A 144,179-nucleotide genomic window follows, 5' to 3' on the forward strand; every position below is an offset into this window, starting at 1 on the left:
AGGAGTGGAGAGAGTGGGCAGCCTTGTCTTGTTCCTGATTTCAGGGGGACTGCTTTCAGTTTTTGGCCATTGAGTATGATGTTGGTTTCAGGCTTCTCATATATAGCCTTGATTATGTTGAGGTATGCTCCTTCTATTTTCATTTTTCTGAGTGTTTTCATCATAAATGGGTGTTGTACTTTATCAAATGCTTTTTCTGCATCTATTGATAAGACCATGTGATTTTTGTCTTTCTGTTTAGGCGATGTATTATATTTATTGATTTGCAAATATTAAACCATCCTTGCATCCCTGGGATGAATCCCACTTGATCATGGTGTATGATCTTTTTGATGTATTTCTGAATCCTGTTTGCCAATATTTTGTTGAGGATTTTAGCATCTATGTTCATCAGTGATATTGGCCTGTAGTTTTCTTTCTTTATTGTGTCTTCACCTGATTTTGGGATTAGGGTAATACTGGCTTCATAGAAAGAGTTTGGGATTTTTCCCTCTTCTTGGATTTTTTGGAATAGTTTTAGGAGGGTAGGAGTTAGTTTTTCCCTAAATGTTTTGTAAAATTCCCCTGTGAAGCCATCGGTCCAGGACTTTTGTGTGGAGGGAGATTTTTGATTACTGTTTCAATTTCCTTCTCTGTTATTGGTCTGTTGAGACTTTCTACTTCTTCTTGATTCAGTTTTGGAAGGTTATATGTTTCTAGAAATTTGTCCATTTCTTCTAGGTTGTCAAATTTCTTGCCATACAGTTGTTTGTAGTAATTTCTTACTATCATTTGTATTTCTGTGGTACCAGTCGTGATTTTTCCTCTTTCATTTCTGATTTTGTTTATTTGTGTCTTCTCTCTTTTTTTCTTGATGAGCCTGGCTAAAGGCTTGTCAATTTTATTTTTTCGAAGAACCAGCTCCTAGTTTCGTTATTCTTTTGAATTGTATGTTTGGTCTCTATGTCATTTAATTCTGCTCTGATCTTGATAATTTCCTTCCTTCTTCTTGCCCTAGGCTTTGTTTGCTGTTGTTGTTCTAGTTATTGTAGCTTTAGAGTTAGATTTTTTATTTGAGATTCTTCTATTTTTTTCAGATATGCCTGTATTGCTATGCACTTCCCTCTTAGGACTGCTTTTGCTGTGTTTCATAGGTTTTGGGCTGTTGTGTGTTCATTATCATTAGTTTCTAAAAATTTCTTGATTTCTTCTTTGATGTCATTGTTAACCCATTCATTATTTAATAGCATGTTATTCATTCTCCATGAGTTTGGGTGTCTTTGATTTGTTTTTGTTTTTTTGTTTTTTTTTTTTATTCTTTTTTTTCCCCCCAGCTTTTCTTTATTGATTATATTGTTACAATAGTTCCAATTTTCTCCCCTTTACTCCCCTCCACCCAGCATCTCCCTCCCCCAGCAATCCCCCCCAAGTCCATATGCATGGTTCGTAAAAAATAACTATCCCTCCCTCTCAGATATTAAGACCCTTTGTAATCTTGTAAAGGACAATGGGCGAAGGTCTCAAGCTCCTCTAGCTGCTTCAAGCTGGACATGGTCATCGTCCTACCTACCCTTGGGTCCAGAAATCGCTAATAATAGTGGGGGTGTGGAGGGGAGGGTGGCCTTCCCATATGGGGAAGGATCGTGCAGACTCCATGTCAGTTGGCTGTCTCCGGACAACGGCGTGCTTGGTTTAACAGGCTGGCATCCTTGTTGTGTTCTGGGGGCAACGGATTTGGCGAAAAGGGTTAAAAGACATCATTCAATCCATAACTACTAGATGACAAAAGGCAGGGATTAATTTTTCAATGTTCCACATTAGGGAAAAAAAAAAAGAAAGAAAAAAAAAGAAGAAAAAAAAGGGGGGGGCTTCTACGGAGGAAGGTGTGCTAGGCACATCTCGCCTGTCCAAAACCCTTTTGCCCATTATATTTAGTTTGGGCTGAGGGAAATAGTTTATGTTTCCCCCCTCTCAGACCTCTGGGCTCTTTCTGTCCAAGCCATTAGGATAGAAAAGAGAAACCAGTTTTAAAGTGAAGCCCACAGACCACCCCATTCTTCACCAACCCAGCCATTGAGTTCAGCCAAACCGTTGAGTCTCAGGAGGCAGCACTGCAGAGAGGATTAAGTGAGGCTTATGCATACAGACAATCACTCAGGTAATGCAGTCATAGGCTTATGCCCCTTGAAAACAGAAAACACATGTTAATTTATGTAACATAACCAACAAACAAGTCTCTAAATCTGTAAGACTGTCTTATTGGGAAGACATCCAGTTGCAAGGCACTTGACATTCTACTTGTCTGCAACTTGAATCTCTTTGGTGATATCACAGACATGGTTTAATTTTCAAGTGAAACCATATTTTAAATGAGAAGAAACTTTTAAGACAGTTAGCTGACCTACTTTACAGTCTACTACTGATCATTGTGATTTTCCTTGAATAATGATTTTTCTCCCTAAGATTACCCTCCTTGTCTTTAAAGGGACTACATTAAGTCCATTTTTAATTTATCCTGTTCATTTGCATAAACATAACAAGAGCAGCAAATGATCACTTATGAACTTTAGTTCTCCTTTTCTGGAACTTACCCAAGGAACATTTAGGGTGACCCTCAGTCTGCTCTTCAGGGCACAGAAGCTGGGCTACATACCTGACATTCATCCTTGCCTGTACACACCTGTCCTTTCCAAGTCTTTCTGGTTTTCCATTGTGCCTTAAGGTCCCTTCTAGCCATCTTTCAGGAAAACAACTTTCGTTCCTTCCCTGGAGAGATTGCTGTGGACCGCACAACCAACCATGGTAGCAGGCCTTTTATCTCGCGGGCTTTTATTAACTTTGAAAGTCATTCCCAGTTCCTCAGGGCTTTTTGGTAACAACTTGAGCCCAAGTATGTCTCCTTTAGGCTTGACATTCCAGTCAAAGACTTGGTCAAAAAAAAAAAAAAAACCTCTATTAACAACTGGTCTTATTAGGTCTATGCAAAGAAACTTAAGTCATTACTTACTTGTTTAGAATGCCAAACTCTGGAGAGATAAAATAGGGAGAAAAATATACAACGTGAAGGAAAATCTTTGTACTAATATTCACTGAACTGGCATTTCCATTCTTCATATTTTCATTTTCCGCCACTAAAAAAATTTTTTTGTTTGTTTTTCCACTACAGTTGTCTCACTTTTTTCCCCCTCTTGCTTCCCTGTACCCTGCCCCTCCCTTCCCCCACATTCAGTCCCTACTCAGTTGCCCATGTCTGTGGGTCATTTATACATGTTCTTTGATTTTACACTTCCCCTTATTACCCCCTTTTCTCCCTCCCCCCTCCCCCCTTGTTACTGTTAGTCTACTCCTTGTTTACATACCTCTGGTTCAATTTTGCTCATTTGTTTGTGTTGTTCATTAGTTTCCTGTAATAGGTGACAGCATAACGTATTTTTCTTTCGTTGCCTGGCTTATTTCGCTAAGCATAATTCTCTCTAGTTCCATCCATGTTGTTGCAAATGGTAGAAGTTCCTTCTTTCTTTCTGCTACATAGAACTCCATTGTGTAAATGTACCACAGTTTTTTGATCCACTCATCTACAGATGGGCATTTAGGTTGTTTCCAGCACTTGGCTATTGTAAATAGTGCTGCTATGAACATTGGAGTGCATAGGTTCTTTTGAATTGGTGTTTCAGGATTTTTCGGGTATAATCCCAGTAATGGAATTGCTGGTTCAAAAGGCAGTTCCATTTTTAGTTTTTTGAGGATATTCCAAACTGTTTTCCATAGTGGCTGCACCAGTCTGTATTCCCACCAGCAATGCACCAGGGTTCCCGTTTCTCCGCATCCTCTCCAGCACAAGTTGTTTGTTGATTTGTTGATGATGGCCATTCTGACTGGTGTGAGGTGGTATCTCATTGTGGTTTTTATTTGCATCTCTCTGATGGCTAGTGATGTTGAGCATATTTTCATATGTCTATGGGCCCTCTGTATGTCTTCTTTGGAGAAGTGTTTGTTCAGGTCCTTTGCCCATTTTTTAATAGGGTTCTCTGTCTTCTTGGTGTTGAGTCGTATGAGTTCTTTATATATTTTGGAGATCAATCCCTTGTCTGAGATGTCATTGGCGAATATATTTTCCCATATGGTTGTTTTCCTTTTCATCTTGCTGATGTTTTCTTTAGCTGAGCAGAAACTTTTTAGTTTGATGTAGTCCCATTTGTTCATTCTTTCCTTTATTTCCCTTGCCTTAGGAGATATATCAGTGAAAATGTTGCTATGTGGGATATCTGAAATTTTCCTGCCTATTTTTTCCTCTAGGACTTTTATGGTATCACGGCTTACATTTAAGTCTTTGATCCATTTTGAGTTTATTCTGGTGTATGGTGGTCTAGTTTCATTTTTTTGCATGTCCCTGTCCAGTTCTCCCAACACCATTTGTTGAAGAGGCTCTTTTCACTCCATTTGATGTTCTTTCCCCCTTTGTCAAATATTAGTTGACCATATGAACCTGGGTTTATTTCTGGGCTCTCTATTCTGTTCCATTGATCTATATGTCTGTTTTTATGCCAGTACCAGACTGTTTTGATTACCGTGGCCTTGTAGTATAGTTTGATATCAGGTATTGTGATTCCTCCTACTGTGTTCTTCTTCCTCAATATTGCTGTGGTTATTCGGGCTCTTTTTTGGTTCCATATAAATTTTTGAAGTATTTGTTCTAGGTCTGTGAAATATGTTGCTGGTATTTTAATAGGGATTGCATTGAATCTATAAATTGCTTTGGGTAGTATGGACATTTTAATGATGTTGATTCTTCCCATCCATGAGCATGGTATATGCTTCCATTTATTTGTATCTTCTTTAATTTCTTTCTTCAATGTTATGTAGTTTTCTGAGTACAGGTCTTTTACCTCCTTGGTTAAGTTTATTCCTAGGTATTTTATTTTTCTTGTTGCTATGGTAAATTGAATCTTTCTTTCAGTTTCTATCTCTGAGTTTTTATTGTTGGTGTATAAAAATGCCTTCGATTTCTTAATATTGACTTTGTATCCTGCTATTTTGCCGAATTCACTTATTAGGTCGAGTAGTTTTTTTGTGGAGTCTATAGGGTTTTCTATGTACACTATCATGTCATCTGCAAATAATGACAGTTTTACTTCCTCTTTTCCAATTTGGATGCCTTTTATTTCTCTTTCTTGCCTGATTGCGGTGGCTAGAACTTCCAAGACTATGTTGAATAGGAGTGGAGAGAGCGGACATCCTTGTCTTGTTCCTGATCTCAGGGGGACTGCTCTCAGTTTTTGCCCATTGAGTATGATGTTGACTTCAGGTTTCTCATATATGGCCTTTATTATGTTGAGGTATGCTCCCTCTATTCCCATTTTGCTGAGAGTTTTTTATCATAAATGGGTGTTGTACTTTATCAAATGCTTTTTCTGCATCTATTGATATTATCATGTGGTTTTTGTCTTTCATTTTGTTTATGTGGTGTATTACGTTTATTGATTTGCGAATATTAAACCATCCTTGCATCCCTGGGATGAATCCTACTTGATCGTGGTGTATGATCTTTCTAATGTGTTGCTGGATACGGTTTGCCAATATTTTGTTGAGGATTTTAGCATCTATGTTCATCAGTGATATTGGCCTGTAGTTTTCTTTCTTTGTTGTGTCTTGACCTGGTTTTAAAATTAGGGTTATACTGGCTTCATAGAATGAGTTTGGCAGTCTTCCCTCTTCTTGTATCTTTTGGAATAGTCTGAGGAGGATAGGAGTTAGTTCTTTCCTAAATGTTTTGTAGAATTCACTTGTGAAGCCATCCAGTCCAGGGCTTTGGTGTGCTGGGAGTTTTTTGATTACTGCTTCAATTTCACTAGCTCTTATTGGTCTATTCAGACTTTCTGCTTCTTCTTGATTCAGTTTGGGAAGACTGTAGGTTTCCAGGAATTTGTCCATTTCCTCTAGGTTGTCAAATTTCTTGCCATACAGTTGTTCGTAATAATTTCTTATAATCCTTTGTATTTCTGTGGTATCAGTTGTGATTTCTCCTCTTTCGTTTCTGATTTTATTTATTTGGGTCCTCTCTCTTTTTTTCTTGATGAGCCTGGTTAAAGGCTTGTCAATTTTGTTTATCTTTTCAAAGAACCAGCTCCTACTTTTGTTGATCTTTTGAATTGTTAGTTTAGACTCTATGTCATTTAATTCTGCCCTGATCTTGATGATTTCCTTCCTTCTACTTGATCTGGGATTTGCTTGTTGTTCTTCCTCTAGTTCTTGTAGCTGTAGGGTTAAATTTTTTATTAGATATTCTTCTAGCTTTTTTAGGTAGGCCTGTATTGCTATGAACTTTCCTCTTAGGACTGCTTTCGCTGTATCCCATAGGTTTTGGGTTGTTGTGTGTTCATTGTCATTAGTTTCTAGAAATTTCTTGATTTCTTCCTTGATGTCATTGTTAACCTATTCATTATTTAATAGCATGTTATTTATTCTCCATGAGTTTGAATGTTTTTGAGTTTTTTCCTTGAGGTTGATTTCAAATTTTAAGCCATCGTGATCTGAGAAGATGCTTGATATAATTTCAATTTTCTTGAATTTGTTAAGGCTTGTTTTGTGTCCTACCATGTGGTCTATCTTTGAAAATGTTCCATGTGCACTTGAGAATTATGTATATTTTGCTTCTTTGGGATGAAAACTTCTATATGTATCGACTAAGTCCATTTGATCTAGAGTGTTGTTCAGTGCCTCAATATCTTTGGTGTTTCTTTGCTTCGAAGATCTGTCCATTGTTGACAATGGGGTGTTAAAGTCCCCTACTATGAGTGTGTTGCTGTCTATATCTTTCTTGGAGTCTTTCAAAATTTTCCTTATATATTTGGGTGGTCCTATGTTGGGTGCATATATATTTATAAGGGTTATATCTTCTTGATGGATTTTTCCCTTAAGTATTATGAAATGCCCTTCTTCGTCTCTTTTTATGGACTTTGCTGTGAAATCTGTTTTGTCTGATATAAGTATTGCTACCCCGGCTTTTTTTTTCATGCCCATTTGCTTGAAATACTTTTTTCCATCCCTTTACTTTCAGTCTGTGTAGATCTTTTGTTCTAAGGTGGGTCTCTTGTAGACAGCATATATGTGGGTCATTCTTTCTAATCCATTCAGCTACCCTATGTCTTTTAATTGGAGCGTTTAATCCATTTACATTTAAGGTTATTACCGATAAGTACTTATTCATTGTCATTTTTCCCCTTTGTACTCGTGTTCTTCTCTGTCTCTCTCTGTTTCTTTATCTTCTTAGAGCAGACCCTTTAGCATCTCTTGCATTGCTGGTTTGGTGGAGATATATTCTTTTAGCCTTCTTTTGTCTTGGAAGCTCCTTATTTCACCCTCCATTTTGAATGAGAGCTTTGCTGGGTATAGTATTCTAGGTTGTAGGCCTTTGTTTTTCATTGCTTGGAATATTTTTTGCCATTCCCTTCTGGCTTGTAGTGTTTCTGCTGAGAAATCTGATGATAGCCTTATTGGAGCTCCCTTGTATGTTATTACTTGTTTCTCTCTTGCTGCTTTTAGGATCCTCTCTTTGTCTTTGAATGTTGCCATTTTAATTATGATATGTCTTGAGGTGGGCCTATTGGGGTTCATCTTCATTGGGACCCTCTGTGCTTCCTGGACTTGCATGATTCTTTCTCTCTTCATGTTAGGGAAGTTTTCTGTCATTAGTTTTTCAAAGAGGTTTTCTATTCCTTGCTCTTCTTCTTCTCCTTCTGGAATTCCTATGATATGGATATTATTATGTTTCATGTTGTCCTGCAGTTGTCTTAGAGCCTCTTCAGTCTTGTTCAGTCTTTTTTCATTTTGTTGCATTGTCTGGGAGTTTTTGTGTACGTTGTCCTCCAGCTCACTGATCCGATCTTCTGCTTCCTCTAGCCTGCTTTTAATTCCTTCTACTGTGTTCTTCAATTCAGAGATCATATTCTTCATTTCCTCCTGGCTCTTATTGGTAGCTTCTATGTCCTTTTTCATGCTCGTGTAATTCTCTGTGAGTTCCTTGTAGTTTTTCTGGAGTTCCTTGTAGTTTCCCTGGAGTTCTTTGTAGTTTCCGCTGAGCTCATTCAGCTTCTCCATAATCCATGTTTTGAATTCCATATCTGATAGTTCGCTCCCCTCTATTTCATTTAGCACTCGTTCTGGGGATTCTACCTTTCCTTTTGATGGGAGATTGTTTCTCTGTCTCCCCATTTTCGTGACTCCTATTGTTTATTGGTGCTTCTTAGAATGATCTGCACTTCCTGGATCTGCCTCTGGTGGCGTCAGGTCATGTACCAGTCTGGCCCTAGGCAGCCTGTTGGAGACTTCCAGGGATCTACTGCTGTTGTCTGTCTCCTTTAATTGTTAATCTATTCAATCTGTGATTAGCTGTCAGGCTTAAGGACCGTGGGTGTGGCAGCTTAATTCCTGTAGGCCGGGCTTTTGCTTCCCCTCAGGCTGACGCCACTTGGAGGGGAATGGTCTACCCGCAGTACTGGGGATGAGTCAGCACTGGGACCCAGTCGGCTGTTCCTCCAGTTCTCCCCTCAAAGCCACCGTGCCAAACTCTCCCCAAGTGTCTTCAGTCCTCTCTGCCTTTCCTCCGCTTGAGCCCACGGTAAATGGTGGCCAAAATATTTTCATATGTGATCCACTTAACAGTTCTTTTTCTCCAGCTGTTTCTCTCCGGCTAGCAAGAAATCCTGTGGTTTTTCGCTTTTTAAAGCTGATACTATTTTATTTTCCACTCTCTTGCTGTAGGCTGGGAAGCCCAGCTTGGGGTTTAGACCCTGCCCTTCTCAAGGGGAATCCCCGGCTGCTGAGCTGTTTCTCAGTCCCTTCAGCAGCCACCTGTGTGAGCCCAGCCAGCCCTTCCGTGTCTCCGCACTCCCTACCGGTCAAGTTGTGATGTAGCGGCCTTTTCTGTCTCTCCGTGGTTATAAGACTTCTTTCCAGCTAGTGTTCCATTGGTTATTCCAGATGATTTCTCCAAAATTAAGTTGTAAATCCAGACTTGTCCTGGGAGGAGGTTAGTGTAGCTTCCACTTACTCCTCCACCATCTTGGATCGATTTGTTTTCTCTGAGGTTGATTTTTAGTTTCAAGGCATTGTGGTCTGAAAAGATGCTTGATATGACTTCAATTTTCTTGAATTTGTTGAGGCTTGTTTTGTGTCCTATCATGTGGCCTATCTTTGAAAATGTTCCATGTGCATTTGAAAAGAATGTATATTTTGCTTCTTTGTGGTGAAAAGCTCTATATATATCAGTTAAGTCCTTGTGGTTTAGTGTGTTGTTCAATGCCTGTATATCCTTGGTGTTTCTTTGCTTCGAAGATCTGCCTATTGTTGATAATGGAGTGTTAAAGTCCCCTACTATGAGTGTTTTGCTGTTAATATTATTCTTGTGGCCTCGTATTTTCTTTATGCATTTGGGTGCTTCTGTGTTGGGTGCATATATGTTTATCAGTGTTATATCTTCTTCATGGATTGTTCCTTTAAATGTTATGAAATGTTCTTCTTTGTCTCTTTTTATTGCCCTTGCTTTGAAATCTGTTTTGTCTCGTATGAGAACTGCTACCCCAGCTTTATTTTCAGGTTTGTTTGCTTGGAATATTTTTTTATATCCCTTTACTTTCAGTCTATGTAAATCTTTTGTTTTGAGGTGTGTTTCTTGTAGACTGAAAATATGTGGTCCTGTTTTCTTATCCATTCTGTTACCCTATGTCTTTTAGTTGGAGCATTTAATCCATTTATGTTTAAGGTTATTATTGACATGTATTTATTTATTTCCCTTATTTCCTGTGTTCCTCTCCTCTTTTTTTCTTCTTTTTCTTAAAGCACTCTCTTTAGCATCTCTTGCAATGCTGGTTTGGTGGAGATGTATTCTTTTAGTCTTCCTCTGTCTGGGAAACTCCTTATTTCACCTTCTATTTTGAATGAGAGCCTTGCTGGGTATAGTATTCTTGGCTGTAGGCCTTTGTTTTTCATTGCTTGAAATATTTTTGACCATTCCCTTCTGGCTTGTAGTATTTCTGTTGAGAAATCGGTCTATAGCCTTATCAGAGCTCCCTTGTATGTTATTTGCTGTCTTTCTCTTGCTGCTTTCAGGATTCTCTCTTTGTCTTTGAATGTTGCCATTTTAATTATGATGTGCCTTGGAGTGTGTTTTTTTGGGTTCCTCTTCATTGGAACTCTCTGTGCTTCCTGAACTTGTATAGCCTTCTCTCTCATCAGGTTGCGAAAATTTTCTGTCATTATTTCTCCTATTAGTTTTTCTATTCCTCGTTCCTCTTCTCCCTCTTTAATTCCAATGACTCTGATGTTGTTTTTCCTCATGCTATCCTGTAATTCCTTTACATATTCTTCGTACTTTTTCAGTCTTTTTTTATTTTCTTGTATTGTCTGGGAATTTTTTTCTACATTATTTTCTAGCTCACTAATCCGATATTCTGCTTCGTTTAGTCTGCTTATGATTGATTCTACTCTGTTTTTCAGTTTAGAGATTGAATTATTCATTTCTTCCTGATTCTTGTTAATAGTTTCTATGTCCTTTTTTATGCTGTAATTTTCTTGGAGCTGTTGGTAACTTCCTTGGAGGTTGTCACAGTTGTTTTTGAGGTTGTTGAATATATTGAGCTTCTTCACCACCATTGTTTTGAATTCCGTGTCTGACATTTGGGCCATGTCTATTTCCTCTAACTCTCTTTCTGGGGATTCCTCTTTTCTTTTCATTGAGAGGTTATTTCTGCGTCTTCCCATGTTGGATTCTTCTTGTTCGTTTTTGTTTTTTTGGATTTTTCTGCTTTGACTCCCCAACTTTGTGGTATGAGATTCTTTATAGGAGATCTGGGGGTTTTAGTGGTGCAGTCTCTTTGATCTCCTGAGCCTGGTGTTCTTGGGGTACCCTTTATGTCATTTTTTTTATGCTGTCTGGTTATATTTCAGATGCTCTTTGGTAGGATCTTCTCTCTGGCTAGTTAATTGGGAATCACTCTATCCACTTTGTCTTGAGTTCTTTTGTGGAGATGCTTTGCTTTGTCTTCATTGATCCTTTGCCCAGGATAGACATTTTAGCACCCATTTCTTCCTGTAGCCTCTTCAAGGAATTTCCTCTTGGTCCAAGCAATTTTCCCACAAAATTGAACTGGAGTTTTACTGAAAACAAAGTGGAGGAAAAGGAGAAATGGAGGGAGTTTGGTGCATCAAGGGAACACTCATTAACGGAAAGCAAGGCTCCCCCTTTTGTTATTTTGATGTTCATTGTTTTGATCTTCTGTTTCTTAAATAAGTTCCTTTAACATTTCCTATAATAATGGCTTGGTAATAATGATCTCCTGTAGCTTTACTTTGTCTGGGAAAAAATTTATCTGCCTTTCCATTCTAAATGCTAGAGAAATCTTGGTTGTAGGTCCTTGCTTTTTATTACTTTGAATACTTCTTGTCAGTTCCTTCTTGCTTCCAAAATTTCTTTTGAGAAATCAGTTGATAGTCTTATAGGAACCTCATTGTAGGTAACTTTCTTCTTCCTCTTGCTGCTTTTAAGATTCTCTGTTTATCTTGAATCTTTCACATTTTAATTAGGGTGTGTCTTTGGGTCTAGCTTGTTTGGAAGTCTCTGTGCTTCCTGGACTTTATGTTTATTTTCTTTGCCAAATTTGGGGATTTTATCTTCATTATTTTTTCACATAATCTTTCAATTTTTTGCTCTTCCTCTTCTCCTTCTGGTACCCCTATGATTTGGATGTTGGCATGTTTAAAGTTGTCCCAGAGGTTCCTAAGCCTCTCCTTATTTTTTTCAATTCTTGTTTCCTCATTCTGTACTGGTTAATTATTTCTTCCTTATGTTTCAAATCATTGATTTGAACCCCATTTTTCTTCCCTTCACTATTGTGGATTTTTCGTTGTTTCACTTAGCATAGCCTTCACATCTTCCCCTCTACATTTGTTATACTCAAGCATATTTGTCAAGTCTGTGAGCATCTTTATCACCAGTGTTTTGAACTCTACGTCTGTTAAGTTGGCTATCTCCTTGTCGCTTAGTTCTCCCACTGGAACCTTCATCTGTTCCCTCTTTTGGGCCATAGTTATTTCTCTGTCTCCTTATTCTGATAGCTTTCTGTGTTTGTATGTGTGGTTTAGGAACACCTCTTGCACCTGTTATGTTGTAAGAGGCAGAACCTCAGGTACTCGTCAGTACAGGGCAACACATTTCACCATGTTGTGGCACCGTATGTGGGGGAGTGGTCTGAGAGGAAACAATGCCACTTTATCAGCACTTGCCCCCTTTCCAGGCATTTTTCCCACTTCCCATATGGGGCTGGTGCCCCTCTAGCTGTTGCCCTCGTTGTGGTTCCCCGAATGGGTGGGTTTGTGGATATTCTAGGATCGTGGATATAGGGAACCGGTCTGTGTGGCAACGGTGAACGTAGCTCAGCCCTGGTTTGGAAAAGTGCCAGGCACCAGGTGACACACAGGAGCCAGGCCTTCAGATCAGCTTTCCCATGGGAATCAAGCCTGCATTGTATGTAGGCTGCTTTGAAGTTTGCTTTTGCTAAAACTCCCTCACCCTGAGTTGGAAACAACAAATGTTTAATATACAATTTTTAAATAATTCTGAGCTGTTTCAAGGACAGGATATCGAAAGCCCATCCATCCTTATTGCTCCCTTGTATGCATAACATTCTTTTCTGTTAAGGAATAATCATCTAACGTGACCTTGCATTTAAAATAATAAGTTATGACTTTGTTTAAGGCAATCCACTCTGAAATCAATAAAAGCCTGTCCAGGCAAGGGTCGGGGTGCTCTCTCACCTGGAGAGTGGCCACTCTATCCCTTTTCTCCATAATATTCGTAGCATCCATGTGAATTTGTTGCTGAGAGACTGGCAGTTTCTTCCACTGTTCCAGTCCCCAGTGGTTTTCACAGTCAGAAGCAATGAGGCTTTATTTATCCCAGCACTAGAGCTGTGAGCTGTGCAGTCTGTTCTGGTGCTGGGAGTGCTCCCCAGGTGTCTCTCCTTACCTTTTAAAATATGTGACTGCATGCTTTCCACCAGCCAGCCACAGCCGCTCTCACCCTCACCTCCTCCACATCATGTCCTCTCTGACCCAGCTCGGCCCCTCCTACATGTCTGGATGAGTATTTCTTCTTTATATCTTTGTTTGTTGGACTTCCATTTAGCTCAATTTTCTGGAACTTCTGATTGTATCCAATTTTGAAGTAGTTGTTCTTCTTAGTTGTGGAGGGAGACACAGCATCTTGCCTCCATCTTGTCCAGAAGTCCCCCATAGTCAGTCTATAAGTAAGGGAAATTATCCTAGGTTATCTGGGTGGGCCTGAGTGAATCAGTCCAAAAGCCCCTTGAGAGTAGACTGAGGCTTCTCTGAAGAATAAGAAATTTCAACCTGTGGACTGAAATTTCTTGTGCTTGAGTTTCAGCCTGCCCTTCCTGATAGCCTATCCTATGGATTTCAGACATGTCTAGCTAGTTCCCACAATCACATAAGTGATTCTTTGCAGTAAATCTCCAAATATAGTGTGTATCGTCCACTCTTCGGCTTCTCTGGTGTAACCTTCACAGAGATTTTGCTGCTGGAGCTGGCTATAAAAGAAGAGAATCTTAAGGATGAGTTTTTGGAGCTGATGTTGCAGTCTGATTAGACTTAAAGGCACTAGTGATTCTATTTTCGTTGGTAAAGAGGACACTCATAGTCCATGTCATGGTATGGTAAGAGATATGTAAAATACATATCAATAGAATAGTCAGCAGTTTTATGCTGATACACCAAAATGAGATTTATTTCCAAGACTTCATCTATCCTTGAGGGTGTTTGGCACAAATGGCACTAATTGGATTTTTGTTATCTGTCTCGCTGAGGATTGTGATTTAAGATATTTATCTTTCTTAAGTGTCCTTGGTTAGGAAAGATAGAATTTTGCAACTAGATGGCTGTAAACTGCTTGGCCCTTTAACTATCTAAGGTCCTCTATTCCACTTGTGCTGGCTTACTAGCTTGTCTCAAAAGAACTGCACAACTTTTTCAATTTCTACAGGCAGAAGTCTGAGGAATGTGTGTGGGAATGGATATAAAGGGTATGACAGCATGGTGGAAGGAATATAAAGTTGGGTTAACTAAAATTTATTGAGTGGATCCACTAAGCAGAAATTCTGGATTTGGGATATCTGAAACATGGATCCAAAGTGGTCTACACTAAATAAGTTGAAGTGCCAGAAATTCCTTGTTGCACTACAGAGGAAAGCAGACAAAGGCTTAGGGAAATTGGATGTTACAGTGGAATATGTATCATGTAAGACACATATCATGTAAGACCTGCCAATTCACCCCAGGAAGGTCCAAAGACATATACCTTTTACCTCAACTGTGAGAAATAAATCTTTGAGGTAAGCCCTAGTATCCTTGAAGAACTCTGTGGTTGCTTTTCTTTGTAGGTGAGGATTTACAGTGCCAACTGCTACCATTGAACTGAGATCCCTACATACGATGAGGATAATGGACCTTCTGGAAGGCAGGGGCCAAGTGGCTGCATTTAATTGCCAAAGACAAGGTGAGTATGATGACTCTAATGAACAGCAGAGTCAAAGTAGTAACCCAAATAGTCTGACTCAAAGAAACCTATGGCATTATCTAGGTAGGTGATCAAAAGAAATAGATGCGTGGTTTACCAGATTATCACTTGTATGCTATAGAAGTGAAAGAGTTCTACATTTAGTCAACAGAAGTCAAACTTGAATCACTAAACCAGCAGTCCCCAATCTTTTGGCACCACGGACCAGTTTTGTGAAAAACAAATTTTCTCTGTACAGGGGCGGGGAAATGATTTTGGGATAATTCAAGCACATTAAATTTAAGCTCACCTCCTGCTGTGCAGCCAGGTTCTTAACAGGCCCAGACCTGTACCTGCACTAAACAGACAGTCATGGTCTTTGAGAAATGCTCACAATAAATCACCGGGACACAGGACTTCAGCAGAAAAGTGAGGCATTATTTTATTCACGGGTCTGCAGAACTGGGCACAGCCAGCCAAAGGCATGCATGCCTGAAGTAGACAGAGGAGAGGGAGAGGAGAGGGAGAGGAGAGGAGAAGGGAGAAGGGATGGGAGGGAGAAGAGAGGAGAGGGGAGAAGGGAGGTAAGGGGAGAAGGGAGGGGAGGGGAGGAGAGGAGGGGAGGGGAGAGGAGAGGGAAGGGAGAGGGAGATGGAGAGAAAGGGGGGGAGAGGGGAGGGGAGAGTAAAGGGAAGGAAAGGGGAGGGGAGGGAAGGAGAGGAGAGGGAAGGGAGAGGGAGAGGGTGGGGAGGGGGAAGGGGAAGGGAGGGGAGGGGTAAGGGGTGGGGAGGGGAAAGGGGAGGGTAGGGGAGGGGGAAGGGGAGGGGAGGGAAGGGTAGGGTAGGGGAGGGTAGAGGATTCTGGGATAATTCAAGCACATTACATTTAAGCTCACCTGCTGTGCAGCCAGGTTCTTAATAGGCCCAAAGCTGTACCTGCACTGAACAGACAGTCATGGTCCTATGAGAAGTAGTTAATTGTGTTAGATTGTGAACCCGGATTAACCAGTAATGTAGAAACAGGGGAGGAGGAGAGCGGAGCTATTCGTGTTAGTATAAAACCAGTTTACTTTGTCTACTTCAGGCATGCATGCCTTTGGCTGGCTGTGCCCAGTTCTGCAGACCCGTGAATAAACAAATGCCTCACTTTACTGCTGAAGTCCTGTGTCCCGGTGATTTATTGTGAGCATTTCTCACAGGACCATGACTGTCTGTTTAGTGCAGGTACAGGTCTGGGACAGTATTTATAGTAATGCAGCTGGAGGCACAAGTGCCTGGGGACTAAGTGGGATTCAGGAATAGAAGCTTGATCTGACAACTTGGCATGGAACTGCACTTATTTTAGTTAATCCAGGCTGTCACAGACCTAATTACTAGAATGGAAATGGCAGGATCAACTGATGTGAAGACTTGGGGTGTGCTTTAAGCTTTAAGTGCATGAGTCTATTTTATGCTTTATTTTTACTGTTGATGTTACAGAGTGGGGTCCCCCCCTCCCCCGCAAATTACCCAAAGCCTACAGGTTGGGGGATGGAGGAAAGGAAACGGCTTTTAAGATGCCTTTGCATAACTATAGCTGGCAACTAGTATCTTAGTTATGCAAATGGATTTGGTTCTTCCAAGGCTCCAAGGAGATGGGAGGGGTTTTGACCGTAGAGTAGTAGTGAGGAAAGAGCATACAGGGCCTATGCAAGGTTCTGTGAATGGTCAGAACAGGTTACCACACCCACTGTGTCACAGGCCAGAGTCAGGGACTTAAAAATAAGGTGGCAGCCATTTTAGAGAAAGGAGAGGAGAATCACACAGTTTGCAGGGAGAGAAAGAGAAGCTTCATGCAGCTTTGAAAGGGCAAAGAAAGAACCATGCATGATCTAGTGCAACATGGACTGTTATACGGAGGCTGATGACATGTACCCCAGATCCTGAAGGAGACAGCTGACAGATAAGGGATGGGGAACTTCTGGGCATGTTTTTGCCTTCTAGCCTTCTGGGGAGCAAGGGAAGTGCTAGGTCTTGTGGGAGAACAGGGCTCTGAGCTGAAGTGCTCCATGTCCTCCCCAGGTTGGAATACTGTAAATAAAGACCTGTTTTCCTCAACACTAGTTGCTGGGTTTTACACCAAGGCACCATGTGAAAGAACCCCCTTTCACTCTGTATCAAAAAGAGAGGTCTCAAAGTGAGAATGAAAGCAAGAAATGTTTCAGCAACCTGCTTCACCCCTGATTTCACTACCTCTTAAATCCATATTTGTAATTTGGCTCCAATTATGATATTTTATTTGCCATTTCCATCTATTCATGAGAGTATTGATATTTGCTCAAAGCTTTTTAGGCTAAACATTTCTGTTTGCATTGCCCACAATTGCTGTCAAAGCAGAAGGAAGAAAATGCAAATAATAGGAGTCCTTGGTGTTAGGGTAGTTGGTGATGCAGGCTGTGAAAGAATTCACAAAGAGAAGAAAGTGTAGAGAGTAAAGTTTTTATTCACTCACCAAGAAAGGAGAGGGGCATGGTGTGAAGAGAGAAACCAGTATTGAGGGGTAGGGGCTTTGAGCTTTTATTGAATTATAATTGGATTAAAAAGGGTAGGGTTGCTGTTGTGTGCCCCTGGGCTGTTGGGGGCGTTGTAACATGAGGCTGCAGTTTGTTCCAATATTATCTTCTGCTTGAGGCTGTAGGGAGCAGTTAGTTCTGTTCTTGCTTTCCCGTAATTTTCAGTCCTGGGGACATAAGCTCCGAAGAATAAAATAGCAGTTATGTTTAAGAAGGTCATAGGCCTGCTCAGCAAACGTTATCATGATTGCAAATGGTGATGATTTTTCCCTTCCACCTGGGTAAGAACCAACTCTTTGGAATCAATTCTTTTTTATGTTGGCCTCTCAGAAACTTACCAGGACCCCATGAACTTTTGTTTTCAGTTAAATGTAATAATTCGATTTTTGTCCATACTCTACAGGCTTGCTACTCAAGATGTGGTCTGTAGCCCAATATCAGCATCACCTGGGAGTTCATTGAAATATAGAATCTCAGCTCTACTCCCAGCCCTACTGATTAAGAATCTGCATTTTAACAAAAGCCCCAGGGATACCTACTCACAGTAAAGTTTGAGAAGTTCTGTACTAGGTTCCTTTTCATAATTCTTCAATACAACTGCATTTGACCTCATATTGGCAAGGGATCATGCATGGATTTGATAATGAATTTTGTCAAAGAATCTAATATTTTAGGAGCGGAAGGGATCTTAAAAATTATGTAAGCATAAAGGAATCATGTGATTCATCACTCAAACCAGGACACTTTTGAGAGTTAAAGGAAGTGTTATTAAGATATATACCAGGACAACAGGTGAAAAACAGGATTGTACTTGTAACCCTAGAACTAGCAGTCCTGTACTGTTTAACAAAATACTGAGTTGCTTTTCAGAGATAGCAAACCAAAACCACAAGTTATGCAGCCAAAGCATGTATAGAGAACTTTGACCTCCAGATGTGCAGGGAAACCAAAGTCTCTACCCACCCCAACCCCTGCCCATACATACACCACATGGAACCAACAGACCAGCATGTAAATTGAACACTAGAACCCTTTCAGAAGCCAAGGGCCTGTTGTATAGGAAGACCCAGACTCGATGCCCGTTTACCATAAATGGCCATGTTCCAAGGTTTTCCAGTTAAAACTTGACCCACTAGCACTTCTACATACCTGTTCCCTCTGACCCCTTAAAATCCCTTAAACTGATCTATTGAGCAAGATGGATTTGAGGTACCATTAGGTCTCCTGCCTTCTCAGTTGACAACTTCTCTCTCAGTAAATCTCTCCTTACTCCAAACTCTTTGAATGTTTTGAGTTTTGGCCCTTTGAAGCATTTTGCTCATGAACTTTGGTTCAGTAAGATATTGAAAATGAAAAACCTCATTATTTAATATTTACTCTTAGTTAAATTTTAAATATATAACCTCCGACCTCAATAACAACCTCTTCAGGTAGGTGTATTAATCTTAGTTTATAGAGATGGTAAGTGTAATGGGTTGAATTGTAGCCTCCCAAAAGATATGCCCAAATCCTCATGCCTGTACCTGTGAATATAACTTATTTAAAAAAAAGGTTTTTATAGAGTACACAAGAATCTCAAGATGAGATTATCCTGGATAAGAGAGGGCCTTAAATCTAAGATGATAGGTGTCTTTTAAAAGAAAGGAAGAAAAGACACAGGAAGAAAGCCATGTGAAGACTGAGGCAGTGAGTGGAGTTATGCAGAACCAAGCCAAGAAACTGGGAGCCATCAGAAGCTGGAGGAAGCAAGGACTCAGGCACCTGTGTCTGGATGGGCAGAATGAGGCTGCCCTTACAGGAAGTTGTCTGTATGGGTGAAACTGGAAAAGCCAGCATTCATATTGCCTGTCATCTACCAGACCCAAAAAGCAGAGACAGAGATTGAATCTTTATGAGTTCTTTATTCAGATTGTCTTAAATATCAGTTTAAACCATACCTTTTTATAAGAAGAAAAGTGTAGGTAAGGGGTTTGGAATTCAGGGAAAAAGTTAATCAGATAAAAGCTGCAGCATTCTTTCATCTGTGCTCTGGGCAGTGGTCACTTCACCCTGGAGTACAGTGCCTCAGGTACTGTCTTGACTGCTTGCAGGCCTCCTGAGGCACAAAGGTGGAACTGCTTGTGTTTTCTTGGAATCAAGGTGGGTCATACCTCCAATTCCTGAAACAATAGCTTTTCGCACACATTGATTACTAAGCCTATTAGCTGTTACCTGAAACTAAAATTTTCCAGCTTTTGAGTCCGCCATCATGGGGACTTTATTGGGTAAACTTTGGTACAATCATTCAATATTCCTTAGGAAATAAAAAGAGGGCCTGGATGTGTAGTGTTAAATGAGTCAGTATAATCTTTGAGGTTTTGTGCTAAATCTGTGTTTATTTTCAGCAAGGACTTTTCAAAGAGTTTGGAAATTGTGCTGTTTTTGTAAACTGGCAGAAGTTTAATTTTGAGAAACAAAGTGGCTGAACTTCTTCATTCATAACTTGGTTTTTATGATCAAGTTATCATTCTTCCTCTTCTCAGTGGGAGAGGGGGTTTGTGATACCTACCTGGCAGGAAGTGCAGAGGACAATCATTTACATTCTTTGCAGCTGGGCTTCTCAAATCCCTTCTGCTTCCCACTTTTTCCACACCCTGGGCAGGGGCCGCTTTCTTTGCAGTATTTGCTATCAACAGTTTCCATTCAGTTTGCTGGCCCTCCCAGTTTTTCCAGCTTGAAATAACACCTGAAAGAGATCTGTATGAGATTTTGGTCCCAGTCAGTGGTAATCTGAAAAACCTTGGCATCCAGTTTTTCTAAGGCACTCCCAACATCTCAATTCTTATGCATATTCTAAAATCAGATCATGTCTCTAAGAGACCTGGACTGCAGTGAAATAAATACCCGCACAGGATTTTGCCCTTCATTGTTCTAATCCGTGCAAGCACGACAGCAGTCAGTGCTGGGATAATATCCAGGAGGCTCTGTCAGCTTGCTGAAGGGTCACCTGGCGTTTTTCTGCAGCTTTCAGGGCGCTTGAGTGTTAGGTGAACGGTAGGGGGATCTGTGGTTGGATTTTACTCCAGGAGGAGGGCGATACTCAGCTGAAAGATTTCTGTTCCAGGAAGACAGCAGCGGAGTGGAGTAGGCGACTCCTGGGGAGAACTTTGCTCCCTGTCCTGATAAGCTCAGCTCTGTAGAGAAGGGAGGCGAAGGTGTAGTAGACCTGGGAGCGGCGTAAACCGTAGCTGGGCAGCCCTCTGTGTATTTCCCTTTCCCTGCAAGCCCTAAGAAGCCGTTTTACACCCACACAAAGAGGACTTTCTCAAGCGTCCCGGGCACGTCAGTAGTTCGTTTTAGGGGTTGAAGAAAATACTAACATTTTGTAGAATAAAATTCTGCTCCCTAAGGGACTCTTGCTGAGAGTGCTAGGGGAGAAAGGGCAAGGGGAGGGCGGAGGTCGCCCAGGAGGATGCAGCTCTCTGGGAGCCTGTCCGCATTGGATGTTAAGGGTTGGGCGGTGGAGGAGGTGGGGCGAGGGCGGCGCACAGAAATACCTCGGCCGAGGCTGAGGGCCGCCAGCCGCCAGCACAGTCCTGGGCCTGGCACTGGTTCCGCCCGCGGTTGGTGTGCTGTGGTGCGGTGAGTCCGCAGAGATCCTTACTTCCCAAGGGCCTCCGTGAGTCACCCGCTGAGCTGTCTCGATCACTACCCAGAGGAAATCAGGCACAGGGTGGGGCGCGTTCCCGGGCGCTTTGGTGTCACCTACCTTGCTTCTTCTGGCCGGTGCTCCCAGCTTTGCGTGCGCTGCAGTGGCTTCAGCGCTGATCTGGGCCTCCAGCCCTCCAGCCCTCCAGCCGATTGCTAATCGGCCAGCGCGAGGAGGAGCCCAAAAAGGAAGGAAGGAAATTGCTGTTGTTCTGAAAGGTTTTCCTTCCTCTCTCTTTTTTGTTTGTTTGTTTGCCTGCAGAGGTGAGTGCCGGGAGGCGGTGGCCCTGATTCTCCAGGCCGGACTTCGTGCCTTTACTCCTGGAGCGGCCATTCAACTGCCTGGGGACAGGAACAGCAGTCGCGCTCAGAACTCCTCTGGGACCCCTTTCGAAAGGGTACGCAGAGCCATGGAGGGCGCAGAGTTGGCCGGGAAGATCCTTTCTACCTGGCTGACGTTGGTGCTCGGCTTCATCCTCCTGCCTTCTGCCTTCGGGGTGTCTTTGGGCATCTCCCAGATCTACATGAAGATTCTGGTGAAAACTTTAGAGGTGAGTGCCTGCAGGCATGCAGCGTCCCCGCACCTCAGAGAGCGGCTTGAGAGAGAAACCCGGGTGGTGGGGGCCGAGGATAGAGCCCAGCTGAGATGGGACCAGTTCTGAAGGTCAGTGGTCCTCAGGGGTGTGCGTTTCGGTTTACCCTCCGCACTAACGTGAAGAAAGCTTCTGGAGAGCTGGAGAGAGCCGGGCTGAGACCACTGGACCACCGTATTGTAGCTCTTCTTGAAGGCACAACTAACTACCCAATCCGTAACGGTGCGGCTGCCTTTTATACCATTGAATTTCTTTATATCCATTATGCAGTGCCGCTGCCACCTCACTCTCCGAAGTTTTTACAGCCCCTGGTTTCAGAGGTACTTTTGTGTAGCAAGACATCATGTTTATGCTCAAGATAAGAAACCAATTGCTGAATGGTAGAAAGAACATCTGATTATATTTTAATGAAGTCATGGGAATTTTATCGATGGCACGTGAACTATCATTGAACATGTGTCTTTTTTGACCTCAGCTCTCCCTACACTCCTCTTTCCAAATTCTGCAAAGAAAGGTGTTAGAGGCAGGTGGGCCTGGTGGGGAACGATTGCAGCTTCAGCTTATGCTGGGATTTTTTTAATTACAAAGGCTTTCCTGTTTACTATCTCATCATCTGTTACCCAAAGTCTTGGACAGTAGGGAGGGCACTCATTATCCCCTTTTTATACAGATAAGGAAATTGAGATTTGGAGTTCAGTGGTTTGCTTGAATGAAGTGGTCCTAACTGAGGAGAGGGTGTGTTTGCCTAGTGGTTAGGCACAGACTCTGGGTACAGATTGGCTTAAATTTGATACCCAGATCCCAGCTCTGCTCAGTATATGACCTTAGGGAAACCACCTACTTCTTGTGCCTCATTTTTCTCATCTATCAAATAGGAGTGACAATAACACCTGTTTCCATAGGGTTGTTTAAGTATGCTAAAATATGTCAGGCATCTTTGAAGGGTGCTGGGACATGTTAGATGCTATATAAGTGTTTGCTGCTATTAAAAGAATAGTAATATTATTTAGTGTCTAGCATCCTCGTTTCTCTAACTTCTAATGTGGGTGCTCACTTTTCTGCCCTTATTTTTTGTCTGTCCCAGAACTTGGTTCTTGTCTCAGCCTGCAGGGTGGCTCCCCTATATATATATATCTTCAATGGGCTAATCTCATACCTGGAGATGACTTGCTAGTTTTCCACCAACTAATGTTCTGCATATATCTCTTCTACCTGCTGATAATCTCCTGTTTTACCACAGTTTTTTTTGTGTGTGTGTGTGTGGTTATTTTTCTGTCTAGTCTTTGAAGTTATATCTGATTCTTCATCCTCAGCTCTCATGTTTTGAAAGTTCTGTAGTTTCTACTTGGGACATGTTTCCCAGTCTCAAACCTTTCTTCTTGACCTCATACTCTGAAATTGCTGTGAACTATGCTGTGAATGTCTTAGCTGTCTCTTACTGTTAGACCTCAGAATATTCTCATAGCACATGATTGAACTGTTTTTCCATACAACAGTATCTTTTGTATTTTATGTACCAAATAAGGATGGAGTGAGGGTAAATCACACAGGCTGGCTTCCAGGTGCTGACTCCTGTGTTTCTTGCTTCATTAATTCAAGGTACAGCTAAAGATATGTCTAGGAGAAGAGGCCAGCAGTTGCTGTCAGCCTGGCAAATAACAATTATACTCAGAAGAGATATTTCTGGCCCAGGACTGGCCTTCAATTTGGCAGGGCCTCAGGTTTTCTTTCTTGTCCATGTAGAGTTGAAGAGACTTTCAGAGATGTACTCTTTGCTAATCAAACTCTCAAGAACACTCATTTTTGAATTGTAGTAGGAGATATACCACTTAGCTTGGAAACCAGATAGAGGCAGCATAAGGAACCACCCTCCTTGCCAAGACTAAGTTATTAGGTCAGAGAGATGCTTGGCATATATGGAGTTAGGATGGGAATTCATTTTGTGAGCCATTTCTGACTATTGGTTGGAGCTACCTGGAGCACCTGTGTTTGGAAGAAGCAGGGGCTCATCAGGAAAGAGTTGTGATCCTGCAGTGATATCTGCTTTAGGCACAGAAGAGGATAATGGCAACCTAGGGCTTATCATCCTTCCACCAGATCAGCATTAGGTATTTCAAAGACATCTCTGTTAGGTGGGAGTTAGTATAGTAAATTGCTTTTCCTGATTATAGGGATAGTTTCCTTAAAAATTGTGCTAGTTGTTGCTCTGACTGGGCAATTCAGTTGGTTGGACCATCATCCCATACACCAAAAGGCAGCAGACTCAATTCCTGGTCAGGGTGCATACAGGATTCAGGCAGTCGATATTTCTCTCTCACATCAATGTTTCTCTTTCTCTCTCCCTCCCTCCCCCTTTCTAAAATCAATAAACATATTTAAAAATTTTTTAAAATTGTGCTAGTTGTTTAGTATTAGAACATTTTTGTTAGTGATGGTTTTGTGGACATACACATATGTCAAAACAATTGCAAGCCTTAAATGTGTAATTTACTGCCTATGAGTTATACTTCAATAATATTCCTGTTTCAAAAACAATTTTTAACACACCCCCCCAAAAAAAAAGAGAGAAAGAGAGAGAGAGAGAGAGAGAGAGAGAGAGAGAGAGAGAGAGAGGGAGAACATCTTTGCTGGTATTAGAACATCTTTAGTTCTGGACACTCTGCCTTGTTGTAGATTCCATTCAAGGCCCAGCCTTCCTGCTACTCATCATTTCTTAGTATGTTCCCAACTGATTTGGTTTCTTTTGCATTCCAGTTCTAAGAACATTCTGTGGGCTCTTTGATTGGAATTTGAGGTTTCTCAAGTTTCCCTGGTTACAATCTACATACCATTTTAAAGGTCATTTAGTTTTGTATATTATGTGTTCACTTTTCTAAGTTTTATTGACAATGAATGGCTTTTTCATGACCATAAATTCAAATTCTGGAAATTGAAATGTGTTGGGGTGTGTTCTGAATAGCTGATTGTGGTAATTACTATTTGTCAAGCCACTGACCCAGCTGTATGCTCTTCTCTGACTCCTTCTTAGCTGCTCAGAATTTCAGGTAATATTTACTGAGCACCTACCGTATGCTGCTATCTGTATTGCTGAATATCTCTAAATGAGTGCATAAGCCCCTGATGCAAGCTATTCAAGGACAAGACTGGAATTCTTTAAAGAAGTTTAGTGATTCTCTAAACTAGTCATTTTCAAGGGCTATGTAATAATTTCTAAGGAATATTATAATTATATAGGGAAAGTTATTTTAGGAATACAAACTATAAAAAGTAAAACTTGGCTGAGGGGGATGTGTAGAGAGTGACCCATTTGAGCCACACCAGTCAGGGCTCAACCTCAGTTTCAACATGTGTATATAGGAATATGCCTCTTCGAATTACTGTGCAGATTCAATGAGGAAAGGTGAATGAAAGCACTTGATGCACAGTAGGTGCTCACTCTTGGTGGAGTTTGAATTAAAAAATTCTTTGGTGCTTTTTTTCTTCTATGTGGCTAAAACTTAATGTACCTTCAGATCTTTGATGGGTTAGCATACACACTTAGAACAGAAAATTCCTGCCATTTATTTTAAGTAGTATTCTTTCCCTTTACCCTCTTTTCTGTCCACCATTAGTTTCCATCTTTATTTTTTTTTAAGATTTTATTTATTTTTTAGAGTGAGGGGAAGGGAAGGAAAAGAAGAGGGAGAGGAACATTGATGTGTAAGAGATACATCAACTGGTTGTCTCTCACACATGCCTAGCTGGGGACCTGGCCTGCAACCGAGGCCTGTGCCCTGACTGGGAACTGAACTGGGAACTCTTTGGTTTGCAGGCTGGTGCTCAATCAACTGAGACACACCAGCTAGGGCAGTTTTCATCTTTTTAAAAAGGCATGCTGATAATTCTCAGATGTTTATGGCATCTCTTATTATAATACTCAGTTATTATATCTGATGTTGGAAATGCAACAAATGTGCTAGGAGGCCATGGTTATTTATGACAGAAATTAACAATAAGGAAAAGCTACCAAGGCACCATGATTTTCATTTAACTAAATTCTACAACAACTCTCTGAGATAGGGTTTATTATCACTACCATTGATAGATTGGGGAACAGAGGCTCAGAGAAATAATTTGTCAACAGTGAGCAATGACCCTGTATTAGTTTGCTTGGGCTGCCATAGCAAAGTACCACAGACCGGTTGGCATAAACAACAGATATTTATTTCCTCACAGTTCTGGAGGCTAGAAGTCCAAGATCAAGGTGTTGGCATGTTGGTTTCTTCTGAGGCCTCTCAGATGGCCGTCTTTTTGCTATATCTTCACATGTCCTTTCCTCTGAGTGTATGCATCCCTGATATCTCTTTGTTTGTCCAAATTTTCTCCTCTTATAAGGGCACTAAGCAAATTGTATTAGGGTCCACCCTAAAGACCTCACTTTAATATGGTCACCTTTTTAAAGGCCATATCTCTAAATACAGTTACATTCTGAGGTACTGGGGGTTAAGCCTTCAACATATGATTTTGTTGGTGGCGGGGCACAAAATTAAACCCATAACAACCACAAAATATAATATTTTCCATCATATGAGCATGAAGTAATTGTCTTAGTTAAAGGTAATTATTATTTATATAAAATATAAAATCAGGTGCCTGTAATAAAAATACTGAGCTCCAAGATTAATAATGATCGATTGTTTATAAGATTTTACTTTCATCATATTTTTTGTCTACTTATAAATGATAGTAAGTACCAAAGCTTTAAATTGAAAAACTATAGAGCCCTGGCGGTGTAACTCAGTTGGTTAGAGCATTGTCTCTATACACCAAGGTTGTGGGTTTGATCCTTGGTCAGGGCACAAACAGGAATCAGCCAATGAATGTGTAAGTAAATGGGAAAACAATTCAATGTTTTTCTCTCTCTTCCTTTTCTAAAACTCAGTAAATAAAAAATTAAAAGATAAAAGAATAATTGTAGAAATAAACCTTTACCTCTATTGGGAAAATGTAGGAGGTCTAGAGTTTAAGTCATCAAGAAAAGAAAAAGACACAACCAAATTAAGACTGAGTCTTATTATCATTTGTGATTTGACACTTGAGGTCTGCAAGATTAGGCCTCTATTTATAGGCTCTTCTCTAAGCACAAATGGCATGTTCCTACTTGTCTCTTTGGAATATTGTGCAGGGGTCCTGACGTAGTCAGATCATGCCTTACTCTTTGACCTGCATGTATGTGTTTTAGGTTATTTATTCTCTGTCTCTTTATTTTCTTATTTATTTGAAATGTTTTTTTTCATCTCTCTTTAATTCCTCCAAGCCTAGTGATAACTGAGATTTTTGTCTTGAAATATTTAATGTTATTTTTGTTCTTTTGAGGGTGCTTAAGTTCTAATTATTACAATGTATTTTACCTTTTTCTTATTTTTCTCTTCCCCTCATTCCCACCCCAAATCAGTCCATTTAGCCAGTGTTAGCTTCTAAAATTGTAATCATCTACATACTATTTTAATGGCTTCTTTTCTAAACTAGAAAAATGGCCATTGGGATTCTCTGAAATGCTGTCAACAAAGTTAATTTGTAGTTTCTGAACTATGATGTTAATGGTAGATAATTTTGAAAAGGCATAAAAAACTGTAAAGAGCCCTGGCTGGTATGGCTCAGAGGATTAATCACTGGACTGCGAACCAAGGGGTTGCCAGTTTGATTCCCAGGCACATGAGAGGCAACCACACACTGATATTTCTCTCCCTCCCTTCCCCTCTCTCTTAAAAAAATAAAATAAGATCTTTTAAAAAAAGTGTAAAGAAAAAAATGATATCACATCTTGAAATATTTCTTTATACTGCTATGTACATTCAAGACAAAATGGAGGTTGATTTTTCCTCCTCTTAGCTTCTTTCAAATCTGTGGTTCCTCATAATCATAACATTTCCCTATCATCTTAAGACCTAAGTGACCATTTGCAGATTATTTCTTTAGTTATCGACTTCACTGATTTTTTTTCCAGCTTTTCAATACTCACCTGTCTCCTTTTTTCAAGCCTATCTTCGATGCAGGCATTAAGCCTCTTTGAGTGTATCTTACTCTTGAATGCCTAATTTGCTATGAAAATAATAGTTATTCTTTGGGCCCTGGGTTTTTCACATGTGTCAATCTCATTTGATCCTCATAGCAAACCCTTTGGGATAGGAAATATCCTCACTTTACAGATGAGGAAACTGAGACCTTGAGGGATTAAGTAACCTGAAACTCAGACAGCCTTGATGCCATAACCTGCGCTCTTGCCCAACATGCTTCATGACCTTTTCAAGGAGAAATTTACTTGGAGTACCAGGTGTGTGTGAGGGGTTTAAATGGGGTAAACGTGATCTTTTCCCCCATTATGAGGGCATTATCAGTAACTAAAACAAGAGTATACCCAGGACTTGGAATAGTGCTACATCAGAGATTCATTGAGGGATCTCTTTAACTCAAAGTAGCACCAGGGCTTAGTGTTTAATTTCACTTACGAATAAGCATGGTTTAAGTATGCTACACTGTGTCTGTGGAAGAGTTTAAATTAATACTTCTTGTTTTTAAACAGTGGGCCACATTGCGAATTGAAAAAGGAGCCCCGAAGGAGTCGGTTCTTAAAAACTCAGCTTCTGTTGGTGAGTCTTTTTCATTATAATGGTTAAAATGTCCAAAAATATGATGATATAAAATATCCCATTTACATGTACTCAATTTGAACTTGAAATATGCATAGAGTAGTGCATTCTGTAGGTCTTGGATTATTCATAATTCTGTTCAAAATAGCAGCTGAGTGTTGAATGAGTTGTTATTGTAAAGAAGGTAATATCTTCTGTTTACCTATGTGTTCTTACAAGGTATTTGTAAAGGCATGCATTTAAAGGTGGTTGTTCATGGTTTTAAAGATGTAGTCAATGGCTTAAAAAAAGGTGACTGAACCACCTGGGAGCTAAACCTATTTTTGAGGTTTTATTAACACATTATTCTAATTTGTGGTTCTCAAAGTATGTTCCACAGAGTACACCTTCTTGCTAAAGCTAAGTGATAATACATGAAATAAAATAACTTTCCTGTGAAATAAGCTTGGGAATTATACACAGTACCTTACTTTTGGAGAGCAGTATTGCACAGTAACAAACAGTCAGAAAAACCAGGCAGTAAAGGAACCTGTTTAAGTTTTGTTAGAAGAGAGTTAACAAACCAACTGATTTAACCAGTCCCTGTTTCTATTTGTGTGCTTTGCTTTTATCCTCCCAAAACCCTTTTTATAAAGGATTTTAAGAATTGTTTAAAACAGCAGGTTCATAGGGGACTAGAAGTCTATGGGAGCAGTGTCTATAACATTAGGAAAAAATGAATCACTAGATTTAATTAAAAGATTAAGTCTTTATGAACTTTTCAAAAATAATTGCTGGAACTATTTTGTGCCCATCTAATTTGGGATTAAAGAAGTCAAAATGTTAAACACTTCACTAGAAGGAATTTACCTTCTGGAGGCTTGTCTAAAGGGAATTGTAGAAATTTTATATTGTAGTGTGTTTTAAAAATAACATTTGAGTGAAAACATCTGTGCTTTTTTTTTTTTGTATAATTCATTGTTATGTTCAAATGATGGAAGCAGCTAGAAGAGTTTTTGTGGTATCTATGTAAACACCAAAGTATTGTCACTGAAAACATTTCTATCAAGATTAGATGTCCTCTTTTTACTGCCAGATACCTTTCTCTCAGATAGAGCAGACCTACTAATTTTTCGTTTTCCTGGGTTGGGTACATTTTTTCATGTGTACCCTATGTTTTAAGGACAGAACAAATTTTATTGCTGGTTTTCTGTTGCACTTGGTGAGAATTTGAGCTTTCATTGATCTTGAAGTGACTGTTTATGGGGCCCTATAGATTAGAGTGCTGGTGGTGGAGGTGCATGTCTTGGGTTATGAATTTAAAAGGGCAAAAGGTGTTTTCAATTAGGTAGGTTAAGAAGATTAAAAAGTCAGTCGATGAGGGTGGTCAGTAGCATTGGTTTAGTTTTTTTTAGCCTATATAGGTAAGCAAATATTTTCACTTTATTTATTTATTTATTTTTGTCATGCATTTGTCTCTTCAGTTTTGGTCTTTGTCTTTTCCGTGGTACCTCCAGAAAGAGTGGATGTGGAAGTGAAAGAGTGGCAATTATTGAACATTTTCTACCTATAAGGGAGATCCTTATAGGATTATTTGGGGATCCAAAGGTGATAAAGACATGGTTCCTGTGGGGAGACAAGCACTCAACAGACCTCTGTGATAAATGCTAAAATCAGTGCACAAGCAGAGGACAATGTGAGATCTAATTTAGGCTCCGACATGTACTGCTTTCATCTCTGTTAATCCCACAGCTGTGCATGGTATGCACCTCTACTCCTATCCTGTTTAGGTAGCCCTGCTCCAGGGTGTGTGCCCTCTTGATACATGCTGGTGTTTGGAGACAGCAGAGGGGCATTATTTCAATCCTAGATGTCTGGCAGAGGGTGATGAAACACATTGAGCACTGTGTGCTGGGCTGGTGCAATCTTCTGACTTTGGAGCAGCATGTCTCTGTACTGCAGCCAGCAACAGCACAGGGCCTTGTAGAGCCAGTGAAAGTTTAGGCCAGGATCACAGGCAGGTCAAGGCTCCCAGGAGTGAGGGAGCAGTCTATCGTTTGAGATATCTATCTAAATGATACAGCTCTGATAAGAGTTTTGTGGAGCTGAGATGGACAGATTAGCTCAACAGGGAAAATAGTTATATTTATTTTCTGCACCAACAAATTCCTTCTGCTGCTCTTTTTTTTACTTGGTGACATGCATTTTTGGAAACACTTTTCAAGTCTCCTCCTCTTGCATGATATTTCGTCTGTGCTTTTATTGAATATGCCACTGAAAGGTAAACCTAAGGAAATGTTATCTTTGTGTTATATTCTGTCTTTAACCATATTCTACTGTGTCTTCTGTTAAAAAAAACTCTAGCCCTGTCTGGGTAGCTCTGTTAGTTAGAGCATTTTCTCTATATGCTAAGGTTGTGGGTTTGATTCCCAGTCAGGGCATGTGTGAAAATCAACCAATGAATGCACAAATAATTGGAGCAACAAATCTATGTTTCTCTCTGTCTCTCTCTAAAAAACAAAACAAAACAAACCTCTTTAAGTTGTTGAGCTTCAGATATGAACATAAGTAAGATCTCTTTAACAAGCTGTTATTACACCTTTTCTAGGTGTAGGACTTTTCCTCATTGTTAATACAATGATGAAGATTAATCTTTTTACCCACTTCAAATAACATTCAGCTTTGGTAGGGAAGACAGAGTTAACCTCTTCCCTAGTTTTTGTCCCGGGAAGTTGATGTGCTGGAAGGCCCACACAAGCAAGAGAAGGTTCTTTTGCTTTCTTGCTTCAGCTGCGCTCTCACCATTCCAGCTGTAGGACAAATGCATCTCCTCAGATCCGGAGAGGTAGTCTGACAGATTTTAGCAACTTCTATCTTACTCTGTTGTAAATAGTGCCTGGCACCAGCAGCCCTACTCTTTGGGTATCCGACTGATTTCCAGGACTTATTATGCTATCAGACTTGAATCAGTTAGTAATTTTGATTATACTTGTAATGAATGTAATTAATTATGTCATTTTCATGCTCAAGATTACATCCACTATAATTGCATTATGATACTAGGACATTTTGAGTGCTTACCAATCTAAAGCCAGCAGTCAGGAATGAAGGTCTCCCTTTGTCCTTGCTGGGGGAGTGAGTCACAACCAATACAAATAAATAGTCTGTGACTTAGTCATTTTGGCAGTGTTCACTGGAGTGCGTGGCTGGTCTGACTCAGCACTGTGGGCAGCGGGAAATGCATGTTGCCTCCTCAGGCCCTCCTTGTTGCCCAGCTTTAGCAGGCACCACACATTAAAGATTTTGGGTCATGTGCCTACTGTTAATTAAGCCCCTTCTTAATTTCTCTTCTGCCCTGTATCTCTTGCCCTCCATTCTCTGCTTTTTCCCAACCCAAACACACACAAAGGACGCAATGATCTGGGGAAGCTTCTGGTGTTATACATATTCAGAGAGAAAAAACATGGTGCCTAACATTTCCTGCTAATTTTATTTTTGGAATTTTTTCTGTGAGACTTGACTCACAATGTTGATATCTGTACAACATTGGTTACATCATCATTAATCAAAGCCATTGAATTCACTGAAAATGTTGGATAATAGTTTGTGACAGACATTTGAGGAATATCATTTTTCTATACTCATTTTGTCTTGGGCAGGCCATTTTTGGTATTCTGTTTAGGTCAGCGAAGTTAATTTAGTGTTGTCTTGGTGTAAACTCTCTGAATACCAATCAGTATCTGCTGTCCTCAAGGATATGGAATGTAATGCATTTAACAGGGTTATCTCACTTTTAAAATACTGGAATTTGTCTAGCTACTTGTAGGGAGAAAAATAATCCAATTATGGGATATGAAAGGGTAATAGGTTGAGATTTTATTTTATTTGGCCAATTGTCTACCCCTGCTCTCTATTGGTAAGTCTCTTATGACTGATGATGATGATGATGATGATGATGACAATTTTCACACATACACAAGCCCTGGCAGGTGTGGCTTAGTGGATTGAGCACAGGCCTAGGAACCAAAAGATCTCTGGTTCTAGTGCCTGTTAAGGCACATGCTTGAGCTGCAGGCCAGGTTTCCGGCTTGGGGCATAGGAGAGGCAACCAATCTATGTTTCTCTCCATCCCTTCCCCTCTCTCTAAAAATAAATAATTAAAATATTTTTAAAAAATAAACCAAATATGACAGTGGGTATCTTTTCTTTGTTGAACTCATTTTTTGGTTAACCCTATTTTAAATATAAAAATTAAAAAAAAGAAACCAAATGAAAAAAAAGGCCTACAACCAAGACTACTCTACCCAGCAAGGCTCTCTTTCAAAATGGAAGGGGAAATAAGGAGTTTCCCAGACAAAGGAAGACTAAAAGAATACATCTCCACCAAACCAGCATTGTAAGACATGCAAAAGGGAATGCTTTAAGAAAAAGAAGACCTGGCTGCTGTGGCTCAGTGGATGGAGCGTCGGCCTGCGAGCCAAGTGTCACTGGTTCGATTCCCAGTCAGGGCACATTACTAGGTTGCATGTCAGGTCCCCAGTTGGGGGCACAAGTGAGAGGCAACCACACAGTGATGTTTCTCTCCCTCTCTTTCTCCTTTTCCCTCTCTCTAAAAATAAAACAAACAAATAAATAAATTTAAAAAAATTCAACATTAATATCTAAAAAAAAAAAAAGAAAAAGAAGAAAAAGAGAGAGGGAGAGGAACACAGGTACAAAGGGAAGTGCATAAATACCTGTCAATAATAACCTTAAATGTAAATGGGTTAAATGCTCCAATCAAAAGACATAGGGTAGTGGAATGGATACAAAAACATGACCCATATATATGCTGTCTAGAAGAGACCCACCTCAAAACAAAGATATACAGAGACTGAAAGTGAAGGGATGGAAAAAACTATTCCAAGCAAATGTACATGAATAAAAGGCTGGGATAGCAATACTTATATCACACAAAACAGATTTCACAGCAAACGCCATAAAAAGAGACAAAGAAGGACATTTCATAATACTTAAGGGAACAATCCATCAAGAAGGTATAAGCCTGGTAAACATATATGCACTCAACATAGGAGCACCCACATATATAAGGAAAATATTAGATGACTACAAGAAGGATATCAACAGCAACACACTCATAATAGAGGATTTTAACACCCTAATATCAACAATAGACAGATCTTTGAAGCAAAGAAACACCAAGGATATTGAGACATTGAACAACACACTAGAGCAAATGGACTTAACTGATATATATAGAATTTTCACCCCAACGAAGCAAAATATACATTCTTTTTAAGTGCACATGGGACATTTTCAAAGATAGACCACATGGTAGGACACAAAACAAGCCTCAACAAATTCAAGAAAATTGAAATTATATCAAGCATCATCTCAGACCACAATGCCTTGAAACTAGAATTTGACCTCAAGGAAAAAACTCAAAGACATTCAAACTCATGGAGAATGAATAACATGATATTAAATAATGAATGGGTTAGCAATGACATCAAGGAAGAAATCAAGAAGTTTCTGGAAACAAATGATAATGAACACAGAACAGCCCAAAACCTATGGGACACAGCAAAAGCAGTCCTGAGAGGAAAGGTCATAGCAATACAGGCATACCTGAAAAGGATAAAAGAATCTCAAATTAAAAATCTAACCCTACAGACTTCCAGCCAAGATGGAGGCATAGACAGACATGCTGCATCTCCCTCCACAACTAAGAAGGAATACAACTACCTCAAAACTAGAAACAACCAGAAGTTCCAGAAAATCATAGTTCATGGAAGTCCAGCAAACAAGGATATAAAGAAGAAATACTCATCCAGACAAGTAGGAGGGGCGGAACCCAGGAGGAGATGAGATGACACAGTGTGGTGGTGGCAGCAGTGGCAACAGCAGCAGGCTGGCGGAAAGTGCAGTTACACGTTTTAAAAAGTCAGGAGGGACACCTGGGGAGCATTCCCGGCTCCTCACCAGACCTCGAAGCTCACAGTCCCAGCACCAGGGAAAATCAAGCCTCATTGCTTCTGACTGTGCGAACCAGTGGGGATTGGGTGGAGGCAGAAACTGCGGGTCTCAGCAGAATCTGCTTGTTTAAAGGGCCCCCATGGACCTAGAACATCCACGGACTCACCCACTCTGGGAATGACAGCTGGGGCAGCAGCTAGAGGGGCGCCAGTCTGGTGCGGAAGTGGGAGGGGTGCCTGAAAAAGGGATGAGTGCTTGGCAAGCGGCATTGTTCCTTCTCGGACCCCTCCCCCCCATACAGCACCACAACATGGTGAAACAGGTCGCCCATTGTAAGGCTCCCCCCCTTACAATGTAGTAGGAGCAACAGCTCTCCCTGGGACATGGAAGCAAACAAACACGGGAGACTTCCGGCCAAGATGGAGGCCCAGACTGACATGCCCCGTCTCCCTCCACAACTAAGAAGGAATACAACTACCGCAAAACCAGAAATAACCAGAAATTCCAGAAAATAAATGGAAGTCCAACGTATGAAGTTATAAAGAAGTGGTGCTCATCTGGACAGGTAGGAGGGGTGAAGCTGGGGAGGAGAGGTCAAGCTGTACAGTCCGTGGCAGCAGCAGTGACAGTGGCAGGACAGTGGTAAGCACAGACACCCGTATTTAAGGGGAGGCGAGACGCACCTGGGGAGCACCCCCGGCTGCAGACCAGATCTATCAGCTTGCGATCTCAAAGCCAGGGAAGGCAGACCTCCATTGCCTTGAACTGTGAGGCCCGGTGGTGGTGGGGATGGAGGAGGAGGCTCCCAGTCTCTCAGCGGAGATTGAATGACAGGAATTCATCTTGGACCCCCACCCCCGCAGAAAACACCCGGTTGTGATGAGTGCACAGGCCCCCCCGCCCCCATAGCGTAAGAGTTGTGACAGCCCTGCCTAGGAAGCAAAGGTAAACACAAAACGGTCAGGATGGCACAGATCATGTTAGAGATCCCAGTGACGCAGCTGTCCAGACAGCAAATTTCTAATCTAACGAAGCAGCAGATAAAAAATCTGCGGCACAGATCAGAGCTTTGCTTATAAAAGCACTTACAGACCTAACAGCAGATCTTAAACAAGACAGGGAAGGAATGGAGGCTAGTCCTGCTGAAATGAACAAAAACACATACAAAACTAGTGGTGAGGGCAAGAAAACCAGGGATCAAATCAACACATCGGAACGTAGAAAAGGAACAAACAGTTAACCAGTGCAGAAAGAGGAAACGAGAAGTGAAGAAAATGTGGAGAGGCTCAGAAACTTATCGGACAGCTATAAGTGGGCCAACATCCAAATCATAGGGCTGTCACAAGGTGACGAAAAAGAACTAGAAATGGAACAATTATGTGAAAAAATAATGAAGCAGAACTTCCCTAACCTGGGGAAGTAAATACACTTACAGGTCCAGGAAGCACAGAGAGTTCCAAAACAACTGGACCCAGGGAGAACCACACCAAGACACATTATAATCAAAATGTCAAAAATTAAGGATAAAGAGAGAATCTTAAAAGCAGCAAGAGAGAAGAAGAGAATTATGTATAAAGGGGTCCCAATAAGACTCTCAGCTGATTTCTCAAAAGAAACTCTGCAGGCAAGAAGGGACTGGCAAGAAATATTCAAAGTAATGAAAATCAAAAACCTACAACCACAAATACTCTATCCAGCAAAGCTGTCATTCAGAATAGAAGGGCAGAGAAAGTGCTTCCAGGACAAAGTAAAACTGAAGGTATTCATTAGATCCAAACCACTGTTATATGAGATGTTAAAGGGACTTATATAGGAGAAAGGATCAAAATTATGAACATTAAAATGAAAGCTGTACCACAACAACCAACAACAGAAGCTAGGGAACTGAAACAAAGGCAAACTAAGTAGGCAATAAGAGTGTGGAAAGAATTATAGGTATGGGGAACATTATGGGGGGAGGTCAGCAGGGAGGGAGAAGGGGGAAAGAGAGGGAGATGGTGCAGGAATTAGGAAGCATAGTAGGAGGGAGTGGAGTTGATAGGAAGATGTTGAGAGGAACTATGTGCACAACCAATAGGCATGGACTAAGGGGGTGGGGTGGACAACTGGAGGGAGGGATGTCACTGGGTGGAGGGGAACAAAGGGAAAAGAAATTGGGACAACTGTAACAGCATAATCAATAAAGCATATTTAAATAAATAAATAAAAGCTTACCATTGTAAAAAAAAAAAGAAATCTAACCCTACAGCTACAAGAACTAGATCAACAACAACAAAGAAAGCTCGGGGCAAGTAGAAGGAAGGAAATCATCAAGGTAAGAGCAGAATTAAATGATACTGGGACTAAACAAACAATTCAAAAGATCAACAAAAGTAGGAGCTGGTTCTTTGAAAAGATAAACAAAATCGACAAGCCTTTATTCAGGCTCATCAAGAAAAAAAGAGAGAGGACCCAAGTAAACAAAATCAGAAATGAAAGAGCATAAATCATGACCTATATCATAGAAATACAAAGGGTTGTAAGAAATGACGACAAACAACTGTACGGCAAGAAACTTGACAACCTAGATGAAATGGACAAATTTCTAGAAATATGTAATCTCCCAAAACTAAATCAAGAAGTAGAAAGCCTGAGCAGACTGATAACAAAGAGTGAAATTGAAACAGTTATCAAAAACTCCTGGCACACAGAGCCCTGTACCAGATGGCTTCACAGGCGAATTTTACAAAACATTTAGGGAAGAACTAAGGCCTACCCTCTCAAACTATTCCAAAAAATACAAGAAGAGGGAAAACTCTCAAACTTTTTGTGAAGCCAGTATTACCCTAATTCCAAAACCAGGACAAGACACAACAAAGAAAGAAAACTGCAGGCCAATATCGCTGATGAACATAGATGCTAAAATCCTCAATAAAATTTTGGCAAACAGGATACAGCAACACAATAAAAAGATCATACACCACGATCAAATGGGATTCACCCCAGGGATGCAAGGATGGTTTAATATTTGCAAATCAATAAATGTAGTACACCACATAAACAAAATGAAAGACAAAAATCACATGATCATCTCAATAGATGCTGAGAAAGCACTTGATAAAGTAAAACACCCATTTATGATGAAAACACTCAGCAAAATGGGAATAGAGGGAGCATACCTCAACATAATAAAGGCCATATACGAGAAACTCAAAGCCAATATCATACTCAATGGACAAAAACTGAAAGCATTCTTCCTGAGATCAGGAACAAGACAAGGCTGCCCACTTTCTCCACTCTTATTCAACATAGTCTTGGAAGTTCTAGCCATAGCAATCAGACAAGAAAGAGAAATAAAAGGCATTCAAATTGGAAAAGAGGAAGTAAAACTGTCATTATTTGCAGATGACATGATAGTGTACATAGGAAACCCTATAGACTACACTAAAAAGCTACTCAAACTAATTAGCAAATTTGGCAAAATAGGGTACAAAGTCAGTGTTCAGAAATCGAAGACATTTCTGTACACCAACAATAAAATGTCAGAGATAGAAACTAAAAAAAAAAAATCCCATTCACTATAGCAATAAGAAACAATAAAGTACCTAGGAATAAACTTTACCAAAGAGGTAAAAGACCTGTACTCAGAAAACCACATAACACTGAAGAAAGAAATTAAGGAAGATACACATAAATGGAAGCAAATATTATGTTTATGAATGGGAAGAATCAACATCATTAAAATGTCCATACTATCCAAAGCAATTTACAGATTCAGAGCAATCCCTATTAAAATACCAGTGACGTATTTCACAGACCTAGAATAAATACTTCAAAAATTTATATGGAACCAAAAATGACCCCAAATAGCCACAGCAATCTTGAGGAAGAAGAATACAGTAGGAGGAATCATAATACCTGACATCAAGCTATACTACAAAGCCACTGTGATCAAGACAGTCTGGTACTGGCAAAGGAACAGACATATAGATCAATGGAACAGAATAGAGAGCCCAGAAATAAACCCAGGTCTATATGGTCAACTAATATTCGACAAAGGGGGAAGGAACATAAAATGGAGTGAGAAGAGCCTCTGCAACAGATGATGCTGGGAGAACTGGACAGGGACATGCAAAAAAATGAAAATAGACCACCAACTTAAACCACACACCAGAATAAATTCAAAATGTCAAAGACTTAAATGTAAGACGTGACACCCTAAAAGTCCTAGAGGAAAACATAGGCAGGAAAATTTTATATATCCCACGTAGCAATATTTTCACCAATACCTTTCCTAAGGCAAGGGCTCCTATACTATTCTTAACACCCCACTGTCTATTTTGTACCTACCAATTATGCTTCTTAATCCTTGCACTATTGTCCTATTCCTCCTCTTCCTGCCCTTGCAGCTGATAAACCTCCAAATGATCCCCATATCTATGATTCTGTTCCTATTTTGGTTTTTTGCTTAGCTTGTTTTTGTTTTTATTTTTTAGATTCTGTTGCTGATAGTTGTGAGTTGGTTGTCATTCTAATATTCATAGTTTTTGATCTTCTTTTTTCCTAAATAATTCTCTTTAACATTTCATATAATAATGTCTTGGTGATGATGAACTCCTTTAGCTTTACCTTGTCTGGGAAGTATTTCATCTGCCCTTCCATTCTAGATTATAGCTTTGCTGGATAGAGTAATCTAGGTTGTAGGTCCTTGCTTTTCATTCTTTGAATACTTCTTGCCTGCAAAGTTTCTTTTGAGAAATCAGCTGATAGTCTTATAGGCACACCTTTGTAGGTACCTCTCTTCTTTTCTCTCGCTGCTCTTAAGATTCTCTGTTTATCTTTAACCTTTGATATTTTAATTATGATGTGTCTTTGTGTGGTTCTCTTTGGGTCTAGCTTGTTTGGGACTCTGTGTTTCCTGGACCTGTATGTCTATTTTCTTTGCCAAATTAGGGAAGTTTTCCTTCATAATTTTTCAAATAAGTTTTCAATTTCTTGCTCTTCCTCTTCTGGCACTTCTATGATTTGGATGTTGGCATGTTTAAAGCTGTCTCAGAGGCTCCTAAGCCTCTCCTCATTTTTTTTAATCTTGTTTCTTTATTTTGTACTGGTTGACTGTTTTTTTCTTCCTCATGGTTCAAATTGTTGATTTGAACCTTGGCTTCCTTCCCTTTACCACTGATTTCATGTGGATTTTCCTACATTTCACTTATCTTAGCCTTCACTTTTTCCCTTCTGCGTTTGCTCTACTCAAGCATATCTCTCAAGTCTGTGAGCAGTGTTGTCACCAGTGTTTTGAACTCTACATCTGTTAGGTTGGCTATCTCCTCACTTAATTCTCCCACTGTAACCTTGATTTGCTTCCTCTTTGGGGCTATACTTCTCTGTCTCCTCATCTTAATAGCCTCTGTTCTGCCTCTGTGTCTTAGGTAGAGCTGTCACACCTGTTCCATTGTAAGGTATGGAGCCTTAGGTATTTGTCAGTACTGGGGGACCTGTATGTGGGGGAGGGGTTTGAGAGGGAACAATGACGCTTGCTCAGCACTTGCCTCTTTTCCAGGCACTTCTCCCACTTCCTTATGGGACTGGTGCCGCTCTAGCTGTTGCCCTGGTGTGGTTCCCAGATTGGGTGTGTTTGTGGATGTTCTAGGACTGTGGGGGCCTCTAGACAAACAGACTCTGCTGAGAGACTGGCAGTTTCTTCCACCGCCCCAACTCCCACTGGTTTACACAGTCAGAAGCCATGAGGCTTAATTTCCCCCAGCGTTGGAACTGTGAGTTGCTTGGTCTGGTCTGAGGCTGGGCTCACTCTCCAGGTATCCCTCCCAACTTTTACAATGTGTGACTGCGCTTTCTGCCACCTGGCCACAGCCACTGCCTTGCTGCTGCCACTGTCACACTGGGTCCTCTCTACCCTGGCTCCCCCCTTCCTACCTGTTTGGATGACTATTACTTCTTTATATGCTTGTTTCTTGGACTTTGGTGCAGTTTGATTTTCGGGTAGTTCTGGCTTTTTTTAGTTTTGAGGAAATTGTATTCCTTCTTATGGTTGTTCAGGGAGGCAAAACATATCTACCTTTGCCTCCATCTTGCCTGGAAGTTTTCTCAACCAAATATTTGAAGAAACAAATCTAGTAAGAACATTTAGCATTTTAGTCATAGATACCATACATGAAAGTCAAATCATAAAGTTAAACATTTTAACTGAAGGCTCATTTTCCAATGGAGTTTTATGGGTGCTTCTGTGTTGTGGGACTTCTTGTTTAACCAAGTTGGTTATGTCTAAATCAACAAAGTTAATGCAGGCTGTCAGTCAAGATGTGGGTCAACAGTATATTGAATGGGGTGTTAATATGAAACTGCCTGTTATTCTTCATACCTCTTTCTTTCCTTCCTTCTTCGTCTCTCTCTCTCTCTCTCTCTTTCCTTCTTTTCTTTAACTCCTCACCCAAACATTTATTCATTGATTTTAGAGAGAGAGAAAGGGAGAGAGGAAGGGAGAGAGAGAAACCTCAATGCAAGAGAGAAGCATCAATTTGTTGTCTCTCATATGCATGTAGATGGGGGATCTTAAGCACCCGGACCAAGGATACACGCCCAAACAGGAGACCAAACTGCAAACTAGGAATGTCCCCTGACCAGGAATCATACTGCAATCCTCGGTTATGGACTGATGCTTCAACTAACTGAGCCACACTGGCCAGGGCAATGCCTGTTCATTTTTCTGGAATGATGACTGACAACTGATTACAGTGTCCACAATTCTACCCCACTTATTGTTCAAAAGAAGTACAGTATTCCCTTACTTATCGCGGGTATTACATTCTAGACCCCCGCGCGATAGGTGAAAATCCGCGAAGTAGGAACCTTACATTTATTTTAGTATGTATATATATTTTAAGGCTTTATAAATCCTTCCCACACACTTATAAACCGTTTCCAGTCTCTTATTAACCTTTCCCACTCGCTTATTAACCTTTTCCACACTTTTATAAACACTACTTACGTTCTTAAACATATTCTACACTCTTAAACCTATGTAACTTTAACAACATATGTATACAGTACTGCAAATCCCGCGATATAGCGAAAAATCTGTGATAAATAATTAAATATAATATTTTTTAAAATCCCGTGATACAGTGAGGCCACACTAAGTGAACCACTATTTAGAGAAGGACTACTGTATAAACGTGGTTAATTCCATAATTAGTATTTCTATCTGGGATTAAAAGCCTCCCATTTTTAATCAGCATTAATTATTTTATAAGTTTCTGGGAACTACTGGAAATAAAATTCAATAAGAGATGAGATTTGAAAAAGGGGGTAGATTTTATCAAGAGAATAAAAGTATATATCCAGTACTTCCAGCTTAGTATTTTTAGTCTTGATAACTAAAAGAGATATTAATAGAAAATTATGCAGAATAAAAAAGGGGCAAATTATTCTATTAAAGATATATAAATCATGTAGAAACCTGGAAAATAGAGGGTATCTTTATTTCAGTAAAGCTTTTCATTCTATTCTAACCCCAAATAACAGGGTCAGCAATTCCATTCTACCTGTTACCCTTTCTATGACCCTGGCAGACATCACTAGTTGATGAAGTTGTTTTCACTGAACTGATATGTGGCTTCAAAAGTTCTCCTTAATACAGTCCTGCAGATAGCTGCTCACTACACACTGATTTGGAGTTGGGTTTCCTTTTGAAACCTTGTCACCACCCCTGATCTGGAGAATAGATAGGATTCTCATGCTTTGTACCAGAGGATCATTTACTGAAAGGAAAGGAACCTGTTGAATAATTGGGTTTTGGCATAGATTTGGTTTTATTGTTTGAGATTGTAAGGATGATTTTGACTAATTGAAAGTGCAGTATAATTGATTGAATGCTCTTAAATTAGTCAAGGTTTTTAAACAACTTAGGAAATAGGAAAATAATTTAAAGTAATCTTGATGGTTTTGATAAATGAGCCATTATAGGGAGACTGCACTCAAGATCCTTCACCCAAGGAGGCTGCTCTGAAATAGGGAAGAATAGCCAGCCATGGTTACATCGTAGGAAAAGGCTTGCCACAGTAGGCCATAGGCAGAGTTTTAGACAATCAGGCAAGGCAAGGAAAGCAAGGCAAAGCATAGAACCTAAAATGATGCTGTAGTACATTGCAGAACCAGTATGTTCAACTACACAGTGACGAGCTGCTTTGAATCACTGATTCTGGTCTCTGCAATGGGTTATTTACTATTCTGTTTGCCTAGGTTATATGCTGAACTATGCTTATATAACTCTTAGCCTTATTAAGGAGATACCACCAATATTCATACATATTCACATGGCAATTGAGGACTAGGGAGTGTTAACATTATTGGGTTCTACAAACATACCTTTAATTAATTTAGGAAGAAAATTCAGAAGTGTAGTATGAAAGGAGATCTTTTTAGATGGAGGACATCAGAGAGGATGTGTTAGTGTGGAACTGGGCCAGGTGGAGTTAGATGGAGTTAAGTAAGGTGACAGGGATTTCTAAACTGGGAAAATGAGGGCACAGCTTAATTAATAATGGGCTTAGTTTACGGAAGAGACAAAACAGAAAAATGAGGTTGACTAAGGGGACGAGATTAGGTTCTGAAGGGCCTCAAAATTGAAGCAGTTTAGGTGTGATGTTAAAACATTGGTAAGTCCAGGTTTACTGTAATTCTGAAGCCTGCAAGAAGGATTCATATAGTGGTAAAGGAGATCTGTGAAAGTTTACTATTAACATTTAGAAAAATACCAAAGAATGATGCATATTAAAGCTGGTTAATTATTAGGAGAAAGTTTTCCCTCCATTTCCGTAAAGGATGGGACAAAAAGATTGGTTTAAATTGAAGTAAAAGAATTAAGGTGTATGTAAGAAAACTTTTTAGCAAAAATGATCAGGAAACTGGATCAGGCTGGTAGGTAAATTAAATTACATAGAGGATTTTTTAGGTAAGATGGAGAGTTGAGAATTTTGGGAGAGTCATATAACAGCTCTTTTCATTTTTTAGCAGTACCTTTTCATCTTGGTTATAATAAACTCCCTATAAACATTCAAAGTGTTTATTTTAGTGTTTACTCTCTGTCTATGTAGTGATTGTCTCTGTAAGAAGGGTAGCTGCTTACAGGCCAGTGGCTCTGTAGGCAGAGAAAGCAAGAAAGCTCTTCATCAGTTCTTTTATTCTGCCAGCAAGTAGCAACAACTTTTCTAGGTGTCTGCACATTTTCTCCTTTCTCTGAGAGGTATTGTCATGGCATTTCTCAGTTTTGTTTTCTTACTGAAGTTCTCAAGCAGTGTGTTTCTCTTTTTATTTTTATTTATTTTATTTTTTAGAGAGAGGGGAAGGGAGGGAGAAAGAGAGGGAGAAACATTGGTTGGTTGCCTCTTGTGTGCACTCCAACCAGGGACCCTGCCCAAAACCCAGGCTTGTGCCCTGGACCAGAATTGAACTGGAGACCTTTCACTTTGCGGGACGATGACCAACCTACTGAGCCATGCCAGTCAGGGCGGCAGCATAAGTTTTTGAATGAATAAGAAGGTGAGGGGCAGGGTGCCAAAGCTGCCTTGTACATAGAAGGCTGGGGAGATGAAGGCAGGTAGTGGTGATTCTGTTTGGTGAAAATAGGGTCTTAGAGTCAGGAAAAGGAGAGGACCCATTAGACTTATGATTACATTTCCTTTTCTTGGTTTGGGGTAGGAAGAAGCCAGTGATGTCTGGATGTCCTGGGAGTGAGCAAAACTAAAGGGGAAGGGAAAGGCACAGACTTACCCCTTTGTGTGCTAAACTCAGATGGTGTGATGGAAGCTCTACTCTACCCCTGCATTAACTTTCCTAGGTCACGGCTTGGTTTCCCTGCTTTTCTTCCTCAAAGCTCTTTTCCCCAAAGCTTAGGCAGCCAGGGAAGAACTTGAATTCCCTGAAGTCCTATTCAGTTTTCTGAAGGTTCCTCAGGAGCAGAACCAGTAGATCCTCCCTGTCTCCTGTAACTTCTGGGGACACCTGTTGCACAAGAGGAAAGAACGGGATGGGGCCTCCTTTTTTCTTAGAGTCTTCAAGGTCTCTGCCTTGATGTTTCTCTCTGGAGTTGATTGGCCCTGCCTCTGTGCTTCTCTGGTGCTAAGTGCTGGGCAGCCTGCACCTGCTCATTTTACCTGGGAAATAAGATTGGACCATGGGGCCGGAGAGTGCAGGGAACACCACAGACAAAGTTGGTAGGTGGATAATTGGATCCTTTTACCTTCGAATATCTGGGAAAGTGTACTGTATGCAGAGGATGGCAACCTGTATGCATTTGCTCCAGGTCTTTTCAAAAAGTAAGTACTTTGGAGACAGTGCCTATGAATAGCAAGTAACACCTTTCTTCAAGTTAGAAAACAGTGGTGTCTGGCAGTGGTACCCGCTTTGCAACCAGTGGCATTTCCTTGGTTTAAGCAGAGGGGAAACTGATAATGAATTCCAGAGACCATCCCTCTGGCTTCATGTAATTAATAACATTCAGTTGCTTGGTAGACTATGTAAAGTACTTAAAGTCTTTGCAAAGGGTAAGTGTATGTTCCATTTTTCAGGTGTGGTAAGCTTTTTGTTTAAGTTTGCATCTGTTAGTGTATCATGCATATATATCCCTTCCTCTTTCTGCTTCTGCAATGATGCTGGTATAGATGTACTAAAATAAATTAACACCCTCATTTTCAGTGACTCATCTGTTCAGATGAAGTTACTTGCCAGTCAGTGGTAACCCACATGAGCCTTCCACAACAGAAATCAAGTGTGCGATTCTGTAGGCATTGCGAGACCCCATCCTGCAACAGTGTCCAGCCTCAGATGCTCATCCTGCGTTCTGTATAAAAAGCATGTGCTGTGATTGCTAATAAATGAAGCATTTGTATAAGGCTAGGTATGCAGGAAGGAAAAAGAAAAACAGGCATTTTGTAATTAACAAAAAGAACTAACACCTCCCCCCCTTTTCCTTTTTGGGCTAAAAAGGGGGAGGGCATTGTCCCATAGGAATGCCACCCATTGTGCCCTTTAGTATAGCCTGATTTAATTTTCAGCTTAGCATTTCATAAGTTTGATGTAACTTGGTCTTTTTTTTTTGTCTGTGCTTATAATCTGTTAAGACAACCCCTTCATATAATAAATGGAGTTGGTGGTTCATGGGCTCAAGGAAAACAAAACAGGAAACCATGAGTTCTGCAGATGTAAAAAATTTTGAATGATTTTAGGAAAAAGGGTGTCATGTGGAAGAAATTGTAAGCAAAAGCAGGAGGGCAGAAGAGCCTAGGAGATGTTAGGGACCCAAGAACTGATTTAGTGTGGCTGAAGCTAGGATGAGGGAAGCCGAATTGGAGGTGGAAGAGGTTGAGACTGGATATTTAGTCTTAAGTGAAATCCTAAAAGGCCTTGAATGCCAGGCTAATAAATTATCCTACTTATTAGATGAAGGGATCTCAGAGTTTGGGAAGACAGATCTGGCAGCTTTGTGGAAGTGGGATTAGACAGAAAGGCAGGGTCAGGCAAGTGAAGAAAGGAGGGATGATAGACAGGAAGCCATTCTGGAAGGTAATGGGGCCTTGAACCAGAGCAGTTGGGTCCAAAAGAGATAGAGGTTGTTTTTTACAAACCTTGGCTCATTGATGGTCCAGGTCAATGAAGATGAATGAAAGGTTTAGAATATATCTGAACAGCAATAGTAACAAAATGTCAAGGTGATTATGTTTTCTAAATCTTGACTAACCTACACGATGCATGGAGAAGCTGCTTCTGCCTCAGAGAGGACCTGAAGAATAACTTGGACAAAATAGCCTCCTTGGAGAACTTGAATCTGGCTGAAATACAGAAGTAGGGGAGCATTAGGTGGACCACTGCCCAGGGGCTGTTTTTCATTGGGGTTATCATGAGAAGGCTCAGAGACCTAACCAAATGGAAATCAGGTGTGTTCCAGGCTATAAAATATCCCTGCCTCACGGGTATGCTAAGTGAAATAAGTTAGACATAAAAAGACAACTATTATATGATCTCATTATATTTGGGATCTACTAAAAGCTGAACTCATAGAAACAGAGAACAGACTGGTGGTTGCCAGAAGTGGGTGGTGGGGAGTGGGAGAAATGGGTGAAGGTGATCAAACTTCTACTTATGTAAGATTAATAAGTCCTGGGATGTAATGTACAGCATGGTGATTATAGTTAACAGTCCTGTTTTGTATATTTGAAAGTTGCTAAGTGAAATCTTAAAAGTTCTTATTAACACAAGAAAAAATTGTAACTGTGAGGTGACAGATGTTAACTAAACTTACTGTGGTAATCATTTGGCAATATATACATATATCAGATAATGCTGTACACCTAAAACCAATACAGTGTTATAGGTTAATTATATTTCAATAAAACTGGAAAAAAGATTCCTGTCCCTCCCTCTCTTTCTCTCGCTCTTGAGTTGCAGTTTTCTGGAATGATCAAGTCTAACTCAATTAGCAACAAGTATTTACATATCCAGATTAATGATAGATGGACACCGCACATAGTTTTTCCTAAATCAATTAAAGTTATAATTTTTTCCCCTCAAAACTAGGAGAAATACTAGAAAGAACTGCTACGAAGGGCTTTCTAATTAGCAAGAAAGAATGGGGGCTGATGTGTAATTGATGGGAAATATCTTACATATTTGGGGTTTGTCAAAGGGCAAGGGTTGGACATAGTGACATAGAATTGGAGGCTTAGGATATGATGAAGAATTTAGTTTTAAAGTCGCAGACAGACTTGGTTTCAAATCCTGGCTCTTTCTATTTGTGGCCCCAGGCAAATTACTCAACCCCTCTTGAGCCTCAGTTTCCTCATCTGTAAAATGGGATAATAGATAAAACCTCATAGGGTAATGGGGATTACATAAGTATATGTGTTAAGGGCTTAGGACACAGTCTGGCATCAGGAAACATTCAGTAAATGTCATTTACCTTCTAGTTTACGAAGAAAGATTTAAAAATATTAATGGAAGGGTAGGTATGATTGTCTAGAGCCTGTAATTGGGATTTTAGCTAAAAATTGGGGAGGCTGAAAAAGTAACATTTTTATGATTTTTTAAAAAATAGAGGCATAATTTACATACACTAAAATGCACAAATATCATGTGTTAAGCTAGATGAATTTTTGCATATTTTTAGATCTATGTGGCTACTACCCACAGCCAGCTAAAGAATATATCTATGATCTCAAAGTTCTCTCAAGCTCCTGCCCAGTGTATATCACACATCCCTTGGTCCTTGTTATAACTTCTAGTCTGATTTCTGTCATAATCAGTTAGTTTTTCCTGTCTTTGAAAGTCACACAAATGGAATCATACAATATGTACTCTTTTGTCTCTCTCTCTCTTTTTTCACTTAGTGTAATATTTGAGATTTCTTCATGTTGAATGAATAGGTCGATTTTTAAAAATTGCTCTGGAGTATTCCTTTTGCACATATGTCATCATTTGTTTATCCATTATTATGTTGATTGACATTTGAGTTATATTCAGTTTTTAGTCGTTTGGAATAAAGCTGCTATGACCATTGTTGAACCGATTCTTGGGAACCTATTTACTTGTTTTTCTGGGGTAATACCTTGAAGTGGAATTGCCAGGTTATAGGTTAAGCAAGTATATGTGTAACTTTATTAGACACTGCTAAATGATGTTCCAAAGTGGCTGCATGCTCTCAGAGACGTGTATGTGAGTTCCATCCCATCACTCCATGCCCCTTCAACACTTGGTGTTTTGGCCTTTTTAATTTTAGTCATTTTGGTGGGTATGTAGTAGTATTTCATTTTAGTTTAAAAATAGCATTTTAAGTACTTTTCCTTTATTTTATTTTTAGAGAGAGGAGAAGGGGAAGGGGACAAATATCAATGTGTGGTTGCCTCTCGTGCGCCCCCAAATGGGACCTGGCCCACAACCCAGAGATGTGCCCTGACTGGAAATCACCGGTGACCTTTTGGTTTGCAGGCTGGTGCTCAATCCCAGCAGGCCTAAGTACTTTTTCTCCCTATACAATATAATACATATACTTAATTGAAAAGAAACAACAACAGACTTTGCAGAAGTATAAATAAGAATATTAAAAATCACTCATATGGCCCAGAAAAGACCTAATATTTTGATGTATTTTCCCCTTTAATATATAGACATATATATTTAAGTGTAGTTACTATTTTAGATTAGTAGTTGGGTCCTGATATCTATATTTTTATAGATTCTAAAGACATTTTGATATGCAGCCATACTTGAGAACTACTGAAATATTTTAACTCCTTCCCCCCTACCTCCTATACTTTAGTGCCTGGTCTGGTGACTGAATGAATGAATGAATGGAAGTTTTTGATTTAGATGAGAAAAACTTATTCCCAGCTAAATTAACTTTTCTAATGGATTTCTTAAGCGATTTTTTAAAAAAAATAGCATTCACTTTTAAAAAGTAAAGAGAATAGTGCAATTAAAATCCCCTTATACCCATCACCCAAATTCAACAAGAATTTGTTTTATGTGTCCTTTCAGGTTTGTTTTGTTTTTTTCTGTGAAAGTGTTTTTAAAATTAGTTTTCATGACAGATGCAGTCAGTATGTGAGCAATGTAGAAAATTGTTAGAGAATACAGATAAACAATTAGAAACAGGATATTCTCACCTGAATGTATGGCCTTTTATGGGAGTATCTGAAGGCAAATTCTGGATATTACTTTAACTACTTCAATGTGCATCTAAAAAAAAATTAACTTTTAAAAAACATAACCTCTCTGACTGGTGTGGCTCAGTGGATTGGGTACTGGCCTGCAAACTTGAGGGTCGCTGGTTTGATTCCCAGTCAGGGCACATGCCTGGGTTGTGGGCCAGGTCCCTATTTGGGGACATTTGATAGGCAACCAGCCAGGGCCCAATTGCCTAATTTATGTGCTGGATATTGTAACTTCACTAATAGCCTAGGGAAGTTTTTGAACATGGTGTATCTAGAGCTTAGTTTTGCAGTGTTACATCTGAATTATTGTGGTGAAAAGGTGGCAGAAAGCGGACTAGAAACCTGTGTAGTAGATGACTATGTAGTGATGTATTAATGTGTGTGGTGATTAATGAACTGGAGAAGAATGAGGACAGAGGCTGGTGCCATGTTTTAGGGATCTGTTAGGGGCTCTCTTTTTAAAATTGTGTAAAGACTTTTTCATCTCTGTCGACGTCTAAGTGATTGTTTAAATATGGGTCTTGTTTCTCCTGAGTTTGGCATTGAATATTTCTTCTTTAATCCCAGCAGCACTCTTCTGCCCCACACCCCAACCCCAACCACATAAAATCATCCTGTAATGACTTAGAGGGGCATTAGGGAAACTTTCTGGGGGTTCTGGTATGATCTATTTCTTGATTTAGATGAGGAGTACATCAGTACTTTGAGAAATTCATCCAGTTGTATGTTTATAATTTTATACTGTAGTCTATGTATGTTATGCTTCAATCTTTTGAAAGTTTTACTTGAGACCTGCTGTACAATATTGCTCACAGTTAACAGTACTTTACTGCACAGTAAAAAATTTGTTAAGAGGGTAGATCTCATGTTAAGTGCTCTTATCACAATTAAAAACAAAAAAGAATTGAAGTAGGCCCTACCTGTGAATCCTATTTCAGTGATTTATTCATTACAGGATTCAACTACTTTACCTACCTCTTCTTTTATGAGGCCAATCACATTTATGAACCAGAACAGAAATTGGGGCCTGAGAGGGAAGAATGTAGGCCTGGATTCCTTGCCAAGGACCAGAATTCCTCAGGAGAGCTCTTCATGCCGGGAAAAGGACCTCACTACCAATAGTAGGGTCTGGGACAGGTGAACTCTCCCCCTGACCAATTGATTAATAATTGGGTTGGGGGATGTAAAGTAAAATTTTATTTTTTAAAGGGAGAACCCTGTACCCCAGAAAATTTCCCTAATGCCCTCTCTAAGTCACTACAGGATGAGGAAATATATTTTTGTTAATTTCATATTAGATTTAATTAAAAAATTTTTTATAGAAATGGTGCTGAATAAGATTTCTAGTTTATGGTACTGCTACTATATAATCATCTATTCTTCTGGGTTATGAGTAGATAGGATTCTACCTCAAACAGGCTAACTCAAATAGTTTCCATGAGAGAGTGTTTTGAACTCTGAGCTTCTGACTATTAGAATATATAGCCCATTGTTAAGGTCAACTTTTGTATATAAGCCTATTATATCCATTTTTGGCCTGATTTTCCTAACTTCTAACCTAGAAAGCATGCTATACAACTAGAGGATGGAAAAATTAGTGTGGTTTATAAATGGGCAGTTATTCTGAGTTCACACAGCTAATTTAGAGTTAATTATATTTGAGATGGTTTTAACCACAGTCTCCATTTCTTCTAACACAGATCTTTTATAGCTGGTATTATTTATATACCATTGACTAGTTAAAGGTACAGGGCCCCAGGCTCAGGGCAGCTTGTGCAGTTAATCTCTTGAATTAGATAGAGGTAGTTTTAATTTTATTTTTATCCAAGCATGGATCTTGTCGTGTTGGCAAAGCATTTGATATAAGGACAAAGTTCAACTGTTTATTGCTTTACTTTTTAAATCTGACTTGTGAAACAAGGAAGTACTTCCTACAATCAGGGTTTTACCAATCTAAGAACAGGGAGTTGCTCTGAATGATCAGGGTTAATTTATTAATAATAATTGGGTTCCTTAATGACAGTAAAAAGTAATATCAAAATTGTGTCTGTGCTAGTTAAATCTGTTATGCATTTATATCTATTTTCGAAGACTGTTGGTCTACTTTGAACATTTCTTTCTTGGTGCAAAAGGAATATTTCCTCTTTTTCTTTCTAACCTGTACTTGTGTCCACTACATGTTGATTGAATTAATATTTTTTTCTGTCAGAAACTTATACTTAGTGTTAATTGAGTCAGTTATTCTGACCCTCAGTTCAATAGTCAATATATTTTTATATGAGTTGCCATTTATTTATTTGATTGAGATATAATTGACATATATTATTAGTTTCAGGCATACAAGATAATGATATGATATTTGGACCTTTAGCTCGATTTCACTATTTTACTATTGTAAACAATGTAGCAAAATGTTCTTATGTATGTCTACTAGTACACAATTTTATAAGAATTGCTCTAGAGTATAAGGGAAAAGATCTTTGTTAGGGTAGAAAGCCAATTAAAAAATGTAGAGGGTAAAAGAAAGAGAAGGATACTATTTTAAAAGACACATAGTCCCAATTTATTCATGTAAGAATCATCAATAATGCCAATATCACTGGGTAAAAGTTTGAGGAATAGAATAATTTTGTAGTCTCAAAGTACATTTCCTTTATAGGTAATTATAGTAATAAGTACTTTTTAATCAAAAAGAGAAAAACAGTAACTTACAGTAGTGAATTCTGGTAAGCACTAGCTGGCTTAAGCCAAGTGATCAAAGTTAAATGTTACCAATATGGGATTAACTGTAACTGATGTGATGCACTGAGAAGGATGTAACATGACTTACATAGTATTTCTGCCAAAAGTGTATACGACCTACTTCTAATGAAGAGATATCAGATTATCCAAATTAAGAGACATTCTATTTACAAAATAAAGGTTTGTAATCTATAAAAATGTCAATACCTTTGAAAACCAAGTCTGAGAAACCTTTTCATATTAAAGGAGACTAAAGAGACTTGACCTGTAAACATAAATGTATGGACCAGAAAAAAAATCTCATGAGGAATATTACTGAGACATTTGTCCAAATTTGAATAAGGTCTCTAGATCAGGTACTACTAGTATTGCAGTAATGTTAATTACTAACGTTTTCCTGACTTTGATAAGTATACTATGGTTAAATAAGTGAAGCTTCATGTCCAAAGGAAATCTCTACCTAAATATTTGGTGGTAAAGGGTATGATGTCTGCAATTTGTTCTCAAATGGTTCAGAAAAAAGTATCTTTTTACGATTATAGAGATAGAACAATAAGACAATTGTGTCAAAATTTGGCAATTAGTAATTCTGGGTGAAGTGAACTATTGTTGCAACTTTTCTGTGTATTTGAAGTTGTTAAACAAAAATCTTCTTGAAGTGTACCTGGGGGTGTAATTGTAGGGTTTAGGGCTATGAATATCTTTACATTTACCAGACAGTGCCAAATCATTTTTCAGTGTGGTTGTACTAATTACATTCCCATTGTCCCAAATCTTCACCAAACACTTGATATTATTCAATCTAATATTTTTATCACTCTTTATCGGTGTGAAATTGTGGTTTTAGTTTGCATTTCTCTAACTAAAGTTGAACATCTTTTAAATGTTTATTCATTAAGGTTTACTGTTTTTGTGACTTTCCATATTCTTAGCTAAATTTTTTACTGAGTTCTTTGACCTTTTCTTATTTGGGGGTATCTTAATATATTTTAGAACTTAATCCTTTGTCAATTAAATACATTACAGTTACCCACATATTTTTGAGAGAGGCTTAAGTAAAATGAAAACTAAATTATATTTTATCTGAGTTACACAGAATAAAGTAGGTCAGAGGGGAGAGAAAATATTGCACATCAAGGATATAGGGGCCAGAGAGACCTGGCTTCTTTTTACAGATCTTCTGGCTCAGCTAAATAATATGAGGCACCTTGAACTTGCTTTCTTGTCTCTGGCCCTCTGAAAAAGGTTCTTTTTAGGACTATCCACTGTCTCTAGTGTGTTTCAGAGATTTGCTGAATAACTTGTTCTTTCCTCCTTTTCTAGACTTAAAAGAAATCTATATATTTCTAAATAATGAAACTCTTGCATGGCTAAATTTTGGCCAGTTAGTTCCATTGAGTAACCTGCTTTGTATTGCAGAGCCTGAAAACAAGAGGGTAATTCAGTAGTGACACTGTCTTGGCTCATTCTCTAACACTGATTTTCAGAGATGATAGAGAAAGGTTAAACCCCTTCGATTTGACTGCTGAAAAAGATAATCACATGAACCTACAAGAACTTAGTTTATTGTGCTAATTCTTAAGGTGTAGGTAATAGCTTTCAGAGAAGGAAAACTCTGACTCCAAAAAACCTCCGCTGCCTTGCGGTATACCTCTTCAGGGGAAAGGCTAAGGGAGTAAACCCCGACAGAAAATCCGGAGCCGGAGTCCCTAAGGCGGTTTGACGTTGTAGTCAACACCAGCAACTCCTGCGGCGCACCTGAAGCCAAGCTGTATTGACTCCGTCTTTCCCTTGGACCCTTCAGCTGCGAAGAGAGGGGGGGGGTCTGGTGCATGGGCAACAGCAGACCCTCCATATCACCCTGCCCAGGCTCTGTAGCTTCAGCTTCACTGGAGAGGACACTCCAGCGTCATCGCAAGATGTCGATTCAACACGGGAGGAGACAGATACCGTGTCACTCCCGAGTTGGACTGCACAGCCATTCTCGGCGGTGCAGATAGACTCTTAAGAAGCTACACCATCGTCTCTCGAGACGGACGGCTGCCGACGACGAGGTAATAGCTTTACATGTAGACAAAAACAAACAAGAAACACCAAAAAAAAACAAAAAAAAAAAACGAAAACCCCAAAGTAAAACCTTAACATTTTAACCCTGTAAAGAAACTAACAATTCCCACTCCCCCACCCCCATTTTATAAAGAGGCACCACGTTAGGTGATTTATCTATCAATCACAGTAATAGAGCTGGTTGTTGTCTGAAATAGCACTTGACTTTGGACTCCAGGTGCTCATTACTTTCTACTCCAGTGCATTATGCTGCTATTCCTTCAAAACACTGATACATTTCGGCTCCCTCTGTGGATCCACGTACAAGTTTTCCAGAAGATATATAATACAGTACTCTCCACATTCCTCACTGACTTCCTAGGAAAATGGAAAGTGCGAAATTCAAGTGGGGTCTCTTCCAGGAAATTTAATATCTTAATCTCCACCTCCAAATAAAAGCCTTTTCTAAGGTAGGGAATACATTTTTTTCTTTGTGACATACCTCAGAGGGACAAATGGATAGTCATATCACTGTGTATATAACTACTCTTTATTCTTCAATGACATTCTCATCAATTTTTTTTTTTTTTTTTTTTTTTTTAGTAGTTTACAACTGAGTGGCAGTAGTCATATCATTTTATAAATTTCTGGTACTTGAAAAATCTTTGAATTATTTTTTAAAAATTTTTATTTATTTATTTTTAGAGAGTAAGGAAGGGAGGGAGGAAGAGGGGGAGAGAAATATCAGTATGTGGTTGCCTCTCATGTGACCCCAACTGGGGAACCGGTCCACAACCCAGGCATTTGCCCTGACTAGGAATCAAACCGGCAGTCCTTTGGTTCGCAAGCCAGTGCTCAATCCATTTAGCCACACCAGCCAGGACTGAATTATTTTCTTTATGAAAAATACAATAACAGTACAAAGAGGAAAAATCTTATTGTCCAGAGGTAACTACTTAATGCATCCTTCTTAACATTTTTCAATGTATATATATTTCATAGATTTAGATCCTGTTTTTTTCACTTAGCATTAGAATTAATGGATACTTTATTTCTCATTGTCGGGATCTATTATAATGGAAAATGCTACAGTGAACACTCTTGCCTACAATACTTATTATTTTCTTATGGCAGATTTCTAGAATTAGAATTATTGAATCATTAGCAAGACTATCTTTAGGTGGGCAAAGGAGGAAAAAGTGGGGACAACTGTAATAGCATAAACAATAGAGTACTTACAATTAAAAAACATATTTTTAGTCTCTTTGTGCCAAACAGATTTTGACAAAGTTGCTACCAGTTTCATACTCATACCAAATTGAGTATGAGAATACCTGCCTTTATTATTCCTGTCATTGAAAGTTATCCCTAAAAATGTTGCCGATTTGATAATATAAATAGGCCCAGCTGTCTAATTCACATTTCTTTTATCACTAGTAGAATTTTTTTATGTATTATTTATTTATGTTGTTACTGTGAATTCAGGTCATGAACTTTGCTTACTTTTCTATTATAGCCTGTGTTTTTCTTATAAAATATTTTTTACTTATTAAAAACAACCTTTTGCCATTTGTGGTAAATACCTTTTGCCATTTTGCTTGGGTTTTTGGCTTTATGGCTTTATCTGATGAAAACACAAGTCTTTATTTTTACACAGCCTAGATCTCTACTTGGGGAGAGTTTCTTTCTGTGAGTTCTTTCGCTAATGGTGGGAGGGAGGAAATGTAAGCAGGAGGGTTATTAGGGACTAAAATTCCTCTGTAGTAAATTGAAATCTGGGTAAGGGCCATTTCATGCAGACTCCATGATTTCACTTCATTTCCCACTGCATTTGCTTGTCTTTTATTTCTGATATCTGTCATATTACCCATTAAATTTATTTGTCTTGTGCACAGTTGACCCTTTGGTCAGTTGTTTATATGTCCTGTGGCATTTTCTCATGTCTTGATGCTTTCTTTTAAGGTATTATCCAAAGAGATGAGTCACCCATGGAAAAAGGGCTCTCTGGTCTGCGAGGAAGGGACTTTGAGCTGTCTGATGTGTTTTATTTCTCCAAGAAGGGGTTGGAAGCCATTGTGGAAGATGAAGTGACCCAGAGATTCTCCTCAGAGGAGCTAGTGTCATGGAATCTCCTCACAAGGACCAATATAAATTTTCAGTACATCAGTCTGCGGCTCACCATGGTGTGGGTGCTGGGCGTCATAATACGCTACTGTGTCCTACTACCTCTGAGGTATGTCTCCTGCTCAGTTATTTGATGGTAAAATTGAATTGGTTCAGCTTTCTTTTAAAATCATGTATGTAATGGCCACATGTGAATATTATGGTACTTATCCTTCTCACTTACGAAAACACCACCAAATGTGATCTCCACAGGAATGTATTAAGTATCTATTCTCCTTTCACATTTTCCCCCAAATGAATGTGTATATTTAGAATCCATGGATCGGTCTGGATCCATGTTATTCTTTTTTCAAAAAAAAGTTTTATTTATTTATTTATTTTTAGAGAGGAGAAGGGAGGGAAAAGGGGAGGGAGAGAAACATCAATGTGTGGTTGCCTCTCACATGCCCCTAACTGGGGACCTGGCCTGCAACCCAGGCATGTGCCCTGACTGGGAATTGAACTGGCGACCCTTTGGTTTGTAGGCTGGCTCTCAGTCCACTGAGCCACACCAGCCGGGGCTAGATCTACATTACTCTTTCAGTCATAGACAATTTGATGGATAGAAAAGGGAAGTGAGAAAAAAAGAAGAGGATTTATAGTTTCACATTCACCTGTGTGGCAACCGAACTATAATTGTCTCTCTTTACTGATCTGTAATGGTTCATAGCTGCATAGGAAAAAAAACTTTCTGAGAGTGGTTACCACATGGAAGAGAGCCATGCAGAAGAGAGAATTTGTTCTATGCACATCCATTTATGCTCACTCACTTTTCTTATTAAAAGTTCCACACCTGGCTCTCCTTTTGGTTCTAAGTTTGAGGGCCACCTGATGAGGAGGTACCTTTAAGCTCAGTTGACCAGAGGCATAGTGTGGAACATAAGAGTAGAAGAGGTTTCACTGGGCATTAGGATGATGTGCAAGTGACTCAGGTTTAGTTAGTGTGGTGGTGGCGGGTGGTAAGCATGTGTACCAACCACAACATTGCTGCTGATTGTCTTGCCTTATTTCCCTTGGACATGGCCTTGGCATTCTCTCAATAGAGCTTTCCACACAGTTGCTACAGCTAACAAAATTGGTACATGAGTTGAAACCTCTTTACCATCCCTAGGGTGGCCTATACTTGCCTCACTCAGATTTATTACAAGGAAAGAGATTGCTTAAGTGTAAGCAAAGGCACATTTCTAAGAAACTCTTTCTGTTTTCTTATGCTCATGTTGCCATTTTCTAGATATTAGGGCATAACACATCATTTGAAATCATTTCAGCTGTGATAACAAAGTGAAATTCAGGGTTTCATATACACTTTTGCTTGAACCATATGCCAGTGTTCCCAGAATGGGGTCTTGTACCCTTGGATGCCCAAGACTACTCATTGGCATGCAGGAAGGAAATATTCAAGCTTTTATTTATTATGTTTCCAGTTTATTAATTAGAGCTTCCATTCATTGTTTTTATTCTTAAAAGGAAATGAAACTTCAGTGAAGCTGAGTATATAGATTAGTTCTTCTATCTTCACTTGGTCTATGGATCAGGCACCATATCCAAGGCAACTTGAGGGAACAGTAAAGATTTTACAACACAAGAGTACTTGAGATTTCCTCATTTGCTGGTTAGGTTTCCCCTGCTGTGGGTGTCCAGCAAATGGTGTTTGATTTATCTAGTTTAAACTAAACTAGTGCTCACAAAATAGATAAGTGACATAAAATATTCTTGCAAAGAAACCAGATTTAAGATAAACCTGTAATGTTGTAAGCACCCAAGAACAAGAAGAAAAGGCAGAATTGATACTCCTGCTTTTGGTACATATCCTTCAGAATTGCTTTGTGAATGATGTTTGAAAGAGGGAGCTACTACAAAGTGAGGATTTATAAACAGACTGTGCTAAATTAGTTTGTGTTGGTGGTTGTACAACTCTGAATATGCCAAAAAGAAAAAACAAAAAAACCCTACTAGTTGTACATTTAAAATGGGTGACTTTTATCATATGTGAATTGAAGCTCCATATACTCTTTAAAAAAAGCCAGATTGTTGTTGATACCTTGTGTCATCTAAGAGAACTCTCCTGTTTGCTCTCTTAAATTGGAAAACAGAATTTTCTGGCCTGTTAATTTAGCAACAAAAACCTTCAATAGTTTTGAATACAATTGTTAAGCATGTTAAAATGTCATCCCTCTGCTTTAATATGTAGGAACAAGTTATTCTCATTAAACAAGATAGCAAAACATTTTAAAACTTTTGTATAATTGGTTCAGTCAAAATAGAAGCATAGGTAAATACATGTTGCCTTCTTACACAACTACTGCAAAAATTACAACTAGACTACAAAACAAATATCACCCAGATTCATCAGGAAATCAAGCCATATGGAAGACCAGCAATCAAGGATTTAAAGAAGCCACGTTCATCCACAGACATAAGAGGAGTGGAGATGCATGGAGATGCGTGGAAATGCGTGGAGGTGTATGCAGAGGTGTGGAGACCTGGAGTGGTGCGGAAGGGTGCAAGATGTGGAACAGGTGGTCCCTCATCCATGTGTGGTAGATAAAAATTGGGAGGCATACCTCGGAAGTGAAGGATCCTGGCCCCAGGCTAGAACACCCAGCCCAGGGTTCCACTGCCAGGAAAATAAGTCCCTATTACTTATGGCTATAAAAACCAGTGGGGGTTGGGGCAGCAGAAGAAATTAAGGGATTCTCAGGAGACTCCTCTTTAAAAAAAAAAAAAAGTTCTTTTTTTTTTTTCTTTTTTTAAAGATTTTACTTACTTACTTTTTACAGAGAGGGAAGAGAGGGAGAAAGAGAGGAAGAAAAACATCCGTATGTGAGAGATATATCAATCAGTTGCCTCTCACATGCCCCCAAATGGGGATGTAGCCTGCAACCCAGGCATGTGTCCTCACTAGGAATTGAACTGGCAACCTTTTGGTTCACAGGCCTGGACTCTGTCCACTGAGCCACACCAGTCAAGTCTCAGGAGACTCCACTTAAAGGGCCTGCAATGCACTTAGGATTTATGCAGACGCACCCACTCTGCGATTCAGAATCAGGGCAACAGCTGGAAGGGCACCAGTGGCACATGGGGAGAAATTGAAGTGACTGGCAACAGGGAGAGTGCTGGGAGACAGCTTCCTCACGAGCAAAACTTCCAAGGCCAGGCAGCAGCATTGTTGCCTCTCTGAGCCCTCCCCCACACATAGCCACAGAGTAGTGATATGGGTTACCCTGCTATGGCAATTACCTAAGGTTCCACCCTATACAACTTACAGGTGTGCTTTTCTACAATAGGCCACACTACTAAGACAGGAAGTCAAAGTAGGTGTACCTAATACACAGAAACAAACATAAGGAGGCTACCAAAACGGAGAGATAAAGAAATATGGCCCAAATAAAGGAACAGAACAAAACTCCAGAAAAAGAACTAAATGAAATGGAGATGAGTGAAGGAGAAGATGGCAGAGGAGTGTGGGGAGGCTGCGCTTTCAGGCTCCCGAGACCCATCTGTAGTTTGGGCTAATTGCAGACAGAACATCTCAGTGAGCAGCTGGACACTGGGAGGAGCTGAGCCTTGGCACTGCTAGATTAGAGAAAAGCCATCTGGGAACAACCTGTTTAGTGAGGATAGCAGAGGAAAAAAAGATGAGACAGGATTCGTGACTGCGGTGGCTGCCCGAGCTGCAGCTGAAAGTACACAAAGGCTTTTTGGTGACCACAGGCTTCCCCAGAGAGGAGTCTGGAGGAAAGCAGATCTCTGCCTGCTGGCAGAAATGGGACCTGGCCAGGTGGCATTGGCGCTGAAGGACAGGAGAAAGTGTACTGCTGTGCAAGTGAGAATGTAATTTTCCTTTATATTTTTCTCTTGTGGACTGCAGAGAGGGGTGGAAAGTTTGGGGGTGGTAGGACATTCTTGAGGCATGCAGGCGCAGAGATGCACTTGTCCACTACCCAACCCTCCCCTTGGGTCGTGAGGGCGTGCATAGGGAAGTGCCCTCATTCACTGGCCCAGGTGCTCGGAGCTGCGAGTCCAGGTGCACCTCGGACACGCCCCAACGGGCACAGGGAAGGCCCACTGAACATGCAGAAGGCCGTGCGCAGACACCCCTGGCAAGCTCCAGTGGGTACCAGGCCAGAGTGCAGACCACATGCTCAGGCTCTGTTCCTGCCTGCCCAGGCGGGTGCAGGAATGGCGGGCTGCTGCAGCGCTGGAACAGCGGGCAGAAGCAACTCACAGATGCTCACTTCCACTGTGCACAAGTGTCTGGGGCCCTGCCCTGGGAGGCGAGAGACCAGCTCCCAGAGAGCAGCTAAAGGTACCTCGGCTCGCTCCAGTGGGCGCCAAGGGAGCGTGCCATGCCAGCAGGTGCACACCGCTGCTGCAAGGAACAAGAACCTCTGACCTGCCACATTAGACCAGCTGAGGACGCAGAAAAAGAAGACGACACACGAAGGCTGAACTGAGTAAAAACATTTCTTTTCTTTTCTTTTTTTCCCTTCCTTAAAAAAGGGAAAAAAGAAAAGAAGAGAGGAAGGGGGAAAAACAAACAAACAAAAAAACACTATATCTCTAATTTGTTTCGTACAATCTCTCCTTCTCATCCTTCCTCTTTAATCGTTGTTTATTTGTTTGTGTGTCTAGTTTAGCCTCCCTTTCACTCTAAATAAATAGAATATAATTACTATATAAATCCAATACTATACAATCCCACTTTCTTACTATATTCTGCATTTTCCATCCTTTTCTTCTATTGTTATTAACATACAATGTAAATATTACCTACTGTCTTGCATAGTCTCAACTATTATTAATCTATCATCCCCTCTCTCAAAAATCATATTTTTCCTCCCTAAAAACAACTCTTATCTATTCTTGCTTTAGTATAAAAGCTCTAATCTCTCTACATTTATATTAATACTGGCTCGTTGGCTGACGATAGCGGGATAGAGGGTGGGGGATATTTTTGAGGGTGTGGGTCTCCTGCAGGGGCTCTGTGTTTATGTTTTTAACAGCATCTCCACAAAAGAATTCAAGACAAAGTGGATAGAGTGACTCTCAATCAACTATCCAGAAGGAAGATCCTACCAAAGAGCATCTGAAATATAACCAGACAGCGTAAACAAACGACATAAAGGGTAACCCAAGAACATAAGGCTCAGGAGATCAAAGAGACTGCACCACTGAAAACCCCATATCTCCTATAAAGACTCTCATGCCACAAAGGTGGGAAGTCAAAGCAGACAAACCCAAAAAATGAAAACAAACAAGAAGAATCCAACATGGTAAGACGCAGAAATAACCTCTCAATGAAAAGAAAAGAGGAATCCCCAGAAAGAGAGGTACATGAAATAGACATAGCCCAAATGTCAGACATGGAATTCAAAACAATGGTGGTGAAGAAGCTCAATATACTCGACAACTTTAAAAACAACTATGACAGCCTCCAAGGAAGTTACCAACAACTCCAAGAAAATTACAGGGAGCTTGCAGAGAACTACACCAGCATAAAAAAAGACATAGAAACTATTAACAAGAACCAGGAAGAAATGAAGAATTCAATCTCTGAACTGAAAAACACAATAGAATCAGTCAAAAGCAGACTAAACGAAGCAGAGGATCGGATTAGTGAGTTAGAAGATAATGTAGAGAAAAATTCCCAGGCAATACAGCAAAATGAAAAAAGACTGAAAAAGTATGAAGAAGAAATAAGGGAATTACAGGATAGCATCCTTATGGTATCAGAATAATTGGAATTAAAGAGGGATCAGAAGAACAAGGAATAGAAAACTGATAGAAGAAATAGTGACAGAAAATTTTCCGAACCTGATGAGAGAAAAAGTTATACAAGTTCAGGAAGCACAGAGAGTTCCAATAAAGAAGAACCCCCCAAAACCCACTCCAAGGCACATCATAATTAAAATGGCAACATTCCAAGACAAAGAGAAAATCCTAAAAGCAGCAAGAGAAAAACAGCAAATAACATACAAGGGAGCTCCAATAAGGCTATCAACCGATTTGTCAAAAGAAACAGAAGGGAATGGTCAAAAATATTTCAAGCAATGAAAAACAAAGGCCTACAGCCAAGAATACTCTACCCAGCAAGACTCTCATTCAAAATGGAAGGTGAAATTAGTAGTTTCTCAGACAAAGGAAGACTAAAAGAATACATCTCCACCAAACCAGCATTGCAAGAGATGCTAAAGGGAATATTTTAAGAAAAAGAAGAAAAAAAAAAAAAAAAAAGAGGAGAGGAACAGAGGTAAAAAGGGAAATGAATAACCTGTCAATAAATAACCTTAAATGTAAATGGATTAAATGCTCCTATTAAAAGACATAGGGTAACGGAATGGGTAAGAAAACAGGACCCACATATTTTCTGTCTACAAGAAACACACCTCAAAACAAAAGATTTACATAGACTGAAAGTAAAGGGATATAAAAAAATATTCCAAGCAAACAACCCTGAAAAAAAAAGCTGGGGTAGCAGTCCTCATATCAGACAAAACGGATTTCAAAGCAAGGGCAATAAAAAGAGGCAAAGAAGGATATTTCATAATACATAAAGGAACAATCCATCAAGAAGATATAACATTGATAAACATATATGCACCCAACATGGGAGCATCCAAATACATAAAGAAAATACTAGAAGACCACAAGAAGGATATTAACAACAAGACACTCATAGTAGGGGACTTCAACACTCCATTATCAACAGTAGACAGATCATTGAAACAAAGAAACACCAAGGACATACAGGCATTAAACAACACACTAAACCACATGGACTTAACTGATATATATAGAACTTTTCACCCCAAAGAAGCAAAATATACATTCTTTGCAAATGCACATGGGACATTTTCAAAGATAGACCACATTATAGGACACAAAACAAGTCTCAACAAATTCAAGAAAACTGAAATTATATCAAGCATCTTTTCAGACCACAATGCCTTGAAACTAAAAATCAACCGCAGAGAAAACAAATCAAAGACACCCAAACTCGTGGAGAATGAATAACATGCTATTAAATAATGAATGGGTTAACAATGACATCAAAGAAGAAATCAAGAAATTTTTAGAAAGTAATGATAATGAACACACAACAACCCAAAACCAAAGGTACACAACAAAAGCAGTCCTAAGAGGGAAGTGCATAGCAATACAGGCAATGTGAAAAGGAGAGAAGAATCTCAAATAAAAAATCTAACCCTAAAGCTACAAGAACTGGAACAACAAAAACAAACAAGGCTAGGGCAAAAAAAAGGAAGGAAATCATCAAGATCAGAGCAGAATTAAATGACATAGAGACTAAACAAACAACCCAAAAGATCAACGAAACTAGAAACTCGTTCTTCGAAAAAATAAACAAAATTGACAAGCCTCTAGCCAGGCTCATCAAGAAAAAAAAGGAAGAAGACCCAAATGAACAATATCAGAAATGAAAGAGGAGAAATCACGACTGATACCACAGAAATACAAACGATAGTAAGAAATTACTACAAACAACTGTGTGGCAAAAAATTTGACAACCTAGAAGAAATGGACAAATTTCTAGAAACATATAGCCTTCCAAAACTGAATCAAGAAGAAGTAGAAAGTCTCAACAGACCGATAACAAAGAAGGAAATTGAAACAGTAATCAAAAATCTCCCTGCACACAAAAGCCCTGGACCGGATGGCTTCACAGGCGAATTTTAGAAAACATTTAGGGAAGAACTAACTCCTACCCTCCTCAAACTATTCTAAAAAATCCAAGAAGAGGGAAAAATCCCAAACTCTTTCTATGAAGCCAGTATTACCATAATCCCAAAACCAGGTGAAGACACAACAAAGAAAGAAAACTATAGGCCAGTATCACTTATGAACATAGATGCTAAAATCCTCAATAAAATATTGGCAAACAGGGTCCAGAAATACATCAAAAAGATCATACACCACGATCAAGTGGGATTCATCCCAGGGATGCAAGGATGGTTTAATATTCACAAGTCAATAAATATAATACATCATCTAAACAAAATGAAAGACAAAAATTACATGATTATATCAATAGATGCAGAAAAAGCATTTGATAGAGTACAACACCCATTTATGTTGAAAACACTCAGCAAAATGGGAATAGAGGGAGCATACCTTAACATAATTAAGGCTATATATGAGAAGCCTGAAGCCAACATAATACTTAATGGACAAAAACTGAAAGCATTACCCCTGAAATCAGGAACTAGATAAGGCTGTCCACTCTCTGCATTCTTATTCAACATAGTGTTCGAAGTCCTAGTCACAGCAATCAGACAAGAAAGAGAAATAAAAGGCATCCAAATTGGTTGGGAAAGAAGAAGTAAAGTACCTAAGAGTAAACTTAACCAAAGAGATAACAGACCTGTACTCTGAAAATTACGTAACATTGAAGAAAGAAATTAAGGAAGATACGAATAAATGGAAGCAAATACCATGTTCTTGGATGGGAAGAATCAACATCATTGAACTGGCCATACTACCCAAAGCAATTTACAAATTCAATGCAATCCCTATTAAAATACCAATGACATATTTCACAGACCTAGAACAAATACTTCAAAAATTCATATGGAACCAAAAAAGACCCCGAATAGCAAAAGAAATCTTGAGACAGAAGAATCAGCAGGAGGAATCACAACACCAGATATCAAACAGTACTACAAAGCCACTGTGATCAAAACAGTCTGGTACTGGCATAAGAACAGACATATAGATCAGTGGAACAGAATAGAGAGTCCAGAAATAAACCCAGGCCTCTATGGTCAACTAATATCTGATAAAGGAGGAAGGAACATAAAATGGAGTGAGAAGAGCCTCTTTAACAAATGGTGCTGGAAGAACTGGATAGGGACGTGCAAAAAAATGAAACTAGACCACCAACTTACATCACACACAAGAATAAACTCAAGATAGATCAAAGACTTAAATGTAAGCCATGACACCATAAAAGTCCTAGAGGAAAACATAGGCAGGAAAATTTCAGACATCCCACATAACAATATTTTACGGATACATCTTCTAAGGCAAGAGAAATAAAGAAAAAAATAAAGAAATGGGATTACATCAAACAAAACAGTTTCTGCTTAGCAAAAGAAAACATCAGCAAGATGAAAAGGAAACCAACCATATGGGAAAACATATTTGCCAATGATTTCACAGACAGGGGACTGATCTCCAAAATATATAAAGAGCTTATACGACTCAACATCAAGAAAACAAACAACCCAATTAAAAAATGGGCAAAGGACCTGAACAAACACTTCTCCGAAGAGGACATACAGAAGGTCCATAGACACATGAAAAAATGCTCAACATCATCAGACATCAGAGAGATGCAAATAAAAACCACAATGAGATACCATTTTACACCAGTCAGAATGACCATCTCAACAAATCAACAAACAACAAGTGCTGGCAAGGATGTGGAGAAACGGGAACCCTACTGCACTGTTGGTGGGAATGCAGACTGGTCCAGTTACTATGGAAAACAGTATGGAATTACCTCAAAAAACTAAAAATGGAACTGCCTCTTGAACCAGCGATTCCACTGCTAGGATTATACCTGAAAAATCCTAAAACCCTAATTCAAAAGAACTTATGCACCCCTATGTTCATAGCAGCCCTGTTTACAATAGCTAAGTGCTGGAAACAACCTAAGTGTCCATCTGTAGATGAGTGGATCAAAAAACGGTGGTACATTTACACAATGGAATACTATGTAGCAGAAAGAAGGAACTCCTGCCATTTGTGACAACATGGATGGAACTAGAGAGAATTATGCTTAGAGAAATAAGCCAGGCAAAGAAAGCGAAATACCATATGATATCACCTAATACAGGAACCTAAAGAACAATACAAACAAAAGAACTAAATTGAACAAAGAACAGACTCATAGTCAATAGGGGGGAGGGGGGAAGGGAGAGAAGGGTGATAAGTAAGGGAAGCGTTTAGTCAAAGAACGTGTGTAAATGACTCATTGACACAGACAACGGGGTGGGATATTATTGTGGGAGAAGGGGTGGGCTATGTGGGGGAGAGCAATGGGGGGAAAATGGGACAACTGTAATTGGAAAACCAAAAAATAAAAATAAAGTAAAATAAAAAATAATAAATTGATACAATTGTAAAAAAAGAAAAAAAGAAATGGAGATGAGCAACCTATCAGATGCAGAGTTTAAAACACTGGTTATCAGGATGCTCAAGGAACTCATTGGGTACTTCACTGGCATCAAAAATACCCAGGCAAAAATGAAGTTTACATTAAGTGAAATAAATGAAAACCTGCAGAGAACCAACAGTAGAGGGGATGAAGCTGAGAATCAAATCAATTATTTAGAACTCAAGGAAGAAAAAAGCATTCAATCAAAACAGGGAGAAGAAAAAAATAATTTAAAAAAATGAGGCTAGGCGAAGGAGCCTCTGGGTTATTTTCAAACATACCAACATCTGAATCATAGTGATGACAGAAGGAGGAAAGGAAGAGCAAGAATTTGAAAACTTATTTGAAAAAATAATGAAAGAAAACTTCCCTGATTTGGTGAAGGAAATAGAATACAAGTCCAGGAAGCACAGAGAGTCCCAAACAAGATGGATGCAAAGATTAACAGTAAAGGAAATAGAGAAGCCAAAGAACTTACATGCATGATCGGTGGACATAAACTAAGGAGGGGGGTTGCTGGAGGGAATAGGGGTACCGGGTGGAGGGGGGCAAAGGAAAAATTGGGACAACTGTAATAGTATAATCAAAATATATTAAAATAACTTTTACATAATTGATAGATGAGGTTACAAAAGTGGTTTAGTTACAGCATCATGACTCACATGAGAATATGGCAACTAAAGAAAACTGAATTTGTCCTTCAAATTGCTGTGTCAAGAAGTGTTAAAACAAGACTTTAATACCTTAATAAGGTGTTTATGAGGAAACCTCATTTATTTTGAAAGATTATAAATCTCAACCTTTTATTTTTGTGTATTTCTATTTACATTTCTAGAAATGACTCTCTTTTTGAAGTTATTGGAAATACATTGAATGTATTTTTCAAAAATGATAAAGTGTCTATGTTGAGATAAAAGGTATTATCAGTCTTCTTGTTTACTAACTGCCAAGTTATGTTGAACCTTGCAAAGGAACAACATTTAGATTTGCATAAAGAAACATATAATTGGTGTTCTCATTATGGAAGAGCCTTTGAGTACAACTTTTTGGCCATTTGCTATAAATTTTAAATTTCTTGGAGAAAAATTTGCTTTGTGCTTTTTTGCTCCCCTGTCATTAAAAAACAGAAAAAAACAGGCTATTTTCAAACTTTTGCAAGGTATTTTCTCCTACAACTATACAAGGCCACACCAAAGTATGCTGAATAGAAAATGATGGCTACCTGAAGTGACTCTTTTATACAACATAAAAATTTTTTTCTTATAAAAGTTAATATGTGTATATTTAAAATAATTCAGAATAATTTAAAAATTAAAATAATTCAGAAAAGCAGAAAGACAAGACATTTAATTTATTCCCTCTACTTAGCCTTCTTAACCCTCTGATGATTATGTGGATTGAACTTGATGGTTTCTGAATCAATTTCCAGGCCTTGTCTATGCGGCTATAGACTAGTTATGTTCCTGCTATTATTTTGAAAATGGTATTATTCTCTGTAAATTATTTTGAAACTTTGCTTTTTTGGTCTCAATATACCAAGGACCATTCTTCAATGTCAGAATCTATAGATTTTTCTAATTCTTTGAATGGCTGCACCATATTCCATAGCATGGATGCCCCACAACTTATTTACAGTTTCATTATTTGTGAACTTTTAGGTTATTTTCCTTTACCCCTAGTATTCAACTAAACTTTTGCATTACCTATTTTTTTTTTCAGGGTTACATTGGCTTTCATTGGAATCAGTTTGTTGGTTATTGGAACTACACTGGTTGGACAGCTGCCAGACAGCAGGTGACATTGTCCTTCCACATAAATAGGATTGTTTTTTTTCTTAGCTTTGTCCACAAAAAGAATGTGTGTATAATTCCTATGTACTGCATCAAATTTATGGCCTCAATGCACTTGTTAAAATCCTGCTTACTTCATGTGTATAGTCTTGATTTGATTTTCTATCATACTTTCATATAAATTGTAAGACATTTTTTCAAAGGGAAAAGAGAAGAAAGAAAATGACTGAGGACCTCAAGGAAAGCAAGAGAGTCTTACAGTATTGTCAAATTCAGGAGGCTGAGACCAAAGAAGCTTTAGCTTATCTTGATCAGGAATTTTTCATGGGAGTAGAGTTGGGTGGGAGCTATTTTCCTTTAGAGTTTTGTCCTAACTGCCTCAATGAGACCGTAAGAATTGAACTGCGCTTGTGTTTCAGAGCACAGGATGCTGCTGTGAAAGGAGCACATTAAAGCTTTTATTGTATTATTTCTTAGGAGTGCCTGGAACTGTACAATAAAATGTTTTTTTTTTCCTTCAGCTTCAAAAACTGGCTGAGTGAACTGGTGCACCTGACCTGCTGCCGGATCTGTGTGCGAGCTCTCTCTGGTACCATTCATTATCATAACAAGTGAGTGCCTGCTGGCTTTGTGCCTGCCTTTCTCTAGGTCAGCTCAGTGTGTGATTGACAGGTGAAGTAAGAGTGTTTTCTGTGTATCCATCCCTACTTCTCAGATTTGAACAGTGACAGAGGTGACAGGCCTGTAGTGTGGTTGAAGGAGGACTGAACTTAGAGACTGGAGGCCTAGTTTCTGTTCTCAGTCCTGCCCCTTCTAAAATTCTGTGACTGAATCTTGAAATAGAGATGATATTCTGCTTCCCTTACCCTTAGTCAGAGAGGATAAAGGTAACTATGTAAAGTTATTAGCTAAATGAAAGAATTTTGATTATTTTTGAATTACTTTTCTGTTAACACAGTTTTAGTTTTTCTTACATATAATGTCATTGTTTTAAAAGTTCGAGGACATCCTCTAATTTTTACTGATGGGATCCTTTTGTTACATTTGTGGAAGGGAAACATTTTATTTTTGGCTTTCCCATGTGTTACCAACATAAAAGCCCCCTAAATTTCTAAAATTATATGATTTTGTGATTGGATATGACTTCTGGGGTAAAAGAAAATGCTTTGGACGAAGTGTGAGCAGAGGAGATACGTTCTACAGAAAATGTGCTTTAATTACATAGAGGGGGTTCATAACTTTTTATAGAATTGCTTCTAATTTTAAGGAAAACATGATAAAGTTACTCATTTGGTTCTCCATTCTTTGGATAGACCCAGAGAGAACTACTTTGCTTCATTAGTGTCCGATACTGGTTGAATTCTAGGAGAGAGGTCAGCAAAGTCAACTATGGACCCATAGGCCAAATCTGGCCTTCTATTGGTTTTCTGTAAATGAAGTTTTATTGGAACGCAGCAAAGCTCAATCATTTACATATTATCTGTGGCTGCATTTATGTCAAAACAGCAGACTCCTCTAGTTTTGACAGGGATTGACTGGCTTGCAATGCTTAAAGTATTTACTATCTGGCTTTTGGTAGGAAAAGCCAATTTCTGCTTTAGGTAAATAGGAGGGAGGAAGGAAGTTATAGTAAATGTACTCTGTGCATCATCGTGAAACCTCTAAAACCGATTCTTATGAAAATGGAAATAATAGGAAAATGCTTATGATAAAATAAGTAAAAGTTATCACAAGTGTATTGAAGTTATGAAATCTTTGTAATTCAGTCTAATACTTTAAAATTATTTTTCATCATAAGAGGAAAATATGGTTGTTCCCCCCCAAAAGAAAAACCACACACAAATATATGTTAATGGAAAGTCAAGGGCCCCTTCTCCTATATACTTAGCCTAATCCCATAATCTTAGCCTAGAGATAATCTTTTTAAAATGATCCCATATACTTCGAACTTAATTTTTTAATGGGTTTTTGAAAAACAAAATAGGATGACTGTCTGCATGCTGTTCTGCAAAATAGTGGCCATTTTTCAAGGTTTAGTATTTACCATTGTTTGTAATTACAGGCAGTACAGACCCCAGAAGGGAGGCATTTGTGTTGCCAACCATACCTCCCCAATAGATGTTTTGATCTTGACAACAGATGGATGTTATGCTATGGTAAGAGAAGCTTACTGATATTTCAAGTAGTTACATGTTCTGTGGATTGCTCAAATTTTAAATTTATTTTGATATAAATTAGAAAGTTAGCTTTATATTATAAAGTGACTGGGTTATACTACTGTAGCTATATATTATGTAATATATTTATGTGAGGATTTCAGACATGTCTAGCTAGCTCCCACAATCACATAAGTGATTCTTTGCAGTAAATCTCCAAATATAGTGTGTATCGTCCACTCTTCGGCTTCTCTGGTGTAACCTTCACAGAGATTTTGCTGCTGGAGCTGGCTATAAAAGAAGAGAATCTTAAGGATGAGTTTTTGGAGCTGATGTTGCAGTCTGATTAGACTTAAAGGCACTAGTGATTCTATTTTCATTGGTAAAGAGGACACTCATAGTCCATGTCATGGTATGGTAAGAGATATGTAAAATACATATCAATAGAATAGTCATGTCCCTGGCTGGTTTGGCTCAGTGGATTGAGCATTGGCCTGCGAGCTAAGTGTCGCTGGTTCGATCTTCCAGTCAGGGCACATCAGAGAAGGAAAACTCTGACTCCAAAAAACCTCCGCTGCCTTGCGGCATACCTCTTCAGGGGAAAGGCTAAGGGAGTAAACCCTGACAGAAAATCCGGAGCCGGAGTCCCTAAGGCGGTTTGACGTTGTAGTCAACACCAGCAACTCCTGCGGCGCACCTGAAGCCAAGCTGTATTGACTCCGTCTTTCCCTTGGACCCTTCAGCTGCGAAGAGAGGGGGGGGTCTGCTGCATGGGCAACAGCAGACCCTCCATATCACCCTGCCCAGGCTCTGTAGCTTCAGCTTCACTGGAGAGGACACTCCAGCGTCATCGCAAGATGTCGATTCAACACGGGAGGAGACAGATACCGTGTCACTCCCGAGTTGGACTGCACAGCCATTCTCGGTGGTGCAGATAGACTCTTAAGAAGCTACACCATCGTCTCTCGAGACGTACGGCTGCCGACGATATAGTGTGAGAAAAAGAAAGAATATAGCCATATAGTTAAGGTAATACAAATTTAACTTACTGAAATGCAGACATACTGGAGCTCGATAGGACTTTATAGAGTTAATTTCATCTTGCTTCTGAAATCCCTGTGATGTTTAATAATACTTTCAGAGATTAAAATCTTCCTCCTTAGAGCTCTGAAAATCTCTTACCAACCCTCAGGGAGTTATATGCAATGAAAAAAACAACAGAAAACAAAAACAACAGCAACAAAACTATCCCTTTAATGAAGATCAAGCAAGAAGGCCAAATATTTATACCACATTGCCTTTCTCAGTTTTTGTCTATAGCCCCAAAAGAAAAAAGAAATCAAAACCCTACAACAAACCACAAAGCCACATGTGTGGGTATTTGACTATCCAGAGATTATACAATTACTGAGGAGGTTTTGAAGGCCTTTGTAAAAACTCCTAATTTATTGCCAGGTATTTAATCTGTCTAAATATAAATTCGGATAGATAAATTTTATAACACATTGTTAAATTTCTCTAAGTTGTGGGGCTCTCTCTGAATCAAAGGAAGCTTTAACCAACTCTCTGAAAAGATTTTAGGAATTGGTACTTCTTAACAATTAAAAAAAATAATTTATTTATTTATTTGTTTATTTATTTTATTTTTAGAGAGAGGGGAAAGGAGAAAGAGGGGGAGAGAAACATCACAGTGTGGTTGCCTCTCACTCACACCCCAAACTGGGGACCTGACGTGCAACCTAGTCATGTGCCCTGACTGGGAATTGAACCAGTGACATTTGGCTCGCAGGTCGATGCTCAATCCACTGAGCCACAGCAACCAGGGCCACTTCTTAACAATTTTTATGTTAGAAATCAATTAATAGTTATGCACCTTTTTTTTTTTTTTTTTAGGGAAACAAACTACCACTGCAACATACATGTGCCTCATACAAATGTAATTTTGGGTCTAATTTGAAATGCTTATGGATATCCAGAAAGTCCATCCAAGAACCCTCATGTTAACGACCCTTGATATTTCTGGGTATATATAATAATTCCTTGCATTACAAGCACTTTTACAGCCATTATATTTGACCTTCCCTGTAATTCAGTGAGATTAGGGCTGAAATTTTGTTATAGATGAGAAAACATAGGTTCAGGCATTTTAATCAACTTACCCAATCATGGTTTTGTGTTTCTGAGACCATATTCATTTGGTGTCTTGGTCAACAAAGAGTTGAGCATAACTCCTCTGTGACTGAAGGCCTCAGAAATGTGTTGGCATTTTCTATGCTTTTTGATTGTGTATAATTGCAATTACAATATTAGCCAAGATTTAGAAAAGGCAGAGCACCTATGAACTTTCCAGTGGGTTGAGTGATAGAAATCTAAAGCCATTTGGATTTAAATCAGACACAGGAGGGCAGAAGTGGGAGGAAACTGTACTGCTACCCTTCAGAGGTCTTATATGGCCTCTTCTGGCTAAACATAAATTGTATATCTAAAGAATGTTCAAGATCCCATCTCAGTGGCTTTTTGAAGTTCTTTTTCCCTCCTAAATAAAGGTGTCTATTTTTTTTAAAAAATTTCGACGTATTTTCTAACTTAAAAAGTTGTAATAATAAGAATGTTACATAGAACATTCTTGTACCTTTTATCCACACTTACCTATTGATATCATATGCTGGCTTTTTCTCTGTTGCTCTATATAAAATTATGTGTAAAATATATATTTTTAAATCTATTTATATTTAATATTTTTAATATTGATATAATATTGGAAGTCTTAGTGTATATAAATTTATTCAGTTAATAGGGTTGTTGCTTGCTTTCCTCCAACCCATATTTGTATCTTCCTTTTTTTCACAGTGAATATCCTATTTTCCAACATATCAACTCATTTTCTCAATCCTATAATACATCCAAAGTTGTTTCAGAATTGCTTCACGTATTTTACTACAAAAAACAAATTAAGAATAATTCAGGGTATTTTGAAATTCTTCTTGGTACCCCACCCAGCATGGAGGATGTTTGGTCAAATACTGTCTTTATAAATTTCTTTGGTCACCCCCCCCCCCCTTACCCACTGCAGCTTCAGTGTTGTTCTTTTTTTTCTTATTAAAAAAAAATTTATTATGCTGTTATAGTTGTCCCAATTTTTCCCTTTGCCCCCCTCAACGTGGTACCCCCTCTTCCCTCTAGCAATTCCCCCTTAGTTTATGTCCATGGGTTGTATGTATAGGTTCTTTGGCTTCTCACTTTCTTATGATATTCTTAACACCTGCCTATCTATTTTGTTCCTACCAACTATGATTTTTTTAAAGTATATTTTATTGATTATGTTGTTATAGTAGTCCCATTTTTCCCCCTTTGCTCCCCTCTTGCCAGTACCCCCTTTCCCTCCAGCAATCCCACCCCCCTTAGTTCATGTCCATGGGTCATGCATATAAGTTCTTTGGCTTCACCCTTTCCTGTATTATTCTTAAATTCCCCCTGTCTATTTTGTACCAATCAATTATGCTTCTTAATCCCTGCACCATTTCTCCATTTCTCCCCCTTCCCCCTCCCAGCTGATGACCCTCCACATGATCCCCATACCTATGATTCTGTTCCTATTCTGGTTTGCTTAGTTGTATTTTGTTTTTATTTTTTAGATTTAGTTGTTGATAGTTGTGAGTTTGTTGTCATTTTAATGTTCAAAATTGTTATCTTCTTTTTCTTAAGTAAGTCCCTTTTTCATATAATAATGGCTTGGTGATGATGAACTCCTTTAGCTTCACCTTGTCTGGGAAGCACTTCATCTGCCCTTCCATTCCAAATGATAGCTTTGTTGAATAGAGTAATCTTGGTTGTAAGTCCTTGCTTTTCATTACCTTGAATACTTCTGGCCAGTCCCTTCTAGCCTGCAAAGTTTCTTTTGAGAAATCAGCTGATAGTCTTAGAGGCACCCCTTTGTAGGTAACTCTCTTCTTTTCTCTTGCTGCATTAAGTTTCTCCTTTATCTTTCACCTTGGCATTTTAATTATGATGTGTCTTGGTATGGTTCCCCTTGGGTCTAGCTTGTTTGGGACTCTTTGTGCTTCCTGGACTTGTATTTCTATTTCCTTCGCCAAATTTGGGAAGTTTTCCTTCATTATTTTCTCACATAAGCTTTCAATTTCTTGCCCTTCCTCTTCTCCTTCTGGCACCCCTATGGTTCGGATGTTGGCATGTTTAAAGTTGTCCCAGAGGTTCCTAAGCCTCTCCTCATTTTTTTTTCAGTTCTTGTTTCCTCATTCTGTACTGGTTGACTTTTTTTCTTCCTTATGTTCCAAATCATTGATTTGAACCCCAGTTTCCTTTCCTTCACCGTTGGTTTTGTGTGGATTTTCCTTCATTTCATTCAGCATAGCCTTCACTTCTTCCCTTATGCGTTCACCATACTTAAGCATATCTGTCAAGGCTGTGAGCATCTTTATCACCAGTGTTTTGAATTCTGTGTCTGTTAGGCTGGCTATCTCCTTGTTTGTTAGGTTAGCTACCTCACAGCTTAGTTCTCTCACTGGAACCTTGATCTGTTCCCTCTTTTGGGCCATACTTTTCTGTCTCCTCAACTTGACAGGCTCCTGTGTTTGTTTGTCTCTGTGTCTTAGGTAGAGCTGTTGCACTTGTTATGTTGTAAAGGGCGGAGCCTTAGGTATTCATCAGTATAGGGCGACCAGTTTCACCATGTTGTGGCATTGTATGTGGGGGATGGGTCTGAGAGGGAACAATGCCGCTTTCTCAGCACTCACCCCTTTTCCAGGCACTTCTCCCCCTTCCGTATGGGACTGGCTCCTCTCTAGCTGTTGCCCTGGCCATTGTTCCTAGAATGGGTGGGTCTGTGGATGTTCTAGGACCATGGGGATCCTTTAAACAAGCGACTCTGCTGAAAGGCTGTTTCTGCCTCCACCCCAACCCCCACTGGTTTTCATAGTCAGAAGCAGTAAGGCTTCATTTTTCCCAGTGCTGGGACTGTGAGCTATGCGGTCTGGTCTGGTGCTGGGAGCACTCCCCAAGTGTCCCTCCTGAATTTTTAATATGTGTGACTGCGATTTCCGCTGGCCTGCTTTTGTCGCTGCTGCTGCCGCCACCACTCTGAGTCCTCTCTGCCCCGGCTCTGCCCCTCCTACCTGTCTGGATGAGTATTTCTTCTTTATATCTTTGTTTGCTGCATTCCCATGCAGCTCAATATTCTGGAACTTCTGGTTGTCTGTAGTTTTGAGGTAGTTGTATTTCTTCTTAGTAGTGGAGGGAGATGCAGCATGTCTGTCTACGCCTCCATCTTGGCTGGAAGTCTCTTCAGTGTTGATCTTTAGTCACTTGAAATACAGCTGAGTTCATTTCAGTTTGCTTGTCCTATTTTTGTTGCTTTAGTTTTTGAAAATGCAGGACATTAACATGTGGCCAAATGTTAAAACTAAACAAAAAAGGCATGGTTACACAAATGTTCACTCTCTCCTGTGTCCATTCTATCCCAGGCCCCCTACCCTTGCAGGTTTCCAACTCCATTGTTTTTGGTTATTCTTTATTTTTGTACAGACAAACAAATATTTGTATATATTTCCCCTTCTGTTTTTTACTGTAGGTATTAGACTATGCTTGCTTTTTGCAGGTTGCTTTTTACTTAATAATGTCTCCTGGAAATTATCCTTGTTCTTTCCCCAGATGCATAGTACTCCATTGGGTATATATACCATAGTTTAATCATCTAATTTCTTATGTTTGGACATTTAGTCAATTTCCAATATCTAGCAATCACAAATAATTCTTCCATTAAACCCTTGTGCTTATGTATTTTTATTTTGTTGGAGTGAAATGGTATATCAGAATAAATTTCTAGAAGTAGAATTATTGAGTTGAAGGGTAACTGTGTATGCAGTTTTGATATTGCCAAACTTCCTTCTGTGGTTGTTATAATCTCCCTGATACTGAGCAATGTACAACAGTGCCCATTTTCCATAGCCTTGGTTCAGAGTATGTTGTCAAAGTTCTGAATTTTTTTCAATCTGATAGGTGAAGATTGGTATATCAGTGTAAATTTGAATTTCTCTTATCTTGACTATTCTACTTTTTAAAGCCAGAGTATAGCTACTATAGCAACATAGCTTAAAATTCAAAGATACTACTAAAAACACCTTTTCCTTATATCTGGCCATTCATATCCTTTGTATAGACTAAGAACTTTAGTTAGAAGATGGTTGATCTTTTTCTCTGAGTGAGGAATAGGAACTTATACTTAAACACACACACACATACACACACGTGTGCACATTTACTTGCTTGCTTTCTTTGGACAGCTGTGTCTTTACATTTTTATCTTTTTCTGATGATATTTCTAGGTTGGCCAGGTTCATGGTGGATTGATGGGAGTTATTCAGAGAGCTATGGTTAAGGCTTGTCCACATGTCTGGTTTGAGCGCTCAGAAATGAAGGATCGGCACCTGGTTACTAAGAGGTGAGCAGTGACATTTACTCATTGTTAATTAGCGTAGCATAAACTTGGCTTTCCTCCCCAAGAGGGCAGAACAGTGCTAAGGATTTAAAACTAAACTCTGGAGCTCTATTTGTGCTTAGGCTTTTTCTGGTTTATCACTTATCTCAGCTACATTTTAAAAACTTTTAATTTTATAGAAATAGGGAAATATAAAATGAGATTAGAAGGCCCATTAGTTTATATTGGGATGATTTTAGGTATAGTCCAGTTACTGAATTTTCAGAAATTACTACCTAGAAAGTTAAATAATTTGTAACTGTTCGGTTTGTTTTCTGAAAGACATATCACTTAAATCTGCCTAGAGACAGAGCTGATCTCTTTATGAAACAAGATAAGGAACCTCTGGGACTTGGGGTAGAGAAAAGCTTCGAGAAAGCTTTGCTGGGAAACACCTTTTTGCCTGAGATCTTTAACTGAAGGCACTCTGGTTGCTCACTTTGAGATGAGATAAACTAAAATAGTGCAGCTATCCTGACACTTTTTAAAAAATTTTAGAAATGGACCCACTTGAGTTTATTTCTTTTTTAATAAAGATTTTATTTACTTATTTTTAGAGAGAGGGGAAAGGAGGGAGAAAGAGAGGGAGAGAAACATTAATGTGTTTTTGCCTCCTGTATGCCCCCAACTAGAGGCCTGGCCCGCAACCCAGGCATGTGCCCTGACTCATAGGCTGGCACTCAGTCCACTGAGCCACACCAGCTAGGGCATATTTCCTTTATTTCTTTTCTCTTTATTGCTTTACCATTCTATACTAATAGAATGTAAAGAATCCTAAAGAGGATTCCCACCTTTCTCTTTTTAAAGGTAGAATTTTGATCCTTTTTTTTTCCTCACAGACTAAAAGAACACATTGCTGATAAGAAAAAATTACCCATATTAATCTTTCCTGAAGGTAAGAGGGAGAGCACCTACCAAGCTATAGTTGATAATGAGCACCAAAAATATATGAGGAATTGGATTGCCCTAGAAATGGCAGTCTTAGCCCACATCTCTGTGCTGTGGGAATGGGACGGCCTTGTCTGAGCTAGCAATTCCTGTTTTCTTTGAAATCTGATGGAAGTCATGGTACCTTTTTGATCTTAAAACTTACTTCTGGGTAATGAACTGAGAAAGGTATTGTCCATAACTTTAAGTGTGTTGAAATTATTACTTGTTGTGAAAAAGTTGTATCTCTAGAGTATTCGATAATAAAGTGAAAATTTGTTATTAAACCCGCTTTGAACTATTGAATTACTACTTAAGTAGCAATTGATTTGTGAAATGGTAGTAAATGTCTATAATTTTGATATGATTTGAGTAATTTAATTTTATATCAAAATAATTCCTTTTAAAATTTTGTTTTAAGAATGACTCCTTTTAAAAATATTCACACCCATCCCCTCCCATTTCCCTGCAGGAACTTGCATCAACAATACTTCAGTCATGATGTTTAAAAAGGGAAGCTTTGAAATTGGAGGAACCATATATCCAGTTGCAATTAAGGTAGAACAGATTCTACTCTTCCCCTTAGAAAAGGGCAGTTACTTGGTAACTTTATTTTGATATGTTTTCAAATTAAAAATTTGTGAGAATAAGGAACAATTGTATGTACTTTACTCAGATTCACCAGTTGTTCACACTTTGCCCCATTTGCTTGATCATTCCTCTTTATGGTATGTATATAGATACCTGGGGACTTATTGAGGACATGGTCAGTGATGAGCAAAACAGATAGTCCCTACTTTTCATCCACCTTCCAGTTAAGTGGGGAGATAGACATTTAAGAGTCATGTACTGGCATGTGTCATCATTCTGGCTCAAATAAACTCTTACAAAATTTTTTTAAAGAAAAGTCATGTATATCAGCCTCTGGCTACAGTGCTCGGGGGGTTTAGTCTGAGGAGTTGGCTGAACTGGTTTACTTTTTTGATAATTTCTGTCAAGCAAAGAAGCTTCTATTTTTCTATTTATTTATTTAGTATATTTTATTGATTATGCTTTACAGTTGTCCCAATTTCTTTCCCTTTGCTCCCCGCTGCCCAGTATCCCCTTCCCTCCAGCAATCACAGCCCCCTTATTTCGTGTCCATGGCTTCTATATTATTCTTAACTTCCCCCTGTCTATTTTGTACCTACCAATTATGCTTCTTAATCCCTGCACCATTTTCCCCATTTCTCCCCCTTCTCCCTCCCAGTTGATAACCCTCCAAATGATTCCATACCTGATTCTGTTCCTATTCTGGTTGTTTGCTTAGTTTGTCTTTGTTTCTCTTTTTTTAGGTTCTGTTGTCGATACTTGTGAGTTTGTTGTCATTTTAATGTTGATATTTTTGGTCCTATTTTTATTATTAAATAAGTCCCTTTAACATTTCACATAATAATGACTTGGTGATGATGTACTCCTTTAGCTTTATTTTGTCTGGGAAGCATTGTATCTGCCCTTCCATTCTAAATGATAGCTTTGCTGGGTAGAGTAATCTTGGTTATAGATCCTTGCTTTTTATCACTTTGAATACTTCTTGCCAGTCCCTTCTTGCCTGCAAAGCTTCTTTTGAGAAAAAAGTTGATAGTCTTATAGGAACCCCTTTGTAGGTAACTCTCTTCTTTTCTCTTGGCTGTTTTTAAGATTCTTCATCTTTCACCTTTGGCATTTTAATTATGATGTGTCTTGGTGTGGTCCTCTTTGGGTCCATCTTGTTTGGACTCTGTGCTTCCTGGACTTATATGTCTATTTTCTTTGCCAAATTAGGGAAGTTTTCCTTCACTGTTTTTTCTAATAAGTTTTCAATTTCTTGCTCTTCCTCTTTTCCTTCTGGTATTCCTATGATTCGGATGCTGGCACTTTGGGAGATGTCCAAAGGGTTTGGCCTGCCACCTTGAAAACACTGCCTTAGATAAGAGAAGCCACCACTTAATTCATAACTGAGATATGTTTTCTTTTCTTTTTCTCAGTATAACCCTCAGTTTGGTGATGCATTTTGGAACAGTAGTAAATACAACATGGTGAGCTACCTGCTTAGAATGATGACCAGCTGGGCCATCGTCTGTGATGTGTGGTACTTGCCTCCCATGACAAGAGAGGTATGGTATAGATAATAATTGCTGGTCTTTGGGCTTTAATCAAATAGAGATGAGAAAACCTTTACTTCAAATTCTGGGTGTCTCCCTTCCTCACACATCAGCTGGAGCTGAACTTTCATTCTGTTCTCTCCGCAAATGAGTCATTTTTTAAAATGTAGTTCTCCTCAAATCAAGCCATTTTATATTCTGAGACTCTTCCATAATATTTATAATTGCTGTTAGTTTATGGTACCTACAGATATTATGGAATGTTGTATCTTGGGTAAGAGTAATAAAGAGCATAATAAATATGTACACCTCGTAAAAAAACAAAAAACAAAAAACGAAAAAACACAGCATTGCATTTCCTTGATAGAACAAATGATATTTGCTATGATTGAGACTCAAACATATTTCAGCTAGAATGTGAATCTTATATTTTAAAATAAATATAAATAATTTTGAGACATTTTAAGGCATTATTTGAAAACTCTGTACCCAGGATGTACATGTAATTTTTTTCCCCAGGAAGGAGAAGATGCAGTCCAGTTTGCTAATAGGGTTAAGTCTGCTATTGCTGTACAAGGAGGATTGACTGAGCTGCCCTGGTAAGAAGTTTTTCAGAAGTACTATCACTTTTTTAAAATTGAAAAAGCTTTTAATAATCTATTTATTATGCTAGTTAGCTGGAGGATTAGCTGACAGTGACAGGGGTTTATACAACAGAACAATGGCTTTAATACTACAGAAGTTTATTCCTTTCCCTTAAACATAGGCAGTTCAGGCTGGTATAATAGCTCATTCTATATAGTTCTACCATCTTCAATGAGCATATACTATATGGTCCAAGATGATTGCCTGAGCCCTACTCAGTGAGTTCAGCAAATGGCTAGCAGGAATGAATTAAAGCAACAAGGACACATCCATGTTCTTAAGAGCACAGGCTAGAAATGGGACATGTCACTAATTATGCTAATTAACAAAGCCTGGGAGATTGATGGGAGAGCAAGATAGCTGAAGCCTTTTGGTGTCTTCTGATTAAATGCCTGCCTGACCACTCCAGAGTATGAGTTCTTGATTAAAGGCAGCTAACTGGCCCTAACATCAAGACTAGGGTTAAGTAAGATAGGTTAAGACTAACATTTGTGTTATATTATCTAAGCTGGATTATGTGAAACATCATTAAATGGCAAGCTTCCCAATGCCCTCGTTTATAATGCCTTAATTTACATATGTCCTAGTGGTCCATGTTCATTGTATAACTGGCTTTCTCTTCTTGCTCATTGTTTTCTATATTTTACTCTTTTCCTCTTATCTAACATACCTGCCCCGCTTCTGTCCTGAAGCCATTATGAAAAGTTTGGAGCTTTGGTTCAGCAGCCTCACACCAAGGAAGGAAAGAAAGGTTTGAGAGACAAAAACAGCCAAGGGGAGTCAGCCACAGGATAGGCTCCCAATCAAATTGGCTTAAATGAAATCTGTTGGAAATGATCCTCGGAAGTTTTCCATTTCCTTTTATCAGGCCATATATAATTTTATAATAAAAGGTTACTTTTAATTACATAGCCTCTTCTTTAAAATAGCTTTCCAGATGAATTTGTGAGTTACCCATTAGGTCTGAGTTAACATTTCTGGATCAGTTTTCTTCTAGATTAAGCGAAAACTTAATTATATCGTCTTAAACTGGCTTTAAAAAATGGCTGCTGCCTGCCTTAAGAACTGAGATCTGCTGCTGTTGGAAAGGGGGACTATTGGGGTAGCAAGTTTAGAAGTTGGGGTGCTTAGAGCAGTGTGAGGTTTACTGGTTACCTGGGAAGGGGAACTGGATAAATATTATTTCAGTATGCTCAAGGGCAACTGTTGCTAACTTCTATTTTTTGCCATTTTTGGCCTGCACCTCAGGAAAGAAGGAATGGCCTTTCTTCTGCCTCTCCCTTTCTTCCTTAGTTTTTACTGTTCAGAATTCAAGTAAATGCTGTGGTTCAAGGCAGCTCATTTGGATAAAAGAGGTTTTGTGGACTATTTGGGGGACCTAAAGACACTTTATAACCTTGTTTCATGGAAATTTTCTACAACTGACCCCCTGGAAGATTTGTGGCCTGATATGTGTTTTAAGGTGAGGACTTACTGGTGTACTGTCTTAGGCTTGACTCTAGAAGCTAGGCTCAGACAGGAGTCTATTTGTAGGTCAAGTTCTGTCTTTATGAGTTTACTGGCTAACCTGTGATTTATTCATCATTATCAGAGAGCACTTGGTGAGCATTCAGGCTTAACTGGGTTAAAATTAAACAGGCACAGTATAAAGTAAGCAAGTTCTCAGTCGAGTTATAATGAAAAACATTTGATTAGGAGAAAGAGTGGTCCCTTGATAGTCCAGTCTCCTCCCAGCTCAATTTGTTGTTTCTCTGTGTTCTCCAAAGAAGGAAAGGCATTCACAGAGTCCTCAGAACCCAGACAGGGTCAAAACTCAGGCAGGTCTGAGTTTTCACTACTCTGGAAAGAGTTCAGAGATTTACAGGCTGTGAATTAAGGATGCTGCTTATGTATGCACTAACTACCAGTTGAATGCAACTTATTATTTCGTTTTATTCCGAGTCTGTTTTGGAATACAGTGCTGTGAATGAAACTAATTTGGTAAACATGGGATTATTTCTGAGTAATGCTTAACCCATTTATTTTTAAGGAATTTGCTCACACATACTCAATACACTCATCATTTCTTATGTGTATATTTTAAATTGTCTATATGGTTTTCTAGTAAGAGATCAATTAGATTTTTTAAAAACCAATATTTTTCTTTCTTTGGGGAAAAAGATAGACAAATAAATCTAGTTTTAATATAGAATCCACATATTCAATAGAGCAGCCCTAAAGAAGAAATTAAGTGGAGACATTATTCCTTATTTGAACCATACCTCGGAGCAATTGTTTCTTTTTCACAATAACACATCTCTGGTAAGTGGTAGAGCAGAGACTGAAATCTGGGTCATTCTGCTTTCAAATTCCAGTGTTCTTTGTCCCATTGCTGACCAGCAGCTTAAGCCTCATGGCACCCTGCAGCATGTAATAATAGGTAACCCTTTTAAATCATTGCTGGGATTATCTTTTATTTATTTGCCTTTCTATTCCCAGGGATGGTGGATTGAAGAGAGCAAAGGTGAAGGACACTTTTAGGGAAGAGCAGCAGAAGAACTACAGCAAAATGATTGTTGGCAATGGATCCCTCAACTCTGAATCGGACTGATTACCACACTGGAGATAAAGCTTTGCTTCCCAGAGTTAGCCTGTAGAAATGGAAGTTTATGTATGGGGTTTTTTAGTTTTGTTTTTTATGGGGGGGGGCATCGTTTTGTTTTATTGTTTGTTTTTTATTGTTAATCTCTTCTACAGGATGATTGTCTGTACTTCTTTATGCCAGAGGCAGAATTTATCAGTGCCCTTTTGTTGTTAGAGCATTAGCGTCCCAAAATGTTTAAACAGATTCTGCTTTTTGTAAGGTGATCATGTCATTGTTGATTGAATGAAGTATTTGTACAGGAAAAAGGGCTTTGAAAATACTTTTGGAACTCTTTGTGTTTGGAATCCTTGATATGGTAATTCTCAGAGAATAACCCAAACTTTTCATGATTAGCTTTCTCATGCCCTTTCCTCCCACTTCCTCAGTCAACTGAACCAGGGGAATGAGGTTAACATCGTGGTTATGTTCTCCTGCAAGACTGAAAAGAAAAATGGAGGAAAGTGTGTAGGAGAAATGACAACTTTGTGGCCATCTGATTTGAAAACTGAAAGGAAATGTCAATATTTTTTATTAGTGTGTTAGGAGAGAAATACCATTTGGTGAGGTTTACCAGAGAGAAGTGAGCCCAAGTTACTGTGTGAGTGCATTTATTTATACATAGGCAAGTTGGCAAATAAATACATTTAGCCAGCAACTGGTGATAAAGCTAATAGGTTTCCTTGTTTGTATGCTAAAGATTTGTACCTAGTGCCTCTCCCAGCTACTATAACAAACACATTTCAAGTAGTAGGAGCACTTCACAACAACAAAAAATCACATTTGGTGTCTTCAGCAGGAGTATGAATGAGTGATGTGTGGCACTGCCCCTCACCCTCCAACACTTTGTAGTTTATGTCAGAAATTTTCCAGTTACTTAAACAGAAAAATAAGTGGTAAAATTACCTTTTGGAAACTGAGCCTTAAATTTTTTTAAAGGGGAAAATAAGTGTTTTCCAGCTCACAGCAAAAGCAATGTTTGATAGCAATATAATGCCATCTTAAACTCTGTGAGAGTATTATATCTCTTCTGGTAACCATGTACAGAATGTGAAACTATCTGACAGTAAATATAAATAAATTCTATATTTCTAAATATGTTTTGTATTATTTTCCCCTCACCTCTACCATCTTGTCATTTTGAGTAAGTTAGATTCTTATTACACACAGTGATTGTCTTTCATTTCAACAACATAGATTTTATTGGACTGGGACATCTGGGAAATGAGGGCATGAACTGCTGGTTTTAGTTCGTTTTCATCTTTTTTTAGCCTGGTTATCTGGACTCTGACCCTATGGGCTCAGTCTTGAGAGAGTCACAGACTTCAGTTGTTTTGCAGGTGAACTCAGGCAATTATCTGTTAATTGACTATAGGTTGGCCTGGCATAGCAGCATCAGTATAGATTCTTATCTAATTAGATAGTTTTGATCCCAAGGGAAAACTTGCCGACAGTTTGCCTTCCTGGTTAGTTACTCTGCTGTTCTCATCCTCAATTCTTTTCCTCTCTTCTTGCTTTAAGTTTTGCCCACAAAACTGTAACTGGAGTGATCTTAACTAAAAATCAGCAAGTCCAAATATATACACTGGGGTAACTCTTTGTTTTATTTATTTTTTCCTCAGAAGAGTTCCTTTTTCTTTTTATATTTTATATTCAATATACCTTCAATTATTAAATATATTAATTAGCCTGCCCTCAGGAAAGCAAATAGAATGACTAATAGCTGTTTTGTTTAGATGCCGATAAAATATAGCTTTCCAAGTGCTCCATGAAAAACAATAATGGTATCATGTATTCACTAGAAGCTCTCATGCTCTCTCAATCAGAACTTTTGTAGGTCTTTTGACTTACACGGCTAATTTTCGAGTTGTATGAGGAATTTTCATGCTACTGAAAACATGTTTTTAGAAAATAACTACTGCTCAGATTTAGCTTATGCCCCCGAGAAATCTTTTTTTTTTTTTTTTTTGCATTTGCCTTTCCTAATATTATCTTATACCCATTTTAGAAATATTGTGCCCAGAGTTTAGTTAGTCCTGAGTCTTTTGTAACTGCCATGGAATATCAAGGTTAGGCAAGATTTGATAGAAAAATTCCATTAGATAAGAACTTTCATCTGACCCTTTAAATTTTAGTTCTTTGCCCTGGTGCTATTGACAGACATCTGGTTTTAGGAATTCCCATGGTTTCTGAAATATCCTGGTACATTCTGAGATCAGATGAGCAGCTGTGTATGAAACAGTAAATATACTCAGAACATAGGGAAATAGTCCTGGATCATGATCTAGTGCAAAGAACGGTCTTAAGGAAATTTTTCCTGTATAAGCAGACTTGCCAAAGCATATTCAACTTGGTGATCTGCTGTCATCCCTTCAGTGCATATGTTGTACTTTGGTCATTCTGTTGATATCTTAAACGACAGAATGTTGTTTTTGACTGTTGGTTTCTCGTGACTACACATAATGTGTCGTGGTCATAAAGTCATGACCAGAGTAGCTCTCAGTCTTTTATCTGAAATATGGTATTACTGACCTAAAAGGTTTCCTGCTAGGTCTGAGGAGGTTGTGATGGAGGTTGGGTGAGTCTGGTTTCTAGGATTGGTTTTAAAAACTAGAGGCCCTAGTAAGCATCTTGGCAAAAACTTGTGCTTGTCTTTGTTTTTGAACACTGGTTTCTAATGGATTGATACTAGTAGTATTTGGTGTTATTTTTTGGAATAATGGTTGAGGTGGTGAGATAAGGAGTCAAAGATTTTTTTTTTTAATTGTGATTCTAGCACTCAGTGGCTTTGACAGTTTATTTCTCTGCTTCTCACTTTTTTTTTTGGTGGTTGTTTAGTGTAAAATTATAGAATATAGTCAAACCTCTGTTCTCGAATGTCTCCCATCTTGAACAATTTGATTCTTGACTAAGTTGTTCTTGGGGAAAAATGTCTCAACTGTCAAACAAAACTTCAGTTCTCAATCTGACAACCCTTTCATGCTGATACCTGTATGATTAGTCACATGTCTCTCAGGTGATTAATAAAGGAGATTTGGCTTCTCGAACAACCTTCTGGAATGAGTTAAGTTCGAGAACCAAGGTTCCACTGTACACTCAATTGTGTATGAAAGTGTGTAGGTGCACTTTAAGGGAAATGATGAAAACAGATACCTGCATACTTATTTGTTACGCAGACCAATAAGTAGAAGATGACGATGTCATGGAAGATATGAAAAATCACAAATTGATATTCCATTTATAATCAATGGACAATAGGGTTATTTTTAGCTTTATTGTAAACATGCTGGTCTGTTGGTTACATACTGAAGACTTTCTCTAGTTGATATGTTTAGTAGGAATTAGGATTGGTGTAGGGTAGAGTATAAGCATATTCAGCTTTCATATAGAAACAACCAAACTGTTTTCAAAGAAGTTGTACCACTTCACACAACTCCATAAGCAGTGTATGAGAGCAACATTTATATTTAGTGTAATAATGTATTTGGATTTACTTTTAAATCTTATTTTGTGCTTTCTCTTACATTTTTAAACTTCTCTCTTCTTGCCCTCTTTTGGATTTATTACTTTTTCTTTATCCATTTTCTCTACTTAAATTGGAGGTTAATGGTCTTAATTTCTGTTTGTTCTGTGGTCACCTTGTAAATTACAACTTGCATACATATCAAAACCCAAAACTGACCACTATCCTTACACTCCTGAATAGTAGTAGACCTTGAATTCTAGTCATATCCTTCCACCAGTATATATGATAACATGTGTTTTAATTACCTATATAATCCTACAAGTTGTGGACTGGTATTTTTTACCAATTCCAAAAGTTCTCAGATGTTTCTTTAAATAATGTCTTTGTCCCATTTCCCTCTCCTGTCTTTTAAGAAGTTTGATTAAACAAATAATAGACTTTCTCACTCTACCCTACATGTCTCTTTATTTTTTTTTTTATCTTTTTCATTTCTTTGCTTCTCTAGACTTCTTTTCAGATAATCTTCAGTTTTACCTTTTCACTAATTCTCTCTTCAGTTCTATCTAATATGCTCTTTTAATTTCAATTTCTGTAATTTTGGTTCATATGAATTATCTTTGATTCTTTTTCCAATGTGCTTACACTTAAAAAAGTTTTGAAGCATTTTATGCTTACTGATATTGTATTTTTTCCAACAATTCCCAAATCTTACATCTTTGGGGGGGTCTGAGTCTTTTCTTCCTGATGGGGCCTTATTTCTTTGTGTGTTTAGAGAATTTTTATAATGATCTGTCATCCAAAGAATTATATCTTCATTTGGGCCTTCAGAGCAGGAATCAGCAAACTGATTCTTGCCCTCTGCCTGTTTTGTAAATAAAACTGTTGGAAGACAGCCATATGTCTTTGCTAACCCATGGTCTGTTTGATTTTGCACCACAACAGCAGAGCTGAATAGTTGTAACAGTGACTGGATACCCATAAAATCTAAAATATTTATTCTGGCCTTTCATCTGAAATAGTTTGCCTACTTCTGCTCTACAGCACTATCAATTTGGAACCACTTTAAACCAAATTATTGGCTTGAGGTTTATTGAGCTATGTAAATAGTGAAGCTTTAACTTGTAAACCCCAATAAGAGCCATCTTGTGATTTTGAATTCTCTGCATAATGTTTTTGACATTTATCTGTGATGTGTTTATAAATAGTTTGTTTTTCTTAACTGCCAAGTGGTTTTAAATTCTTAGGGGAAAGTTGTATTTCCCTTTCACTTAGCATGAAGGTTTTAAGGGTGGACACAGATAATTTTCCTGGCTAGCATCTGGGAGTGGGGGCTGGATGATTTCTACTTTCTTCTAAAGGGATGTTGCCCTTTGTGATCCCACCTTCAACAGAAGAATCTCTTGTTAGGCTTCCCACGTTGGTCCAGACTTCAACTTTATCTATTGTTCCTTAGGTCCTTGAAGTTCTGAAGACTGTTGTTCAAGTTTGGTTCAGCCAATGCCCTCAAGGTGAAAGCCCACAGCTGGCCTCTGCTTTGCTTACCTCTCTATGATGACCTGGCTTCCTCCCTCAGTCTTTGGCCTGGATAGTCATAATCTTGCTAGTATATGGAAGCATTCAAAATCATTTAGAAAGAGGGTGGATATACATTGGTAGAAATAAAAGTCCTAGAAAGTGACAACAGTAAATTTTTAAAAGTTTCTGAGTCATTTTATTTTGTTTTATTTTATTTTAAAGATTTTATTTATTTTTAGAGGAAGGGGAAAGGAAAGAGAAAGAGAGGGAGAGGAACATCAATGTGTGAGATATATAGCAATTGGTTGTCTCTCACATGCCCCCAACTGAGGCATGTGCCCTGACTGGGAATTGAACCAGTGATCTTCAGTTTGCAGGCCAGCACTTAATCCACTGAGCCACATCAGCCAGGACTATTTTATTTTATTTTTTAATTGATGCTATTACAGATATTTCCATCTTCCCCTTTGCCCACCTCCACCCAGCTTCCATGCCCCCCTTCCCTCTGACCTCTCTGAAGCATTTTGATGTAAAGAGCTCAAATTCTTCTTTAGAATCATATCTGCTAATTTGCAAACTAAATACTCTGCTGAAAAAATATACAGGAAGATATCGACTGACACTGGGAAAGCTATGTACTTCTTTGTATCCATAGAAAATACAATAACCTAACAGAATGAAGGCAGCTGCAAGTTCAGTCGTATTCTCATTGTAGGTGAGTGGAAGTCCTCTGACTGCCCATCAATCAGCCTGGGCTGAGGTCCCATTAAATCTTTGGATGGTGTTTCATGGCAGTCAAAAATCCCTCTGGTGGGTACCTCTTGCAGCTGTAGGAAGCATATAGCAATTCTGGCTACTTGCTGGCCTCTTGGTTCTATTTCTGGTAAAGTTGCCCAAGATAGCTTTGAAAATAGAATATGTATGCTCTATCTTGAACTAAAATATTTTTGATCTTTCTGACCTCTAAGCTATAATAAGGGACTGAGGTGCCTGGAAGAGTGGGACTAAAGAGTCATTCTCCTCCCAAGGTGACACAGTATATGTATTAAAAAAAAAAGAATAATTTTTTGAGAAGTTTTGAAAATTGTATCCTTTAACATAATGAAGAACATCCTTTCCAATTATAAAAACAAATTGGGAATCACAGGTTAGAGTTGGGAAAGTTCTCAAATTACTGTTTCTCTAGCTTTATAAAGCAAAACACATATTTTGTGCCTACTATGTGTCCATTACTGTTCTGGGTTTGGGGACACAGCAATGACAAAGTAGCTAGGTTTATGGAAACTCTGAAGCAGGTGGGAAAAAAATCAAGAAACATGTCTGGACAGAGCAATTGCAAGGGATTCAGAATGGCCTTCAATTTTTTTTTTTCATAAAGCCTGGAGTAGTAAATACCTAAGCATTCTTTAGGAAGAGTTTACAGAAAAGCATACTGCTCTTACAGCAGGTGTCAGTGGAATTGAGCTCTGTGACTGGAAGAAGGGAGTAGTCTACCCTGACCAGTGTGGCTCAGTTGGCTGGATAATGTCTCACAAAGTGAAAGGTTGCCTGTTCGATTCCCAGTCAGGACATATCCCTGTGTTGCAGGTTCGGTTTCTGTTCAGCGTGCATATAAGAGGCAACCAATTGTTTCTCTCACATTGATGTTTCTCTCTCTCTCTTTCTCTTTCCCTTCCCCTCTCTAAAAATACATAAATAAAATCTTTAATCTCCACAGAATACACACCTGACAATGCTTATTGCTGAGTTTACCAGGGGTTTGACCTTGGTTAGGCCTGTTTATTATAGCAACCACCTTTTGATACTATCAGCCCTGATGTCTGGTTGTTGCTAAGTCAGGAACAAGTGAAAGAGTTCCAGATTTCCTAACTGGAGAAAATTTTTAGTGCTGGTTGTTTGTAAAGCAGGTTATGAAATTATTCTGAAAAGCCAGAATTTTGTTCAGGATGGGGTAGAGGCAACACCCTCTCCTATCCAACAGGTTATATAGTAATTTGATTAACCAATGGTTAATCTATTAAACTGATTCTGTTTAGAAATTTAACGCGTATTTTATGAAATTATTCGGGCTCTGTTGGTTCTGAGGCTCTATGGTCTTCAAGGCAGGAATTGGCACTGTAGGAGCTTAGAATCTAGATGAACACCATTAACCACATAACCACAAGAAGAAGTGACAAGACTCATCCCCTCCACCCTCTGAAGATCAAAGTGGGAGTCTGGAGAAGCGTTGAATGCTGGGAATGGAAGGGTGTGTGGAAGGGAAGACATTTGTGGAAAATGAATAAGTGCTCTCTGGTGAAATTAGGAAAAGATGCAGGTCAATGAATTCCTTGTACCTGGTCCAGTCTCCCACCCCCCACCCCCACCTAAAGAAAACAACAAAAACCTGAACAGAAGAGGGTTGCCTATTATCACAAAACTATTTGCTTCTGATAGTTCCCTCCTCTTATTTCCTGAGCCATTTACTCTTTCTCCATCATTGCTACCTGAATCCAAGCTATCATCTCTCACATGGGCTACCATGAGAATCTTCCAACTGTTCTCCCTGCCTCTGCTCTTGTTTCTAAAATAGTCTATCCAGTAAACAGCAGCTCATGTGATTACTTTAAATCATAACTGAATCATGTCACTTCTACCTTCAAAACTCTCTAGTGTTTTCCCATCACACTGAGAATCAAATCCAAAATCCTCACCTCGATATCCAAGGCTATGATGACCTGGCCATTGGTCACCCCTTCAACCTAATTTCTATCATTCCTTCCCTCCCTCAACCATCCTAACATACTGGCCTTTTTGTTCTTTTTTGAAACCAACAAGAATATTGCAGGACTTGTGGCCAAGATGGAGTCGTAGACAGACACGCTGCATCTCCCCCAACAACTAAGAAGAAATACAACTACAGTAGTCCCTCTCTGTATCATGGTTCACTTATCACGGCCCCACTGTATGGCAGGATTTTTAAAAATATTTAATTATTTATAGCAGATTTTTTGCTATATCATGGGATTTTGCAGTACTGTATACATATGTTGTTAAAGTTAACATAGGTTTAAGAGTGTAGCATATGTTTAAGAACATAAGTAGTGCTTATAAAGTGTGGAAAAGGTTAATAAGGGAGTGGGAAAGGTTAATAAGAGACTGGGAATGGTTTATAAGTGTGTGGGAAGGGTTTATAAAGCCTTAAAATATATATAAATACTAAAATAAATGTAAGGTTCCTACTTTGAAAATTTTTACCTACCGCAGGGGAGTCTAGAACCTAATACCCGTGATAAGTGAGGAAATACTGTACCTCAAAACTAGAAACAGCCAGAGGTTCCAGAAAATCAAACTGCATGAAAGTCCAACAAACAAAGATATAAAGAACAAATATTCATCCAGACAGGTAGGAGGGGCGGAGCCAGGATGGTAGGCCGGTGGAAAGCACAGTCACATGCTTTAAAAAGTCAGGAGGGACACCTGGGGGGTGTTCCCAGATCCTCAACAGACTGCTCAGCTCATGGTCCTAGCACTGGGGAAAATCAAGCCTCATTGCTTCTGACTGTGGGGGTTGGGATGAAGGAAGAAACTGCCTATCTCTCAGCAGAATATGCTTGTTTAAAGGGCCCCCACGGTCCTAGAATGTCTGCAGACCCACCCTCTCTGGGAACGACAGCCAGGGCAACAACTAGAGAGGCACCAGTCCCATACAGAAGTGGGAGAAGTACCTGGAAAAGGGGCGAGTGCTGGGCAAGCAGCATCATTCCCTCTCAGACCCCTTGCCCACATACAGTGCCACAACATGGCGAAACTGGTCGCCCTGTACCAACAAATACCTAAGGCTCCGCCCTTTACAATGTAACAAGTGTGACAGCTCTACCTAAGACACAGGGAAACAAACACTGGAGCCTGTCAAGATGAGGAAACAGAGAAGTATGGCCCAAAATGGGGAATGGATCAAGGTTCCAGTGGGTGAACTAAGCGATGAGGAGATAGTCAACCTAACAGACGCAGAATTCCAAACACTGGTGATAAAGATGCTCACAGGCTTGACAGATATGCTTGAGTATGGCAAATGCATAAGAGAAGAAGTGAAGGCTATGCTAAGTGAAACAAAGAAAAATCCACACAAAATCAATGGTGAAGGGAAAGAAACCGGGGTTCAAATCAATGATTTGGAACATAAGGAAGAAAAAAGCAGTCAACCAGTACAGAATGAGGAAACAAGAACTGAAAAAAATGAGGAGAGGCTTGGGAACCTCTGGGACAACTTTAAACATGCCAACATCTGAATCATGCGGGTGCTAGAAGGAAAAGAAGAAGAGCAAGAAATTGAACACTTATGTGAAAAAATAATGAAAGAAAACTTCCCAAATTTTGTGAAGGAAACGGAAATAGAAATACAAGTCCAAAAAGCACAGAGAGTCCTGGGTGAGCTGGATCCAGAAGGGACCACACCAAGACACATCATCATTAAAATGCCAAAGGTGAAAGATAAAAGAGAGCATCCTAAAAGCAGCAATAGAGAAGCAAAGAGTTACCCACAAAGGGGTGCCTATAAGACTATCAGCTTGTTTTTCAAAAAACACTGTGCAGGCAAGAAGGGACTGGCAAGCAGTATTCAATGTGATGAAAAGCAAGGACCTACAATCAAGATTACTCTATCCAGTAAAGCTATCATTCAGAATGGAAGGGCAGATGAAGTGCTTCCCAGACAAGGTAAAGCTAAGTGAGCTCATCACCAAGCCATTATTACAGTATTTCCTCACTTATTGTGGTATTACATTCTAGACCACCCTGCGAAGTAGGAAACTTACATTTATTCTACACTCTTCAACCTACATAACTTTAACAACATACATATACAGTACCGCAAAATCCCGCAATATAGGGAAAAACCCGCGATAATTAATTAAATATAATATTTTTAAAAATCCTGTGATACAGTGAGGCTGCGATGAGTGAACCACAATATAGAGAGTGACTACTATATATGAAATCTCAAAGGGGCTTACTTAAGAAAAAGAAAATCAAAACTATGAACACTAAAATGACAACAAATTCACAACTGTCAACAACTGAATCTAAAAAATAAAAACAAAACCCAACTAAGCAAACCAGAATAGAAATGGAATCATAGGTATGGGGATCATTTGGAGGGTTATCAACTGGGAGTGGGAAGGGGGAGAAATGGGGAAATGGTGCAAGGATTAGATTAAGCATAATTGGTTGGTACAAAATAGACAGAGGGAAGTTAAGAATAATATAGGCAAGGGTAAAGCCAAAGAACTTATATGCATGGCCCATGGACATGAACTAAGGGAGGTAGGATTGCTGGAGGGAAGGGGGGTACTGGGAAGAGGGGAGCAAAGGGGAAAAATTGGAACTTCTGTAACAACATAATCAATAAAGTGTACTTAAAAAAAAAGAATATTTCTGCTGCAGGGTCTTGACGCTTGTTACTTAAGCTTAGAATGATCTAGATATTTGTGAGACTCCTTTCCTTTTTCATCTGTTGGCTCAAATATCTCCTCCTTTGATCCTTTCCCTGGTCATCCTACTTAAAACACCAGCCCTTGTCATTCCCTATCCCCTTACCTGCTTTATTTTTTCCATTAGCACTTAATTTCAAACATTATGCATTTGTCTATTTTATGCATTCCCCACCACACTGTAAACTTGATTAATACTTGCCAAATGAATGGGTAAAATTTTGATCATTCCTTAATCCTTTTTTGATGTCCACAACCTTGACAATTTGGAGATTTACAGTCCAGTTGTTTTGGGGTACGCCCTTTAATTTGGGTAGGTCTGATGTTTTTTCATGATTAGTTCCAGGTTATGCTTTTTTTTTTTTTTGGCAGCAATAAGAAGTGATAGGCTGTGCTCCTTTCATTGCATCCTCTCAGGTGGCACATTATTTTGATTTCTTCCATTACTGAGGATGTTCTGTTTGGGTACTTAAGGTGGTGTATTAGATTTTATATTAGGGCTGCTATAACAAAACTGCACAGACTGGGTCACTTAAACTATAGAAATTATCTCAAAGCACCATTGGATAGAGGTCCAAAATAAAGTTGTTGGCAGAGTTGTTTTCTTCCAAGGCCTCTCTCCTTGGCTTATAGACAGCCATCTTCTGTGTCTCACATCGTTTTCTGTCTATCTGTTTTCTGGGTTCTAATCTCTTCTTACAAGGACACCAGCCATAGGGGTTTAGAGCCCACCCACATGACTTTATTTTACCTTAAGCACCTCTTTAAAGGCCCCATCTCGAAGTACAGTCGCATTCTGATGTACTGGGTGTTAGGACTTCAAAATGCGAATTTTGAGATGACACAGTTCAGCCCATAATAGATGGTGTCTGCCAGGTTTTTCCACAGTAAACTTATTCTTTTCTACTTTGTTGGTTAGAGTTATTTGGAGGGAGATACTTTGAAACTGTGTAAGTATCCCATCGCTCATCAAACTTTTAGTCATTCGTTTATTTATGATAGTATGAATTCCTGGTTTCCTATTTCATTTAATGAATTAAAATGTATTACCATCATTATTTATTTGTCCCAGATTTGGTCTGTGGGTGCCTCTTCTGGTTGACTACTATGTCCTTTTGACATACCTCTATCATTTTATGTTCTTGCTTACAGGTGCAAGATGTTTCATATTCATTTTTTACTTTCCCTATTCCAGACCTAAAATTAATCATTTCTCAGGGGAGCTCTGGTTTCTTTTTAGTGGAGAATGGTATTTTGAAGCCAAGATAGTGGAGAATGGTATTTTGAAGCCAAGATCTGGGTGTTAGGTGTGCATATTATTCCTGGGGTGTTGCTGCTCCCAGACCTTCCCAGTGGGCAGAGCCAGAGAATATATGTATGCACATATTCACACATATACATGCATCTATATATGTATTTATCTATCTATATATCATAATTTATATCTATTTATTGAAAAACCATGAATTCTCTCCAACACCTCCATTTCCAATCCAATGCCATAAGGTTCACTTTCATTTTCTCCCTTTCTATATTTATAAGCCCCTATTCAGGGATCGGTTTCAAAGGTCAGAGTCCCATTCCCTTGGTCTTCCTTTGTCTCTACTGATACTCCTCAGGGCACCCTATATAATATTAGGGCTCTACAAGACAAAAATTAAAGCACAAGCTTAGAGCAAAGAATATGCAGTTTTAAGGGATTTCCCCTCCCTCAATTATAAGACCTAATTTTAATGGTTTAAATACAAAATATCTATAACAGGACTTATTGAAATTTTATAGAATCTAAATGTCTCCTGCAGAGTAGGTTTTTGGACAGTGTCAACCGTCAAACTTAATTAATATTAATATAATTAAACCTGAGTCTAGCTGAGACATTTATTTTGCCCAGGAGCTTCTGGAAGCTTCCTGCCTGGTGAAGAACTCCTGCCTGGGGCAGAGAAGCCACTGTGGAGTGTTCCCTCAGACAATGGGGCCCTGGGAGACATGAATTCTTTCCACAGCTGTCGATCACAAAACCTCTGGTCAGTATCAGGACACTCAGCCAGGCAGTCTGAGGCAGGGCAGTTATGGTAAACTCAAGGGAACTGGAGGGAGACTTTCCAGTGATGGAGAAAAAAAGCATTTGAGGCTCTGAATATCTCTCATTGTTAACCTATACTTGACTCTACCCTCTGCAGTCTGAAGGAAGTCCCCGTATTCACGACTAAACATACAAATTTATCTAAAGCTGCAGAATGGTTAATTTCGGCATAGAACACACCATTTTGATAGCTGGACACAAAAGGGATAATTTAATGGACTCTCAAAGGGGAATCAGAGGTTCCACAAGGCTGTAGTCCCACTTTTGCAGGGAGCAGAAGAAGGCAGGTAGCAGTACATTTCTTCTGTAAACATTCCGCCATCGTTAGGAGAGAATGCTGCTTTCCAGAAAAACAACGCAGAATTTCAGAAATGTAAACCACAGCAGCCTTCAATAAAACAATGTAAGGAGCAACCCACTTTCTAACTGTGCCATGGGAATCTTAGTCTGTATTGAAGAAAATATTCTGGTAGTTCTGCTGACCTTGTTTTCTCTCGATCGTCCATTTATAGTGTGACTCCTTTCTTCATACTCAGCTGGCTTTGTTTGCCTGTGCTCAGTTCATTTTGGTTTGCTATTTTTAACACGTTCTTGAGGTAGTTTTGGATCAGTATCATGTTTCTTGGCAGCACAAGTCATTCAGCTGACAAAGGCATAGTAATCCCTGAAGTGATGACCCAGTCAGAATTTTTTGTGTGTTCAGTTTTTTAAAAAACATTTCTAAATGAATATGTGAATTCTTATGAGATTTACTTTGTAGCAAGAAACATATTTCCTAATATTGATTTCATTTCCTTCTAAAGTGGTCTCATCAAATAATTTTACATCATTAGAAGAAAATTCACAGACATAAGCCCAAGTCAGACCAAAAGTTCAAACTCACTTTTTACTAAGAAAGTAAATAATGTTATCTTAGCAGCTTTTCTTATAATAATAAGAAATTGGTATGTGGACACAAGGTTTAAATTTCTTCCTTCTCTTTTCTCTTCTTTATAAATTCCAATTAGGAGATTTTGTTCTGCTATTGTCACGTCATATTTATGCATGAAATTAAGCAAGTGGATCTTCTGGCATCAGTTCAAAATACTCTGTTCTATAGCCCAACTTTCTGAACAAAAACTTTAGGGACATTCATTCATTCATTCATTCAGTGGTCAATGAAATAGAACCTTTCTTAACAATCTTCTGACTGGACAGGAACAAATGTTATTTTTCCACGTTGGGTGTCTCTACTGTCTGGTTTCCCAACTTGGGAAACCTCAGGTTGTCTGTTGGTTTTGGCTTGGGGAAGGGCCTAATGTTGCCTGCAGATCTTCCTTTTATCCTGAGCTAAATGTCCACAGCCTCTTGAGGCAGAAGAACCATGACTGGTGAGTTAGGCTTTTGAGCCCTGGCTCCTGAGACTGGCTGACTGTGCTCCTCACCAAGGGGCTGCATGTGGTACCTGCCATGGTAGCAGATTTATAGCTGGCCAGTAATGGTGGTTGGCATTTCAAGAATTCTGACTTCAGCCCTGGCAAGCATGGCTCATTGGGTTTGGTGTCATCCTACAAGGCAAAATGTTGGTGGTTTGATTCCTGGTCAATGTGCACGTGTGGGTTGTTGGCCTGGTCCCCTGTTGGGGGATGTGTAAGAGGCAACTGATTGATATTTCACTCTCATGTCGATGTTCTCTCTTCTCTTTCTCCCTACCTTTCTTTCTCTCTCTCTCTCTAAATAAATAAATAAATAAAATTTAAAAGAATTCTAATTTCAAATAGAGATGAGGGAGACAGTTGTTCTCTGCTTATCCCCTACTGGTGGTCTTTCTATACATAATTGGATTATTCCTTTAAAATGTCTCTCCTACTTTTTTCTTCTTTGTCATCACTGTTTAAGCAGCATCCAGATTTTTAAATCTTTTGCTAGATTACAATAGTCTTAGAACTATTCTCCAAGTAGTAAGCCACCATTAGATTGAGCTTCCTCGAATACCCCTTTCATCATGTAATAGTTCCGTACTAGATACCAAATGAAGTTCAATTCCTTAGCCTGAAATTCTAGACTTTCCACAATTTGGTTCCAAAATACTGAAAGATCTAATTATCCACTTTCTTCTAGGTAGATGTGTATACTTAATGTTTCAAAACATTCCATGTCAGAGACTATTTATTGTTACCACATATATTCTCTCCTTCCTTTTTAGTAACAGAACCTGACTTTTATTTGTGATAATAGCATACCCAGCTGAAAAGTATATCCCCCAGGCTCTGTTACAATGAGGTATAGCTATGGGACTATGTTCTTGTCAAAAGGACATGAATTCAAGTGTTGTGTGGGACTTCTGGGAAATATCTATAAAAACGTTTTTTTCTTTGAAGATGCCTGGCTTGGGGATTTGATGGCTGGAGCTCCAACAGCCATCTAGCACCTTGAGGACAAGGACCACACTCTAGGCAAGGCAGACCAGAGATCTGGAAGAAGTCTGAGTCCCAGTGACTTTGTGGATCTATTTTATAAGCTCTACCTTCAATGTTCAGAGAAGGAAAACTCTGACTCCAAAAAACCTCCGCTGCCTTGCGGCATACCTCTTCAGGGGAAAGGCTAAGGGAGTAAACCCCGACAGAAAATCCGGAGCCGGAGTCCCTAAGGTGGTTTGACGTTGTAGTCAACACCGGCAACTCCTGCGGCGCACCTGAAGCCAAGCTGTATTGACTCCGTCTTTCCCTTGGACCCTTCAGCTGCGAAGAGAGGGGGGGTCTGCTGCATGGGCAACAGCAGACCCTCCATATCACCCTGCCCAGGCTCTGTAGCTTCAGCTTCACTGGAGAGGACACTCCAGCGTCATTGCAAGATGTCGATTCAACACGGGAGGAGACAGATACCGTGTCACTCCCGAGTCGGACTGCACAGCCATTCTTGGCGGTGCAGATAGACTCTTAAGAAGCTACACCATCGTCTCTCGAGACGGACGGCTGCTGACGACGACGACCTTCAATGTTATTTTGTTTCCTTACTATAGGAAGCTGAACCTAATCCCAACTGATACATATGCTTCACAGAGGAGGTAACAAAGAGAAAGTTCTTCATGAAAGAGTAGGATTTAGCCCTGGCTAGTGTAGCTCAGTGGCTTGAGTGCTGGCCTGTGAACCAGAAGGTTGCAAGTTTGATTCCTAGTCAGGGCACATGTCTGGATTGTGGGCCAGGTTCCTAGCTCGGGCGTGTGAGAGGCAACTGATCGATGTGTATCTCATACATCGATGTTTCTTTCCCTCTCTTTCTCCCTCCCTTTCCCTCTCTTTCTAAAAAATAAATAAAAATAAAATCTTTAAAAAAAAGAGTAGGATTTAGATGAGCAAGAAGAGAAAAGAAAATTAGCAGGGAGGGGATACAATAATAATAGTAATTGCCCATTAAATTTACATTGTACTTTACAGCTTGTGGTGTATTTATATCCACTATTTCATTTGTTCCTTATGTAACAACTAAGTATATTATATGCAAATATTATCCCAGTTTTACAGATAAGAACAATAGGGTCCATAGCTGGACAAATGATTAAATGGAAGAAACACTGGATTTGTAGTCAGGAAATCTGGGTTTGAGTTTCTTACTGTGATGGACAAACTTTAGAGGTGGCTCCATGATCCTTTTCCTGGTATTTATATTTTTGCGTATTCCCTTCCACCTGAATATATGTGGACCTGTGACTTGCTTCTAAGTAGTATAATATAGCAAATGTTATGAGATGTTACTCCCATGATTACATTACACTGTACATTCACTCTGTCTTGCTAGCTTACTCCCTCTAGAGTCTTTTCCTTTCTACTGCTGGCTTTGAAGAAGAAACTTTTATGAATTCTATGGCTGCAAGGAACCAAAAGCCATGTGAGTGGTAAAGTGGATCCTTCCCTAATTGAGCCTTTAGATGAGACCTCAGCCCAGTCAACACCTCAACTGCTGCCTTGTGAGACTCTGAAGCAGAGACCAGACCCCTGACCCAGATAAACTGTAAGAAAACAAATGTGTGTTGCTTTAAGAGTTTGTAGTAGTATATGATACAGAAATAGATTGCTAATACACTTATCTACTAGTTGAGTAGCACTGGGGGTTACATTTCCCAGTGTACTCTTGCATCTAGGTAAAACCGTTAACTGGTTGTCAGCAATGAGATGTAAATGAAATTCATTTGAATCACTGCCAGGATGAGGCTGCTAAGAAATGGATGTACTTTCTCCACTCTCTTTTGCCTGTCTGCCAGCTGAAGGCAAAGGCCATTAAGGCCCTAGGGCCTGGTGGAGCCACAGACAGAAGGAGACTGGATTCCTCAATCACTGCATGCAGGAAAGCTACTCAGTTACAAGGAACACCTGCATTATTATTGGGGATTATTATTGTGGTAAGCCCCTGACTTTTGGGAGTTTATTGTAGCTCTACTTTCCCCCTAATACAGTATTCATGTTCATACCTCTCTAAAGAGATCTAATTATTTGATTGAATAAAACAATCTATTTGAAATACTTAAATTGTAAAATGTTATACTAACATAAGGTGTTAATATATATATTATTTTTTTTCACAAAAGCCATAAGATATAAATAAGGAAGAAATTACTTCTTCATTTTAAAGGAGGTCAAACTAAAACAGAGTGGTGATTTGTTTGGGGTCACTCTGAATTAGTGGCAAGGCTAGGACTAGAACTTTTGATATCCTGTCTCATACTCTTCCATGATGGCACATCAAGGGGTACAAAGCAGGAGAGGTTGTAGGCATAGTTCTTTAAACATGAGTAGGTAGACAAATGTGGTAATTTCAAGGCTATCCCTGTGGAGTTGAACCCAATGCATTTCTCTCCAGAGGCTGTATATTTGGCTGTCAGTACATCGAGAAGAAACATAGCTACACCTTAGATATGTTTTATTGAATTAAGAGATTGATGTGTATTTATTTTGAGGTGATTGTTGATATACCTTCCTTGTGTGTAATGAAATTTTCTCCTTTTGGCAGTGCTGAAGACAGTTCACTTAGCTACATGTTGTCAGTGAAATTTTCCACATGCTTACATGAAACATTTGTCTTTTCCAGATGGCCTATATAAAACCAAGTTGTTCTTCCAAATAAATTTATAGTTATGACAAATGTAAATGAAAGTTCTTCTTGGAAGAAGAAATGGTCTTCTACTATTCAAAACAATAAAGTTGAGTTTAAGGAAATTAGTAGATTAGGTACGTTGTTTTTTCCCCCTTGCCATCCAAAATCTGTGTGTCCTTAACTGCTTTCCATAAAAAAGCCCAAACACAAAAAAAAGAGCCTGAAGAGAGCCTACATATTTCTAATCTCTTGCTTTAAAGCTTCAACCCCCGCCCCCCCGCCCCCCGCCGGTAATCCCTTACTTTCTTTGTTAAAAATGCAAAGATTTATTATTAAATATTTAATATAAAAAGGAAAGTCTGTATCACATATCTAAGTTAAAAGGCATCATAATAGATTGAGCACCCATGAAACCGCTGCTTCACTTACATGCTGGGACATGACCAGTGCTCTTGTATACATCTGCAGTTCCTTTCTTTTCCCATCCTTCCCCTCCCATTACGAACCACTATTGTGCCTTATTTTCTCAAATTTTCATGAACTGATTATAATTATTTCTAAAAAGGTTAGAAAACCTTTGTTGGAGAATATTCCATGTGACTGCAGATGGGTATTTGCAGTAATTTTCGACCATTTGCTGAGGGCTTACAAGTCTATGATTTTTGAAATTCCCAACAGTTCTGTGCACTAACGAAGACGGACATTTTATTCTTTTGCATATGGAGAACAGAGGCCAACCCAGGACTCCTAACTGACAAGTAGGTAGCAGAGTTGAGGCTAAAACCAGAGTCTTCAGACCCTAAGTACTGTGATCTTTGCACTAAGGAACATTGCCTATGAATGAGTCACTGCTATTGAGTAGATTTCAGAGAAGAAATTCTTCTTCCTAACCTGACAGAAACATCATTGCAGGCTACAGCAGCAGAGTAACGGTAGCATGTATTGTTAGAAGATCCAGCAACTCACAGCCAGGTATTGTATCTTGTTTGTCATGTATTCTGAGCTCTCAGCATGATGACATAAAGTAGGTCCTGGTTAGAGCCTGGGTTCTGGCATCAAATATGGGATTTAGTAGCCCTATAATATTGGGCAAGTAAATTTACCTCTGTAAGCCCCAATTACTCCTTTGTAAAATGAACCCAATTTCAGCAGTTCTCAAGGGTGTTGGAGGAGTAAATGAGACAATAACTGTGTAGTGATGGCAGAGTGCTTGGCATAGAGTAAGCATTGAATAGGTATGAGTTAGAAGTAAAGAGTGTCGGTTTCTGTGCTTTTAGGTGAGCCACTTAATTCCTTCATTGCTCCCTTCTCAAAGTTTTAGTGCCTCATCTTTGCAGTGAGGGCATTAGACAGAGGACAATTCTCCAGGTCTTTCCAATTCTGACCTTCAGTGCTGCTAGATTCAGTTCCCAAGACTTCTGCTGGCCCAATTCAATTCATTTGTTGACTTCAGAAAACCAAGTTCAAATACCTTTATTGTTCATTTTTAAGTCTTCACATAAACAGAATAGTGTGGCAAGATAAAATTGCAAATGTTTTTCTTCCCTGCAATTTTATTGCCCCTTAGGATTCTGCCTATTGGCAGCATTCAGTGCTTTGGCCTTGAGAAATGTAAAAATTGAGATTCTGAATTAAAAACAACAACAACACATTGCAGCATTCATTATTATATTGAAAAGCAGGATTCCTATAGGAAGAGTCAGATTCTGGGGAGAGCAAAAAAAAAAAAAAATCCTTAAGCATTGAATTTCTTTTTTAACTGTAGTCTAGAAGAAATGCATAATGGTGTGGGAGCAGTTCCCCATCTGACAGGCACTAAGGTTGAAGTGACTGGTGGGAAGTCAAGACTGAGAGGGAATATGACTGAAGCTTTGATGCTGATGAGTGCCCTAGAGGGGACTCCTATACCAAGCCATGTGATGGAGGTGGAAGATGAGGAAGGAGAGACACTTTCATATGTTTTGGAAGATGTCAGGGCAGAGAGGCCCTGCCCTGTATGGCACGTGTACACAGAATCTGAATGCATGAAGTTGCACAGAAAGTCACCAGCAGAGGCCTGGAATTGACGGGGAGACAACTAGGAAATTGGAGAGGTCTTGGAGTGAGGATGAGAAGAACCCAGGAAGACTTGTTTGGGCATGGTGGCTAAAGGGAAGAGGCGAGGCACAAAACACTCTGCTTGCAGTGGGGACTGAGGCCTTCGAAGTAAAGAAAGATGGGATGACCTGTGTAAGCAACAAAACCAGCACAAGAGGAGACATATCAGGAAGGCTGGCAGACAGCATTTCCGCAGATACCAGGACAATAGGTGCTACCACTTAGCCTGGGAGACAAATAGACATGATTAGTAGCAATGTCATGTGTTATGTGTTATGCTACCTTATGTCCATGGTACTGTGACTTAGGGAATGCAACACATGGTGGCTCCAAGGTGAGGCAGTGATGTGAATTGGGTTGTAAAGAATGTGTAGGTGCTCATGATGAGGAAAAGAGGACAGTAGTCATTCAGAGGAAAAAGGGAACTGTTCTGAGTCCCAGAGAATTAAAGAACATGAAATCTATGGGAGATAGTGAAAAGATCAGGTTTCCAGACATCTGACAGTTGTGGACAGTTGTGGGAGAAAGGCAGGACAAGAGACTGGGCAGGGGCATGGATGCCAGATTGTAAAGGACTTTGTATGACATGTTAATTTCCCCTAACCCTAGATCATTCTATAAAGGTTTCCAGAGTTTTCTTTGTGAAAGACAAATTCGATCATGTCATTTGACTTAAAAATTTTATATTAGCTCCTCTTAGAACAGGGATTCTAAACTTTTTTTATGCCATGCACTCATATGCTACTCTAGTAAAACTCAGAAAAATATTTTCCAATGCATAAGATAAAATAAGTAGGATTACTAAGAAAACCAGTTATATTGAAATACAATAATTAAAACAGTTAAAAAATTTGTAATATATGCACAACTTCAGTAGGTTTGTAAGTAGGCCTATATAACTATTGTAAATTTAAAAGTAATAATGGGAGGGGAAGATGGCAGAGGAGTGAGGGGAGGCTGCACTCTCAGGCTCCCAAGACCCACCTGTGGTTTGGACTAATTGCAGACAGATCATCTCAGTGAGCGGCTGGACACTGGCAGGAGTTGAGCCTTCGCATTGCTGGATGAGAGAAAAACCATCTGGGAGCGACCTGTTTGTTGAGGATACTGGAAGAAAAAGGGACGAGACAGGATTCCTGACTGGGGTGGCTGCCCGAGCTGTGGCTGGAAGGACACAAAGGCTTTTTGATGACCACAGGCTTCCCCAGGGGGGAGTCGGGAGGAGAGCGGATCTCTGCCCGCTGGCAGAGACGGGACTCAACCAGGTGGCATTGACGCTGGACAGCATGTTGCTGTACAAGTGAAAACGTAATTTTTCCTCTGTATTTTTCTCTTGTGAACTGCGGAGAGGGGGGAAAAGTTTGGGGGTGATAGGACATTCTTAAGGAGCACAGGTGCAGAAGTGCGCTTGACCACTCCCCAACCCTCCCCTTGGGTCATGGGGGCGCTCATAGGGAAGTGCCCTCGTTCACTGGCCTAGGTACGCAGGGCCACAGGGCCGCGCGTCCAGGTGCCCCTCGGACACACCCCAACAGACATAAAATCAGTGACCCAACGGGTGCAGGGAGGGCCCACTGGACATGCAGAAGACGGTGCGCAGTCTCCCCTGGCCAGCCCAGTGGGTGCCAGGCCAAAGTACCAGGCCGGAATCCGGAGCGCAGAGCACTTGCCCAGGCTCTGCGCGTGCCTGCCCAGGAGGTGCGGGAACAGTGGGCAGCTGCGGTGTGGGAACAGCGGGCAGCAGCGACTCACACTCACGTCTACTGAGCACAAGTGTCCGCGGCCCTGCCCTAAGAGGCGAGAGACCAACTCCTGGAACATGGCGTTGCAGGCCTGAGGCTAGCTCCGCAGCTGCCTTGGGTGCACACCGGCACTGGAGAGAAAAGAAAAAATAAACAAAAAAAACAAAAACAAAACAAAGAAACACCTCACCGGCTTTCTCGGAGCGCGGCGTGGCAGGCCTGAGCTTAGTTCCCCGGTCGCCTTGGGCGCGCACTGACGCTTGAGCAAAAAAACACCTCGCCAGCTTCCCCAGAGCGCTATGCGGCCTGCTTTCCCGGAGCGCGGCGTGGCCTACTTTCCCTGAGTGCGGCGTGGCAGACCTGAGGTGGGCTCTTGGATGCCTTGCATTGTGCCCTGCCAGCCACCTCACCCACACCGCTGCTGCAAGTAATAGGAATCTCTGACCGGTCACATAAGACCAGTTGTGGACGCAGAAAAAGAAGAGGACACACAAAAGCTGAACTGAGTAAAAACATTCCTTTTTTTTTTTTTCTTTTTCTCTTTTTCTTTTTTCTTTTCTTCCTGAAAGAGGAGGGGAGGAGTGAGGAGGAGAAGGAAGGAGGAAAAAAAACAAACAACTATATCTCTAATATGTTTTATATAATATTTCTTTCTTATCCTTCTTTAATTGTTGTTTATTTGTTTGTGGGCCTAGTTTAGCCTCCCTCTTACTCTAAATAAATGGAATATAACTACTATATAAATCCAACACTATATAATTCCACTTTCTTACTATATTCTGCACTCTTCCTCTTTTTTTCTTGTATAGTTATTAACATACAACGTAAATATTATCTACTGTCTTGCACAGTCTCAACTATTATTAACCTATTATCCCCTCTCTCAAAAATCATATTTTTCCTTCCCTAAAACAACTCTTATCTATTCTTCCTATAGTGTAAAAGCTCTAATCTCTCTACATTTATATTAATACTGGCTCGTTGGCTGACGATAGCAGGATAGAGGGTGGGGGATATTTTTGAGAGTGTGGGTCTCCTGCCAGGGCTGTGTGTTTATGTTTTTAACAGCATCTCCACAAAAGAATTCAAGATAAAGTGGATAGAGTGACTCTCAATCAACTAGCCAGAAGGAAGATCCTAACAAAAAAATCTGAAATATAACCAGACAGCATAAACAAACGATATAAAAGGTACTCCAAGAATATCAGGCTCAGGAGATCAAAGAGACTGCACCACCAAAACCCCCAGATCTACCATAAAGAATCTCATTCCACAAAGGTGGGAAGGCAAAGCAGACAAATCCAAATAACAAAAACAAACAAGAAGAATCCAACATGGTAAGACTCAGAAACAACCTCTCAATGAAAAGAAAAGAGGAATCCCCAGAAAGAGAGACAGATGGAATAGACATAGCCCAAATGTCAGACATGGAATTCAAAACTATGGTGGTGAAGAAGCTCAATATGCTCGAAAACCTCAAAAACAACCAAGACAACCTCCAAGGAAGTTACCAACAGCTCCAAGAAAATTACAGGGAACTTGCAGAGAACTACACCAGCATAAAAAAAGACATAGAAGCTATCAACAAGAACCAGGGAGAAATGAAGAATGCAATCTCTAAACTGAAAAACACAGTAGAATCAATCAAAAGCAGACTAAATGAAGCAGAGGATTGTATTAGTGAGTTAGAGGATAATGTAGGAAATAATTCTCAAACGATACAGCAAAATGAAAAACGATTGAAAAAATGTGAACAAGATGTAAGGGAATTACAGGATAGCATTAAAAAAAAATAATATCAGGATCATCGGAATAAGAGAGGGAGAAGAAAAGGAGCATGGAATTGAAAAACTGATAGGAGAAATAGTGACAGAAAATTTTCCGAACCTGATGAGAGAAAAAGTTATGCAAGTCCAAGAAGCACTGAGAGTTCCAATAAAGAGGAACCCCCAAAAACCCACTCCAAGGCACATCATAGTTAAAATGGCAACATTCCAAGACAAAGAGAGAATCCTAAAAACAGCAAGAGAAAAACAGCAAATAACTTACAAGGGAGCTCCAATAAGGCTATCGACCGATTTCTCAACAGAAACATTACAAGCCAGAAGGGAATGGTCAAAAATATTTCAAGCAATGAAAAACAAAGGCCTACAACCAAGAATACTCTACTCAGCAAGGCTCTCATTCAAAATAGAAGGTGAAATAAGGAGTTTCTCAGACAAAGGAAGACTAAAAGAATACATCTCCACCAAGCCAACATTGCAAGAGATGCTAAAGGGAATATTCTAAAAAAAAGGAAGAGAAAAAAGAAAAAAAGAGTAGAGGAAAAAAGATACAAAGGGAAATGAATAAATACATGTCAATAATAACCTTAAATGTAAATGGATTAAATGCTCTAATTAAAAGACATAGGGTAACGGAATGGATAAGAAAACAGGACCCACATATTTGCTGTCTACATGAAACACACCTCAAAACAAAATATTTATACAGATTGAAAGTAAAGGGATATAAAAAAGTATTACAAGCAAATGGCCTGAAAAAAATAGCTGGTGTAGCAGTCCTTATATCAGAAAAAACAGACTTCAAAACAAGAACCATAAAAAGAGAGAAGAAGGACATTTCATAATACTTAAGGAAACAATCCATCAACAAGATATAAAACTGATAAACATATATGCACCCAACATAGGAGCACCCAAATACATAAAGAAAATACTAGAAGACCACAAGAAGGATATTAACATCAACATACTCATAGTAGGGGACTTCAACACTCCATTATCAACAATAGACAGATCATCCAAGCAAAGAAACACCAAAGATATACAGGCATTGAACAACACACTAAACCACATGGACTTAACTGATATATATAGAACTTTTCACCCAAAGGAAGCAAAATATACATTCTTTGCAAATGCACATGGGACATTTTCAAAGATAGACCACATAATAGGACACAAAACAAGCCTCAACAAATTCAAGAAAATTGAAATTATATCAAGCATCTTTTCAGACCACAATGCATTGAAACTAAAAATCAACCTTAGGGAAAAAAATCAAAGACACCCAAACTCATGGAGAATGAATAACATGCTATTAAATAATGAATGGGTTAACAATGACATCAAAGAGGAAATCAAGAAATTTCTAGAAACTAATGACAATGAACACACAACAGCCCAAAACCTATGAAACACAGCAAAAGCAGTCCTAAGAGAGCGGTTCATAGCAATACAGGCATATCTGAAAAGGAGAGAAGAATCTCAAATAAAAAATCTAATCCTAAACCTACAAGAACTAGAACAACAGCAAACAAAGCCTAGGGCACAAAGAAGAAAGAAAATCATCAAGATCAAAGCAGAATTAAACGACATAGAAACTAAGCGAACAATCCAAAAAATCAACAAAAGTAGGAGCTGGTTCTTTGAAAAAATAAACAAAATTGACAAGCCTCTAGCCAGGCTCATCAAGAAAAAAAGAGAAAAGACCCAAATAAACAAAATCAGAAATGAAAGAGGAGAAATCACGACTGATACCTCAGAAATACAAACAATTATAAGAAATTACTACAAACAACTGTATGGCAAGAAATTTGACAACCTAGTAGAAATGGACAGATTTCTAGAAACATATAACCTTCCAAAACTGAATCAAGAAGAAGTAGAAAGTCTCAACAGGCCAATAACAAAGAAGGAAATTGAAACAGTAATCAAAAATCTCCCTGCACACAAAAGCCCTGGACCGGATGGCTTCACAGGCGAATTTTACAAACCATTTAGGGAAGAACTAACTCCTACCCTCCTCAAACTATTCCAAAAAATCCAAGAAGAGGGAAAAATCCCAAACTCTTTCTATGAAGCCAGTATTACCCTAATCCCAAAACCAGGTCAAGACACAGCAAAGAAAGAAAACTACAGGCCAATATCACTGATGAACATACATGCTAAAATCCTCAATAAAATTTTGGCAAATAGGATCCAGAAATACATCAAAAAGATCATACACCATGATCAAGTGGGATTCATCCCAGGGATGCAAGGATGGTTTAATATTCGCAAATCCATAAATATAATACATCACCTAAACAAAATGAAAGACAAAAATCACATGATCATATCTCGGTCGTCGGCAGCCGTCCGTCTCGAGAGACGATGGTGTAGCTTCTCAAGAGTCTATCTGCACCGCCGAGAATGGTTGTGCAGTCCGACTCGGGAGTGACACGGTATCTGTCTCCTCCCATGTTGAATCGACATCTTGCGATGACGCTGAAGCTACAGAGCCTGGGCAGGGTGATATGGAGGGTCTGCTGTTGCCCATGCAGCAGACCCCCCCTCTCTTCGCAGCTGAAGGGTCCAAGGGAAAGACGGAGTCAATACAGCTTGGCTTCAGGTGCGCCGCAGGAGTTGCCGGTGTTGACTACAACGTCAAACCGCCTTAGGGACTCCGGCTCCGGATTTTCTGTCAGGGTTTACTCCCTTAGCCTTTCCCCTGAAGAGGTATGCCGCAAGGCAGCGGAGGTTTTTTGGAGTCAGAGTTTTCCTTCTCTGATGTACCCTGACTGGAAGATCGAACCAACGACACTTAGCTCGCAGGCCGACGCTCAATCCACTGAGCTAAACCAGCCAGGGCTCATGATCATATCTATAGATGCAGAAAAAGCATTTGATAAAGTACAAGACCCATTTATGATGAAAACACTCAGCAAAATGGGAAGAGAGGGAGCATACCTTAACATAATTAAAGCTATATATGAGAAGCCTTAAGCCAACATCATACTCAATGGACAAAAACTGAAAGCATTCCCCCTGAAATCAGGAACTAGACAAGGCTGTCCACTCTCCCCACTTCTATTCAACATAGTGTTGGAAGTCCTAGCCACAGCAATCAGACAAGACAAAGAAATAAAAGGCATCCAAATTGAGAAAGAAGAAGTAAAACTATCACTATTTTCAGACGACATGATAATATACCTAGAAAACCCTATAAACTCCATTAAAAGACTACTCGATATAATAAGTGAATTTGGCAAAATAGCAGGGTACAAAATAAATATACAGAAATCTAAGGCATTTCTGTACACCAACAATAAAATATCAGAGACAGAGGCAAAAAAGAAAATACCATTTACTATAGCAACAAGAAAATAAAGTACCTAGGAATAAACTTAACCAAAGAGATAAAAGACCTGTACTCTGAAAATTATGCAACATTGAAGAAAGAAATTAAGGAAGATACGAATAAATGGAAGCAAATACCATGTTCTTGGATGGGAAGAATCAACATCATCAAAATGTCCATACTACCCAAAGCAATGTACAGATTCAATGCAATCCCTATTAAAATACCAATGACATATTTCACAGACCTAGAACAAATCCTCCAAAAATTCATATGGAACCAAAAAAGACCCCGAATAGCAAAAGAAATCTTGAAACAGAAGAACATAGCAGGAGAATTCACAATACCAGACATCAAACAATACTACAAAGCCACTGTGATCAAAACAGTCTGATACTGGCATAAGAACAGACATATAGATCAGTGGAACAGAATAGAGAGTCCAGAAATAAACCCAGGCCTCTATGGTCAACTAATCTTTGATAAAGGAGAAAGGAACATAAAATAGAGTGAGAAGAGCCTCTTTAACAAATGGTGCTGGGAGAACTGGACAGGGACATGCAAAAAAATGAAACTAGACCACCAACTTACACCACACATGAGAATAAACTCAAGATGGATTAAAGACTTAAATGTAAGTCGTGACACCATAAAAGTCCTAGAGGAAAACATAGGCAGGAAAATTTCAGATATCCCACGTAACAATATCTTCACAGATACATTTCCTAAGGCAAGAGAAATAAAGGAAAAAATAAACAAATGGGACTACATCAACCTAAAGAGTTTCTGCTCAGCAAAAGAAAACATCAGCAAGATGAAAAGGAAACCAACCATATGGGAAAACATATTTGCCAATGATATCATAGACAGGGGACTGATCTCCAAAATATATAAAGAGCTTATACGACTCAACATCAAGAAAACAAACAACCCAATTAAAAAATGGACAAAGGACCTGAACAAACACTTCTCTGAAGAGGACATACAGAAGGTCCATAGGCACATGAAAAAATGCTCAACATCATTGGCCATCAGAGAGATGCAAGTAAAAACCACAATGAGATACCACTTTACACCTGTCAGAATGGCCATCATCAACAAATCAACAAACAACAAATGCTGGCGAGGATGTGGAGAAACGGGAACCCTACTGCACTGTTGGTGGGAATGCAAAATAGTGCAGCCACTATGGAAAACAGTATGGAATTACCTCAAAAAACTAAAAATGGAACTGCCTTTTGAACCAGCGATTCCACTGCTAGGATTATACCCGAAAAATCCTAAAACCCTAATTCGAAAAAACCTATGCACACCTATGTTCATAGCAGCCCTGTTTACAATAGCTAAGTGCTGGAAACAGCCTAAGTGCCCATCTGTAGATGAGTGGATCAAAAAATGGTGGTACATTTACACAATGGAATACTATATAGCAGAAAGAAAGAAGGAACTCCTGCCATTTGCGACAACATGGATGGAACTCGAGAGAATTATGCTTAGTGAAATAAGCCAGGCAAAGAAAGCAAAATATCATATGATATCACCTAATACAGGAAACTAAAGAGCAACACAAACAAACGAACTAAATAGGCAAAGACTAGAATAGTAGTCAGTAGGGGGGAGGGAGAGAAGGGGGATAAGTAATGGAAGGGTCTAGTCAAGGAATGTGTATGAATAACTCATGGACATGGACAATGGGGAGGGATATGATTGTGGGAGAAGGGATGGGCTGGGAGGGGGGAGCAATGGGGGAAAAATGGGACAACTGTAATTGAAAAACCAAAAAATAAAACAAATAAAAAATAAAAAAATAAAAATAAAATAAAATAAAAGTAGTAATGAGTTTACATAATACTTCATGGTATCGGCAACCACTATAAAATGTGGTGAAAATATTTGTGATATTGATTGGTTGAGTAAGTCACAGATACCGCTAACACTATGTGGTTTGTTGTCTATATTCTTTTCCCCCCAAGACATGGCTTTTTAAAAGAAAACTTAATTTATTTATTTTTAGAGAGAGGGGGAAGGAAGGAGAAAGAGAGGGGGAGAAACATCGATGTGCAAGAGAAACATTGATTAGCTGCCTCTCATGCACCACAGCTCAGGGGAACTCAGCCTGCAATCTAGGTATGTGCCCTCTCCCAGAATTGAGCTGGCAACCTTCCAGTTTGCAGTACAACAGCCAAACCAAAAAGTCACACCAGTCAGGGCCCAATACATAGCTTTTATTGCATCTTTAAAATATCACAAAGAAGTCTGAGGAATAATCTGTCATCTTGCCATTTCTATAGCTGAACAACATAGACCTTATTCATCAGCCTGCTGAACTGTTCCTTTTACAGAGACATAGATACAATCTCCAAATTTTCTGATATCCTTGTTTTTAACTGTTGTAGTTTGCTGAATCAAAGCAGCTGCATTTAATACAAGTTCAATGTCATTTCCTTCAAGAATCAACTAATCTTTCTGAGCTTGAGATACTGAACAAGCAATGCCTGACCTCATCCGAACCCTGCAAATTATTTTTTTGCCCAAGAAACTCCTGCTTTCAACAAGAGAACCATCCTCCTGAATAATGACGTTGTTGAGGAAGTGAATGTACAAAGATCTCATCTTGTAACAGAAGCCCAATGTAACACTCTTAATCATGTTCTGTACATGTCTGCAGAGAGTGCTAACAATGGCCAGTTCCTTTCTAATTCCTCACCATTTATCAACCTGGAGCCTCTTCTTTTCCTCTCCAAGGAGACTGGGTTCTACATTGATGTGACTGAAGTCCATCCATAGGGTACCTTTGGGGCCCTTCAAAATAACTGCTTCCTTTCAGAGGGATGTCGACAGTATGATTGCTGAGAATGGTCTTCATCCTTGCAGTAGAGGTGGAAAAGAGAGAACATGTTTGATGCGTATATTCTTTTCTTTTCTTTTTTTTTTACAGTATATTTTATTGATTATGTTGTTAGAGTAGTTCCATTTTTTCCCCTCTTTGCTCCCCTCTGCCTATTAACCTCCTTTCCTCCAGCAATCTCACCCCCCTTAGTTCATGTCCATGGGTCATGCAAGTAAGTTCTTTGGCTTTACCCTTTCCTATATTATTAACATCCCCCTGTCTATTTTGTACCAACTGATTATGCTTCTTAGTCCCTGCACCATTTCTCCATTTCTTCCCCTCCTCCCTCCCAGCTGGTAACCCTCCAAATGATCCCCATACCTATGATTCTGTTCCTATTCTGGCTTGCTTATTAGATTTTGTTTTTATTTTTTAGATTCTATTGTTGATAGTTGAGTTTGTTGTCATTTTAGTGCTCATAGTTTTGATCTTCTTTTTCTTAAGTTCCTTTGACATTTCATATAATAATGGCTTGGTGATGATGAGCTCCTTTAGCTTCACCTTGTCTGGGAAGTACTTCATCTGGCCTTCCATTCCAAATGATAGCTTTGGTGGATAGAGTACTCCTGATTGCAGGTTGTCTTTCATCACATTGAATACTGCTTGCCAATCCCTTCCTGCTTGAAAAGTTTCCCCTGAGAAATCAGCTGATAGTCCTATAGGCATCCCCCTGTAGGCAACTCTCCACCTCTCTCGATGCCCCCAGGACTCACTCTTTATCTTTCACCTTTGGCATCTCAGTCATGATGCATCCTGGTGTGGTCCCCTCTGGGTCCAGCTTGCCCAGGACCCTCCATGCTTCCCAGACCTGTATGTCCATCTTCTTCCAAAATTTGGGAAGTTTTCTGCATTTTTTTCAATTCTTGCTTCCTCCTTCTGCACTGGTTGACTGTTTTTTTCTTCCTTATGTTTCAAATAATTGATTTGAACCCCGGTTTCCTTCCCTTTACCATTGGTTTTGTATGGATTTTCATTAGTTTCACTTAGCATAGCCTTCACTTCTCTTATGCGTTTGCCATACTGAAACATATCTGTCAAGCCTGTGAGCATCTTTATCACCAGTGTTTTGAATTCTGCATCTGTTATATTGTCTATCTCCTCATCTGTGAGGTTGGCTATCTCCTTGTCACTTAATTTTCCCACTGAAACGTTCATCTGTTCCCCCTTTTGGGCCATACTTCTCTGTCTCCTCATTCTGACAGGCTCCTGTGTTTGTTTGCCTTCATGTCCCAGGTAGAGCTGTTGCTCCTGTTATGTTGTAAGGGGCGGAGCTTTAGGGATTCGACAGTACAGGGTAACCTGTTTCACCACGTTGCAGTGCTGCATGTGGGGGAGGGGTCCAAGAGGGAACAATGCCTCTTGCCCAGCACTCGCCCCTTTTCTAGGCACCTCTCCCACTTCTGCACTGGACTGGTGCCCCTCTAACTGTTGTCCTGGCTGTTGTTCCCAGAGTGGGTGGGTCTGCGGGTGTTCTAGTACTGTGGGGTCCCTTTAAACAAACAGACTCTGCTGAGACCCGCAGTTTCTGCATCCACTCCAATCCCCACTGGTTTGCACCGTCAGAAGCAATGAGGCTTGATTTTCCCTGGTGCTGGGACTGTGAGTTTCAAGGTCTGGTGAGCAGCTGGGAATGTTCCCCAGGTATCCTTCCTGACTTTTAAAAACTTGGAACGGCGCTTTCCTGTGGCCTGCCACTGCTGCCGCCACACCGCGACCTCTCCGCCCCAGCTCCGCCCCAGCTCTGCCCCTCCTACCTGTCTGGATTAGTATTCTTTATGTATTTGTTTGCTGGACTTCCATGTACTTTGATTTTCTGGAACTTCTGGTTTTTTCTAGTTTTGAGGTAGTTGTATTCCTTCTTAGTTGTGGAGGGTGATGCAGCATGTCTGTCTACGCCTCCATCTTGGCCAGAAGTCCTGCTGCCTATATTGTTAATTGAAGGAAATACTAAATTAAGTTAGTGGTTAGTGAAAATAAAGATGCCACGTGTATAACAGACATGCTTCTGGACTGGTGAAAACTGAGCAACTAAAAGTCCTGAAAATGGGGATTGGTCACTTCCCTGACTGGACAGTGATCTCACTCTATGAGTTTGACCACTCAGATGAGGTCTGAGATCAAGACTTTGTCTTAGGAAGCCTGTTGGACTCTCACAATAGGATCTGTTCATCAACCCATACTTGATGAATGAAGTGGGTATTTTGATTCTCTGTCTACTGACTCATTTGTCTTACTTCTGGCTTGGTTTAGGAGTCAGACAAAGAAGAGGAGTGCTATTTATTGAGTCCCCTCAAAGATTCAGTAACAGCAAGGAGACTCATTGGAGGCTAGTCGCCCAAAACTGAGAAAAGTTTAATACATTAAACTCTTTTCAGGCTGTAACCTCCTCTCAGGACTTGAGTTATCAGGCTCCTTGTTCTGTTACTGAAAACTCCATTAGCCATCAGGCTGCTGGACTTGAAGGAGGGGGAGGGGAACACTGAAAGGGGGGAAATACTGTACTAGCAATTAAATATATGGTATTATTTTTAAGTATATTTTATTGATTATGTTGTTACAGTGGTTCAAAAAGATTTTCCCCTTTGCTCCCCTCTGCCCAGTACCCCCCTTACCTCCAGCAATCCCACCCCCCCTTAGTTTATGTCCATGGGTCGTGCATATAAGTTCTTTGCTTCACCCTTTCCTATATTATACTTAACTCCCCCCTGTCTATTTTGTATCAACTGATTATGCCTCTTAATCTCTGCACCATTTCCCCATTTCTCCCCTTCCTCCCTCCCAGATGATAACCCTCCAAATGATCCTCATACCTATGATTCTGTTCCTATTCTGATTTGCTTAGTTGGGTTTTGTTTTTATTTTTTAGATTCAGTTGTTGATAATTGTGAGTTCATTGTCATTTTAGTATGCATAGTTTTGACCTTTTTCTTAAGTAAGTTCCTTTGACATTTCATATAATAATGCCTTGGTGATGATGAACTCTTTTAGCTTTACCTTGTCTGGGAAGAACATGATCTGCCCTTCCATTCTAAATGGTAGCTTTGCTGGATAGAATAATCTTGATTGTAGGTCCTTGCTTTTCACCATATTGAATACTTCTTGCCAGTCCCTTCTTGCCTGCAAAGTTTCTTTTGAGAAATCAGCTGATAGTCTTTTTTTAATATGCTCTATTGATTATGCTGTTACAGTTGTCCCAATTTCTTTTCCCTTTGTTCCCCTCCACCCAGTGACCCCCCTCCACTCAGTTGTCCCCCCACTTAGTCCATGCTCATTGGTTGTGCATATAGTTCTTCTCAACATCTTCCTATCTACTCCACTCCCTCCTACTATGCTTCTTAATTCCTGTACCACCTCCCTCCCTTTCCCCCTTCCCCCTCCCTGCTGACCTTCCCCCATAATGTTCCCATACCTAGAATTCTTTTCCCACTCTGAATGACAGCTTCACTGGATAGAGTAATCGTGGTTGTAGGTTTTTGCTTTTCATTACTTTGAATATTTCTTGCCAGTCCCTTCTTGCCTGCAAAGTGTCTTTTAAGAAAAAAGCTGATAGTCTTATAGGCAACCCTTTGTGGCTACTCTCCACTTCTTGCTGCTTTTAGGATTTTCTCTTTATTTTTAACCTTTGGCGTTTTAATTATGGCATTTTAATTATGATGTGTCTTGGTGTGGTCCCTTCTGGATCCAGCTCTCCTGGGTCTCTCCATGCTTCCTGGACTTGTATGTCTATTTCCTTCATAAAATTTAGGAAGTTTTCTTCCATTATTTTTTCACGTAAGTTTTCAATTTCTTGCTCTTCCTTTTCTCCTTCTGGCACCTCCATGATTTGGATGTTGGCACATTTAAAGTTGTCCCAGAGGTTCCCAAGCCTCTCCTCATTATTTTCAATTCTTGTTTCCTCATTCTGTACTGGTTGACTTTTTTTTTTCCTTACATTTCAAATCATTGATTTGAACCCTGGTTTCTTTCCCTTCACCATTGGTTTTGTGTGGATTTTCATTCGTTTCACTTAGCATAGCCTTCATTTCTTCTCTTATGCATTTGCCATACTGAAACATATCTGTCAAGCCTGTGAGCATCTTTATCACCAGTGTTTGGAATTCTGCATCTGTTAGGTTGGCTATCTCTTTGTCACTTAGTTCTCCCACTGGAACCTTGAACTGTTCCCTATTTTGGGCCATAATTCTCTGTCTCCTCATTCTGACAGCCTCTTGTGTTTGTTTGCCTCTGTGTTTTAGGTAGAGCTGTCGCTCCTGTTACATTGTAAGGGGCGGAGCCTTAGGGATTCATCAGTACAGGGAGACCTGTTTCACCACATTGTGGTGCTGTATGTGGGGGAGGGGTCTGAGAGGGAAAAATGCCGCTTTCCCAGCACTCGCCCCTTTTCCAGGCACTTTTCCCACTTCCATATGTGACTGGCGCCCATCTAACTGTTGCCCTGGCTGTCGTTCCCAGGGTGGGTGGGTCTGTGGATGTTCTAGGACCATGGGGGCCCTTTAAACCAAGCATACTCTGCTGAGATACCGGCAGTTTCTGCCTCCACACCAAGCCCCACTGGTTTGTACAGTCAGAAGCAATGAGGCTTGATTTTCCCCGGTGCTGGGACTATGGGCTGAGAGGTCTGATGAGGAGCTGGGAATGCTCCCCAGGTGTCCCTCCTGACTTTTTAAGATGTGTAACATCGTTTTCTGCCAGCCTGCCACTGCTGCCACTGCTGCCGCCACCACACCACATCCTCTCCTCCCCGGCTTCGCCCCTCCTACCTGCCTGGATGAGTATTTCTTCTTTATATCTTTGTTTGCTGAACTTCCATGCAGTTCGATTTTCTGGAACTTCTGGTTGTCTCCAGTTTTGAGGTAGTTGTATTTCTTCTTAGTTGTGGAGGGAGATGCAGCATGTTTGTCTAAGCCTCCATCTTGGCCGGAAGTATGGTCTTATTTTTTTATGCATATGGCAACTTACTAAGCAACTTTACATATATATCTTAATTGATCCATATAAGTTAGGTTATTACAGATGAAAAAAAGAGTAAAATTTCTAGGGTGGAGTTGGGAGGTAGAAAAGGGTATGGGGGGATAAATTGTGATGGAAGGAGACTTGACTTAGGGTGGTGAACACACAATACAATATGCAGATGATGTATTATAGAATTGTACGTCCAAAACCTAATAATTTTATTAACCAATGTCACCCCAATAAATTAAATAAAAGAAAAAAAAGACTTCTAGGTAAAGGTCTTTCCACTATTTTAAGTAGGAAAGTGGAAAAGACAGTGCTTAGAGATGTGTGTGTGTGTATGTGTTTGTAAATGTGTCTCTCAGGGTAGGGTGAAAAAGGAACATCTTTCTAGGGGGAAATAGCAAGTAAAAACAGAAAGAAAAAAAAATCAGAGCATAATTCCTTAATAAACATAAGTGAAGGAAGAGTGGCTTGCTTCAGGGTTTGTCTTCATCTGGCTTTGGATATGTTGATAATGTCCATTTTAATTCTCATTTTCCTTCTGATATACTTCCAGCATCATCACTTATTTGTAATTGGTCAAAACGTCATGGGAGGAAAACCTCCATGGGCAGAGCTCCAGCCCATCACTGTGGAGCCTTTTAGGGAAGATGATTCTATAATGCTTTCTTTTCTCAAGGATACATGGCACACTTTAGTACCCAATGGAATCTAAACTAGATTTAGAGGATGTAATGGACATCTGGACATAACCTATTTCTTTTTCTTCAAGTATCTGAAGCATCTTCCATGAATGGGTTCTCCATGGACCTGTCAGCCAAGATGCCCCATCTCTGGACAAGGAATGGTCACATGACCCACCTCTAGGCCAATCAGACACTCTCTTTGGAATTGGAATCTGGAATGAAGTGTCCACTAGGACTGAACATGACAGAACAGGTTCACTTTGGTTGAGGCATCTTGCTCTGTTTCCTCCTTAAGGACTGATTCTACATTTTTTCTTTTGATTCTTTGAGTTTTCACATGTCCTTCTAGTATGTTGCTTTCTAGTTTAAGTCAGCTAGAGTTAATTTTTGTTGCCTAAAACTAAATATGTCTAACAGGTACAGCAACAGTGCTGGCCTCTGTTGGGAGCAGTCTTCATATTCTATGTAAATACTTCTGTACATATGCAAATTTGTAAAGAAAAATTTCATTTTATCCAGGAGACAAGTTGGATCAGGTTAAACAGGTAATAAAAGTGTGGGAAATATTATTGAAATCACCTAAAAACAGTGAGTACAGGGAGAAAAAAGGCAGAAAAGAAAGGTTGATTAGAAAGACGTTAATTGACCAAGAGTCCTATGTTAAGTGTGTCCCACCATGGTCAAGGGAGTCTGGGGGGAACTCTAGCTGGGACAGGAATGGATCCAGAAACTTAGACTCCTCCTTAGATAGAAGAGAGCACGTGCTGGAAATGGGCTGGACACCAGCAACCGAAGCAGATCCAAGGCTCTCTGAGTAAGGCTTTTCTCCTAGCCTGGACTGAACTGGACTCTGGAACTGTTCTGTGTACCTGCCATTGTTTATAAGGACAAAAATAATATTCTGTTAAATAATCACACCTGTTTTATAGCAACTCTCTGTATTCAAGAAATTGAGAATTGTAACACTCATTTCTTTATTTATTCAATAAATATTTATTAAGCGTTAGTCATTCTTACAGGTGCTAAGTACACGGTAGTACAAAACACATATGGGTTCTCCCTCATAGAGAAAGTAGTTGTAGATAGAGGGAGAAAAATATGAAGCAAATGGTTAAATAGAAATCTATAATTACAAATTGTGCCCAGTGTTATAAAGGGAAATTGCAAGATTTCCAGTGATCAAGATATAACACATGGTATTGTTGTTTTACTCTCAAAGTAGGGGCAATGATAAAGGACTTTTCCTTGTATTTTATTCGTGAGGCTTTGTCCTTTCATTTTCATAAACTCACATTGAAACATAATTCAAAGATAGACTCTGTGAGATGTAGTATATCTTTGTGTTGTCTTATGTGTAGTAGGTTGTAACTGAAAACTGAAAGCAAACACTAAGACTTCTTGGGCCAATTAATAGACACTATATCTGGTTTAAAGACAGGGACATAAACTTGCGACATTAAGTGGTCAACAAGGAAAATAATTTTAAAATAATATGAAGTTGTGTTTGGCCATGAAGAAAGGGCAAATAATCAGGCCAATATCATGGGTGTATAATAGGGGTTTGGTGATCTCAGTGGTCTTACTGTGATATGACTAAACTTTCTGAACACATTGCAGATAGATCTGTTATCCTGAAAGAAATGACCAAATCTTACCTTTCAACATTTGTCTAACATTTTGGTGATTTGATTTCTGCCAAAGACCACTGATGCTCTTCGAGGCACACTGTAACTACCAGAACACATATGGAATCACTAGGATGGAATGATTTTGCAACCTAACAGGATCTACGTTGGGCATAAATAAGACCTTAGAATTTGGTAGTCATCCCGAATATCTAGCTGAGAAGTCTTTGAAAGAGTGCTTTAGCTGCCATCTTGTGGCCAACATTATGAATGCATTGAATTCAACTCCAACTTGCCAGAAAGAATGTATTTAAAAACTTGATGAAGGCTTTTGGGCTATTTGGATTTGAAAATGTAGAATCAGTTTTGTAAAGAGAGGTTACCTTCTTATCTGGCTATGGAAAAACCCTGGACTGTTTATCAGGTCTCTTTCCACCTCAGCTGACAGAAACCTATTTCAAAGTAGCTTAAGGAAGAGGAGGGGTCATCTCACAGAACTGAAGGAATTGCTTCCGGAAGCCAAGGTCGTGGCAGCTAGATCCAGGACCTGGTGTCATCAATACCTGCTCTCTCTCTTTCTCATTTCTGTTTGGTTTTATTCCCTCTTGTTTCAGGAAAGATCATTGCCAGAAGTCCAAATTTCAAGTCATTTCTGCCTTATGACTCAGGTATAAATAGAGGCACCTCAAGGAAGGACTGGCCTGATGTGGGTGACCCACCAGGCCCTGTCCCAATCAGGTGATAGGGGGAATGAGGCACCATGAACAACCAGCTTGAATTTAGTGACCATCCCCTGTGGTTGAGGGGCAGAGGAGAAGGGATCTTAGTGACATGAATATGTTACCTTAGTGACAGGATGGGTAGGAATGCTTGCTGGGCAAAAGAACAAACTAGAAGAGCAACCACACTGGCTCTACTTCACTGCTTGGACACCAGCACACTTTCATACCCCTTTCCCATGTGTGCAATTCTGAAAGTCAAAGTACTTTGTTTCTGAGTACAATGCAACAGCACATACTCAACCCCTCTTCAAGAGGAGACAACTCAAAGATACACTGAGTTGATGAATCAAACACAAAGTTTAGGATTTCTGGACTCCTCAGAGGTCCGGTTATAGTGGATAGTCTTGGTCCAACAGTCTATTTCCTTTAAGATAAAGAGCTTGACAACAAAGTCAGTTCACTTGAGTTGATCAACTTTTAAGTGCACTTCACATATTTTTGAAAATTTCCAAAAAAGAAAAATCCCATGAGAAACTTATTTTAGTAAGTCAAGCACCTCAGGGACATTCATTCATTTATTCAAGTAAACACTTATTTGAGCTTCTAATATTTTTTCAGATATCCTTTTAGGTGCTAGGAATATATCATAGACTTCTGTGATCTTTTCTTTAAAGAGATAAAAATAATTACAATGTTAGCTACTAAGGTGCTGTAATTGTAGCATGAATTGTAGCTTTTCTCAGAATTGTATATATTTAACAAGTGGTGTTTACAGATAATCAAAACTGCTGAAATAAGAGAATCTCATTGATATAGAGAATAGGGATAAATAGTACCTCAAAAAATCAGAGATATTACTGGGATTTAATTGCAGGTGAGAAGCTACTTGGCAATGGTTTGTCTAAAAATATGGAAGCAAAAGCAATTTACATTATTCATTGATTAATTTCAGAGCTCATTGCTCTGTTGACATTTCTAATTTAAAGCAAATTGAATTACTTATTTTTCTCTTTTTTGTTTTATTAAATTTATTGGGGTGACATTAGTTAAAAAGATTATATACATTTCTGTAATACATTGTTTATATAATGCATTATGTGAGTCCCACCCCAAGTCAAGCCTCTTTCTGTCACTGTGTATTTAACTCCCTTTACCCTCCACAATTTTCCTGCCCCTTCTTTACTCTGTTAACACCATACTGTTGTCTGTGTCTACGAGTTTGCTTGTTTGTCACTTTAATATTCTACATGTGGGTGAAATCATATGCTTCTTGTCCTTTTCTGTGAATGAGTCATTTTAAGGTACACTGTTAGCTCAATGATTATGGGGGAAGGATAGGGTGATGCTTAAGAGCATGAGTTTTGGCATAAGATTGACCAAGATTGGAATCCTAGCTCCACTCTTACTAGTTGTGTGACCTTCAGCAAGTTTTCTTTTTTTCTTTTTAAGTATATTTTATTGATTATGTTGTTACAGTAGACCCAATTTTCCCCCCTTTGCTCCCCTCTGCCCAGTACCCCCTTCCCTCCAGCAATCCCACCCCCCCTTAGTTCATGTTCATGGGTCCTGTGTATAAGTTCTTTGGCTTTACCCTTTCCTATACTATTCTTAACTTCCCCCTGTCTATTTTGTACCAACCTATTATGCTTCTTAGTGCCTGCACCATTTCTCCATTTCTCCCCCTCCCCCTTCCCAGCTGATAACCCTCCAAATGAACCCCATACCTATGATTGATTGTTCCTATTCTGGTTCGGTTAGTTGGATTTTGTTTTTATTTTTTAGATTCTATTGTTGATAGTTGTGAGTTTGTTGTCACTTTAATGTCCATAATTTTAATTTTCTTTTTCTTAAGTAAGTCCCTTTGACATTTCATACAATGGCTTGGTGATGATGAACTCCTTTAGCTTCACCTTGTCTTGGAAGCACTTCATCTGCCCTTCCATTCCAAATGATAGCATTGCTGGATAGAGTAATCTTGGTTGTAGGTTACTTTTCATCACATGGAATACTGCTTGCCAGTCTCTTCCTGCCTGCAAAGTGTCCTCTGAGAAATCAGGTGGTAGTCCTATAGGCACCCCTCCGTAGGCAACTCTCCACCTCTCTTGATGCCCCCAGGACTCACTCTTTATCTTTCACCTTTGGCATCTCAGTCATGATGCATCCTGGTGTGGTCCCCTCTGGATCCAGCTTGCCCGAGACCCTCTGTGCTTCCCGGACCTGTATGTCCATCTCCTTTGCAAAATTTGGGAAGTTTTCTACTTTATTTTCAATCTTGCTTCCTCCTTCTGCACTGGTTGACTGTTTTTTTCTTCCTTATGTCCCAAATTATTGATTTGAACCCCCGTTTTCTTTCCTTCACCATTGGTTTTATATAGATTTTCCTTCGTTTCACTTAGCATAGCCTTTACTTCTTCTCTTATGTGTTTGCCATACTGAAGCATATCTGTCAAGCCTGTGAGCATCTTTATCACCAGTGTTTTGAATTCTGCATCTGTTAGGTTGTCTATCTCCTCATCTGTTAGGTTGGCTATCTCCTTGTCGCTTAGTTCTCCCACTGGAACCTTGAACCATTTCCCCTTTTGGGCCATACTCTCTGTCTCCTCATTCTGACAGGCTCCAGGGTTTGTTTGCCTCCACATTCCAGGCAGAGTTGTTGCTCCTGTTATGTTGTAAGTGGTGGAGCCTTAGGGATTCATCAGTACAGGGAAACCTGTTTCACCACGTTGTGGCGCTGTATGTGGGGGTGGGGTCCAAGAGGAAACAATGCTGCCTGCCCAGCTCTTGCCTCTTTTCCAGGCACCTCTTCCACTTCCGCACTGGACTGGTGCCCCTCTAGCTTCTGCCCTGGCCATCGTTCCCAGAGTGGGTGGGTCAGCGGATGTTCTAGGACTGTGGGGTTCCTTTAAACATGCAGACTCTGCTGAGATCAGCAGTTTCTGCCTCCACCCCAATCCCTACTGGTCTGCCTAGTCAGAGGCAATGAGGATTGATATTCTTCAGTGCTGGGACCATGGGCTGTGAGGTCTGGTGAGGAGCTGGGAACACTCCCCAGGTGTCCCTCCTGACTTTTTAAAACATGTGACTGCTTTCTGCCAGCCTACCGCTGCTGCCGCTGTTGCCGCCACCACACCGCATCCTCTCTACCCCATCTCTGCCCTTTCTACCTGTCTGGATGAGTATTTCTTCTTTATAAGTTTGTTTGCTGGACTTCCATGCAGTTTGATTTTCTGGAACTTCTGGTTGTTTGTAGTTTTGAGGTAGTTGTATTTCTTCTTAGTTGTGGAGGGTGATGCAGCATGTTTGTCTATGCCTCCATCTTGGCTGGAAGTCAAGTTTTCTAATGTAAGTCTTAGTTTTCTGATTGGAGTAGTGGGGGTAATACCAGTACTTACCTCACTGAAATTCATTTATTAATTCTTAGAGACCTCTGATTTAATGATCATTGGTCACATAATCATTACTGTGGCCTTAATTGGGGGCCAATATCATTTGGAAAGAGTACTGAATTGTGAAAATGAAAAGATTGGTTATTATTCAATAATATATTAAGCAGTGTTGTGGGGGAATCACTGAATAAGCTAAACTATGGTAAAGTGTTATTGACAGGAGACAGAGCATTGGTGATGGTGCTGGGGACACTTCTTCCCTTTGTTGATGTTTTGTTCTATGTGAAGGGAACTCTGATAGTACAATACTGTTGGTCTTTTTGTCTCTTTTTTTGTTCCTTTCCAAAGGAGAAGTCACTTATTTGACTGGTGAATGTGGGAGGAGTAACTGCTACTGTATGGCTCAGCCTCTCTCCTTTTCTCTTGGGAATGAGGCTGTCTACAGGGAGCTGCATTCTCCTCTGTTCTTCCTTGCCATAAATACCAGGGACAGGCCCTGTCTTTCAGAGGCTTGTCCCCTCCTAGTGGTGCTTGTGACTGAGAAGATGAGTACAGTAACCTCCCTTATTCATGGGGGATATGTTCCAAGACTCCCAGTGGATGCCTGAAACAGTAGATAGTACTAAGCCATATATACACTATGCTTTTTCCTATACATACCTACCTATGATAAAGTTTAATTTATAAATTAGGCACAGTAAGAGATTAACAACAATAACCAATAATAAAATAGAACAGTTATAAAATATAGTATAATAAAAGTTATGTGACTGTGGTTTCTCTATAATAACTTATCTGATTACTGAGGTGGCTACTAAGTGACTCATGGGTGGGTGTACAGTGTGAATACACTGGAAAAAGGAATGATTCATGTCTCAGGTGGGAAGGGTCTGGACTGTGTGAGATTTCTTCACACTGCTCAGAATGGTGCGCAATTTAAAACTCAGGAATTATTTATTTCTGAAAATTTTCATTCAATACTTTCAGTATGAAGTGGGCCCTTATAACTAAAACTACTGAAAATAAAACTGGATTGGGATAGGTGGTGGACTATTATAGTTTAATTCTTTGATTGAGTATAACGGAATTCACTTGCCTAATGACATGAGTCACATTCTTCAATATTAATGTGATATCCCATTTTATTTATTGGTCTTATTTCTTAATTATCTCACAACATTTGGGGGAAAGATCAATTTATTTATTGAACCTATTGAAATCCCAATGGTGCTATCAATTTAATAATTACATATGTTCCACTGGGGACCTCTTAAGAGCCTGAGTGGAATACACTTCAGAAGTATCTATTGAGGGGCAAGGAAACTGGGGTATTTATCCACCAACTCCCATCCCTCACTGGCTGAGGGTTGGTTGCCTTGGGGGTGCTAATTTCCTGGCACTTTTAGCTGGCCCATTTCGTGGAGACACGGGTACTTGATATACAAAACCATCAATGTGACTAGAACTATCTATTGAAGCTACAAGTGACTTTCAGTGTAGGTTGAGGGGATATGGGGTGAGGTCCCAACAGTGTCTGCCATAAGCTTGTCCTTGAGTCCCCCTTCACTATGTTAGGTGCCCTTGCTATGTGGTCCTACAACCCTTAATTTCTTCTGTTATAAAACTTACAACATTGTTAGGGTTGTATACTCTTTCCCCTAGGCTATCATCTTTATGTGGGCAAGGAGAAGATCAGTTTTGTTCATTGTGGTATCCCCAGGCCTATACGATCAGTAAATATTTGTTTAATTGATGTTCTGTTCAGAAATAAATAAATATTTACAGTGAACAAAACAAGCAAATTGTATGATTACCACTGGGGAACACAATTTTCGTTGAATTAGATCTGACACTTGTTTTTGACTAACTTTTGGCACCTGAATCCAAAAACGATGCCAGTTTTTTCTCTATCACGTCAACTTTTTAAGGTACAGGATACCCTCCCTTTGTCCACCAAATCATACAAAATGTACATACAAAGGAAAATAAAGAAAAAATTACCTGAATATACTGTTCATTTAGAGTTATTTTATTCATATAAAAGCTCTATATTGTCACTGTAGGTCAAATTGTGTACAAGTAACAAAGTTCTGCTACCAAACATACATATTAAGGTATTTTATCTTCTCAAACGACAGGCTAGGAAGTGCTAAAATGAGATACTTGAAACAGTCTTCTTCAATTGACAAAGCTTTAACAAGTTGCTTCATGAGACCCAGTTTTATGTGCAGAGGGGTGAATATAATGTTCTTTCTGTCAACAAGTGGCTCATGTAGAATGTTTGGATCACCTGGTTTGAGGTCAGATCTTGGAGGCCAATTCAACTCCATCCAATGCTTCTCATGAGCTCTGCTGCCCCACATATTCAGAAAACAGGGATACTTGGTGTACCTGTATTGCTGACCAACAAGGAAGCAGACCATTTTAAGGTCAAAACAGATGAGCCAATTGCACTTGTGATATTGCAACAGATAAATTACTCTCTTTATGTCTTCATATTCTTCATCAAAACTAACTGAATGGCCAATTGGGAATGCACCAAATAAATTGCCATTGTGGAGGAGAACATACTTCAAGCTCTGCTTTGAGCTACCAATGAACAGTCACCATTCAGGTGTATTATAGATTGGAATTCCCAATTCCGCCATTAAACCATGTATGTATGGCAATACACAAAGCCACTGTCACTTCGAAAGTACTACAGAAATGCACTTTCCCTTGATCTTGAAAGTAGGATACCTTCGCTCCTTTTTCAAGCAAGTTTTTCTCATGCAGTCTTGATGCTAGGAGTTCTGAAGCATTTTTGGATAGTCCCAAATCTCATGCCAAGTCATTCAACTCATGCTGATCAAATCCCTTATAAACTGAGTCATCTTCAATTTCAAAATCTTCATTCTTGCTTTCACTTAGTTCTTCACCATACTCCTGTTTTTCGAAAGAGGGTAGTTCAGTGAAAACTGGCACTGGGATTTCAGTTGAATGAGGCACTGGGTGTATAGCTGATGGTAGAGTAGGATACTCTATTTTACATTTATTTTTCTTGTTATATCCTGATGTTTTCACAAAAGTAACAGTCACTTGAATGATCTCTGGCTTTCGCCAAACGATAGGTATACCAAACGACAATTTATCACATGTTCCCTTTGTCCACATCTGTAAACTCTTGACACACTGCTTTCACACCTTGTGAGGGGCCCAAGACTTCTCTTGATCACCAAATTTTACTTTAAAATATGCAAAATAGGCTTGCCTGGCGAATGCGGTGATGTTTGTCCTTTGACTGGGAGTGGTGAAACTGCCACAGATATAACAAAATGAATAAAGGTTATTTAGGCACTTTACAATGAAAAATAACAGAGACAGACATGATCTGAAGGGAAGGAAAGGAAATAAGTACTTATATACATAAAAACGTTAATTCTGCTAACTCCTTGTATACAGACAAGAACTCAGACTGCAATTTGGAATAAAATTCACTATATAGAGTGGCACACAACCTCTCACCACACTATCTTTTTTGTAACTGAATAGCCTAGACAAGTATGAACCTGTCGCTTGTCTTCAAGGTGGTCCCCCACCCCTCCCTACTTGAGGGAGGTTTGCTCTCAACTAATAGGAGAGCACTAGTGTTTCCTTCAATCCAGGCTCAGTCCAGCCTAGAGTGGTCACATCAAGATAAGCTGTAGATCCAAGAGAGAACATGGCAGCAGAGTAGGTAGCAGTGTTGTCTACTTGCTTCCATCATGGAAGGACTTGGAGTACAAACATGGAGTGGAGTGACCAGCCATCCAGAAAAAAAGATTTGAAACCCAAGGAATTTTGACCAGGGATGGATCCAGAAAAAAAAGACAGTGCCCAAAGCATCTCCACAAAAGAACTCAAGACAAGTTGGGCAGAGTGACTCTCAATTAATTAGCCAGAGGGAAGTTTCCACCAAAGAGTAACTGAAATACAATCAGACAGCTTAAACAAATGGCATAAAGGGCATCCCAAGAGCATCAAGCTCAGGAGATCAAAGAGACTGCACCGCTGAATCCCTCAGGTCTCCTATACAGAATCTCATACCACGAAGGTGGGAAATCAAAGCAGAAAAATCTAAGAAACATAAACAAACAAGAAGCATCCAACATGGGGAGACACAGAAACAACCTTCCAATGAAAGGAAAAGAAGAATTCCCAGAAAGAGAGCTAGATGAAACAGAGGTAAGCAAACTATCAGACATGGAATTCAAAAGAATGGTTAAAAGGAAGCTCAATGACTTTGACAAACTTAGAGAAAACTACAACAAACTCCAGGGAAACTACAAAGAACTCAGGGAAGCTACAAAGAACTTACAAAGAACTACACCAGCATAAAGAATGACATAGAAACTATCAATAAGAACCAGGAATAAATGAAGAATACAGTTTCTGAACTGAAGAACACAGCAGAATCAATCAAAAGTAGGCCAAACAAAGCATAGGATCGGATCAGTGTGTTAGAGGACAATGTAGAAAAAAATTCCCAGACAATACAACAAAAAGAAAAAAGACTGAAAAAGAATTAAGAGGGATTAAGAGAACTGTAGGATAACATGAGACAAAACAATATTTGTATCACAGGGATACAAGAAGGAGAAGAAGAGGAGCATGAGATAGAAAACCTGATTGAAAAAGTAATAACAGAAAATTTTCCTAACCTGATGAGAGAAAAAGTCATGCAAGTCCAGGAAGCACAGAGGGTCCCAATGAAGATGAACCCAAAAATGTAAGATGTGACACCATAAAAGTCCTAGAGGAAAACATAGACAGGAAAATTTCAGATATCCCACGTAGCAATATTTTCACTGATATATCTCCTAAGGCAAGGGAAATAAAGGGAAGTATAAACAAATGGAACTACATGAAACTAAAGAGTTTCTGCTCAGCAAAAGAAAACATCAGCAAGATGAAAAAGGAACTAACCATATGGGAAAGCATATTTGCCAATGATACCTCAGACAAGGGATTGATCTCCCAAATACATAAAGGACTTACACATCTCAACACTGAGAAGACAGACAGCCCAATTAAAAAATGGGCAGAGGACCTGAACAAACACTTCTCCAAGGAGGATACACAGAGAGTCCATAGGCATATGAAAGAATGCTCAACATCACTAGCCATCAGAGAGATGCAAATAAAAACTACAATGAGATACCATTTTGCACCAGTCAGAATGGCCATCATCAATAAATCAAGAAACAAGTGTTGATGAGGATGTGGAGAAACGGGAACCCTAGTGCACTGTTGTTGGGAATGCAGACTGCTGCAGCCATTATGGAAAACAGTATAGAGTTTCCTCAAAAAACTAAAAATGGAACTGCCTTTTGAACTAGCGATTCCACCGCTAGGATTATACCTGAAAAATCCTAAAACCCTAATTCAAAAGAACTTATGCACCCCTATGTTCATAGCAGCACTGTTTACAATAGCCAAGTGCTGGAAACAGCCTAAGTGCACATTTGTAGATGAGTGGATTAAAAATCTGTGATACATTTACACAATAGAATACTATGCAGCAAAAAGAAAGAAGGAAGTCCTGTCATTTGCGACAACATGGATGGAACTAGAGAGAATTATGCTTAGCAAAATACACCAGGCGATGAAAGAAAAATACCGTGTGATATCACCTAATACAAGAGACTAATGAACAACAGAAACTAATGAACAAAGTTGAACAAGGAACAGAAAAACAGTTATTGGGATTGGGAGAGAAGGGGGGTAAATGGGGGAAGGGTCTAGTAAAGGAACTAGTATAAATAACCTATGGACATAGACAATAGGGTGGAGACTTACTGTGGGAGAATGGGTGGGCTGGGTGGGAGAAATGGGGGGAAAATGGAACAACTGTAATAGAAAAACAATTTTAAAAATAATAAAAAAGATAAGCTGTAGAGAAAAATGATGTGACAGAAGAAAACTAACTGCAGTTTTAAATCAGCATGCCTATTTAAGTCTAAAATAGCTGAAAAATCGAACTCAACATGAATTATGTTAAAAATTGTTCCCCTGTGTTATCATTAAAGCTAGTTTTGGTGTTTTGTAAGATATAAATTTACTACACATAGAATAGTACTGGTGAACTTTTTTACTACAAAGACATGAAGTACTTGGTTTGAATCCATCTGATATTGGTGAAAAATTTGAATGAAACTTTTATCTTTTAAATTTTGTGGTCCAAGAAAAAAGTATAGATAGATATTTTCATTTTTTTAATTTTTATTAAAATTTTTTTGTTTATTTATTTAATCCTCACCTAAGGATATGTTTTACTAATTTTAGAGAGGAAGGAAGAGAAAAAGAGGGGGAGGAAAATCAATGTGAGAGAGTAACTTTGATTGGTTGCCTCCCACATGCACCCCAATCAGGGATTCAACCCATAATCTAGGTATGTGCCCTGACTGAAAATTGAACCCACAACCCTTTGGTGTAAGGGATGATGCTCCAACCAACTGAATCACCCTGTCAGGGCAGATATTTTCCTTTTTTAAAAAATGAATATTGTGAACAGGGAATAGTTTCCATGAGTGTAGAATAGAGTAAGCAATTTATGGTTTGAATTCTTTCTAATTGGTTCTGTTATGAGGTTACTTGTCAAAGCTTCCCAAATAGAGATTGGCAATTTAAAATGGATTTCAGGGCTGATAATATGAGGGTGTAATGTGGGAATTCTGACAGTAGGTGGTACTGTTTCATGTAGCAACTGAGGCTTTTTAGGTTTCGACTGTGTAAATGGAGTTCACAACATTAATCTCAAAATGAATTAGATTAGTTTCTGAACGATTGATAGGCTTTTGTTTTTTCCATCAGAGAAGCGATAGGGGGAAAAAAAACCAACCCCCTTCCATAGCAAAAAAGTCACAGGAAGATACTGTCTTTGCTATACGGACAACTGCAGCCAATAGTATGGAGAGAAAAAAACACTTGATAGATTTAAAGACGGCTAATCATTTTTTATTTTATTTCCTGATGTGGCCTAGATAATTCCAGTCTTGAAAGACTGCTTTTGATGGGTACATCTGCTAGGAAAAATTGGATGTAATGGATAGTTTTTGCTACAAGATCAAGATTTGTTTGAATATTTAGCTTTAAGATGAACAGGGAAGTGCTGGATTTAGCTTTGTGAATAACCACATATGAAATACAATTATGTTTGCAAATCACTATATTTAAAAACAACTCACAAAGTAACTCTTAATACTCTGATTCATATAACTTGACAAACTGCTGAGCTGTCTTAATATTTCATTTGAATTTACTGAACACTTATTTGGGGTCTACTGTGTACCAAGCAGCCTGCCAAGCACTAGGAATCCACAAAGGAATAAAACAGAGCCCTTCCTTCCATGTTAGCCTTTAGGTTAGATGTTTTTAGGCCTTATGAAGATTCGGCTACTTCTGCAAGGACTGTGGTGAGAGGAGAGGAATTGATACTCCCTAAATCTGTGGTTCCCTCTGCAGCAAGGTCCCTGTTTCACTCCTACATAAACCTTTTCTAGTCTGCAGATTACAGAGGAGTAAGACTTGCTGCCTCTCACATTATGCCCCTTGTATTACCATCCTTTAACACAGAATGAAGAATGGTCATTTTAGATGTTTATTAAAATCTAGTGATAGATTTAAAAATATTATCACTCATCATGCCTGAATTTTATAATCATATCCTTTTCTGGGATGACTACAGAAGTTTCAAAGACACAGTGAAATGGTCAAAGTTGTATTCTAGGAGAAGGCTCTAAAATTATACCTCTGATGCCAAGACACTAATGAGATTGCCTCCAGATTTACCCACTCCCCATCATCCAGAAAGTTCAGGATGGTGAAAGTTGCTCCATGCAGCAGTAGAAAGATGCCCATAATTACCTTCTGCAAGAGTCAAAGCCTTTAGAAGAAATGAGCAGCAAATATTTTGAAGCGGGGTGGTAGAACAAGCTCTCTTTGGAAATGCAGTCCCAGCTTAGATCCTAACTGAACTACATATCATCTCTGTGGTTTGAGGCAATTTATTTAATGACCCTAACTTAAAAACAGGAATTATAATTTCTAGCTTGTGAGGTTGTTGCAATGCTTGAAATAGGATAACATATGGGAAAACACCTAAAATAATTCTTGGCATATTAGGCATCCTAGAAGATGCTACGTTTGTCTCTTTACTCTTTGGAGTGGGTATTGGTAGTCAGTTACATGATCATGGACCACATATTAGAATGTTTAGTATCAAAATTATGTCATCAATATAAACCCATCATCTCCTCTAAGCTTGCTGCTAATGCTCCTTATTTGATAGCAATGTCAATAGGCAATTTCATGGTAAAGCCAATGAGCAGATGATTTCAGGGGCTAATTCTGGAAGCATTCATGCAAATCCAGAGTATAAAGAGTCCATTTAAATTTTTCACATGTTTCCTTATAATTGGTGCATTGGAGAGCTGGCATTCTAAAATAAACTGATTAAATGATGGATTATGTTAGTGCATCTCAGAGCTTTCTTCTATTTTGCTGTGTGATTCTCAGTCTGCTGGCTTAAGTGAAGTGAGGAACAGTTTCTCTTCACATGCCATGGACAATATGGAGCATGACTGCTTTTGTTGCTGATGAAAATATTATGGCCTCGGTTTCCTATAATCGATTTACTGCTTTATGGACCCAAAGTCCTCAAGAGAATTTAATAAATTCACATAATGTTTCTAAGTGCTGCATTGTACATTTGGAGCACTGATTTAGCTGACAAATGTGAAAAATTTGTGTAGCTAGACAACTCCCTAGTCATTAGACATGTGTAGAAGCTAAAGAGAGCACGTTGCTCCAAGAAGGTCAGCATTAACATATAGCAGAGACCCTTCTCTCCTGATTGGCTTTTGTCCCTCTGGCCCTAGTAGATAATACTATCAGTCCAAACATTTGGGGGCATTTTACCCATTTCCAGTGGGGTTGCACTTTTACTTCTCTAACAGCTTGCAGCTTGTGATCTGGACAGAGTGAGAAACAACACAGATGAAGGTGGTGGTGGAGCATGAGGCTAGGACAACTCTCACTGGATTCAGATAATGAAATGGCCCCTGAGTTATGAACCTTGACCCTGGGGATGTCAGAGGTTTCTAAGGGAGCTTCTACCTAGTATCCCAGGTCACTTGTTTAAAACTGGTTCCATTTAAGTTGCATTGAATCTTTCTCTGCCTCTTTTTCTTCCATTCTAATTTCCTTTCAAACTTAAAACAAATTTATCAAAAATAATAAAAAACTTTTTTGTTCAAAAGAACCTATCTTTACTAATGTACATATAAGCATTCTGCATAGTTATAATCAATCATTTTGTCTTAAAATATAATTTTATATTCCATCTTTCCTTTAATGTTATTTCATACAGACAATAATGTTATTTTATATCCATCAAGATAGACCCCAGAACTGTGGTTTCAAATAGATTTTTAGTATTGAATTTCTGAAGCTTATCTTTAAATTAAAGTGGACAGGTGCTATATTGCTTCGAATACTTATATTGTTCAGAATTACTGCAGGTTTTACTGTTGACTTTAGCTTAAATTCTGATTTTCAACTCAAGCTAACATTTAAGACTTACCCCGAGTTCTCAAAATTAGGGAAAATTAGCAATGAGTGTATGAGCCTGGATATTTTGTTAACAGCTGGCATGTAAAAGAAGCCAGCACCTCTCCCACCTCTCCACTCCAGTGTCACATGGCCCAGAGTTTACCTCATTGAGGCAGTCTGTGAGTACTGAATGATTGTTGACTCTCTCCTGATGGACCCATAAGATTCAAGACTGCCTCTATGACTCTGGATCTGGGTGGTACAGAACTCCAGATAGTTCTTGAATTAAAAGGGAATACTTCATGTATTTGGATGCTATAAACAATTTGATAGATAAGCTTTTCGCTGCTCACATAGCAACTGAAGAGTTAGGTAGCCACAGTGAGGTCAAGTATTGACAGCCAAAGATAGGATTAAAATGAATAACCCTAATCAATGAACCTGAAATTCATAATTATGGTTTCAGGTGGATTTGGTACTTACTCAAGAAATGAATATTGTTAATTTGATATTTTCAGTCATGGTTAAGAGCAATGGGTCAGGAAGCTGGATAATTCATAACTATTTCCTTTGAAAGCTACTTTTAAACTTCTCAATGAGCCTCCCTTTGCCTGTTCTCATTTATTCAACGTACAGTCTGAGACATAAAGAAGGCAAATGATTTGCTTAAGCTCCAAAATTTAGTGTCTGAGATAAGATAAAATCCAGGTTCCATATTTCCCACTCTTACTTTGCCCACTAGACTTGTGGTTCCCAACCTTTCAAGTATGAAGACCCTGTTTTTGTGTTAAAAAGTTTAAAAACCCTTACACAATAGTAGCCATATATATTTTCCCAATATTTAAATTGTGCTAAAATATACACTACATAAAAGGTACCATCTTAACTATTTTAAGTGTACAGTTCAGTGATATTAAATGATATTAAATACAGTCACAACAAATTCACCTATCACCATCATCCATTTCCATAACTCCTTTCATTTTGTAAAATTGAAACTCTATATCCATTAAACAATAACTATTTATTTCCCCTCCTCCTAGTCTCTGACAACCACCATTCTACTTTTTTATCTCCATGAATTTGACTACTCTAATTGCCTCATGTAAGTGGAATCGTACAGTATTTACATTTTGTGACTGGTATATTTCACATTTACTTAGCATAATTTCTTCAAGGTTTATCCATATTGTAGCATATGTCAGAATTTCCTTCCTTTTTAAGACAGAATAATATTCTATTGTATGTGTAAAGCACATTTTGCTTATTCATTCATTCACTATAGATACTTGGGTTGCTTTCAGTAACTAGATTTTTTGGTAACTATTAATTAAGTAAATCCAAAATAGAGTCACAGACCCTTTGTAGTGACTCTATAGCCACTAGGGGTTCACAATTTGGAAAATCATTGCAAAATAGAATTTAATTTTTAAAAACTTTTTAATGCACTCTGACCTGGATGGCAGCACAATGCAATGATATTATAAAGAAAATGTTTAATTGTGAAGCTCCCTACACCCCAGGACTTAACAGTGAATGATGAGAAATGGAAAGGTTGGTGGGCTTAGTGAAAGTTACTCGCAAGAGGAGGGGACTTGCTAATAAACATACTTCCTAAAGGTTCAACTTTCCACATCAAAAATGGCACAACAGTGTGTGAGGCAGTGGCAGGCTTCTGGGGCCAGCTGTCCTGATCCTGCTGGAGGTGAGCTACTATATCATCAAGGAGACACTGATGCTCAAGTTCCAAGTTCGAGAATGCAGCTGTGGGAAACAAACCAGAAGCAGTAGAAGCACATTTGCAGATTTTGATAGTGTCTTCTATCATATTTCAAATCTGAATGGAGACAAAAGCTATGGTCAGTATTTCTTTGAAATTCTACAAGGAACTTCAGGCACATGGTGCTGATGAATTACTAAAGAGAGCGTATGGGACTTGGTAAATCCAGAATCAGGATACAATGTCTCTTTGTTATACTTTGAAAATCTGCTTGCATCCAAAGATTCCATTGTGCATCAGGCTGGCATGTTAAAATGAAATTGTTTTGCCTCTGTCTTAGAGAAATACATCTAATTCCAAGAAGAGGGTAAGGAAGGGGAGAACAGGGCAGTTAGCCATTATAGAGATGATGAGACCATGCATGTTGAGTCTATAAAGGACAGAGTCACAGTAGTCTTCAGCACAGTATTGAAGGATGATGATGATGTCGTCTTTGGAAAGGTGTTCATGCAGGAATTCAAAGAAGGACGCAGAGCAGACACACAGCCCCACAGTTCTTTAGCCACAGGGAACCTCCTCTGGAGCTGAAAGATACTGCTCCTGCTGTGGGTGACAACATTGGCTATATCACCCTCATGATGTTCCCTCCCCACACCAATGCCAGTGCTCAAGGCAACACCATTTACCTGATCCGCTTGTGCTGGGACCACCTGCACTACCACATCAAGTGCTCTAAGGCTTATATTTACACACATATGCGGACAAAAGCATCTGACTTCCTACAGGTGCTGAACCGCGCACACCCAGATGTGAAGAAGAGAGAAATAAAAACAAGCACAGGGAAGACGTTTTCATTCCACTATTCTTGGGAGTAGAAAGAGGAAGTGGCTGGCGACTGAAGGCTGGAACACTTGCTACTGGATAATCGTAGCTTTTAATGTTGCACCCCTTCAGGTTCTTAAGGGATTCTACATTTTGGTTCTATTTTGTACACATTTGGAAAATAATTTGCAGAAACTAGCTGCACTCACAAGGACTTCATAGTTCCCAAGAATTAAAAAAGAAAATCCACTTGTTCAGCTTAATTCTTTTTCTTTATCTTTCCTCCTTTACTCCCCTGCCCTTCCACCCTTCTTCCAAGCAGGGTTTTGCTTTGCAATATGTTGCTGGTAATGAGTTGCAGGATAATGCAATCTTAACTTGTTTTCTCCTAAGTATTTGAGTTCAAAACTCCTGTGTCTAAAATACTGTTGGGGTCATTAATAAAGAAAATATATCTTTAAAAAATGGCACATGTCAAATCTAACTCTATTATGTTCCCACCACCCATCCTGAAATGATAGAATTGAAATGCTTGTACCAGGCAGACAAGATTCTATATTAGCACTCAAATGATAAACCAATGAGACCATCCTGCTCCAAGGCTATGATTTTATTTTTGCCACTATTTTGTTGCTGTCATTTCTGATAGGTATATCTCCATACTTGTCAGGTTGAATTTGCTGTCAATTGGAATACATAAGATGCGTAATTCCAAATGTAAAAATTTTTTCATTTCTAAAATGAACATCATAAAAAAGACAGAAACGTGACCTCAAAAGGCAGAATACAGACTCAAAATATTGTAGAGCAGCTTCATCTTTTTATTAGATTCCTTGTGTTTTTTTCTCCCTAGTTGCTGGATAAAATCCATACAAATGAAATTCTGGCTCACTCAGTAAATAATAATGAAAAGGTAAATTCATTTTACAGAGAAGCCAGTACATGTAAGACATCATCTTGAATGACTGTGATTTTCTTGAACTGATCACCAGACTATTATAGTCTCTCAAAAATAATATCTGGCTTTTAGGCTCTCCAATTGTGCCTGTGACCTCTCCTTAACCCTTTGGCTCTTAAGAAAAATTGATTTTTTAAAAACATGTGCACAGTAAGCTGCTAAAATTACACAGGTGCCATTTAATTCACATTACAATGGTGTTCTAAGAGATGACAGTACATGTTGAGGATCTCGCTTCTTTCTGCTATCATTTCACCCTTTCCGTTGTATCTTTCAATAGTTATGATGTAATTATTATTCTTTTTAAAAAAACAGAAAAATATCTCGTGGGCTAAAAATCTTTTCTTTTTTGTTTTGTTTTTTTAAAATATATTTTATTGATTATATTGTTACAATAGTTCCAATTTTTATCCCTTTTGTTCCCCTCTGCCCAGCACCAGCCCTCCCTCCAAAATCTTTTCTTTTTAAGTTTATCTTTTAGCTAATTTGTTTCTACACCTATTAGGTTAGATTCCATTTTATGTTTTGAAAAGTCCAAATGTGTATGTATGATAATCTTGTCTTTTCCTTGGAGTTTTTCTTCTGACTGGTGGGGAGGACTGCCCTTTAAAAAGGTGTACATATGCCAAGAGGATGACAGGGTGACAAACTGTTTAGATTTACCCCAAAATGAGCGAGTCCCCAGGACATGTGACTTTCAGTGCCCAGACCAGGAATGTCTCTGGCAACCCAGGGTAACTCATCACTATAGAGAACAGGTTTTCTCTGGACTTTGTTTCTGTATAAAAAAATGGTAAAATTCAATTCAACAACTGTTTTCTGAGAACTTTCTCTGTATAAGGGCCTCCTGGGACAGAAAATTAACAAAGCAAATCTGTTGTCTATGAACTTTCTACCTGGAGAAGCTGGGGAGTAAAGTCCCCACATAGCTGCAAGCTGAGGAACACTTCCACAGGCCACAAGACACAGGAAGGAATGCTTGCTTCTGAATGCAGGTGGTCTGTGCTCAGACAGTCCTTTTCAATTAAAAGCAAAATACCTATAGTTGCTCAGAAATGCCATGCAAATAACTCAGTGTTTACTGTGTATCTAAGAAGATTAAAATATGTAAGTAAGCCCTTGAGTTAGAGTTTGTCCTCAATTTAAAATGAGTCTTGGCTCTACCAAAAGCTGCATTGGGCTTTATTGAAAACTATTGTTAGGCCTATAACATCTGAGAAGTGTGTCTAAGTTGAAGTGGCCTTGAATGCAAGGAAAAGGGACTGTTCACTTTGTCAGATAGCTGTCCTACCTGTGGAGAAGGCAGGCTGGTAGGGTGAAGGTCTTCAGACAGGAGGCCTCAGGAATTGAGCCATGTTGTGCACTAGTAAAAGTCTCAGGATGGGTAGACCCTGGCACAGGTTACAGTGACTGACAGAAGAAGGACAAAGCATAGCTGAGTGCACAAGATCTATCTTGGTTTTTGTCATGAAGGTGTGAAAAGCGACCATGGCCAATGAATAAGGTTAATGGCAGAGTCATACAGTCCTTTACTGGAACACCTTTTCTCACTACTTTCTAGCTGTGCAATCTTCTTAATCCCTGAAACCCCCCCTTTCTTATCTGTACACTGGGGCACAATTCCTTCACTATAATTTAGTTATTAGGATTAAATGAGTAAAGTAAACAATTTAGCACAATTCCTGATATATAGTTAGTACTCAATAAATAGCAGCCATGATTATTATCATTGTTAATAATAGGATAGCCATTTAATTAATCTTTTATATATGTTAACACATGGTAGTTCTTCCTCTTGTCAATTTATGCAATCTTCTTTTCCTCCTGAACTAAAACCATCCTTTTATTGATATGTACTATAATTATGAGAACCACTTTCTAGCTGATATACTTATTAAAAGCATAAAATATCCATTTGATAAATTCCTTTAAATCAAAATTTGACCAATGTTAAAAGAGGTCTGATGGAAGGTTTCTTCAGAAGTAATAAGTTTCTTCCTGGGAGAGAGCCTGAGCTTTCATGGCATATAGTTCATTCTCTCCTTCACATGACACCTGCTCTCCTCAGCAGCTCACTACAGTGGGGACACTGTGAATAGCTGTCAGCACAGCCAGGAAGTGACTGACAATGGGAGCAGCCGAAATGCAAACCAACCTTGTCCACACAAACCCACGCTGTCCAATTTGTTTTGCTTTTCTCCTCTTCATTTGGCAACACCACTGAGTTTCTGCATGAGCGAAAGTCATCTGGGGTTGAGGATTAATCTTCCTCAAGTTCTCTGGCAGAGATGAGAGCAGGAAGCAGGCACAACGAAGGCCAGTTTTGTGCTCAGGAAGGAGAGAGACACATTTGTCGTACCTGTCCTGGGTGGTGAAGTAATTTTTTGTCATGCCCTCCATATTGGGAAGATGGAAACTCTACACAAGACTGAATTCATCCTCATGTGGATGAATTCTGCTCCTTAGATGATTCTTTTACTTATTTTTTATCCTCACCCAAGAACACTTATTTTTTCATTGCTTTTTAGAGAGAGAGAAAGGGAGAGAAAGAAGCATCAATACTAGAGAGATGCATCAATTGTTTGTTTCCCATTTATGCCCAGACCTGGGACTGAACCTGCAACCTAGGTATGTGTCTGACTGGTAATCAAACCCTTTTGGTTATGGGGTGATGCTTCAACCAACTGAGCCACCTCAGCCAGGGCAAGATGATTCTTTTGCATTCAAAGGGAACTATGAATTGTCCAGTCTTAAAAATTACAGCTACAAACTGGGCTGAATTCAACTATTCTCTGCTTAGAAGATAAATGTTTATGGTCGTCTCCTACCAGAAAACAACATTAACAGTTAATGTTAAATCCTGCGGATTGGGAAAGCCATGTGAGCTGGTAGGTGAGGTTCACTGGGCCTGACAGAGGTCTATCCACATAAAGTACTCATAGGAAGGACTCACCCTAAGTGAGGTAGGAACCAGGCTTCATAAGCTCAATCCCTAAAATAGCCCTGAGCAAGGTTTTGGGAGGAACATTATTTGAATGTGTTCTACCTCAGGTCTGTGAATGAATAAAGGAAAAACAAAAGCTATGAGGAAGGAGCTGACACAGTCATGGAACTAAAAAGGAGCTGACAAAGTCATGCAACTTAAGTTCTTACACCAAGTTTATAAGCAGACTGCTTTGGAGGTCCTTCAGAGATAGAGCATACATAAGGGCAACAGAGGTCCTGAGGCACAGGACCCAGGAAGACCACACTGCTGATGAGAAGCACAGAAGCTGGGGAGGTACCTGTTGTAGTGAGTTGAGGTTGGTAGCTGTAAAGAGAGTTGTTTTGACACATAGCAAACTTGGAGTTTACATCTATAGATTGGATGTTGCAGGTGGGATTCTTGAGAGGTAGACTCTAAATCAGAGATGAGAATGCAGAGAGTGTATTAGGTAGGGCGTGCCCTTGGGATTAACATCTGCTAGGGAGAGGGTGGGCATAAGGAGAAGCTGGGTTGTGATGTGGCTGACCCCATGGGGAGCTCTGCAGCAGAAATCTCCCTTTGGAGTTGTCCCCAGGTAGGGCTCAGAAGCTGGATTTTCATGTCCCTGCATCAACCAGGCACTGAAAGCAGGGTGAACTAGGAAGAAGGTAACTCTGGTTGAGATGGTGTATTAAAGCAAACCATAGTAGCACTCAGATTTGGGAATCAGGAACTGACTTGTATCTTTAAACTTCAAACCAACTCAGAATAAAATGAATGAGCTCATTGAGCAAAGACAAAAAAAGAAAGAAAGACTCATAGACACAGACAGCAGTATGGTGATGGCCAGAGGGAAGGGTGTGGAGGGGGGTAGAAGAGGGGAAAGGAGGATAAATGGTGATGGAAGGAGATTTGACTTGGGGTGGTGAACACGCAATACAATATACAGATGATGTAGCGTAGAATTGTATAGCTGAAACCTACATAATTTTATTAACCAATAGTTACCCCACTAAATTCAATTTAAGGTAAAAAAGAATGGCTTTTCATCTCTGGTCTTCTCTTTCTGAGATCATACCCTGAGATTTTTCTCTTAGTCTGCAAATACTCTGTCCATTTCTTATGTGTGATGCTATAGTAATAGTAGCAGTAATAATAATAACAACCATGATTAACACATATTGACTGTTATTATAGACCAGCACTCTTCTTTTTTTTTGGTGATGAAGTGAAGGGAGAAGAAACACAATGCAGAAAAGGTTAATATACAGAAGAGCACAGAGTAGAACAGATCACAGAGGAAGTTCTCTAGTCCCCTGTAGCCCTTCCTATGCTCAGGGCCTCCAGTTTAAAGACCCACTGGTCACAAGCTTTGCTTTGGGCAACAGAGCCACAGTCCTCTGCCCTGCTTATGGCTGCCTCCCTCTTCCCCTCAAAGTTTGATTTAGAATTCGATGGGCTGTGTGGTCCCAGAGGCCACTGAGGACTTAGAGAGTGCCTTCAGAATGGTGTCAGAGTCTATTTCAGCAGGAGGGTTGGATGAGGCAGTAGAATGCACCATGAAAGGCAGCTTGCTCTCCTTTTTACTGAGGGACTATCCCTCAGCTGTAGCAGGATGGCGTGGCCTAAGGTGATAACATTTCCATCCATGGTTGGACTTCATTGGTTGCCCATGCAGACACCAGTTATTACATTTCTGTTATGCAGTGATAGCATTGCCCTTCTTCACAAGGACCACTTCTGCTACTGGAGGATGGACCAGCTGAACCTGTTTCAGGGCTCCACACACATACCAAAGCTTAGCAACCTTCTGTTGTGTGACTTGAGGGTGCAGGTTATTATAGTGTCATCTTAGTGCTCAGCAGGCAGCCGCTCTTTGGAGGTGGGGGCTCCTCCTTGTTCTGGACATGTAGATCAAGGCTTTTGTTTGAACAGAAGAGGGGACACCAGGAGCTGTGTATGCATCACTCTGAACCGCTTTGGTGAGAGGGCCTTAGACATGGAAAGCTTGGGACTGTGCAGCCCCACCAGGTGGTGGAGAAAGCTGCCTGGGTTTGCAAATTTCACCTGTTTATCAGGAATGGGAGATACAATGTCATTGTCTTCATCCAGGTGGTATAAATTCCGTTTGGCTTGGTGGTTATTGACGACATTGGTCCTCTTCCTGCACGAGGGGCATGAAGTGGTGCCATGGCCTTTCACTGTGGCACCTGGTTTTAGTGAGCTACAGATCTGGGGTCACCATCCCAATGTGTGTGTGTTGGGTACGTGTGTGTGTACTAAGGAAGGCAGTAGGGGACTCAATTCAAACTAAACTTCTCTGGTATCAGCAACCTGTCAGGGCTTCTGGGGTGCCATGCTCTGCTGCTTGCCAGAGTTCTCTGGCATTATGCACTTTCCTTTTGATCTGAAACAGGGTGTCTTTCTGCAAAAGCTTTTCCTGGGCATCTGAGAGGTTACTCTTTTGCTGAGCATCAGACCTCTGGTAGAAGTTAGCTGTGCTGGCTGGATGGCCGAGAAGGCTCAGCTGGATCCCAACATGAGATCAGATACCACCAAATCTAGGTCTGGCATTGACCTGCCCCTTAGCTGCAGCAGTTCCTCTTCCATGTGAGCTCATCCAGGGATTTTCCAGCCACCTTGAAGGTCCAGCAGCTTAGACTCTCAGCTGGTGAGCCCACATCTTCAGCCTCTTCCAAGTGACTAGCTGCTTCCGGCATTTGCCAGAGCTTTCCTAAATGTTCTGTTTAATTCTTTTAATAATCCCCATTAGGTAGTTTTATTATGTTCATTTTAAGGAAGGGGCAACAGGCTCAGAGAGTTTAAATAACTTGCTGAAGGTTACGTATAAGAGGTGGTATGAAAAGCAAAATGAAAGGTCAGAAGCAAAGCAAGGTGTTCTTTATTTTATTAAAAGATTTTATTCATTTATTTTTAGAGAGAGTGGAATGGAGGGAGAAAGAGGGGGACAGAAGCATCGATGGCCAGGAGAACCGGGGACTGGGCCTCAATCAGAAACTGAACTGGTGACCTTTTGGTTTGCAAGATGATGCCCAACCCACTGAGCCATACCAGTAAGGCTGCAAGGTATTCTTTAAAAGAAATGGTGGTGTCAGGTTTCCTGGGCAATGGCAGTGGGCAGGACTGGTCTCTTCTCTTTCAAGAAGAGAATGTTCTGCAGAACTGAGTCTGACCTATTTTCAGTTAATCTGTGTGACCTCAAGGACAGCGTCGCCCCCTGGAAGCATGGCCCCTTGGAGGTGCTCAGGAGAGTTACTAAATGATGGATTGAATGAATGTATTAGAAGGATGATTGTATTTAAAGTTTAACAGAGTTAAAAACCTGGCAATTTACTTTCTCTGTGCCTCCGTTTTTTCGTGTATAGAAAGAAGATGATGTTTCAGGGGTGATGTGAGATTTGGAAATAACTATTGATCTAGCATACAGTCTTCCACACCATAAATTCTCAACAGGTAGAAACTATGCTGCTGCTGCTGCTGATTTTGCTCCACATGCTGGAAGGTAGGGGCTGATTTAAAAATTGCAAAGAAGAACTAAATGGCTCATTCTTTCAGTAAGCTTTGGAAGATCTGACTACATTATCTTCAGTGTTCTATCTTAACCCTAAGTATGGAATCCTAGATTTTGATGTTTCTCAGGTGCAGAGTTTTCTAACAAAATAATTTTTAATAAAGCAAAAATGGAGTTTCTTGAATCCATCTTGCCCCTCTCAGCCCCCCTTACAATATTTTCAAGGCACGTCTTCTTTTATGACCCTTGCATTAACAGATCTACTTCAAGGAGCTTACCATGACCCAGGAAATGGAGGCTGACTAAAAATGGAAGAGGGGAGAGGACAAGGAGACATAAAAGGAATTTTATGTTCTTTTTTAGGAGTCATTAAAGTAGTGTAAAAAAAAAAAAGAAAAACCTCAACATGCCACACAATGTAATGTTTAGAGAATGTTTTAGAGAAACATTCAGAGAATGTTTTCTGTAGACAAAAAAAAAAAAAAAAAAAAAAAAAAAGGAGAGGCTACTGGTTTTGATGACTTACCTTCTTGTTAGAGTTATGGTTCAGGGTTCTATCAGTCAGGAAATGGCTGGATGTAAGAGAAGTCACTTGAACTATTTTAAGCATAAGGAGCAGGCTTCAACTGGTCCTCCAGGGACTACTACCAAAAGGACAAATAAAACCCTACTGGGAAAGGAACTGTGACTTCAGCACAATCAGGAGGTTTGGGGAGTCAGGAGGCCACTGGGCTCACTATTGGTTCCAGGGTCATGTTTCCTTAACAGTGTCTGGGATCAGGAAGGCACTGCCTCCACTGTTGGCTCAGAAACACACTAAAATCTAGAATTCAGGAACGTGGCTCCAGCATAGGCTCTGAGCCACGTGATCTGCCTGCTACATCTGCACCAGCAAAACAAATACCTCTCTCCCCATTTAATTCAGGTTTGAGTCTGGATCTTGCCCAAGCACATCTTCAAAGGAATCAGGGAAATGTATTTATCTTTCCAGCTTCTATAGTGCAGGAAGGCATGGTAGACAGAGGTCGGAGTGAATGTTGAGCTAACCTATCTATTTCCACTGCAATGATTTTCACAGTGGAAAATTGGGAAGGCTTCTGTTTTCTTCTCTCTGCTAAGCTTGTTTTTGTATGTTTATGGAAAGAATAGAATGTGTGTTTGTAGGCATAACCACATATTTACCTTATCATGATCCTCTAATTTTAGGGAACCCTAACACAGAAACTGAATTA

At 39.4% G+C, this 144,179-nt stretch overlaps 1 protein-coding gene, 1 long non-coding RNA gene and 3 pseudogenes across 4 annotated transcripts; 2 read left to right on the forward strand and 3 right to left on the reverse strand.

Moving 5' to 3' along the window:
* Positions 1-19,533: 19,533 nt before the first annotated feature.
* On the reverse strand, positions 19,534-21,653 carry LOC150019184 (uncharacterized). Its single transcript, XR_016509042.1, has 3 exons — positions 20,633-21,653; positions 20,181-20,269; positions 19,534-19,821 (listed from the first exon to the last, which is right to left on the reverse strand). It is a non-coding gene; the product is annotated as an uncharacterized LOC150019184 (long non-coding RNA).
* On the forward strand, positions 20,634-83,643 carry GPAT3 (glycerol-3-phosphate acyltransferase 3). Of its 3 annotated transcripts, none has more exons than XM_090266249.1 (13): positions 20,634-20,717; positions 21,046-21,334; positions 27,939-28,005; positions 55,413-55,683; positions 67,513-67,587; positions 68,105-68,194; positions 69,646-69,739; positions 76,081-76,196; positions 77,072-77,127; positions 77,632-77,717; positions 79,166-79,294; positions 79,802-79,881; positions 82,406-83,643. In XM_090266249.1, exons 2-13 carry the CDS (start codon positions 21,194-21,196, stop codon positions 82,515-82,517), a joined length of 1,317 nt encoding a protein of 438 aa, XP_090122375.1. In that variant the 5' UTR covers positions 20,634-20,717; positions 21,046-21,193; the 3' UTR covers positions 82,518-83,643. The 3 variants fall into 3 exon arrangements, with proteins under 3 accessions (XP_090122375.1, XP_090122376.1, XP_090122377.1); XM_090266250.1 differs by having other exon boundaries at positions 20,640-20,754; XM_090266251.1 differs by lacking the exon at positions 20,634-20,717 and adding an exon at positions 20,763-20,808.
* A 27,779-nt stretch (positions 83,644-111,422) lies between these two features.
* Positions 111,423-111,999, reverse strand: LOC150019186 (large ribosomal subunit protein uL6 pseudogene; annotated as a pseudogene).
* Positions 112,000-130,781: 18,782 nt separating this feature from the next.
* Positions 130,782-135,545, forward strand: LOC150019187 (actin-related protein 2/3 complex subunit 2 pseudogene; annotated as a pseudogene).
* A 5,302-nt stretch (positions 135,546-140,847) lies between these two features.
* On the reverse strand, positions 140,848-142,135 carry LOC150019188 (polymerase delta-interacting protein 3 pseudogene; annotated as a pseudogene).
* Positions 142,136-144,179: the final 2,044 nt, after the last annotated feature.

This window comes from Furipterus horrens, unplaced genomic scaffold, assembly GCF_987537825.1.
Source record: "Furipterus horrens unplaced genomic scaffold, mFurHor1.1.pri manual_scaffold_2, whole genome shotgun sequence".
NCBI lineage: Eukaryota > Metazoa > Chordata > Mammalia > Chiroptera > Furipteridae > Furipterus > Furipterus horrens.

What these genes read in the sequence shown, in the direction of transcription:
- GPAT3 (XM_090266249.1), top strand. Translation starts at nt 21,194, where the DNA reads ATGGAGGGCGCAGAGTTGGCCGGGAAGATCCTTTCTACCTGGCTGACG. An exon ending in TAAAAACTCAGCTTCTGTTG is followed by an intron (nt 28,006 to 55,412) that starts GTGAGTCTTTTT and finishes CTTTCTTTTAAG; the next exon opens with GTATTATCCAAAGAGATGAG. An exon ending in TATATCCAGTTGCAATTAAG is followed by an intron (nt 77,718 to 79,165) that starts GTAGAACAGATT and finishes TCTTTTTCTCAG; the next exon opens with TATAACCCTCAGTTTGGTGA.